The 142,265-nt window shown below is 41.8% G+C and overlaps 6 protein-coding genes and 1 long non-coding RNA gene across 12 annotated transcripts; 4 read left to right on the forward strand and 3 right to left on the reverse strand.

Annotated features, from left to right (window-relative positions):
- Positions 1-7,510: 7,510 nt before the first annotated feature.
- Positions 7,511-43,029, reverse strand: CIB2 (calcium and integrin binding family member 2). 2 transcript variants are annotated; one of them, XM_072345075.1, is made up of 6 exons: positions 42,647-43,029; positions 36,169-36,203; positions 25,175-25,286; positions 13,527-13,674; positions 13,227-13,422; positions 7,511-8,624 (listed from the first exon to the last, which is right to left on the reverse strand). In XM_072345075.1, exons 1-6 carry the CDS (start codon positions 42,695-42,697, stop codon positions 8,603-8,605), a joined length of 564 nt encoding a protein of 187 aa, XP_072201176.1. In that variant the 5' UTR covers positions 42,698-43,029; the 3' UTR covers positions 7,511-8,602. The 2 variants fall into 2 exon arrangements, with proteins under 2 accessions (XP_072201176.1, XP_072201177.1); XM_072345076.1 differs by lacking the exons at positions 25,175-25,286; positions 36,169-36,203; positions 42,647-43,029 and adding an exon at positions 20,982-21,309 and having other exon boundaries at positions 8,494-8,624.
- A 633-nt stretch (positions 43,030-43,662) lies between these two features.
- Positions 43,663-54,647, forward strand: IDH3A (isocitrate dehydrogenase (NAD(+)) 3 catalytic subunit alpha). Its single transcript, XM_072345071.1, has 11 exons — positions 43,663-43,824; positions 44,943-45,005; positions 46,556-46,639; positions 47,938-48,052; positions 48,578-48,765; positions 49,041-49,174; positions 49,755-49,857; positions 49,943-50,007; positions 50,418-50,502; positions 50,954-51,106; positions 52,999-54,647. The coding sequence occupies exons 1-11, from the start codon at positions 43,798-43,800 to the stop codon at positions 53,080-53,082; spliced, it is 1,101 nt and encodes a 366-aa protein (XP_072201172.1). The 5' UTR covers positions 43,663-43,797; the 3' UTR covers positions 53,083-54,647.
- Positions 54,648-54,746: 99 nt separating this feature from the next.
- ACSBG1 (acyl-CoA synthetase bubblegum family member 1) lies at positions 54,747-89,115 on the reverse strand. Of its 4 annotated transcripts, none has more exons than XM_072345069.1 (15): positions 89,067-89,115; positions 87,922-88,001; positions 77,951-78,033; positions 69,769-69,986; positions 69,057-69,145; positions 68,154-68,274; positions 67,596-67,676; positions 64,730-64,879; positions 62,752-62,928; positions 62,038-62,219; positions 60,776-61,009; positions 60,091-60,308; positions 57,384-57,523; positions 56,571-56,817; positions 54,747-55,574 (listed from the first exon to the last, which is right to left on the reverse strand). In XM_072345069.1, the coding sequence occupies exons 4-15, from the start codon at positions 69,898-69,900 to the stop codon at positions 55,498-55,500; spliced, it is 1,848 nt and encodes a 615-aa protein (XP_072201170.1). In that variant the 5' UTR covers positions 69,901-69,986; positions 77,951-78,033; positions 87,922-88,001; positions 89,067-89,115; the 3' UTR covers positions 54,747-55,497. The 4 variants fall into 4 exon arrangements, with proteins under 4 accessions (XP_072201170.1, XP_072201169.1, XP_072201167.1 ...); XM_072345068.1 differs by lacking the exon at positions 89,067-89,115 and adding an exon at positions 88,918-89,047; XM_072345066.1 differs by lacking the exons at positions 87,922-88,001; positions 89,067-89,115 and adding an exon at positions 84,058-84,297.
- Positions 89,018-94,369, forward strand: DNAJA4 (DnaJ heat shock protein family (Hsp40) member A4). The gene is made up of 7 exons (XM_072345070.1): positions 89,018-89,408; positions 90,847-91,027; positions 91,930-92,034; positions 92,773-93,000; positions 93,087-93,317; positions 93,754-93,854; positions 93,929-94,369. The coding sequence occupies exons 1-7, from the start codon at positions 89,277-89,279 to the stop codon at positions 94,145-94,147; spliced, it is 1,197 nt and encodes a 398-aa protein (XP_072201171.1). The 5' UTR covers positions 89,018-89,276; the 3' UTR covers positions 94,148-94,369.
- Positions 94,370-95,349: 980 nt separating this feature from the next.
- Positions 95,350-102,716, reverse strand: SKIC8 (SKI8 subunit of superkiller complex). Of its 2 annotated transcripts, none has more exons than XM_072345072.1 (11): positions 102,562-102,685; positions 102,336-102,379; positions 102,218-102,245; positions 100,885-100,990; positions 99,858-100,030; positions 98,712-98,860; positions 98,427-98,520; positions 97,697-97,790; positions 96,952-97,044; positions 96,329-96,407; positions 95,350-95,610 (listed from the first exon to the last, which is right to left on the reverse strand). In XM_072345072.1, exons 2-11 carry the CDS (start codon positions 102,345-102,347, stop codon positions 95,521-95,523), a joined length of 918 nt encoding a protein of 305 aa, XP_072201173.1. In that variant the 5' UTR covers positions 102,348-102,379; positions 102,562-102,685; the 3' UTR covers positions 95,350-95,520. The 2 variants fall into 2 exon arrangements, with proteins under 2 accessions (XP_072201173.1, XP_072201174.1); XM_072345073.1 differs by having other exon boundaries at positions 95,351-95,610; positions 102,650-102,716.
- Positions 102,717-104,966: 2,250 nt separating this feature from the next.
- On the forward strand, positions 104,967-112,833 carry LOC140256591 (uncharacterized). The gene is made up of 3 exons (XR_011904811.1): positions 104,967-105,029; positions 112,310-112,411; positions 112,630-112,833. It is a non-coding gene; the product is annotated as an uncharacterized lncRNA (long non-coding RNA).
- A 7,502-nt stretch (positions 112,834-120,335) lies between these two features.
- Positions 120,336-131,657, forward strand: CRABP1 (cellular retinoic acid binding protein 1). Its single transcript, XM_072345724.1, has 4 exons — positions 120,336-120,473; positions 120,795-120,973; positions 123,698-123,811; positions 131,318-131,657. The coding sequence occupies exons 1-4, from the start codon at positions 120,404-120,406 to the stop codon at positions 131,366-131,368; spliced, it is 414 nt and encodes a 137-aa protein (XP_072201825.1). The 5' UTR covers positions 120,336-120,403; the 3' UTR covers positions 131,369-131,657.
- The last annotated feature ends 10,608 nt before the right edge of the window (positions 131,658-142,265 follow it).

Here is a 142,265-nt window from a genome sequence, read left to right on the forward strand (position 1 = left end):
GTTGCTTTTCTTCTTTGTACAGGCAGCTTAAGTCACATTGGGGTGAAGAGTTTAAAGATGAGCCCAGACATACACTGGAAGGACGTCCAGAACCACTTTTGACCATCAGTCCAATTTTCTTAGAACAGGAAAGGAAATGTTTTAGAGTCATCCTGCAAAACAGGAGCAGAGAGAGAAAACGGAAGACAAAACGTACAATCCACAGTGGAATACTTCATAATTCATACCCCTTCCCTGGGGTCAGAAGCCTACCTGTGCACTGTCAGAGTGGAGGGAGGAGAATGCTCTGGAACTCTCATGTTCAGTTTAATCCACACATGGATTATATGGCACAGCTGAGAAGTCTCTTTGCTCCAGCTTCCTTCTTGCAGTACTGGCAGAACAGCAGGTGTTGATGTTGAGCAAATCCTGCAGTGCTTAAACGTTAGCTGTAAGAATTCCATCCCAGATGCTTCAGAAAAGACCTTTTCTTCTGATGTGGACCATGTGAGGCTTGGTATGCTTACAGATATTAGTTAGAAGTTACAACAGATGGTCACGTGAGCTATCTGCTAATCAGTGTTGTTCACTTTTACCTTACCATGGAATCACTCCTTTTCAAGAAAGAAATCAAGTGTTCTAGCGAAGGGAAAACACATTTATCATGGCTGAGCAGGATCAAAAGAAATTAAAGATGAGAAACTGAAAGACATTTACATGTGCTTTAAATAAGAACCTGCAATTGAAAAGCTTATCTAGAAGTACGCAGACTCAGGCAGACCCTTTGGTCTTGGACACAGGCTACACTGGCCATAAGAAAACTATTTTGCAGGAAACGTATTTTGCTGTTTGTTTCTGTTCAAGACAAACATCATCAGGGAAGCTTTTCCTGTAGGTTTCTGTTTTGGAACTTTGGGCTTTGGCTTTGGAAAGAGACAGGAAGCATGAGAAAAATCAAGGGAATACGGAATGAAGAGTAAGTCACATCGCTCACATCTGGACCCAAACAAAACTCAGCTCCTTTCCAAGACTACCAAAACACAATGTGATCGGAGGGGAAAATTATCCCATTGTATGCAGACAGCTGGTCTCCGTACCCAGTTCTGCTAGCAGCGTGAGCCAAACTTCGCTTTACATCAGAACATTGTCTGTATTTGGTTTACCTGGCCACGGCAAACAGTTTTTCTGGCCCTGCTACATTAGTATCAATAGAAATTCAGCCTACTTATAGAAAGAGAGATCTTTATCTTAGAAGATGTAAAATGTAGATGACTGAGATAGGGGAATGCTAGTCTTAAGGACTAAGCTATGGTTTTATGTTCAGAATTGCTCCAAGAACAATTTGCTTTATCAAAGACCAATGTTTTCCACTTTCTCCACCTCAAATCCTAACAACCCTTTGCAGCATCACCTTATATAATACCAGCAATACCAGATGTAAAACAAAGCTTACGCTTAACAGAACATACTGCATATTGATATGTCATCAGCCTGAGGGCAGCTGGCTTGCGGCTAGCAATAATGCATTCTTGGCATGCATTCCTATTACCCTTCATGATATATATGAACTCATCACAAAGTTGGTGGAATATGCAACTTGTTGAAGCAGCGAATGGCTTTAGCAATCAAACTTTTATCCAGAATCTTTTGATGGTTTACCCGAGTTAACTGCAAGCAGTTATCAGATAGATGCTCCATCACAATGCGGCTGCGTACTGGCATAAATGAATTATTTGCTTAATGTGAGGTGTAGACATATAAGCTGCTCTTCCAAATGCTATTTCACTAAGAATGGATTAATGAACAATTAATTTCTCCTGAGAAGTGAAAGAAAATGAAGCAGATGCGCTCTGATTTCACGGGGTTTCTTGTAGACTACCACCTTTCCTTTTTGTCAGACTTTCATTGGGAGCACTACAAAGTGTAAATTAAGGACTGCTTTATGTGGATCCACAGGCCAGCCAGGAACTCCTTCCACACATCACAGGTGGTTATAAGTCAAAGCTGGTGGCAACAAAAATCCAGTCTTCCATGGTGAGCCAAGAAAAATCATTAAGTTATAATTAAAAAGGAGACAACATCATTTAATTAACTCAAGAGGAAACTCGTAGCCAGCAACATCACCACGGTATCACAATTAGCAAGAATATTAAAAGGAGACAGAAAGCAAATCACAGACGAATCTTGATGCAAACATTACCACCAGAATCGTCTTTTCCTCCTGACCTTATAAAGGATTTCCAAGCTGAAAAATGAGTTTAGAAAACGGCTACCTCAGCAGTCACAGAGGTGATTGAAGGTCCTACCTCAAGGCGGGATAAATCTATCAGTAGATAAGTGGGGACGCGTCCTTGACTCTTTTTCCTCTGCCTACACTTCGTCATCCTCCCCTTGTTAGTGGGATGTAAAATAGAGATTAATAAGAACCAACACCACAAAGAAACACACTTATTTTGTAAATCATTAGGTTTGATAGGGGTAGATCAGCTACCAACTCAAAAAAGCCATCTGTGTTATCTAACTTAAGGTAAATAGGAGAGGGAAATTTTATAGGACATTGAGTCAGGATTTCTGAGTTTCACCACAGGATTCACAAGCCTCTCAGCTTTGCTTTACTAAGACAAGCCAAGAATTTTTCTAGAATTTTTTAGGACAAGAGGTTTATTTTTCCCTGCAAAAATTAGAAATCATAATACACCATCAGTAGGTCCATAACCATCTGATGCTCTTGCACAGTTATAATTTTCAAAGAAAGCACACTGAACACAGCGGACTTTATGACAAAGGCTGTGGATCGGGATAAACTCCAAATTCCTTGGCAGATCTGAAAGACCCAAAGCCAGACTTACTGCACAGGGTTGGTGCCAACTCTGGATGATATGGTGGATATGGTAGGACAGTCCAGCCAAGACTGGCATTGTTCTTCACGGTCTTCAAACTGGCATGGGGCCAGGTGTGGCTGTATTGCAAGAGAAAGGTTGTCTTCTCTGGCCTGACTCTGGAAGTTTGAGCCTTCAGCTTAGTCACTGTCATGATGCAGTGGTCAGAGTTGATGGTTTATCTGGGTTCCACGAAATCCCAAAGGATCCCCCCTTACCTATCCCAAAAGACAGTGCACATCACTTCACCTGCCAAGGGATTTGTCTTGAGCTTTTTCTTCGATGGGGAAATCACATCTCACCATAGGCTGCCATTTTACCTCTGGCTTGTAGTGGTGACATCACATCTCATCACTGGTGATGGTGCAATCCCAGAAACTGCCACCCTCAGCCTCATATCAGTTTAATAGGTCCTGACAAACTTGCACACAACGCTCTTTCTGTTCCTTTGTGAGTATTCAAGGTTGCTGTTATCAAACACTCTGCTTAAATCATCTCTCGTAAGAATCTAAACTATTTTCTCTCACTGTACACACTGCCTCATAAGAAAAGAGACGGTAATAATACCTGCAGTAGATGTATTTTCCACCTCTGATTGTGCCTGTTAATTCACACTTCTTCAGAAATAACCATTTGTTGAGCACAGTCTCTATCTCGGATGTGATCTGAAGCCTGCCTATACTGAAATCAGTAGGAGCCCTCCTGTTGTTGAGATCAGGCCTTCAAGTTCAGAATTACCACAGCACATAAAACAAACATCCAATTCCAGCTGGCCTTGCTGCACTAATAACCCAGTACATAGTTCTGTGGATTTCCCAGTAGAAGGAAAAGACCTTAAGATACACCAACTTTCTTAGGTGCCAATTCTTCTTTCTTTGTTTTCTGCTTGTTTGTTTTCCAGCTGGAAGTGGAAAAATACCCAAAGTGAGTCACATGTGACTGAGTCATCCCATCAGTTTGCTATCAAATTCTGCACAAAGCCGAAGTCTAAAGAACAACCAGAGGAGCAGCAAAGCCTGGAGCTGCTGACATTATGAGGATGCGTGAAATCGCAATGTGAAATGCTTAATTTCCTTATCGTGTCTGGTTTTATCACTGGAAGAAAGATGGTCACTGAGATCACCACAGAACAGAGGGGAACTTTAAAACGTGGAAAGCTTCACTGTACGTCCTGGAATTGAGTTTATTTCTGAGAACACAGAGATTACTGAACCCTCCTGCTGAGGCTGAGCAAGCACAGTCTCAGCCTCACATTTTTCCTGCAGGGGGAATTCCTTCTGAATCTACATTTTATTTAATTACCATCATTTCCTTCTCTTGTGTGGAATCCTACTGTACAAAAAAGCTTCAGGTCCATTTCCCAATAACCAAAATGAGCCCTCTGGTTAAAACCCGCACGTTCTTTTCTCTCAGGGTCTGCTGGGCCGCAGAGACAAAGCAGAGCAGGTTACAAAGCAGAAAATCCTTTTCTCTCAAGGGAAAGACATCTGCTGAAAATGAATTCATTTCTGAGCGTCACTGAAGTAACGCAGAATATTAATTACTAAAGCCAGGTTATTAATGATCGACATGGGCTTCTGCCAGCACTGTCTACAGAGTGGTGAGAGGAGCAGCTTGTAAGGACTGAGGACCAGAATTCTATGAGAAGCCAAACCTGGTCCAGCAGGATCTGGGCTTTGAGACTGAGCAGAGAACCATCTCCTGCCATGTAAACAGACACTTGGTACCTGCATCCTCACCGCGCTCTTCCTGAAGGACTTTGGTCTTTCTTAGATGCCTTCCATCAGCTGCCGTGCTGCCCAGCCCCTTCACACAGCAGCAGCCAGGATCTCTCGCTGCTGGCAGGCTGCTACCTCCACTGATTGCATCTGGGAGAAGTTACAGTAAGAGAGGAGGAGGCTGGACTGCTGCCCAGAATTCTCTAGCAGAATGAAAACATTCTGGCCTACATTTTTAGGCACATACAGCCTCAACCCGTAGGTGCACAGGACTGGAAAAGAGGGAATACATCAGAGTTTGCACAGCAGGGTTTGTGAGCACATGCTCAGCAGCGTGCTATGAGACTCACCATGTGTGTGCAAAGCAGATAAAGATGTGGATTTAAACGGGAATATATTTACATCTTAGGAAATCTGACAGAAAAGAACGGAGGAAATGAGTTATCTACTTTGCAGCCTAGCAAAATGCAGGAGTCTGGTGTCGCTGGCTTGTCCTTGTTCTCGCAAATTAGGCAGTATAAGTAAAAGGGCAGCAGGGAATTTTAGAGCTCAGACTGTAAAAGTCTTTTTACAGACAAGAATGGCAGAACTTCCAGTTAAACAAAGGCACTCTCATCGGCAACGCTGATATTCCTGCATTCCCACCACCACCAGTCCCTTCTTATTACCCAGCAAAGAGAGTCTGAGAGTTGCTTTGCATCCCCAGCACCTCTGCAAGACACCCAGAACTGCAAAACGAGGCAGAGTGAGAAGCAAAGCGTCTGTTTGCCACGTCCTTCACTTCTGTCTCAGGCACATCTTTCTAAGGACAACAGCCACCCAACTGCCATCAGTGCCGCCTACATCCAACTTCATTCCCAGTCTGTCCTGGCTAAGGTGCTCTGAGCAATAACACGACAAGTTCGTTCCTATCTGCAGTATTTCCCACTCTGCAGAAACGCTGGTACCAAAAACTCTACGCTTGGCATTTTTTACCTTATTGCATAAAATAATCCTTATCTATTCAAGTTTCTAAGGCACGTGCGTTTCTCATTTCTGCTAAGCGCGTACCTGCTTCATATTTGATGTCCATTGCAGTATTAAGGCACACTGCGCCCGCCGTCGGTGCGGGGAATACGGGACGGAGATGTGAAACCGGGCTGCGTCAAGAGGGCGCCGCCTGGCGGTGTCGCGGCACAAGTGCAGCCGCAGTGCGAGCAAACGCAGACGGACAGCGGGGAAACGGGGGGAGAAGCGATAGTTACCGTCGGCAAAGGCAGGTATGCGGTAACCAGCCACCATGTAAGGTTACATCAAAGGGCATGAGAGAGGGCAAGGAACTGCGGCAAAAGAGGTGTTGCTTCCCTCAACGCAGATCCACTTACAGACGTGCGAGTCGTTTCCCCTTAAGTCGATCAAGTTGTTGAAAATAAACATGGAAGCAACAGAGATCAGAGCCGGCCCTGCAGGCTGTCATTGTGCACCTTGTCTGGCAGCACTCCTTTAAAACAACATTAAAGGAAAGCGTGTTACTAAGAGACTCGCTTATCACTTGCTTTAAATGTTGATTTACTCACTTCCACCAGATCCCTTTTGCCCATAACATGCTTTGTGTGTGTATCAGCCAGAGCTAACACAGATGCTACCTCGTTTAATAGAGGCTCTGGATAATTGCTCTTTTTCTTTGTCCATTTTTGAAGGCACAATTGGAAATACCCAGTCACATCTAAGAGCTTTTTTGCAACATGAAAAGTGTTCTTTCACTTTTAAAGTCCGACTCAGACTTCATGAACCAAAGAGATAAATGGGGTTTAGGACTTCGTACCTGCCGTGTTCTGCACCATCTCTCTTTAAACATGGATAGATTCACAATATCCTTCACAATATCCTTGTTTGTTTTTCTCACGGTGCCTCTGTTCACATGGGTGCATGCCTGACTTAAGCATCGGAATGAAAGACCAAGCATTTCTTCAGCTGTTATTAAGAGACATTATTAAGGGTCAGGGAGGACCTAAGAAATACACCAAGTACATTCCAGAGCAATGGAGGTGTTCCTTTAAGTGAAGGCAAGGATCTAATTGTGGAATGATACACGGTGTCGGGAAGGGAAGAAAGAATGTTGGCTGATGTAAATTTTAAGATACAGAAGAAGAAAACTGCTGCCAAGGGAAACTGACCTCTGAAATCAATCAAGACCCTTTTAATAACCCCACCCAGAAACTTGCAACCTGTCGCTTTATGATACAGATTAGTAGTGACAGAAAAACACACCTTGCAAGGATTTAAAGATTGAACTTGTCTTGGAAGAAATAGGAAGAGATCAGGCTGATGTTCTGATGAATAGGCAGTAATTTTAACATAATTTCTCAACGCCCGTATCTTGCCAACCGCTTGAATCAACTAATTCATCTAACTTAATCTACTTGAAATAAAGAAGATTGAGGCTTCAAGCTCTTCTTACTCAATCAGAACTGAGCATCAGGATTGATTTATGCTATTCACCAAATGAACTTCAGGCTCCGAGTCCTTTATCTAAGCAGTTACGAGGAGGAGGAAGTAGTAAAACACTACAAATACCACTGACTGAAAATATGATCACTCTAACAAATGTCCAGAATAAATAATGTTACAGATATAGAAGCTTCATTTTCATCATGTTTAGGTTAAGTTGGTCTTTTATACCTTGGATACCCTACTGCTCCATAAATATTTCTTGATGCACGCTGTGCCATCCATACCTGCAAACCACGCTTCAAGCTTACATCCATTGCAGATTCCAACGTAGAGAGCATTGCCATGCCTACAGAAATAGGGAAATGATGAACTCCTATACTTTATCAGTTATTTCCGTGAGCGTAACGTATTTCAGCCTTGAAAGACTGAAGCTTACAGTGACTGGAATGATGAATGGAAGTTAATGAGCTTAGCCCACAAATTCTCAAAGCACAACAAAATGCGTCAAAAGTTTTAATAGTTATGACTTTGATACAGAAGCCATGTAAGTGACAGAGCCCTTCTATTGACTGTTAGAACAGTGATACACGTGTGATTGTCTTCAGGCACCAGTACCTGAACAGCACTGGAATTAAAAAGAAGAAGAAGAAGAAATCTAGCTGATTTCCAGCTGGAGAGGAAAGGGAAATACTGAGCTGCATTCATGCACTTTATGGGGAAGATTGCATAGCTGGTTTAGATAGAAAATGTCTTTTTATGTCCTCAGAAATAGTGCTGTGCTTCTTTAACTTCTTTGTGGGTTACAGATGATTGTATTCTTCTATTCAACATTACCAGACCGCAGTAAAACGCAAGGCTCCCTTTGAGAATAAGGACACAGTTTCAAAGTTTCTCTTGGGAAGAAATGAATCACATACGCAGCAATCAGATACAAAATGCAAATACTTCAAGTTTCATGAGGACGTGACCATCCATTAAACGTCAGCTGAAGGTAAGCACCAAACCCAGCAACTGCCATTTCAGTGACTGAAGGGCAAACCTGGGATGTGGTTGACTTCAACACTGGGAATTGGATCTTGACTGCTGTTCCTTCACGTGAGATCATTTCCAAGCAAGATCCCCAGCTGTACAACACAGTGATAGAGGCATCTCATTATTTAAGGCCCGTACTTGTTTTTTTTTTCTTGGAGAAGTCACCCAAGCTTTTTTTTTTTTTTTTTCCTTTTTTTTTTTTTTTTTTTGCTTGTGGGAGCAATATTAAATATCCATAAATATAAAAACTCTGTGGAAATTCCTTTAGTAACATTCTCATTCTGTCTGCTAAAAAAAAAAAGCAAAAAGAGTAACCACAACCCAGCCATCAGCCATCTTTGCCAGAGTGCTTGGCCAGCAGTGAAGGTAAAAATGCAACTGTTCCAAATATCCTGTATAGTTCAAATGATGCTTCTCTCTCTCTCTGCAGACCAGAATCCTTTCAGTATATTTTGAGTTCTAAGAAGCCACAAGGAGAGGACAGAAGCCCCCAAAGCGCCTGAGATTCGGATAGGCTGGACTGACAAATCATTCTGACAACACCGGCTCACACGCAGCTCTTCAGATTCTTATGTGGAAAGTACTGCAAAGGAAACAAAAACATGGAGAGAGATGTAGATATTTATCACTGTGTGTGACATTCTCCTTAGAACACACAAAGAAAGGCGTCCTGTGAAGATCTCTGCCCTCCTGTTCTCTCTCCTAGTAAGGACATTTGAGAAAGCAAACATTTCCATTGACACTGAAGTATTTCAAGACAAAATGCATTCCCTAGGCCTAGTAAATTTTACTCCTGAAAGTACCACCATCCTCTATGTCTAACCATTAGGAAGACCAAGTGGAAAAGAAAGGATTGGTATTTGGATTATAAGAAGATTATGAGTGACAGCATTTAAAGGATTTCTCATTTTGAAAGCAGATGTAGCAATCTCCAACTCTTGCTTTATTAGAAGGCTTGTGATCATTTGGGCAGGGAGATATATTTTAATTTTCAGTCGTAAGTTGTTGATACAGATATTAATGGACTGATGATAATACGACCCCATTGCTTTTGAAATGCAGCTGCACCATTTGATCTGCAAAAATCTGTTTTTTGGACAGTTCTTTACTTAACGTAAGAAATTACCTTTGGAAGCTACTCCAAGTGCAAGGAATGCTAATATTCATACAGAGGTTGAACTCTTGACAACAACCTAGAAGACTCTGGTGCAACATATTACAACATTAATAAAGGTCTCTTTCTATCTAACAGAGGAAACCAGAATCTGACAGAGCAAAGAGTTGACTTTAACATTCAGTAAGCAGAAGGCCAAACCAAGCAGCTGGTAAATTTTCAATAGTGATGAGGATACAGGATGGCGGCATCTCTTTAAAAACAAAACTAAGGGAGCTTTTTGGTCTTTCAGTCTCGTATCCACAATTCCACCACATGGAGGTGATTCAGCTCCTCACTTCACAACATTATTTTACAGACTGTGCTTATGTTTTATTGCAGTTGAGCTGCAAGCATCTCTCAAATGCACCGTCATTATGTGCAAAGAATTGTACTGTGAATTAGATACTGTAATTAAAAGGACTTGAATTCTGGCTGCAGACTGAGATGGCAAACTTAGTTAAGACAGAATGCTTCCTTGAATCATGAGAAGTTCAATTAGGCTGTCAGTAAGAAAAAATGCTGTTTAGAATAACCCTCCCTTTGCGTGTAAGAGAGCGATTATGGAAATTCAGAGGTACTGATAACATTTCTTTTATATAAAAGAGTTCATTGTACAACAAGATACGCATACAATGAGATACTGACAACATCCTCAGAAAAATTCAGACTTAGTGCAGGAAAGGTGTGGGCAAAAACTGGTGGTGCAGATCTCAAATCTGCAAATGTCCTCAGCTTTTAGAATGAGCTAAAGCCAGACAGTAGGACGGGAAACCTCATATCTTTCTGTAATAGAATAAAGCAAGAATGGCTGCTTATTTTCTGATTCACATGTCAACTGTAGAATACAGGTTTATCATTTACATTGTAAACTGTCTCCTTCTCCAGGACAGTTAAAATCCATGGCTGGACAACACATTTCTGTTAGCAAGTTACCAGCACAGCAAGCCTTCTCTCAAGAAGATTCACACATGTGAAGAGAAACCTCCATCTTCTGAAATGATTTGATTAGGGGGCCAAGCAGAGCGCTGGATTAAATCAAGTGTCAGTTGACTTATTTATTAGATATACAGCAAAGCAAAATGTCTCCCAATTGCACTTATGCTGTTGCACAGCATTTGGGTTCCTAAGCAAATCAAACTAGGCAGACAAATCTGATGTTTCTCTTGCTAAGTTCAAGACTATTTTTGTATTTCTGAGTATCATTCTGAACTTTGAAAATTAAACATTTTACTCATAAAGTAAGCACTGATCAAAGTGATTTCTTGCTACTATTTTCTCACTAATGATCTCTTGCCATTTTGTCACTAGCTCTGACTTTAGGAACCAGATCATCTGCAGTTTAGGATAGGACAAGAGTCAGCATATCAGCTGTCACAGGAGGAAAGGCCCACAGAGGTTTCAGAATAGCAAATTTACAGTGACATCTTTTTGTTTCCTGTGTTGTTTCTCTGCTTAGGTTTGGCAGCTCCCAGGTGTTACTAATGCCACATTCTTCTCAAGCTTCATTTCAGATCGTTATAGTATGTTTCACCCTCAGGCCTTCAAATAAGCTTAAACTTCCAGGATGATTTATAAGCCAATTTCCTGTGGAAAACGTAACCGGTCTTGTAGAACAGAACACTTAGATAATGCCAGCTCGGAGTCCAAATGCTGCCATTAAACTACAAAGCAGCTTCTAAATGATAACAGTTTTGAGTGAAATAAACCTACTGAAATCAAATGTTCTGAACCAGCAACTATCATATTATTTATAACGTATTCAAGCTTCCAGAATAACAGTCAAAAACTGCATACACCATCTTCCCTGGCCAACATTGAGCAGTGTTTTCTTCTAGTCTCCAAAAAAGTCACCAACATAGCAGCACCAATCAAAACTTGACTGGACTTTTATTTGCTTGACAGCAGCACAAAGCTTGTAAAGGTTGTCTGTAGGAGATTAAACCTCATAAATCAAGGTTTGAGAAGTAAGTGGTGACATGAGGAAAAAAATCAGTCAACCTAAAATGAGTGCACTTCAGCTTATATGAAGTACAGGCCTGGATCATGGTGTCAAAATTAATGCCTGCTGCATGTATAGAGTACATGTAATTATAATGCAGCTTTAAAAAAGAAGGGGGGTGTATTGAGCCCTATGAAATAAGTGCTTCAAAAAAGGAGTATGCGAAGGAAAACCTTTGTGAAGATTCCTATCAATAAGGTTAAGCAGATATTCTTCCTCAGCAACGAGATTTTATGTTTAAATAGATCATACTATAAAGATTTTTCAGGTTTGTCAAAAGTCAGGCAAGCACGGGACTCAGTTAACAAAGTAAAGAAGACAGAGTTGTGTGACATGGTTTTGCAGAGATCACATGCTGAAGCAGTGGCAAAGCCACAGGTAAAACCCAACTACATTGCATCCTAAGCTCCACACTATCACGATGTGAAGAAGTGGCTTTTGGTAAGGAAAAAGGTAAAGAATAGGGTAAGAATTTCTTTACTGTCAACAGAAATAATCTGAGATCTGGAAAATTACTTAACATTTTCCAAAGAACCACATACTAGGCAGCAATGTGGTGCTCTAGGATACAGTACTCAGAAATGCTGGTTGCCTACAGCTTCAAAACAGTCTCTGAATGCTGTAGTTATCCAACATCTCCCACTGCTCAAAAGCAATTGGTTCTTAAAAGTGACCATGGCTTTAATGCAATGTGTCTAATTTTCAGAGTTGCTGAGCAGCTGAAAGCATTTATCAATAAGTACTTCCATTTCCTTGAAATTAAAGTTTGGAATGTATTCAGCTGGGCACAAAAAAAAAAATGGAGATATGCAAAACCAGATGAAATTACAGCTGTCTATGGACATGGGTGGGTTGGTACTTCCCCCATTCATCTGCTAAAGACATTCAAGAGGGACAATTTTACCAAGATGAAAAAAGGTTTTCATATCTTTTCATATCACAGCTTGCAATCTGCTTCTACAACACAGCAGTAAAATCAGACACGGCCCAGGAAACCTCTGGAACTACAGCTTCTGCTGACTCTTCACATCTGCCTTCTGTTCTCCACATTTGATCTGTGCTACCTATCAGCTTTGTAGGTACAGCACAGCCTTTTCATTGAATAAATGAAATTCTACCTGATCCAAGCAGCTTCTACACAGAAAACAAGTCTTCAGAAAATGTTTGGGTTTTTCCTGCTGTGAATATGTGTGAACAAAATATCATGTGTACTCAGTCAAATCTCAACATAACGATGATACATATCTTGTTCCAAAAGAGTTCCTGCTGGTAAGTTTGATTAGTCAAGGAGTGCCTGATATATTTCTGATGTATAGAAGACACTCACTTTGACTTTGCAGCTTATCATCTTCAGATGCTGATGTTTCCTGGGGTCCATGGGGACATCAGGTTTTACAGCAGAATTGTTGTCTCAAAATGTTTTTCCTCCAAAATTTAATTAATCGTAGAAAAAAAAACCAAAGCCCTCTCCTGTATTCTTCAGGACACTTCAAAGTTCTTCATCTCCATTAGCATTAAGTTTATCAATCCAAATTTTTATCTACTTTAATTCAGTTCTAGCATTCAGCCTTATTTCCTATGGAAACACAGTTTGTTCCGCCTGTCTGACTGAGCTTTGCCAATCCCCTCCAGAAGCAGCCGTAACTCCTGGCATCTGTAATTTAGTTTTAGAATAAATACGTAAAAATCCTGGCATACTGGATGGGTTCCTATACAGACAACAGGGACACTTGGTTGAAAACTGTACGCATTTGGGCTTCTAGAAGATGAAAATGTTTTCCTGAATAATTCACACAAATACAGACAGAAAAAAAGGAGGGGATCGCTGAGTCATGGAGTTGTTAGTTTTAAGATAGGACAGAACTGGAATAGGCTCTGGAGAATTAAATTGAGAAGGTAAAAAGTCACCCTCCAGGTTCCTCAGCAAAACTCAGTTGTCTTATGCCTGAGATTTCTTACACTGTGCTACACAGTCAACAGCCAGAACGAACACCCAAAAATAGGGAAAGTGACAATTTTCATCTTCATACCTGAGAAAGTCTGGTGCTTTGGAAATCATGTTTTCAAAATCTGCAAATCCTAATTTGCCATCACCATCCATGTCAGCTTCTTCTATCACTTTCTCACAAACCAGAGTGATTTCTTCTGCTGTTAGCTCTTCTCGGGTCAGCTTATTGAGGGTTTTTTCCAGGTCTGCTTTACAAATGAAGTTATCTGTGTTAAAATCTGAATAGTAAAAGAAGCAAAGAAAAGATCATCGGCTACTCTCACACTCCTTTATTTTCAGCAAACACATAGAAAACACATGCAAAAGTATCTCAATACGTTACCATAGATCTTAAAGGCATAGATAGCTTTGAGCTCTCTGGGTGCCATTTCACTGAGCACAGAGAACATGTCCACAAAATCATTGAAGCTGAGGCTCCCCTCTCCATCTTCCGAGAAAGATTCCACAATCCTTTCCTTAAAGGGATTCTCCTGTAAATACAAACTTCTTATTACTTCAAACAAACAAATAAAGCAGTATCAGCAAAAAATGCATACTCCTTGCAAATAACTGGTAGCTGGTAGGTTGAAGATCACTTCTCAAAGATAACTTTTTCCTTCCAACAGTTTACATTTGCATGTTATGGCACTAAGTGTCAGTAAGGCACACTGCTGCGCAGAACTACTTGCCTAGATTTTCTCAGCTCCATTGCTGCTCGTTTTCCATATACTGGTGTTGACCTCATTTCTCTTGCAAGTAGCACCTGCTTTATGAATGTTAAAGATACTAAGCATGTGAATATCATTTGCATAAAATTGGTTCCCGACAGGCTGCCATAGTGATAAAGTCAAAAGAATTACTATTCCTGCATTATGAAGCTGGTAGGTGCAGACTGCATGACAGTAGAAAAAAACCAAGGGGAAAGTCAGTAAAACAAATGGAGACCTCACACCTCTGCTAGCACCTGACCCAAGGCTGGAGGAATTATTACTACTTATGAAAGCACTTTAAGAAGTAAACATAGCTACCTACCTGCTTAATGCAGAACCACCAGGGAACCATCAATCAAAGCAAGCCTGTTTATTAAGGATGCAGAATTGTATCCCCGGCAGCATCTTGTAGAAAGGGCTTTCATTATCACTGCTATAAAAAAAATCCAACCTCCGGCTGAAATGAATATGAATTCTAGAATTTTAAACTAAATCTCAGCTCTTCAGTGGTGATTCTAAGATCCTATTGCAGCACCTTACCAATGCAATTGGTAAAAGCCACTCTCAAAAGGCAGCACCCTAAAACCATAAACACAAGAGCTAGCAAGCACATAGCCCAATTCTTGTAAGGTACTTCATGCTAAATGTAAGACATCAGTCAATAGCACAAGCCTATTGTGTTTAAGGACACAGCCTGGTAGAATCAGAAAGTCTAGATTCTGTGATATGTATCCTAATGAAGAGTTCCAAGAATCTCCATTCCTTGAGAAACGCTGTAAATGTGCCTGCTCATACTAAGTGGTCACATCGCAGACTTCTTAGCTGCAGTAATGAAACTATGCCCCTCTGTGTCCTCCTTGTGTGTCAGTTACGTGTCACATGCAACACGCTGCTTTCAGTAAATTTCAGTTTCTAAGGATTCTTGTTAAAAGACCAGCATAACAAATGTGAGTTGTGGTTGTGCACACAGACAACATTTCAAAGCACATCTAGTTCCTGGAAAGCAGCATTCCTTTCTTTTTCAGGTGATTGGTCATGTGTGGACTCACTATTGGATGACTCCTTGCAATGTGTTCCAAGATGCAATTACAGAGAAATGGTGAGACATCTGGGTGCAAGGCCTGGTTTGAAAAAGCCTGTCTTACACCTAAGTACACTTAGCAAGTCAAACCACCTGGGAAATGTAAGAGCATATTCTGGCAGCCTTGCTGGCTATAACTTTGAGGTACTCACATACAAAAGCTAAAAGAGTTATTCACATTCTCAGATCATACCTGATTTATAAGGAATTGCTACTTAATGGCAGCACAGGTCTCAGCATACATTAACTACTTAATGAGATGCCCTTGAGCCTCACATTCTGCACTCCAAGACTCCCTTCCATGGTAAAAACTGGAGTCTGCCAAAAGGCAAACAGCCACCCAATGGCAAACAACACAGTTGTGTTTGTCAGCCTTTTGCGGGTGGGTGAGTTCTCAGAAATCAGATCTGGAAGTGTAATTTCTTTAAACAATCATGAACACCAGGGATTTTAGTACTCCTAAATATCAAGATAACTCCAACCTTTCCGGCTAAGATAATGGCAGATTAAGGTTGTTTCAGAAGATATCACAAGTAGGAACCACAGAGTCATGGTCCCAAATGACAGACCATTAAATTAGTCAATACTACATAATACTACATAAAAATTCTGACGTACAGAGCTAACTAACTCCACAATAAGAAACATTCCTAGAGATTTCCAAGGGTAAAGATTAAGGACCTCACTGTGCTCTGAGCTTCATACGTGAGGCTGCACTCACTGTTCAGAGGCAGAAAAAAGTAGGTCAAAGAAAAATGAAATGCATCAGTGGGTACTGCAAGGGGTATCTGGGAGAGAGAGCTTGGAAATACATGTCCTGTGAATATGGATATAGACAGTTGCTCCAGAAAAAAACTAATTGATTCTGTTGCTTCAATTGTTTTTCAGTGATCAGCTTATCACCAGGACAAAGCAGGATTCAGTTCAACCCACTTTCCTCCTCAAAGCACATAAATAAGAATGTACCTGTTAAATGTATAAATATTAGGGAACGCTCAGTACAACAACAAGTTAGAAACGCTATTGGTCTGATTTCTATAATGCTACATCACTTCCTTCAGAACCAACCCCATCAGAACTAAGTGTCATAGCTCATGTTATAAACTGACATCTTAGAGGCAGCATTGAGTAACAAACAAGGACTACACAGATGCAAATATCCCTATCAGCAGTGAATATCAAACCCAGGACTTTCTCATTCCAAGTGCTGGCCCTGATCTCACAAAGTATACTGCGGCTGTGTAAGATGAATTAGCTGCTTGACACATTAGAGGTCTTGAAAACACCTGTAACTCAGCAATGAATTAAAAGGACCTGGGTGTATTTCTTAAGTAACTCTTTGCTAAATGTATCTCTAAAACCTAAATGAAAAACAAAATCTTTCCTCATATTGATTCCCTTCCTTTAACTTTCTCATATTGTGTGTCTTCGGGCAGTATATCTGTAGTTTACACAATGGAAAGTATTAGTTTACCTTCACAGATACTTTTCACATCCTTTCTGTAATTTCATTACCTCTACTCTAAAGAGCACAGATTAAGGTTCCATCATATTTAAAGGAAAAGCCATGGGGGGAGGGAGCAGTGGGGAAAATGATACTGTTCCTTCATAGATTGCTTTCCTTCAAGTACTAATTGCTTAAGAAAGAATCCTTTTACATCAGGAAACCTACTTTTAAGATGGTAAAAAGCTTTTTCCATCCTCTTGCAATAAAAGCAAGAGACAGAAGCAAGGAAGAACTGTTACAGCTTAAACTCAGCTGTTTTGCAGATTGTTGATGTTGAAGCCACTTGAGATAATTCTTGTAAAAGAGCTATCTATCTTCTTAACTATTGCCTTTTCTACTCAGACAACCATGTTTCTACATAGTTTTAACACACCATCACATAATTCTGGCGTATGGACTTAGAACACAATATGATAACTCATGACAACTAGTTTTCTAAGAACAAAAAGCCAGGCTGGATGTGGCTCTGGGCAGCCTGGTCTGGTGGTTGGCGGCCCTGCACATAGCAGGGGGCTGAAATCAGATGATCACTGTGGTCCTTTTCAACCCAGGCCATTCTGTGATTCTATGAATACTATCGGCCTCATGCCAGGGGTTGCAGTCAAATCTTACCAAATTATTTTGTTAGTCACACCTTGCTCTCATTTCCAACAAATGTGAAAAAAAACAACCATGAAAACACTGTGTTGTCCTCTTGCCTCACCCATTTTGCAATCATCTCGCAGCTTGACCAATTTACTCAAAGCAGGACATCCTTTTAGCACAAGCTGCCCATGTTTTAGAAGTAAGATGTTGCAAGTAAATCTGAAACAATTCTCCTTAGGTTTAGGTAACTAAGCTCGAGAGGCTGAGCAGTCAAAACACTTCTCAGTTTTACCTCCACATAAACGCAGTGGCCTTTACTTTGGGATTTCCATGCAGGTGACACTAGCAGAGATGCCCAAACACACAAAGCATTCTGCAAAGCACTGCTTAAAATCACAGGCTATGGTTTTATTTTATTTTGAAGCACCACACATGCATTCACTCTCAGACCTATAAAAAATAAGGTGCAAGCTTTGATCCTGAAAAGTGACCAATTCACCGTTCCCTGCGTGTCCTTTCTTCCTCCTGACTGATTCCTGTGCCTGCTGCTCATTCTGTTTCAGTGGTGAGTGGATTTATGGACCACCTCGCTCACCACTGCAGTGAATGACAAGGCCTGTGAGGATCAATGAAGTGAGCGCGTGAGACAAAAATGGGAACCAACAGACTGTAAAGTGAATGAAGCAAAACTCGTTCCCTTCCAGAAAGCCATTTTATAACCTACTGTACTCCTGACACAAAGATTGCTGCATCGCCATATACCAGCTTGAAGGCAACTGAAATCAGTTTTGTTTTGAAAGTCTCCCCTTTCTACATGGTTTCACACTGAGCAGCTCATACTGTTACCACACATTTGCAGTATTAATTACCGTAATCTCAGATATGCTTACATATACTCTCATTAATTTATTTGACATTTTTGCCTGTGTCATCACAATGGTCAAAATTAGAGAACAGAGACTATAATGAAACAGTTGGAGTAAACTAGATCTGTTAACTTCAGTGTAATGGTAGACCTAATCAACTTAAAGTATCTGCCCCTTCTTTATTTATTTATCGCTTGCCCTGACTTTCAACTTAAGAACCATGAATTAGTGAAAAATTCATTACCAATTTAAGTAAGTTCTTCTTTGAAACACAGGTATCATATTTAAATTCACTCTGGCTCAAAACATTAATGCGTGAAGTAAAGATGTTTCTTTATGCTAGCAGAATCTAATTTAGAAAAGTGCATTATTGATTCTACCCATTTGTCAGAATCTGCAGTGGTATTGAGCTGAACATTGCCAGTAACTAGAAGTGTAATGTGCATATGAAAAAAGCCAGGTGCATTGAAATGATCACTAATCCTATTAAAATTCAATAGATATAGTTTGTTTGTTTCTATTTTGAGCTCCAAATATCAGTTTAGCCTTCGTCTTGATGAACACTTACTCAAGAACGAACACTAAGGATTTGTTTAGCAGTCTGAGAAAGCTGGAAAGGTTAAGGACTTCTTTTTTCTATGTTAGCTACAGTAAATACCCACACTGCTTGGAAAACCAACTCTGCATGAAAGACTACTATCCTTATACAGATAGGGATAAAGAAAAATTCTTCACAAACAATCTCTTGCGAGATTTGGGAGAGAATTATTAAATCTGGCACCAATCTTGTCCTCTTGCTGGCATAAAATCAAGTTCAGTTCCCCTCATGACATATTCTAAAGCTGGATCACAAAACTTCACAGACTTGAAAGGGTGCAAGAAGATTGATTCTGATCCACTTTAAATACACTTCTTTAACCTGTTCCCTTTACCACCTGTATTTGCTACGGCAGCAAGACATGCTCTTGTATCTGAAAATCTAATCATGGTTCAAAATGAAACTTACATTTTATATCTCAGTTTAAACACCTTGCTGTCCTGTAAAAATGGTAGTTCATGAACAGATTTGTAAGTGTCTGATCCTACATCATTAAAGCAAATAAAACTGCATGTGTGATTATCACTATTCACTGTCTTATCTGAAGGCTGAAATCAGCCTGTCTTAATTTCTCACAAAGTAAATACTGGCCATCTGGCAGTTAAGGGCTTCATAAGAGCTACACAACCGAGCCAGAGCATTTCATAGTGAGTTACCAATATCCTAGAGATTCAGGCTAAATAATAAAGTAAAATGTAAGAAACAGCAATCTTCCACACCAGAAGCACCAGTACAAACACCTACGACACTAAAGCAATGAATAATATGTGACATGCTAAAGAGATATAAAACTACTTCCAGCAGTGGAGGAGTGAATCAAAGCCCCTTCAGGATGATGGATTTTAATCACAAAGATAAAAATGCAGTATTCCCATATAAGCAAAAGTAGCAGCTGGCTTAATACAGTCAAGATACTCCCACAGTGATGTGAAGCACAGGCTATTTTATCCTGCCAGGTACTGAAAAATCCAATTACTTTACATTCATCTAGGTCAGACCATTAATGATCTGTGATATTGTATTCTAATTCACACTTGTATATACAACTGCCCATCCAACATGTCAGCATTTCAGTAAGTTAGGAAAACAATCCTATTTCAACATAAATAATCTTCATTTTGTACTAGCTGATCAGCATCATATAATTGGCTCTTGCTTATTGCTAAAGGTAAGTCCTTTTAATTACATAATCTCAGACAAATCTCACAGGGACATTAAAAATAAATTCATTTGGTCTGTGGATTACCTCTAAGGGGGAAAAAAAGGTAGAACACAGCAACTATCATAATTATCAGTTCATCCAGACCACCAGCCTAATTCAAACTGGGAACCATAGCAGATAGAAGAAGTGTTTTCAAAAAGATTAGTGCAATGGATATTTGGGGGACTTCCAGAGTTTGAGATCACATACAAATCATAAAGCTTAACAGCAATTGTGGAATTCTGCTCTATAAAAGCACTTAAATCATTCTTGACAACATTCATGATGTCTCCAGAATGTCCCGTGGTAATGAGTTCCTCAATACCTGCATGTGCTGTGTCAGCCATCTATGTGATAACTTCATGAAATATCTCCTTGTCCTTCCAAAAAGTAGTACATAACTGTTCTCTGTTCACCTGCGATTATTATCCAGCTGAACCCACAAGGAAAAAGAAGGCTTAGAGAAAGCCTTGTAATTCCCAGACTTGAGCTCCATTACCTATTTAACAATATGCATCATCATAGAGCCTAGGGGCCCAATTCAGTCTGCTTGTGTTAGAAGTTGTTGTATTAGGCATCAGCGAGATCTCGTGCTGTAACGCGATAGGTCTTCCCATGCTCAGTAATGCATATGTATTAGATGAAATAGGAGCCCTATATAAGGGACTCACGAGGTTAATTAAATGCCATTTTACCACCCACCACATTGGTGTAAGCAGTGCGTAACTTGGCCACGGGGCCGTCGGAAGCACATTACAAAGGACGTGATTCTTTAAGGTTATTTGATTAAGGTAACATTTGGTGCCCTCTCTGAGGCACGTCCTGGGGGTAGTGTGCGACGGCTAACTGCGTGGCGGACGCAAGTCCTACGGTTAGATCCCGTAGAAGCGCCTCGGTGGGCGGAAATTGAAGCAGCTGATGACCTGCGGTTCGGTCGTAAGAAAACGAGGACCGTGGAAGACTGCGGGACTACAGGTCTCGAGTATATACAAAGGGTGCAAGGACGTACGGTGTCGCGCACCAGAAAAAACAATGGATTCCGTCATTAAGGTAGTATCACGAGTTTGTAAAACTCACTGCGTTAGAAATGTTCCTTCTAAGAAGGATATAGCTGCCGTCATCTCCTGTTTGGAGGTGGCGCAGATTTTACCCTCCCCTAGTAATCTGCTCGATTCGGAGCGGTGGGATTCTTTCACCGCTGCCATGCTCCATAGAGCAATGCACGAGTATAAAGCGGAGGAGTTAAAAACCTGGGGTTTGGTCCTGGGTGCTCTTAAAGCCGCTAAGGAGGAGAAACAAGTCCAGGCCATCGCGACTGGGGTTTTTGGTCTGGATACTGGGACGTCCGGGGTCCCGGGGGGTGCGGAGGAATCGCTTTCTGGCGGCGACTCTGCACCCAAAATGGCGCCGGCCACGCCGGCCGTTTTCACAATGGCCATGGCCGCGCCCGAAACAACTCCGGAAGAGAAGGCGGAAGTTGTGTCATCTGGGGAGGCGCCACCATATTATCCCCGCCTATACCCCTCTTTGCAAAGCTTTTACTCGCCTGAGGGGGATGGAATTTGTCCGAGGGAGGGAGAGTCGTGTGGGGAGGCGCGCCGTGGAGGCGTTGAGCCACCCCCAGACCCACCTCCGGAGGAGGGATCTCGTCCCGAGAAGGGTGAGAAAAAAGCGGAGGAAAGAAAATTGCCTATCCCCACCCCGTTTGTCTTATCTCCCGAGGAGGGGGAGGAGAGAGGGGTGGAGAGAAAGGAATTGCCTGCCCCCACCCTGCCGGTCCCGTTTCCCCAGAAGGGGGAGGAGAGAGGGACGGAAAGAAAGGAAATGCCTACCCCTGCCCTGTCGGTCCCGCCTCCCCAGAAGGGGGAGGAAAAAGAGGAGGAACGAAAGGTTCCGCCTACCCCCACCCAATTGGTCGCGTCTCCCCGGAGGAGGGAGGAGCGAGAGGATTCTCGCAAGCCCACCGATTGGTCGGATATCCGTGAATCAATGAGAGGGTTGGGGCTTAAGGAACGGGACTGGGCGGTGTTTCCGATAGTCGTCCAGAAGAAAGGACCAGTTTGGGTGCCTTTGGAAGCGAAAGCAGTGACTCGGTTTATAGAGGCAATTGAGAAAAAGGGCTTGAGGTCCCCGATGACTATGAGTACCTTTGAGGCTCTTATGGCCCCGGGTCCCCTACTGCCATATGATATTGAAAGCCTTATGAGAGTTGTCCTTGAACCAGTACAGTTTACTGTGTGGAAGGAGGAGTGGACGGTTCAACTTAAGGCTGTTGTAGCACAGACTGCTTGTGATCCGAACCACCCAGCGAATGGGAAGGAGGGAGATCCGAAAACTAGTTTAATGAGGCTTTTAGGAACGGATGCAGATCTGGCTGGATCTGCAGAGAAGCAGCTTAGGCTCCTCCGTCCGGGAGAATTACTTGCCTCCACGGGGGCGGCTTCTACTGCTTTTAGAAACTTTGTAAGAAAAGCAGAACCTGTTTCCCCGTGGTCAGAGATAAAGCAGGGTCCCTCAGAAACATTCTCTGAATTTGCCAATCGATTGATACAGGCAGTAGAAGGATCAGAACTACCTAAGGAAGCATTATCTCCCGTTATAAAAGATTGTCTTAAGCAAAAGTCTCATCAGAATATTAGAGATATCATTCGGGCGGCTCCTGATGATCTGGAGACTCCGGGTGAAATTATTAAGTATGTGCTGGACAAACAACAAGCAACACCATTGCCCAGTGATGGCCTGACAAAGGCATGGCTTTCGGTTATGACCGCACAAAATAATCAATCTAAGAACCCCTGCTTTAAATGTGGCCAGATAGGTCATTACAAGAACCAGTGTACAGCTCCAGAGAGACGGTATAAGGTTAGAGAAAAATGCCAAGCCTGCGGGAAGCTGGGTCATGAAGCCCGATTCTGCCGAAGATTTACTCTCATGCCGCAGGGAAACGAAATTGGGAAGGCACCTTGGGCCCAGGGTCCTTCCCACGATCAAGAAGTTGGGCCAGTCACCCCGTCGAACTCAGGCAGGGGGAGAGACTTTCCTTTCAGGCATGGTTGATGGGAACCCGCCAGCCGCAACCGCGAAGTGATTCTTCAGGAAAGAAGAAAGGAACAGATAAAGAACCACTGCTTGTACCTACGAGAAGGACATTTGTTGTATCACTTGTTGTGTGTTTTTATGTATTTGTGTTTGTTACAGGGGGAGAGGGTGCTCATCTCATGTCATGCAGTGAGCACAGTTTTCTTTATGAAGGCGTTTGAGTCTAACTTCACTCATTGGGCCAGAATGTCTGCATGCCTTATTAGATCTTTGAATACCTCCCTACCATGGGATCCACCAGAGTTGCAGCTGCTTGGATCCCAATCAGTCGAACAGAGCTGCGATAGACTTTCTGCTACTGGCCCAAGGGCACGGATGCAAGGACTTTGAAGGGATGTGCTGCTTCAATCTGAGCGACCACAGTGATTCAATTCATAAGAAGTTGGAGTGGATGCAAGAGCATACCAAGAAAATTGCAATTGATGATGCATTCGGCAGCTGGCTGGATGGACTATTTGGTAATATTGGCCCATGGCTTAAACAGTTTCTTAAAGTATTAATTATAGGGATTTTAGTTTTCTTAGCTTTAATGATTTGCCTACCTTGTGTGTTTCAATGTATCCAGGGTTGTTTACAGCGTATGATAGAAAGAATATTTAATGACAAAATGGAGTGCCAACGGATATATGATAAGCTTTAAGAAGAAGAAGGAACTGTATAAACCCAAGATGCCTTGGATATAATAATTAGAAAACCACTAATATTATTAGACATTGCACTACCTACCTCTGCATGAATTGTAGCTTGTCTACCTCACCTTTTAGATAACTTATATATTTTAGATTTATATGGAGACTAACATTTTTATATATTAGGTTTAGGACTAGCGTTCGCGTTGTAACGGGACATGACTTTATTGAGCATGGGGAGGGGGAAATGTTGTATTAGGCATCAGCGAGATCTCGTGCTGTAACGCGATAGGTCTTCCCATGCTCAGTAATGCATATGTATTAGATGAAATAGGAGCCCTATATAAGGGACTCACGAGGTTAATTAAATGCCATTTTACCACCCACCACATTGGTGTAAGCAGTGCGTAACTTGGCCACGGGGCCGTCGGAAGCACATTACAAAGGACGTGATTCTTTAAGGTTATTTGATTAAGGTAACAGAAGTTACCTCAGGCTACTGATTTAGATGCCTCATTATGTCTTAAACGATCTACTTCTAGATAATCAACTTAGAAACTGGTGTTGCTATCTCCAGTTGGGACTCAGTTTAAGGTAAGTAAAATACAGGGCACTTTTGCAAAATACTGTGAATTTTTCCAGATTTGCCTGTTTTCTTTATTTGTACAATAAGAAAAAAAAGCAAGCAAACATTTGTGTCATATAAAACTTACATGAAATATTTATATGATGCCCGAACAGTTAATGCTCAGTAAGATATTTTATCCACTGATGAACTGAAAAGAACATTTCAGCAAGATTTTTATTCCATCTATTTTCAAAGTCCATAATTACTTTTCCGGATGCACTTTTTTCTTTGTTAATTACACAGGCACATAGCTTAGGTCCTTTAGTAGATACTCCAGCACATTAGCACACACAATGTTGAAAACGAATGGTTTACAGAATGCTGTTGCTGCTATTAACATCTCATTAATAAACAAACCTTTGAATTAAGCTACTTTCGTATCCTGTTTCTACTTCACACAGAGCAGCATAATGGACAAAGTATAGTTTTTGTTTAAACTCTCGAGCCCACGTGGTTTATTAAACATCATTCATTTCACTAGAGATGGTCAGTTTTGTAAGCCACAGAGGACAGAATTGCACTGAAGCCCCCAGCAGTCAAGGACACAGAGTGTGTCAATGCAGACTGGTAAGAAACTAACCCAGAGCTGAACTGCTTAGCTTTAGGAGCTACACAGCTTTGGGTGTTCAAAAGCTGCACAGCTCTCAACCAGCTGATGAAAGATAAATTCTAGGGAAAGCCTGTATCACATCGTAGGTTTCATTTCTATAACTATTTAAACAACAGAGATATCCACACTTACTATATTCCTAAACGAAGCAATGCTGCTCAGGGAGTCATTAGCAAAACATCCCTATCAAAACCCACGAGCTTCTAAGGGACACAATATATGAAGCGGAAAGAGTATAAAATTTAGTTTTATTTCCTTCTTGTTTCCTTTAAATTCTATTCCAGCTATCTATGCAAGAGAAACATCTACCTAAATATTTTCCAGTTCTGTGCCTGGCTACACCCTAGATCAATAACAGCAAAGGAAAGACCTTGGATGCCATGACGCTTCAAGGCACCAAACTTACCTTGCAAAACCTCTGGCAGACAATTTACAGAGATAACGAGGTGCAGTTTTGTATGCAGTGAGAAGCCTTACCTTAAGCTCAGGCATGTTTATTATAAGCTGCATAGGTAGTTTAACATCCGGGTCCTTTGTATAGTCCATGGGTACAACATTTGGTGCCATTTCATGATACCGGCCATGCAACCTGTAAGCAAGTATTAAAAACAGCCAACTTAAATAACCAATTCCATTCATATGGGATAGAATCATAGAATCATAGAGTAATCATAGAATCATAGAGATGGAAGGGACCCACAAGGATCAGTAACTCCTGGCTTCACACAGAACCACACTAAATCCAACCAACTTTCTGAGAGCATCATCCAAACACTCCTTGAACACCAGCAGGCTTGATGCTGTGTCTGCTTCCCTAAGGAGCATGCTCCAGTGCCCAGCAACTCTATTCGTGAAGAACCATTTCCTACCATTGTCTCAGCAATCAGACACAAATCCAGCTAATTGCTATTTTTAAGTGTATGAGGCTAAAGCTGCCAAATCTCCATCTTTTTGAAAAGCTTTGATAGAGTATCCAGCCTAACTCCATGTAGATAACTGATAAAAAAACAATAGGAGTTCCTCAGCCTCTTCTGGAGTTCTGAGAAAGACATAAACCATGCAGTAAAATATAGTGTTTATCTAGAGCAGTGATACTCTAGCCTTCATGCAACCCATTGGTGATACTGCTCTCACACTTGGACGGAGCAGGTACCATGAGCAACATGGGAACCAGCCCCAGTAGCCATCTCCCAGGAGCTGCACTGATAGGCAGTGTGTGCATTACTGTTCTGACACATCTCACAGTAACATGAATTACTTACTAGAAATGGTTTGTCAGTAAACCCCTGTGCCAAAAGCTCTAACATTTCCTCTGTTCTTATGGAAGCAAGAAGCACTTCAGATGATGACCTGGATGTATAAATAGTTGTGACTGGCTGGGAAAGGCTTTGTGTCCTTTCACTCAGCATGACCCTGAACAGGAAGCATGTCTGATAAAAACAGAGTGGCTTTGGCTCTCTGCCCTAGTCACAGAAACAGTTATGTCTTATCAGAAGAGCAATGTAAGGTTTTGCAATGCTATTTTAATGCATAAAGCTTTGGAAAGGCTGCCATTTACCATACACAGACCATTATATATATTCGTAAGCCCAGAGTCTGCAACCAGCCTCACTTCCCTTGCAGTGACTACAAATCCTGCAGTATCTGCTTCTAGGAATTCTTGTGGATGCCTGCATCATTACCTTCCCATTCCTGGGTGTGCTTCCATTGTTGTCAAGATAGGTAACTCTACATTGAGGATGCAGAGGAAAACCTGGTAGTATTTACTAGTGTTTTCCTTCCCACAGGTAAGAAGAAATGTAGTAACAAATGTTTTAACAAGCAGATGAGTTCCTTCAGATACTGGTGTATGTTTAAGCTTGATGTACTATACCCTGGGGTTAAAGCCATGATTCCCTTACAAACTCCTAACAAATTAATTCAGTCCAAACTCAAACTACGAATCTGCGCTTGCAGGCATTTCAGGTCTTCCCACTGATCCATCTCCCTAGTATAAGCACTAACACTTAGGAAACTAAATTTCAAGGAATAGATTGAAAATACAGAAGTTTCACAGCTCCTTGAAGGAGCTCACAGAGTTGCAATACTAATATTACTTGAGCTTTTACATCAAATTAATTTGCTACTGATCTTGGAGAGAAAGTCTAATTGTCCCCAAGGTCACCACTGGGTGTGTTAAGGTACAGAGAAGCTACTTGTGTAATAAGAACCCTGCACTGAAGTAATGCTGAAAACAAAAGATAAAAGCTCATAATGGCTCACTGATTAGAAGCAAATAAGCAGAGGCTTCAAAGTGGCCTTCAGAACCTCATGCGTTTAATCTAACACCTCAGTGAGTGTAGAGCTGCCTCCACAGTACTGGTCACTTGATCTATTTTACAAGGAAGAAAGAATTTTATTCAGCAGTATGTCTATCTTTTTAGTGCTAAACAGCATGAATGTATTCAGTGTACACTAAACTTTAACAATACCACCCTAAAGACTAACTTCTAGATTGCTTTTGCATGTTCAGAGAAAATAAATAGCAGTGCAGCTTTATTGGCACAATGAAACAGAGCCAAGAGTGCCAGCAAAGCTATTGCCTCTCATTCAGATAGAAGGGTTACGGTACAGAAGAGTTGTAGAACAGCTCCTGGTCGTATTCAGGGAACTCAGTGCTTCAGAGCCCAGAGCAGCACTGATGAGCCTGTCCAAAACCCTGGAGACAACAGCAGCTACGAGTGAAAGCAACTGCATTTAAGACAGCACTGCACAGACTGCAGGGAAGAACGCATCATGCTGATGCAAAGATAGAGATGGGAACTTACAATTGATGCTATAGTGACCTGGTGATGCAAACTGTTAGGATGCATGCACTCTCTTATCCTACAGTTCTGTTACTGCAGACAATCCAATGCGAGACCTGAGAGCTGAGGTACAGATAGCTCTATACCCTTTCAGTCTGTAACACAGAGAGAAAAAGTTACTACATTCAAAGAGGAGTTTTTTTATTTAAGAAAGGAAAAAAACTACTGCACAGAAGCAGCCAGGAGAGACGAGTGAGAAAATGTGAAGCAGCCCTGCAGACACCAAGGCCGGTGCAGAAGGAAGGCAGGAGGTACTCCAGGCTTGGAGCAGAAGCTCTCTGCCTATGTTGGAGCACAAGGTCTGGGGGAGCTGCTGCCTGTGGGGATCCATGCTGGAACAGACTTCCTGAAGAATGCAATCCATGGTACAGACTCATATTAGAGCAGGACTTGAAGAGCTGTGCCCTGTGGGAAGCCCACGCAGGATCTGCTGGGTAAGGATAGCATCCCATGGGAAGGACCTATGGAGCAGAGGAAGAGAATGAGGAGGAAGGAGCAGCAGAGAAGTGTTATGAACTGGCTGCTGCTCCTGTTCCTCTTCACTGCTCAGTGGGAGGAAGGGGAGGATGGAAGTGGGTGAAAGTGTTCTCAGTTTGCTTTTATTATCTCACGGCCACAGTCTGTAAGTAGTTGGCAATAAATTACATGAATCTCTATTATGCTCACCCTGTTTTGCCCATGATGATAACTGGTGAGCCATGTCCCTGTCCTTATCTCAACTCTTGAGACCTTTCCCATTGTATTTTCTTCCCTATTCCTTTGAGGAAAGGGCGTGAGTGAGCCACGTGGGCACAGTTCAGCTACCCATCAAGGTGAAACAACCACCAACACACATTCACTGGCTGCTTTTCCGACAGTTGAACATTGCATGCAGTAACTAACACACAAATCTCCATGGTGCAACGATTCCTCAGAGAATTACTGCCTCCAAAGATTGCAAAGGGTTAAAGCGCTCTCTCAGAGAAAGGGGCTATATACAACTGAGATAAAACAATAGGAAACACAGTGCTGCATCCGAAGGCAGCAGATAGGAACATCAGAAAGGAGCTCAGGCCCCAGCCCAACAGATGGCTGTCTGACAAATGGCTACAGAACAAAGAACAGTGAGAAACGTGTAGGAATAGCTGAAAGGGGAAACTGAAACACTTTTTACCTCCTTTGCTTTCCAGTCAAAGTTATTTTCATTATTTGTACAGAATAAAAAACCACACACAGAAATCAGATCTATAAAAAAGCAGTATAAGAGACAAGTTGGATAGATGAGCCTTCTGCCAACTTTTAGTGAACACATCAAGTACTCTTTCATCTCTGCAATGCAAAATAAAGCAGTACAGATTAACTCAAGCCAATACTAAATAAATATTCTCCAGAAACACCTGCAGTAAAATAAAACATTCTGCATGAGAAATGTCTTTGTTGCACAGCTTATACTCATAAATGTATTCTTATAGATGTAGTCATTAGGAAGACTTTGTCTTTCAATACACATAAACATAAAAGCATTCACATAACTACGTAAAGCTCAGTGCTTCTTGTCCTGTCCCCAAGTATCACAGGGAAAAGCCTGGTTCTACTTTCTTTCCATCCCCTCTTCAAGCATTAGTACATATGGACAAGATCTCCCAAAGCATCCTCTTGGCCAGCTGCAACAATCCCTGCTCTGACTTCCCTCGTAAGAGGCACTCTCCAGTCCCACCATTATGCTGGAGGCACTTTGGCCAGCTGTCCCCAGTTTGTTCCACTCCTTCCCTGTACTGGAGAGCCCAGAACTGGACACAGTGCTCCAGGTTCCATACATGTCAGTACTGAAAATGAGCTGTTCTCACCTGTGCCTAGCAAACCAGGTGCAATGTGACTGAAGTATTATAGAGGAAAACCTTTAAGACACAGAAGGCATAGACCATAAAGAATGGCCTAGATGTCTTTCATTCGGGGGGGGCTAAATAAGCTTAACAACAGGAATAGAAACATAATTAACAAGATTAACAGCAGCTTCAGGATGTGTGTTCTTCCTGTATGTAGATTCTTAGACAAAATTCCCAAGGGAAAGGAAGATTCCCAGGGGTGTAAAGCTCCCCCGCACTTCATCCTCTTGGATGGATTTGCCCTTCTTTATGTAGAACCCAAACTTTTTGAAAGACGGGATGTGTTAGGATTGCATTGTGTTCCAGCCTCCCCCTACACCTGCATAGCAGCCTGCCTCAAAGGGGAGATGCATCTCAAGCACTTTTCTGTACTTGCTCCCTTAATAGGGGGCTTTGCAGACACTTAGAGGAAACCTCTGCTTATCTTCCCAACCCAACCTCCCAACTCAGGCAGGTTTCAGATTTAAAATCCAGCATATCTGGATGGGCCAGAATGGCTCCTTTGAACCTTATCATTTTCTCTTCAAAAAGACACCAAGGAACAGGCAGAGAGAGGAACACAACAGAATTACTAATGTTCTTCTGTAAAAGCTGGCCAGCTGGTGCCCAGCTTGGTGATTTAGTGCCACATTCCTCCAGCAGCTGTCTAGCTAGGAAAAGTCAGACTCAAATTATAAAACAACTCGAGTTGACAGAATTTGTGCTTTTGGACTAGAACAGACATCCAAGAGATCAGGGTTTTGAATGCTTTGGTATTTGCCCAATTGTACTAGTCTGGAGAGAGAAAGAGAACCAGATGGGCTGGCTAGCAGGCAAGCAGTAATACTGGAGTTGTTAAAGTTTGGCTGCTAGAAAATCTGGTTCACAAAACTGAGAAGAAGCACTGCCTTGTGGGAGATAACTTAACCACTTGTTCCCATCTGCAACCACAAGACAAGCATGTTAAACACACAGATTAATTGCTGCTGTGAATATAGTGTGGTGGCCTTTTGGTTGGTTGGTTGGTTTGGGGGACAGTAATGCCAACTACTGAGGTCCCAACAATGCTGGCTGGAATTTCTCCCCTCTCCTTATTTATTTTAAATGCTATGGGGGTGGGGGGAAAGGGTATTAATTTTTAAATTTTACTGATACCAACTAATGCCATTGTTACATACCTTGTACAGCTGGCAGTTACACTGCATTCCACATTTGCAACACTTCTCCTATCTACTGATATTTAAGCAGTGAAATGCTGAGGGCTGTCAGTTCAGCTTGTTGCTGATTTTGCATATATAGATGGTTTTGTAAGGGTTGATCTTCAGTGTCCGTGATCCACTTCTGCTTAAAGATACATTCACAGGTACCTTAGCCAAGGAGTTAGCGTGCTTACATAACAGAGGCAGGAAAGGACTAACACATGCAGGAATATACAATCAGCCTTCACCACAATAAGGATATGTTGCATTTGTTTGTTCTCTCTTATCCACAAGAGCAGCCACTCATGAAGGAGAACTGCTTTCAGCAAATTCACAGTGGCTGCTTCTGAGCCCGTATTACGTTCTAGGCATCTAGGAGCTGACCCGGTGTTCTGGAATCTGTATGCTGAAGTTGTGCCCTGAAGTTCTGGACTAATTTCCATGCTCTGAGCAACAGAGGAGCATGTTTTCAAAGCCCCAGCACGTACCTATCGAAAAAATGAGTAAGGTTCTGAACATTTCTCAGCTGTCCTCTAAGTATTTTAGATAATACGTTCTCAGTAGTAACATAAATATCTCTACACTACCCAACAGTCTTTTGCATGCTTTCGACCTGGGCTCACAAGTGCTATCCAATGGGTTGTGTGAAGCACTTCCCAGGGAGTGTATTTAGATTTCATAGTGATAAATAGTCATCTGAAACACCAATAACAGTGCATGGCTTTTCCACCAGCCATGTTTGCCTCTTCTGCAGACCAGGGTTTTCTTCACCTCCTAGATTGATTGTCATTCTGTTGTGCTTTTTTCTTCCTCACCACATATTCATGAGCTGTTCTATTAGCTGATAGTTAATAAACATACTACTTTGCTTTTCACACCTAGATTATCAATCAGGAGAACAAGCCCTGAACCTCCCTGACAGCGCCCTGCATTTATATGGTCAGAAGTTGATCAGAGTACCAAAGTCCTGTGCCCTACTAAGTCAATCTAATATCTCGCTTGCACTGAAATGCAGAGTCCAGCTCTCCTTTCCTTATTTTCAGCTGCATTTTCTTGCTCTAGCACTCATCCTTCAGAGAGCAGTTTCAGCTCATTAAACCAGCCCCCCAAAAAATAAATAAACAAAAGAGATTTATTGTTGTTTGGGTTTTCTCAGAGGCTATTTCTCCCCAGGGAGGGAAAGCATAAAACCACTTAGCCTATTTCACCTAAGTGCAATGTCATGCTGTTTTACATGAGGTTAAATTCATCTAAATTGGAGCTGCAGTACTTATTCCTTCACCCCCATCTAAAGAATTGTGTCCCTTCTTTTGGGTCATCACTAACACTCACAGAAATAGGTGGTGAGCAGCCAGCCAGGGAGGTCCATTTCCGCCAAAAAAACCTCTTTTCTTTGGCAAGGTCACTCCTTGCTGGATCAACCCACTGAACTCAGCAGCTGCAAGAAATTCAGTTCAGACTAAACAATCTCGGACCTGCATTTCCTTCATGCTGCATCTGAAAGCATTCTGCACTGCGTAATGAAAGGCACAGCAGCACTTAAGTGCTTTCTGAAGTGCAGGATATGACAAATCAGTAAGTGCTAATTACTGAGGGTTTATAAGCCATTTTATTCCCACCCAGAGCATTTAGCCTGTGCTGAAACACCTCATGGTTCTACTCCATCCGTTAGACAGCAAGCTGCACTCAGCAGCTCATACTTAGCACAATAATACAGTCAGTTACAGTTATATCTGCCATATGATAAACAGATCACATACAGAACATCTCAGTAAGTAAATACAGAGCACTGTGAGAATAAGGCAGAAGAGGAAACACAATGATTCCAAGTGACTGTCCCTCCTCCTACAACTTCATGCTTTTATAGAATTACTCCTGTGACTTAATTCTTCTAAGCACTCTATGCCAAACATTAATACCCAGTTTTGTATACGGTACTTTGGAAACAGACTATCTATTTTCCACCATCCATTAACCTCATCTCTTACCACAAGGATATCTGTTTTTCACAAACCATATTCTGAGGTTGCACAGTTTCTCTTGAGCAGATTTGTCTTTCACTTTTTTTGCACAATATTGCACAATCATGCAATCAAAGGCTCCCTTATGTCCCACCCACAGTCCATAAGAAGGAGAGTTTCTTTTAGCCTAACAAAAATCGCATAATTGAGTCTAAGTGCATGTTTTGTTCCTTTCCCAGCAAATAGATGTTTCCCTTACAACTTCTCTTATACAATTTATTAGGCTTTCATGGTACTCAAGCTGAAGAGCATTGTACGTTCTTAGTGGAAGAAGCTGCATTTGTCTTTCACAACAAATGATGAGAAGGAATTATCATTTATATCACTCACACAGTTTGGACATCAGTGAGTAGAGAAAAAAGTGCAACACAAGGCTGTTCACTTACATCTCTTTTCTTTTTAGAAAACCAGTGCTCATTAACGCCCCTCAGGGTTATTTTAACTCAAACACCACTTGCCACAGTCAATGCTTTACTGTATTTTAGCTGGTCTATTTGAATGATCACGTCTACCAGGTGACAGTGGCATCTCTCAGAGACGGTGAGCCTCAGGAAGTATGCAGACCAGTGCTTTCAAGGCAACAGGATACAAAACCTACAACAAAGATCAATTCTAGCATTCTGTGAGAAGAAATAGCTTCAGTTATCCTTACCAGGCAGAGCTTGCAACCTAAACAAGGGGAGTATTCTGCTCATGCTTAAAAGGCACCAAAACATGAAGTCTGGGTATAACAAACAAATTAAAGGGGCATTTTGTCCAGGTGCTTGGTTGCACACATAGACTAGTAACAGAGTAAAAGAGTGAACAAAGAACTTTCAATACCTTAGTCCCTATCTCACCCAGACAAGCTTTTTCAGATAGAAATAATCTTGTTCCTACATAGCAGGAGAATCTTCTCCACAGTTCTGTGTTGCTTCCCTCATTCACAAGTCCTATGAATCAGCATCCTCCTCTACTCTTGCAAGGCAAGGATTTAAAAAACCAAAATCACAAACTATCTATCTGTGAATGCTGTTTCAAATCACGCAGTTGTGAAGGAGATACAGACCAGAACTCTGTGACATCAACATTTGCAAATCCAGTTCATTTATACCTGCTGTTTTTACAATGTCCTGAAACACTGAGTGACTTGAGATCAAAGATCAACATGCATGTAAAAACTTATGTTGTTTCCATGGGCAAACCTCTCTTCATTTCTGCCAGCTTTTACCTGTTTGTTAGAGCTGTGCAATGGTAACAAATTATTTTTAATCCACTGCAAAAGAGAGGGGAAAAAAAAAGCAGAGCCAAACAAAGTAATATTTCTGACTTCTCAGTTGAAAGCCAGCTTTGGCCAATGCCATAAACTCCTGTTAGCCCATCATACAGCGACTTGTTCTGTTTTCCTGCCTTCTGAACAACTCCCCCCGCAATCCACAGCGTCTCTCAAAGTGCACTTCATGTATTTTCTCAGCTGCTCACGATGGTTCAAATTTACAGTTTGGAAATGCAGTTTTCCAGATGTGACAAAGTCTGCCTGTTCAAATTCAGCAGTTTCCTAATTACATCTGCTGGGGAGATGCTCGAATCCTTGCTTCCTCTCGATCATTATCATTTTACAGTTCTGCATCCATTCTCACCCTGTCAACGCTGCATTCTTGGTAGAAAGTTAGTTGTATTTTAAGTCATATTCTTTAAATCAGGCTCGTGCTACACATGGTCTAGATCTCTATTTGTGCAGATTTCTCTTCTCCGGATGTATGTTAGCTGTACAAATACCAAAAACTGATCTACCTCCTTGCAGCAGAAATCAATCATTCTTTCAGGGTATCAGTTTCAATATTTCTCTCCCAAATGAGAAAGAGAACAGCCCCAAAGTGAAAGATGGCACAGTGTCACACTTTGCTAATTGCTTCCCTTGGAAGGGTCCAAATGCCCTTACAGACCAAACAAATGTAACAAATCCAAGCTAAACTGCTAATATAAAATCCCTAATTTGTAATTACTTCCCCCATTGGAACAGGGTACGAATACAAGTATTAGTAACTGCTTATTACATTGTGTTGGTTGTTGGGTTTTTTCCAGTTTAGACTTCACAGGGAATTATAGAAATGCAAAGCAATTTTTTTTCCATTTACTCAGTCCCAGTTAACTTCTCTCACAACCTGTATAACGGGATGCTCACATGAAGCACAAGAAGAGTATTTTCTGGTTTCTTTCAGGGCTTAGAAAGTGGCCAAAGGTCTGCTTTGCACAGAAAGCAAGACTAAACCTTTTCTGCTTGGTTGGGTTTTTTTCCTGGCTCTATAACGTGTGTATCTGAGATTTGGTGGCTACGCGTGGACATCATTTATTCAGTATCCAACTACTGCATCTAATGACACTACAGGAATATCACTGACAACTGCTGTCAGACAACTACGATGACAAATTCTGCTGTTGTCAAAGTCGGTGTTCCTTAACGTTACAGCCCTGACAGAACATACAATGGCCACTCTGGTTATTTGAGCTGCAGGCCTTTTGTAGGGTACAAAAACACAGCATGACACCTCTTTATAGCTAACAATCGTCTGTCATTCCTGCCACCTCCATGGTACAGTTACCCACACTTAAGAAGCCTTGACTTGCTTAAAGACAGCCTCTCCAGTGGGGCCAGCCTGCATCAAGCTCATGTTTAGGCCCACCACACAAGCTCTGGGTAGTTCAGTCACGTTATAATTTGATATGAAACAACACTGTGCTTAATTTTGAACCACAACAATTAGATAAAAGGGACCTTGACTAAACTCAGCCCTGGCATTGCTATGTCCCTACTGCACATTGGTCTCAGAGCCATTATCCACTGACCAGGAGAGGGTGCTTCTTTGTGAGCAACGAGAACAGAATGTGCAAGAAGTTACCACTGAAAAATAAATCACCCCATCTAATACCATACCATTACTTTTTGCCTTGACAGAATTACTGAGTCTTACTGAGGTTTATGCCAACAGAACTAAGGCAGAGAGCATTTCTCACAGAGACCACATCTATTTTTGACTTGAGAGAAGTTCCCAGTGTTTATGAAAACAAAAGCTGTTTCCCTGATACCTCTTACATCTCAAAACTGTTCAAATCTGAGAGTCCTGGAACACTGTGAGCTCCTAGGTCTAGGCACAAACCACAGATGTATCCTCCCTCCTTGTTAGGGCAAAAATCCTCAGGGAAAACAAAAACATGAGTGGACTGACAGGAAAAGACCTACGTGGTACTTGCACAGATCCTAATCTGAACGTTAGAAGATCAAGAATCTATGGCAGGCTCCAAGGCAAAGTCAGCACAGACAGACAGGAATGACTTTGGTTTGACTGAGTCCACCACATGTGAAACAAAGCAACGTGATGTACTTCAAGCAGTGAGACCCATTACTGCTTAACTGCGATCCCAGCCTTAATGACTTACTGAAGATAGTTCCTACAGAAACAAACCATAGGACACATCTCAGTGTTTATGTTATGTTCCACCAGTTTACCCTCATTAGTCAGAAAGAAAGATTCAGCTTTTTCCACAGGAATTATGGAGAAGAACTTAATATAACTCACTTACCGAAGGATTTCTTTCCGAGTGAAGAACGTGCAGTCCTGTAAAACACAACAGGTGTTACTGTGCAATACGAACACCGAAAGTAAATGCAAATAATTACGTTTTAATATTTTTGAAAGATCTGGCAGAAAAAAAAAAAAAAAAAAAAAAAAGAAACCCAAAACATTAAAGATACCATTTGTTTACCATTTAGTTTTGACTCAGAAAGCAAGAAATGCTATAAATTCATGAAAATATTCTAAGGACGAGGCTGTCAGGAAATACTATATTCTGAGAATGGAACCCCAAGGGAGAAAATATGTCATCAGTGGAAGAAATAGTCCCTAATTTCACTATATTTTCTACTAGATGTTTGGGGCAAATTCTGCCCAACCTCCAAAACTAGGAACACTGGTGGCAATGAAATACTGGGTGACCAGTTCAGCTTCCTGCCCAGGCCATAGATTTGGACAATACGCAGCTCTGTCATGGAGCTACCCTTTTCATGGAGCTACCAATTGCTCCAGTGACAAAGGCACACAACCCTCGATGACCACCTGCTTCTCTCCCAGGCACAGGGGATGTGGCAGACACCTGCTCAAGAATTCAGCTTTTCTCCTTTAATGTAAACATTTAAAATATATCTTAAAAAGCAGTTTGTGACAAGCTAAGAACAGCGGGCCTGATCAAACCTACTGAAGGGTACATACAGCTACTATAACCTCACTCCTGTTCTGCACTTCAGGCAACAAGAGAAAATGCATTTCATTCCTAAGGTGAGAATTAATCAGGCTATAAACGCTTGCTGCTTCAAAGGAGGGGAAAAGCAAATGATCACAGCTAGCTGAAGCAATCAACCAGCTTGTCTCAGGTGTCCAGGTACGGTATCAGTCCTGCCTGCTATCAATTACTGAGTTTGCTTGTTCTCCTCTGTATAAAGCAGCAGGAGAAGAGCTTTCCCCTCCGTGTGTTGCACAGCAGAATAGTGTTACAAGGCAGCACAGGAAGGCACCTTGTGAGCTGCTAACAAAGATGTCACATTGTCTGGAACTGCACAAAGTGAAATAGGAGCCAGCTGGGAAAGTCTTCATTAATTCCAACGTGTTCATTGCTTACAATCAAACTGCCACTTAAGGATGCATCATTTACTAGCAAAAGGCAGGTTCAATCTCACAAATGATTGTGATGCCCTGTGCAGCAATCATCCCCTAATTATACAGCCTTGACAAAGCAGCAGGCACTGTTATTTAACTAGAAAGCTGACAGGAAATTGATATGCAAATAGAGATAAAGATGCAAAAGACAAGTTGCCCTTCACCTTCCAGAATCCTGTGAAAACATCACTGAGAAACTTAGCAAAATATCATGATCTTTTTTGCTAAATCTTCCCTTTCTGCACCCTCCAACACACTTTTACTTAGACTAGAACCAATGTAAGGGACAAAGTTAAAGCAAGGATCTATTGGTGGCAGGAAAGAGGCATAGGACTGCCCTTTCTGTTGTAAGCACAGCCCCAAGTTGGATTGGAGCCACCATGGAACACAGGTCTAAGCATAATCCCATTTTGTAGCTGCTGGAACAACAGCAATTTAATTCAGATTTAATTAAGGACCTTCGGCCAGAGAAGCACGGAGGTGATTCATCCAATTTTCTTCTCTCTACTTCATTCATACAGAAAAATACGCAATGATGGACAATAAGTAGTAAACTAACATGTCCAATTAACAAGTATCACAGACCCCATTTGTTATCACGTAGACTGTATTTTAGTTAATCACAGACCTAAACAGCAGCCTGCCTATTCTACCTGAACACAGGCTAACTATTTAAACAAATGGGAGCACAGTTTTCATAACTTGTACCAATTCTAGATCTCTGGCAAGAATTTACCCTGAAAATTTAGGCTTCTCCTAATTCTCTCCAATGTCCTGAAACACTACAAGCTGCTTCCAGGTTATTCAGCCTTTCCTTTAAAGGTTACCTCCTCCAGTGCCTGGGAGAAAAACCTGCTCCTCTTCTAAGATCTGCTACCCCACTTGGCCTGTCCTTGTGCCCTTAGCAGGTGAGCTAATTACAAGTCCTATGTAAAGGACTGGTAATGGTTGTTTGGAGATAAGATACGTCAACAAATCTGCAATTATCCACTTAATGTCCTTATGGCTAATAAAGACAGTGAATATCATAAAGCAAACAGAAGATTTGCTATTGATTTTAATGAGATCATTAGCTTGTATAATGGGACTCTACTCTCATATTTGGCATTTAGGTGGCTTAACGGGTTCTTAAAATATTTTGCAGAGAAGAGACTCAGACAGTTGTATAGAATCACTGAGTCATAGCATGGCCTCACTTGGCCATCCAGTTCCAATCCCCTGCCGTGAGCTGGTTGGTACCCAGCAGGCCAGGCAGCCCAGGGCCCCATCCAGCCTGACCTCAGGCACCTCCAGGGATGGGGCTGGGACTGTGACCTTCTGTCAGACATCCTGCATTGCTTGTGAAGCAGAATTAACCATCTCTGCTCTTAAAATTTCCTTTAGAAACCAGCACAGCAACAGAGGGGCTTTGCAAGACCAGAACTGGTAAGTGTTCTTCTCTTCAACCTGCTGTGTCAGGTGAATGCAAGGTTAGGACAAATGGCAATGCAAACAGTGGTCCACTACCTTCCTACCAGCCTTCAGGACTCAATCACAAACTCCTAGACTGGTAGTAGATAGAATGATGCTGAGAACTCTGATTAACTAACCAACTTCAGTCTCATGTAATGTACTTAATGTAAGGTAAGGCATGCTGCCAGGATCAGAACACATTACGATTTGTTCTGTTGGATCTACTGCCAATCAAATACAACTCATTTCTTACAGAGAAGGGTGACATCAGCAAGGAAGAGAAGAAAAACTGAAAGACAGAATTGAACGAAAATACAGCAATACTCAAGTGTGCAGAGATGTTTCTTGCACCTATGAAATCATATTTCTCCTTTACAACAATACATGTATAATAAGTCAATTACACACATAATTACAAGAGGGCAGGCTTATCCTGATCTGGCAACAGCGGTATCAGAAAGCTTCATAAGCAAATAAGTGCAGCTAAACAGTCCTAGCAATACAAAAGTCAGTCCCATTTTGACAGGCTCAAACAAACACCAACAAGCCACAGATAAAACAAGCCAGTAACAAACAGGGACCTGGAAAACAGCCTCAGGCCAAGGCAGATGAATCCCTTCCAGCCATCCTTCGGAGCAGCTTTTAAGAAATGAGAGGTGCTGAATGCTGTGATTCAAATATGAACACTACACAGAGATATTTCAGAGGTTTCATTTGGAAAATCCCAAATGATCCTTAGCACATTGGCAAAAGGACTCTGTATCTGAGAGCACTTCAGCTGAAACACCAGGAAAACACCATCGTATTCAAAAATCCAAAGTGAAATGGTGCCATATAAAACGAAACGAGTTTTCGTGTAGTAGATGGACTACTACATGAATGTATGTAAGGAAAAAGTCAGCATCGGTGTCTGCATTTGTCACATTGTAGGAACCTCTGTCTTAAGAAAATACTGGTTACAGCTGACAGTAAGAACAACAGTGGAGATTCTAACACTCTTACTTTCCTATCATATCTATCTTTTGCCTACATGCAGTAAACCCCTGCAGCCCTCACTGAGTTTCAGCAGGCCAAACCTGCAGCTGTGAGCAGCAGGGCACTGGAGTGAAAGCAGCCAGACATAAGAAAGTACTGACAAAGAAACAGACTGTCAGCAAATGCAATTTTGCTCAATCCATAGATGCGGCAAACAGTAACCTGAAACCAGAATGGGGCTGCAGGATGATTTCCAAAAGCCTTCCTTCATTACTGTGCTGCTGGAAGTTTGCACATTAACGGCAATGCTTTATCGAAGGGAGAAGTGCTTTTAGCAGAGCATCCTGGAGGACCCGTGCTGGGTGTGCTTTTGGCATTCTTGCTCCCTAAAGAGCATGTTTTCATCACAGATCCTGACTGAGCCAAGCACGGCGCTCTGAAAAGCAGCAGATACCTTCGTGACTTCATTTCAACTTACATACGGCATTTCTGTACATCTAACGTACCCGATTCCATCTGGTTTTGCACATTCCTTGTGAATCATAGTCTGGTCCCACCCTGACGTGTGTTTTAACAGAAGGAAAAGGTTAGCTGTGCGATAGGCAAACTCTTGTGGGAAAGACAGCACAGCTTACTGCGCGTCTGCCTCGGGATAACTGGGATAAACACCACCCTGTGCTGGTGCTGCATGGAATGGCAGGCAGGAAACAATCTGGCAATTAACAAATGCAAAGATGATGGACTTTATAGAATAAAGAGTATTATCTGAAATAAAACATTTGTGTCCTATATTCTCTAAGTTATGCCTATTATGGGAACAATTAGAACTGAATTCATATCAGATTCAGAGCACTTATTGAAGCAACCCACAGTGAAAGCAGTGAGACTGCTCCAAGAACAATCAGGCCGAAACCCAAGCACAGCCTGTGGGCATTTCCTGTTCAATTTAATTGTGTTACTCATGCAGTGCGCTGAGGCCAATATATGGCCCTGCTATTGCTTTCTTCTAACGCCCTGATTTCCCACTGCTTCAAGTATCCCCACACAGAACCGCTCACACTTAAATTCTCGGTTCACTACTTTTCTCGTTATGGAACTTGGCACCCAGAAGTTGTCCTGCGTACAGTTCTCACAAGCTTCATTTTGAAGTGTTATTTGATTGCAAGAAGCCTTCCTTGCTAACACGAACCTTTTCTCTACCCAGACCTCGGGAGGGGGGGGGTTGCATTTTATGTTGAAAACAAAACCACTGAAACAGTCAAGTGCTCCATGGGCACATGAAGCAGAAGCCATCACCTGGCATGGCTAACCTGTGATGAGGTGAATCTCTAAGAGAAAACCAATGCTTGCTAAAGCCCAGCTCCTTGTATCTCCCTGAAGTTTGACTAAGCTTATGCAAATGTAAAGTCTTTGTGACACTGCAAGTTTATAAATGGGCATTTCTGAAAATGTTAGATGGAACGAGGTTCTTTTATCTCATCAATAACACACTGCTGGCCTAAAATCAATGTATGCTTACTCCTCATGCATGCAATATTGCTGCATTAACCTTCTCTCCTGACATATAAAGCTGCTTACACGTGAACTTACTGTATGATGAGCAAAGGAACTTCTCACTTTTCCATCCTATTAACTATCAGAAGCAGCTCCAGTGAAAGAAGCTCTTAAAACATAACCTATAAGGAAAAAGGACCTCTCTACTAAAGTAACATTCAGGTGCTGTAAAGCCAGAGTAACTCACGTTCCAAAGACATTAATGGTGAAAGTTAGTTTATCTGTACATGCCTGGCTGTGCAGTGGGGGTACCAACATGCACACTGATTGTTGCAAAGCATGTTTTACTCCCTCCTGTAGCAGGGAAAGGCACCAGCCTAACCACTGTGAGGCTCTGAGATCAATTACCCGGCATTATGCGAGGCAGGGGCTGCACAAGCCATTAGAGGAAGGCAATTTCTGGATGAAGAGGACTGAATTAGGGATGACATTTCGGCTCTTGCATTTGCCAGTTCATGTCAAGATAACATTAATTACATTTAGATTTTGTTTTGTTTGGCTGCAGTTGGGCTCTGTTCTGTGTTCACTTTTGCAGATAGAAGGAAGACTGACAGTAGTGTTTCACAGGTCTGTGATTCCCCTTTTGCCTATCCAGCAAGGATGTAAAAAATAGCCTTTGGGGATCTTTGACAGCCAAGCCTAAGACCAGTGCCTTGAAGTAACATATTACAGCGATGGACTGCTGGTGGGGGTGAGCTATGTGACAGAGTGGAAATGAAAGCAGCTCTGTTTTCATGCTTCATACAATGATAGCAAGAACATCACACGTATGAATCCCTGTTACCAACACAGGGCTAGGAATTTAATAAGAACTTAATATGGAATTTAATGTATGCTTAGTGTCACCCCTGGATAACATTTGATAGCATGATCAGCACGTACCCCCAGACCGACCCCATGTGAATAAATCCCTACACCTGTGAAAAGCCCATGGTAGTGCAATAAACAAATTAGCATTTAAAATCACAGTTCCTAATTCAGGGGTAGAAGTCGAGGTTCACGAAGGTAAACATAAAGGGATTTACTTCTGCCTGCCCCGAATCCATCCCTTGATTATCAGGAGAAATTAAAGGCTGACTTCTTGAACTGTTAATTCTGCCTGTATTTATCACGTCATGGATCAGAATGCGATGCAAGCAGCCCTGCCTGCACCCTGTAGCAGACATTCACCTGCATCCTTCTCCAGCAGCCTTCTATTCCATCTGCTGCCTGCCTTGTGTCTGCAGAAACTCGTTCCATGTGTGCACTGTGCGGACAGCATCTCTCAGACCACAACAGTAAGACCCAGACCGTGCTAAAATGTGACTAAGACTGGGAATCTTATGAATGAACCACCCTTATAACACGAGGTACCCGCGGTATCTTACCTGGTAGGCATCCAGCTGCTCGTCGGTGAATATCGTCTGCTTGTTCCCCATCTCAGAAGGATTCCTCCTTCATGCAGACGCATCCCATAGGAAGCAGCCGTGCTGCTCCGTGCCGCGGGCATTTAGAGCGCGGATACTCTGCGAACGCGCCGCCGGAACGCCGAAGCCCGCATTGAAACGCTTTGGGCTGCGCCCGCCCGCCCAGGAAGCGAGTCGGACCGGAGGAGCTTTCCCTCGGCGCCCGTCAGCAGGCAGAGCGACGGAGTCACGGGCAGGCGGCGCCCGAAGGCAGCGCTGCCATCCTCCTGTCAGGTGCTTCTCCACACAGACGCGCGGCGCTCTATTACCAACGTCCCGCCCCGCCGCTCCGCACCACAGCGCGCCCCGCACCGCCGCCTCCCTGCAGCGCCCGGCACCGCAGCGCGCTGCGCACACGCGCAGAGGGAGCGGCCGAGCGGGAGCAGAAGGGGCGGCCGAGGGACGCGCGCGGGCAGCGCCACGCAGCTGAGGCGCGGAGCGACGCTGCAGGCTGGGCGCCGCTTCCCGGCTCGAGCTCCTTCACCTGCTCCGTTTGCATTTAGCGCCGATCGCTTTAATTCAACAGCTGAGCCTTAAGCAATGTTTACTCCGGCACAGATCGATACGTTTCTGTGTACACGGGCAGGCTCTAACCCGGCGTTATCGGTACCGGCCGCCATCGCTTCGCGCCCCGCTCCGTGTCGCGCAGCCCGCGGGCTGAGCTCGGCACGCGCCGCAGCGGCTAACGGGCTCGGCGCGGAACGCGCGCCCACAGCACGAGGCACGGCGCATGCGCGACTGAAGGCTCCGCTCACCCCCGCGGAGAAAACGGCGCATGCGCAGCTGTGCCGAGCGGTCGGACGCGGCCCCTTCCCGCCGCCCCGCGGCTCCACTCTGCGCTCGGCACGCGGACACCGGCGGCTCGTGCTGCTCGGCGCTGCCGCTGCCGGTACCGCCGCGCTGCCGCATCCCGCCGTCGCGGCACGTGGCTCCCACAGCGCGGACACGCGCACAGCGCGGGGCGGGGCCGCCTCCCGGGGCGTGGCGTGTCGGTAGCGCGCGGCCGCTCGGAGCCGGTTCCGGTCCGTGGGTGACCGCGGACGTTGCGGGTTCGGAGCAGCGCCGTGCGCGCCATGGCCGCGGCCGCGTGGATGCCCGCGGTAGGTGCCGCGTCGCGCCGTTCCCGCGCGGGCTGCGGGGGCCGCGGCGGGCGCGTGACCTTGGAGGCGCGGTGCCGCGTGCGGGGCTCGGGGCCTCGGTGCGGGGCGCGGTTCTCCCGGCGGGGCGGCGCGTCTCGCCGCGGGACTCGCCGTCGGTTTGCCGTTACGGAGCGTCCGCGGGGAAAACCCGACCCGACCGCCCGCGGCTCGTCGGTGCCGCCGGGCCTGCCGCGGGGCCTTCGCCGCGCGCCGATCCCGAGCGGCTCGGGAAGGCCGCGGTCACCCGCCGGGCCGCCGCGGCGGTTCCGGGCTGTCCGGTCACGCCCGCGGTCGCGGCCCGCTCTCCCGCTGCAGCGCTGCCCCGAGCGCGGGGCTCCCGGCGGCGCGTGTCCGCGCCCGTCTCCGTGACCTTGTGAGGCCGGGAGCCGCGCGGGGCTCTTGTACCGCGGCGAGCCGTCCTTCCGTCCTGCCCGGAGCCGTCGGTGCTGAGGGCGAACTGCCCTCCTGCCCGTGCCGGGGTTTGCCGGCACGGCGGGACGCCCCGAGCGCGGCGGGGCTCGTTCTGTGTGCTGCTGTGCAGGCCGGGCTCGTCATTGCCCTGCTGAGCTCTGCCTTTCGGACACCCTTGAGTTTTTAAACCTGCCGAGCGCACGGAGGGCTGCAGCCCCGAACGTACAGACATAAATAAAGGCAAGGACAAAGCGCACCCCGGTTCCAACGGGAGAACTTGCATTGGTGGGACTCAGCTTTGTAAACGTGTCCTGAAGGGTGTGGACGTGCCCGTGCAGCTGTTAGAGGAGCAATCGCCTCACTTTGCTTTGCCACCCTGGCTGTGCCGTCTCCTCAGCCAGAGCTGCTGCTGGGGCTGCTGTGCTGCCCGGCCAGGGACTGTCTGTCCTCAGCTCACCTTGTGCTAAGAATACCCCGGAGGTATCACACAGCAGCTCCCCAGCAGCTTGGCAAAGCCATAGTTACTCTGTTTCGTTTTAATTTGCTCCTGGTTTAAAGCAGGAAACTGAAAGGGATACCATTTTGGAAGCACGATTGCTGCGCCATTGAACTGTTTGAAGATCCATTGGTGTAACAAGACGGTATCTTCTTGTTTTATGTTCCTGCAGGTTTCCCGACTGCTAGGTGCTTTCAAAAACCACAAACAGGTGACCAGAAGCTTTAGTAGTGCTGTGAGTATGATAGCCATCTTTTTGTCTCTTAAGAAGTTTCTCAAGAAAAACATAAGGCCTGAATAAGTGAACGTTCCTGCCTTTAATGCCAAGCTGCATTTATTGTGGTTAATGACTTTGCTAATAAAAAGGCTTTAGAAGAAACCAGACGTGGCATGAAAACTTGTCACAAAACATGGATGTAAGCTTCTGAAACTAATGCCCATTCTGAAATGGGCAAGTGTGGGCAAATGAGATTGTTGAGAAGCTTCTCGTTCTCTCACAGACATTCTGCTAAGCAATAGATTTCCTTTAAATCCTGCTGCTTTTAGAGCACCTCACGGCTACGGTTCTGCCTTTCCATGGCCCTCTTCAGTGTATTTCAAGCGCTGCTGTAGGTGCTTTAGCACTGTGGTTGCCTGAGGTCCCTGCAGGCCTTTATTCAGTGAAGGTGGCCTTGAAAACTGCAGTGGTGGAAGCAGAGCTCAGCCCTGCTGCGTGTACCCTTAGGCAGCACTAAAGGAAGAGTTGTGGCTTTTAATTCTAGGTTCTTTAGAACTACTTGTGGAGAGATGCTGAAGGGAAGGTTGTGTCTCACACAGCACAAAAAGATGTAGGTGAGGCTCCTCCTGATCTGCTTGTACCACGTTTTACTGCATCAGGTGAATCCTCTGCTGCAGGTGTAGTTCTGTGCTGTGGAGCAGGAACCAATCCTGCATTCCATCAGTTACCTGCTTGCTTGGTAGCTGTGATCTCTTACCTGAAGCTCTGTTTCTTTAGCTTTGCACAGTAAAATTCTTTGGCTCTGATTAGTGGTAACAAAACACTTACGATACACTGAAATCCTGAGCATTCCCACGAGTGAAGGCTGGGCACACAACTCGTCGCTTGATTATAATTGGGGTTTGGCAAGTAATGCTGGATGCCTGTTTCTGTACAACAGGCAGCTTCCTTCCCCTGCTGCTCAGTGACCCCGGGCTCTGCAGTTCAGTTCATGTGAGGATGGTAAAAGAAGCAAGACTGAGAATGTTACGGGAAGAAAATCTGACGTTATGAAAAATTGGCCTGAGATTTTGTTGAGAACCTTTAGAGAAGTTAAGATAGAGTTGGTGCTTTTGTTCTTTGGGTTGGTTTTTTTTTAATCTTTTCATGAATAAAATCTTTTGCAGTGTGGGTCAGTATTACACAGCATGCAGATAGTATGGGAGATGTATGGAAACAGAGCCACGAGGAGGTAGTGTTGTCTCCTCTCCTTTTTTCGTGAAGAAAGCATTCTGAGATCACTTACTTCAAGGAGTGCTGAGCAGGAAGCTGCTTTTCAGGTTAAACAACATGCTTTGAAACAAAAACAGCAAGCAGATTTTTAGACAGTTCTCTCAAAGTGTTTGCACCTCCCTTTAAAAGCAAGCTAGTCACTCTTGCTTCTGCCCACTGCTGCTATTCTTCATAGTCATTTCTGGTAGCTCAAACTTTCTTTTTCTACTAGTAACTTAGTTTCTGCAACGCATGGGAATGTTTCCTACATGGAATGCAGCATTCATTCCTTTTACTACTGATGCTTCCTTACCTAGGTACAAACAGTGACTTTAATCCCAGGAGATGGCATAGGACCTGAGATTTCTGCTGCTGTCATGAAGATCTTTGATGCTGCCAAAGTAAGTCACATTTGTCCGGCTGTGAGCATTGTAGCTTTAACTACAACAACAAATGTTTACTAGTTATAAGTGTTTTCTCTCTAGCTTCCAAAAGATGGAGTCGCGTTTAAGCTGCTGATACTTTTTGGCAATACAGAGGGTCAGAAGACAGGACTGCAGTGTCACAGCAGTAAACTGTTAGCTGGAGGGGAGTAAGGAGTCCAGAGCAAATGTTGCATTTAACTGCTGGAAATGTCAACTCAGTGTATCATGTGAAGGCATGTTGTTGACACGGCTATCCTGAGTGACCAGCAGAAAAATGTTCTTTCATCCACTGTAACTTCTCAGTGCAGATCAAAGCACTTGTGCAGGGGACTGCCTTATTGTTAGAAGCCCAATGGCAATTATTCTGTTGTACCACATTCATCTCTGTGACATGAAAACTGCTTCTGTGCAAAGAGGGCTGTGTTGCTGGGTATCCGAGGAAGTTTGCAAGAATGTGTCCAGTTTGCTTGGGAGAAAATGTAGTTCTTCAGGAACAAATATTGTCAAATTGTTCCCCTTCAGTAACAGTATCAAAGCATGTGCACTTTATCTTACACTGCCCATCGTAGATTTGTAAAAGGTTTGGTTCCTATGGAATCAAAGAGAAGTTTTGTAACGGCTTTGGCTGTCCCCGGCGAGACAGGTTGGAGGTGCAATAATGTAAAACCTCTGCATACAAGTTTACGTTTGCAGTTCTTGCTCTGATTTGTTTGTTTGTAGGGCGTTTTGCTCCTACATTATGCTTGGACTGGTTCCAGTTGCTTATGAACAACCTTAAATCTTCTCCACTGCGGCCCTTCCTGACAGACAGGGGGTAGTGAATGCAAATCCAGGAAGCAGTGCAGAACGTGTGTAGATTACCATTTGGGTAACAGGTGGATCTGCTGTGCAGTCTTCCGTGCAGTTGGGAAGATCAGTTCTTAATGAGTTCAGTTTCTAAAGGTCTTGTGTCTCTTGTCAGGAGGAATGTGACAGCTGTAGCAGGTGGAAGAAAGTAGTGTGTAAACACAGTCCTAATGCTGCCTGTATGCCATGGCAGGGAGGTGTCTTGTGGTGCTTGACTTTGTGCTGATATAACATTGCTCATACCATTTCATTTTTAATCATTTACACTTTAAAAGTCACCTTTATGTTTAAGCATCTTGTACTTACTGTCGCTCACCAGAAGAAAGATGTTTAGGAAGGCTCAAACCTAATCACTTTTTATGAAAGGGTAGTTAAAACTGGGAGCAAAAATCATAAGACTGAAGTTAACGCAGAGCAAATGTGTTTAGGTTCCTATTCAGTGGGAAGAAAGGAACGTTACAGCTATCCAAGGACCAGGAGGAAAGTGGATGATACCTCCAGATGCCAAAGAATCCATGGATAAAAACAAAATGGGATTAAAAGGTACTTTGGGGGTTAATACATTGTCGTTAAATATTGTTTTTTACCGTGACTTTGGTTTGAATCCGAAGTCTTTCCTCAGTATCACAAAAGGTGGCTCATTATGGAGGACAGCCTATTAAGCGATCTTCTATAATCTCTGCAATCTCTGTTATTTGTGTCAAAGATGCAACTGTCACTGACGTTAGGAAATATGTTACTAAATATCAGCGTTGGATTTGATACAGTGTGTTTTTCCAAGGCAGTTGATACACAACAATGTGTTAAGTTCCCAATGAACAGTATCTTCATTTGTTGTTTGCACTGAAAACCTTTTGTTAAAAGCTCCTGTTCCAGGTAAAATGAAGGCCACAATTTGGCCCTAGAACAGCTGATGAATATCACTGTGTGGAATTCCCTTGGCATTTACCATTGGGGTTATGTAAGAATTTGCAGTTCCTCTCTCACAGCGCCACCTGGTGCTGCAACTGTCATATTTATCAAGTGGTTTTTATCATCTCTATTATATATATATTTTTTTTCCTTCAGGGCCTTTAAAAACCCCAATTGCTGCAGGGCACCCATCGATGAACCTGCTGCTGCGTAAAACCTTTGACCTCTATGCAAACGTCCGTCCCTGCGTCTCAATTGAAGGGTACAAAACCCCTTACACAGACGTAAATATTGTCACAATACGAGAGAACACAGAAGGTGAATACAGTGGAATTGAGCACGTGGTAAGTTGCTGGGAGTGTTTCTGGCAGAGTTTCTGTGTTTTATTAACTAGAATGTTGCTCATCCCGGTTGCTTGGCACTGAGAGGCCGAGCAGTGGGGTTTTTTTGTTGGTTTTTAAGTTCATTCCCCATAATAAAGGTGCTGTATTGTAGCATGTGTTGTGGAGACGGCCTCACTCAGAATCCTGCGGGTTCGTTGGTCAGAACATTGTTCAAAACTATTGATTTGCACAAATAAGCTTCCACTTCTACCAATAATGCTGCTGTTGTCTTTCAGATTGTTGAAGGCGTTGTGCAAAGCATCAAGCTAATCACAGAGGAAGCTAGCAAGCGCATTGCAGAATTTGCTTTTGAGTATGCTAGAAATAATCAGAGAAGCCATGTTACTGCTGTGCACAAGGCAAACATTATGTATGTTGACATTTCTTTTAAAGAACAAGTAATAATATACTTTTAATGATAAACTGCTTTTCGATTTTCTTCAGGTGTCTAATGTGTGAATGCTAATGGGAGTAACATGGACAACACCGACCTTGTCTTGGCAGGGCTGCAGTCACTGCGTGCTAATGCTCCTGTAACTAACTCTGTGGCAAAGCTGTGACCATCTCCCAAAAACTCTTACTTTAAAAATAATCTTAACCTTGGAAAAATAGCTGATGTCTTTACAGCTGCCAAAGCACTTCACTGGAAACTAATCCATGCTGTGTGTGATAGTTTGCACCATCACCTGCATCAGCTCAGTGCATTTACTTCTTCAGTAAACAAACGAGTCAGTTGGGAGCAGTAGTTTAACCATCGTGCATTAATTCCTGCAACATCTTAGAGGCAGATTAAAAAGGCGTAACTTCTGTCTGCAATAGATTAAAAGGATTAATAGTTGTAACTAGGTTTCTGCAGTCTGTATTTTTGCTATTTAATCCTGTTGCACGTGGTTCTGTTTATCTGAACGTTGCTCCCTTTATAACTGCAGTATTCTTTCACTTAATTGCAGGAGAATGTCTGATGGGCTTTTCTTGAGAAAATGCAGGGAAGCAGCAGAAAACTGTAAAGATATTAAATTTAATGAAATGTATCTGGATACTGTGTGTCTGAATGTGAGTATCTGTTGGTTTTCGTTGCGGTTATATTTTATTGTTCAGTTTACAGTTTTAACTTTAATGCATATATACTTCTTTCTAGATGGTTCAGGATCCTTCACAATTTGATGTGCTCGTTATGCCTAACTTGTATGGTGACATCCTCAGGTATGAAGACCTCAATTTTAACCAGCCCAGCACGTATAACACTGTTAGTTTCCAGACAGTTATATAAGACTTAGATATGTACAGGGTACTCAGTGTCTGAATTTTGTCTGGTTCTTGAGTCTTCTAGAGGTATTCTGTGCTTTCAGTACCTTCTCTTGTGCCCGTGTCTTAATTACAGTATTCTGTGTGGAATTTCCTTTTCATTTCTCTGTATTGAAATGTCTCCTGTTAGTAGTTCTGCAGATTCTCAGACGTCCCAGCAGTGTAAGTGGCTAACAGCATCTGTTCTTCCTCAGTGTTATTTCTGTAGTTAGAGTAGGCTACTGTTGCAGTAAAATGAGAAACAAAGATGACTTAACACAGTGCTGAGAGAAAACTACATGGAAAAACATAAGGATTTTTTTTTCCAGTGACTTGTGTGCTGGACTGATTGGCGGCCTTGGAGTCACACCAAGTGGAAACATTGGTGCTAATGGAGTTGCAATTTTTGAATCGGTGAGTCTTCTTAATCAAGATCGGGGAGTAATAACTACTTTGTCTCCACTTGAGAATCCGAAACCTTGTCCAAGATGCACAACGTAGCTATTGAAGAGTAGCTTCTCCATAAAGCAATGTTTTACTACAAAGGCTTTGAAATTTTACTCAAAGAACAAAGCACATGTTACATGTAAGTTTTTGCACGGGCTTTTATTAGCACCCTCTTTCTTAAACAGTTCATGAAATGGAATTTAAGAGGCACAACTGAGAGGTGCTAGCTGAACTAGTTCCCCTTTTTCTAATGCCTTTGGACTGAATTGTTCCACTCTTTCCTATCTCTTTTCCATTAAACGTATCACCACGAAGTAAGTTCCATTTCAGCATGCTTGCACATGAGGGTTATGTTTCAAATGTCCTCTGTTAATCAACATATTAACTTGGTAACAGACAGGTTCACTTTTCTTTCTAGGTTCATGGAACAGCACCTGATATTGCAGGAAAAGACTTGGCAAATCCTACTGCCCTTCTCCTGAGTGCTGTCATGATGCTGCGTCATATGGGACTACACAAGCATGCCGCAAAAATCGAGACAGCTTGCTTTAATACAATTAAAGATGGAAAGGTAATATAAGAGCATGCGAATACATAGAATTGATTCAAATCATACCCTATTGTAACAAAAATTAACTTAGAACATTAATGCTAGAAGAAAAGATGCCCTGCTTTGCTGGCCTGAATCACGTGAGAAGTACTGCTGCTGTTTCTGTTGTTATGTTACCTCTGGTGGTAATAAGTTTGCCCTCTTCAGCAACAGGAACACCCTGTAGCTCTCCTCCTGTCTCAGTTTCCACAGCTCCAAAAGCTAGAACTGCATCTCTGTTTTCCATGAAAGGGATTAGAGATCTGAGTAAATAGTGCTAGTTCCCTTGTGAAGTTTATAGTGCATTTACAATAAAATCGAGACCTTAGAGTGAAGGACAACCATTTGCCTTATGCAGACTTACTCACTCACCTCAATTCTGACTCTTAATACTTCTGCTCCTGCTTTTCAGGTCACTTCTTTTATTCTTTCCTCATATTTATCTTGGCTCCTTTTTTATCACAAGTAACAGTTATGGGCAAAATGATATCCAGTGTTTACTTTTTCCCTTAGCATCGTGTGCAGTTTCCCTTAGGGAGTACCTGCCTGCAGATTCAAGACTCGGCTAGTACTGGTGGGGGGGAAGGAGTTGTGCTCTGAAACCTGACCTGAATTTCTGCTTGTAATGCTATTGGTGGAAGTTAAAGTAGTTGAGTTTTCCAAAACATAATTGGAAAGATTCTGATGATTGCCCTTAAGGAAGATTAGCATTTAGCTGCTGCAATTATCTGAGGCAAAGCTGCTTTGTAATTGAAAGGAACAAGCATGCTTAAACAAAAAGCTGTCATTATTCACAAGTGGTCTGCTTACAGCTATCTTGCTGTGTGTAGGAGCCAGTTTAAAAAACAAACAAACCACTAAACTTACAAGTGAATAGAGAGATGCTTCTGTACAGTTCCCATTTACAGCTCTGGAAATGAAACCTTCCATCTGCAGGTTAGTAATTCTACAGAAGATAACAGAACAAGTTGTGTGACATGGCTAATTGTTTACTAGTTGCTTACCGTGTTATGATTACATGCTCTCAAGGGAGAGAATCTTTTTAAATTGAAAAAAGCATAATGCACTTAAAAATGACAAGTTCCTAAAACTGTAACCTTTGTTGCCTTCCATGCTTGCCCTTTCTTTCCTTTTTCCCTGCCCCGAGCCGTTTAATTAAGATCCGCACGGACGTGATATAAGGGGAAAAACTAATGATTTTTAAATTACCTCTTGAAACTGCTTTTATCTCTCTAGCTTGGGCAAACAACATTGACTACTTCCATTTCTTCTCATTTTACTGTCCTCACGCTGCCAGAGAGGAGTTGTACTTAATGAAGAAAGTTTAACTACCTGTTTCTCAATCCCTTAACTCAACTAAGCAAACTTGGAAACTGTTAATATGCAACATCTCAAGAGCTGTGTGTGTGCTTTTCCTGTGTGGGTTTCCTTTGAAAAACACATACCCCAAAGCATTACTGAATGACACTCTTAATTAGTTGGCATTGTACTGAGCCATCCTGTATGAGTTTTACTTTCTGTACTAGACTTCTTAGGGAAAACCTAATTCCATAACTCTTAAGTACGTTATGATATGGCCAAGAGCCTTTGGATAGCTTTGTCCAAACTCACTTCTTTGGGTAGTTAAATGAGATAAAATCTCACTGAGATCTGAACGCTCAGGTAACAAAGCTCGATGTTCCTACTCATTTTTCCCTACCTGCCTCATTTGCATAGTTGTTGATGAAGGCGATGTAGAATGCAGAGAAACTCAGACTTGATGTATTCCTGCTCACCTATATCCAACACCTATACAAAACATACACATAGGACTGCACAGTGGTATAACTGGTTCCATTAACCATTTCAGTGATTGCATTTTTTCCTTCCTTCAGGCCTTGACAAAAGACTTGGGTGGTAATGCCAAGTGTTCAGAGTTCACAGAAGAGATCTGCAGCAGAGTACGGGACGCAGACTAAACTTCTCTTTTGATTCGTATTAACTCTGAAAAGATGCATCCCAAACACACAGTATGTAACCTGGTATCCATATGCGTATATTTTGCTCATCTCTTAAGAGAGCAAAATTTATAGGGAAGGCCTCTTCATTAATAAATTTAGTCCCTATGGCTACAGATGATGCTTGTGCCTGCTTTCAGTGGACTTTAAGTGCTCTGTCTTATTTATTTGTTTCTACCTGGTAAGCATTTTTATGTAAGAGAAGTATTTTTTTGCCACTGTAACTGTCTGCCATTTGCTGTTTCAACTAGATGGTTTTTATTTTTCACAAAGAAAAATTATGTGAATATAACGTAACCAGAACTAGTGAATTGCTACAGCACCTTAATGCTTAGAGCCTACGTTATTGGTCTTACTGAAATGTAAAGGACAGGCTTTTGGCCTAACAAGAGCACAAGATAAACATTATAAAAAGAAACGGGTATAAACTGATATAAAATAGCAATTTTGTGTTAAAAGCAATGAAAGAATACTTCTAGGTGCTCTGCTGACTGATGAAATACAGCTTTGAAGGACAAGGAAAAAAAAATACGAAATCTTTAGAGATTTAATTTATTTATGTATATGGGAAAAAAAGACATCAAACCAGCTAGATGTGAGGACTGATATTAACAAAAATATTTTTCAAATCTCTATCAGAATAGTTATTACAGGTTTTCCTCTCTGAAAAACAGCTTAATTTACAGGCGAGTTGTAATGAGAGTAGATTAAAAAATACTCATTCCTGCTCTGTATTACAAAGGGAAGTGATTAACTTCAGCAGTTTATACAAAATATTTCATGGCTTCTGCTGGATTGCTTTTTGTGTTATACTTTGTTTTTATGAAGCCTGCTCAGTGTGTCTCACTGCCCTGATTAGTGATTTTATGCTATAAAGTCTGAATGTAAAGGACTAGTCCTAATGGAATGAAGACAGATTGAAGGTCTGGCTCTGGTGCCTATGTTCCAGAAGTACATTTCATCCCTATTCAAGGGATCAGAGACTTGTTTCTTCTCCTGCTTCCTAAGCCCGATAAGCACCAAAGCACCTCTTTTTCTCTCCCTTCTTCATCACGTGCAGGTAATCATGAGCTGTTCTGACCTGGATTTCTTAAGGGTATGCTCCTGTTAGTATATCCTTCAAGAAAATGCACATTTGTAAAACTCATGGCTAACACAGCTTTTTACCTACTGCCAGAGCCAGATTTCTTAAGGATTAGTTGTATTTATAGGTATTATGCCTCTTCATTGCTTTATACAGAGGCTGTTCAGGCTGGTTATTTGAGAATCAAAACTATTTTGAATGATGTCTTCTAGCAGAACTCTATGAAGTAAGCAACCCAGCTTTTTTGTACAGCCTAACAACGTGTCGGAGGAGGGACAGTAAACTTTATTTCTTGTGCTCTCTGCTTTTAGTGAATAGGGTACCATTTCCTTGTGTGTTTCACAAGCTGCTGCTTCCTTGTTTCCTCTAGATTAATCTTAAGATCTTCTGCAGTACCATTACGCACAAAATGGGGAAAAAAAATAAACTTTTTGAAGTCCTACTGTTTGTTGTCTTGATAATCCTGGGCTCCTACTTTGTCTGATGCATTCAGCTGATTGAATCAGTATTGAAACGTGCATGTAGAGTTGCAATACTTATGCTTAAAATGTGCTGTAAAAACACTTAAGAAGTTTCTGTTCTAAACTGTGCTTTAAGGTGAGAGCTCCCATATTACCTACTTATCTTTCCATTTTTTCCATCTTATCTCTCCATTTTTAGGACCTGTTTTCCCAACTTTGAGTGTTTGGTTTAAGGAGAAATAGTAATGTTTACTGCAACATGGATTTAAGAAATGATGACCTGCTGCTTTCAGAAAAGCGTCTGTAGTCTAGCTGGTATAGAAGTAGAAGAGGGCTTCAAAATGCTGGGAACAGAAATACAATTTTCCCTAGGAGGGAGTAAAACAGGCCTTGGGCTTTTTATTATTGTTATTTTTAAAACTAAACAGCTTTATATCCAGAGAGGTATAACCATTTTACTAAACAAGTACTGCTAACTACTCATTTACCAAAATACCACATGAGCTCCAGGCAACCTCCTCCAGAACAAACACAGCCACATCACAGTTTGTTTTCTGCTTAGGTCTAGAGAACTTATATTCACTTCACACAACCTATGAGGATATCATTAATCTTGTTCATTTAGGGCATAATGTAAAATTTGTGTTAGAAAATGGACATGCTGTACAGAACAGGACAAACTATCAGGTGAGTATTGGGATTAACTAAATTGGCAGCAGTTTTCAGTGCATGATTCAACAGACTACAAAATAATAAGTCCTCCTTATTGATTTTGATTAGGAAATACTTCCTATAGCTTACAAATCTCTTACTGCTCTGATGAAAGGCCTCTTACTCTTCATAGAAGGAGTCCACTTCATTTTTATATTTCTTAAGCACAGCGAGCCGTTTTAACTTCATGGTGGGACCTTAAGAGAAGAAGTTAATCACAAAAACAGAAATAGAAACAAGAATTCCTACCCTGTTTAAGCTTTGGCTTCGGATTTTGGAAGAACACCTACTTGGTTAGTTTAGATCTCTGCTAAGAGCTAGAAGCAGTTGTGGCAGGTGGTTGCCTTTGTGTAATCATTAGCACTTCAAAAGCAGCTGTAAATAAGCAGGTGATTATTAACTACTACTGTTTTTATTTTTTCCTATTAAAAGGCTAGTGTTTTTCAAGGCTTTGAAACAGTTCCCCGTTTACTCAGTGAGGCAGGTAACATGGCTGTGGGCTCTTCCATCAGTCTTTCATTTAGTCCTTTTTTTTAATTGCTGTTAATGATCACTTTTCAGTACTATTACTAGAAGTTATTAACACTTTAATGCATAAAAAAATTAATTAGACTTGCGTAATTACCCAAAGCAATCTCAAACTTAGCTACAGTGTTGTACTCACTTAAATGACCACATACTTCTACGTATGTGTAGATAGAAGAAACTTCAGGTTTTGTATTCTGTAAATGCTGCTTAACTTTCCTTCCTTCAATCCAGTGATCGTACACAGAGTTTGACAAATAGAACTGTATTTGGATACTTACAAATCAGCAGCCCCTCTACCATGTGTAAACCTTCAGTATAAATCATAGAATTACTTGAGTTGGAAGCGACACTTAAAGGCCATCTAATCCAACTTCCCTGCAATTAACAGAGACACTCACAGCTCCATCAGGTGCTCAGAGCCCCACAGCCTGATGCTGGGTATCTCCAAGGACAGAGTATCCACCACCCCCGTGGGCAACCTGTGCCTCACCACAATTACTGTAAAAAACTTGCCTTATGTCCAATCTAGATCTCCCCCCTTTAGTTTGTGACTGTTTCCTATTGTCTGTCTCAGCAGCCCCTGCTAAAGAGTCTGTCCCCCTTCCTTCTTTTAGCCCCCCTTTAGATACTGAAAGACTGCTTTTTGAAAAAGCAGCAAATCTTACCTAGTTCTCCCCCAGAAATAGAAAAGTCTCTTGGCAGCACTATCCATTTTTGAATGCAATGCACCCTATTAGTGGCATTCGTGTTGACTTTGTTGATTCCCTCCTGGATGGCCTGGTAGATCGCCTGATCCTTTGTAGCTACAATCTCTGATACTGTAGTGGCTTTACTACCCATCTTCTGGCAGAAATCCCTAGCTTGTTCAGTGAGGATGTCAGTAGGATCCGATGTATCTGGGTCCAGGACACACTAAAATATCAGATGAAGATAATCATCAAATGCTTACTCCTACAAGGCATTATTAAATGATTATTTGATAAGGTTCTCCCTGGCTGGTAAGAATGAAAGCAGCCCAGCATCAACACCCAAACATTCTATAAGCCTGAAAAAGCAGAAATCTCTATAGATGACAGTACTTAGTTTTCTTTCTGCATAGCTATCAAATACAAATGTTTCTGACTTATACACAGATAATGTGAACAGACCAACGACACATCAGTTAAAGTCCGTTCAGCAACCTTAAATTCCTACCAGCTTTCCCAGATTAGTCCATTGTTGTAGGGGGGCATTGAATTACTGTGATACAACGTAAATAGCTTGAGTCAGAAGCACTGTTTTAAGTTAGAACTTAAATTTAAAACATTTAGCCAATCACCTAACCATAACAAGATCAGACCATCACGATTTGGCCTGTAGTTGCCATAGAATGCCTTCCCATTTAATTCTTGGTTTTCCTTCTAACAGTTCAGAACCCTTCTCGTTTTGTTAGGTACCGGTGTGTAGTTTCACTGAAATCAGTATTAAAACTGGTATACCTTTAGGGTCAGCAACATGGACAAAAATTTCTTTTTGTCTCCAATCACCATGGCGTTACTAACAATTGGGAGTTCTTTTTTAACAGCGTCTTCAATTGGAATCGGAGGCACATTTTCACCTCCAGCTGTAATAATCAAATCTAGACCAAAAGAAAAAGAAAGGCTATTACTTGAAATCTAATTTCAAAGAGCAGGCTAATTCCTGGATGGCTCTACCTTTCTTACTTTTATATGCAGAAAACTACATTTTTCAAAGGGAAGCAAGCCTATTTTAGGTTATCAGTCTGCCTTCAAAACAACAGTTGTAGATATTGATGCTTTTCAAGGATGTGCTTAAAATGTTTGTTTTTCCCTCTATATAACACATTTCCCCCCATGTACACACACACAGCGTGAGTTTTAAATAGCATGTTTTCCATGTAATCCAGTAACAGGTTAACGACGTTGCTTATATACATTGGATATATGGATAATGTGGACTGTTTCTTTGAACAGTTATCTCTTCCAGATTAACATAGGATTCACTCCAATTCACCATTAACTCACTGAAAAGCAACTCATGGTTATCATCATGATCAAAGCTAATTCTCAGAGCCACCAAGAGGGGTCAGACAAAAACAAGTTAATAGTTTAGGAAAGCTTCACAGAAGCAACACAGGAAGAAGAGGAGCATGATGAGGGATAGGTGAGATTTTAGAGACAGATTTTAGGGTGGAAGGAGTCATTCCTGCCCTACTTTTGACATGACGGACATTTAATGACATACTGACAACTTAGTATTTTTAAGATTTGTAAACAACAATAGTGACACTAACGTTACTGATAAGGGAATATTCAAACTCTTTTCAAGTGCATTAATTCTGAATACATATAATTATTGAAATCATTGTGAAATTGAGAATTATCTAAGCAAATTCCAACTCTGGTTTCACTACACTGTTGGCTTCTCACTGCCCTCAATAATGGTCTTGGCAGCAGTTCAGTATGCTTCAAAAAATAATGCAGACCAATGGCAGACCAGTCCTGTGTGTAATAATCCAACTTACTGTACATATTAAGGAATGGGTTGATTCCTCTTAATCCTCTTGGTTCCCTTGTCAGTGTAAAAGAATGTAGATGTAATCAAGGAAATATGGCACCCTTTCAGCACTCACATTTAGTCCTTAACATCTCTGCTGCTCCGTAAAGAGCAACTATGAGGAATAACTTCCAACTACACTCACCATTCTGGTATGGAGTAGGCACTCATTTCACAATTATGAATGTTATTTCTCTCCCTGGTTAACGCAGTGCATGCATCTGAGGAAGCATGCGTAGTGTTTCTAGGGTAAGAGACTTCTGTCAAACCAGAGAAATACAACAAAGTTGTTGCATACTTGGGTATGTTTGGACTTCTAGGAGGTCGTCTTACTTTATTTTCCTCTTCTTTTGTCTTACCCAGATTTTTGTCTTAAATCTTTCACAAGCTCCATGACACTTCATTTTTCAGTCTGAAATGTCAGCTTTGTCACTGTAAAAACTTTTTGCTTACAGATACTGCCTATCTGGGCTTCTCTGGTAGTGTCTTTCTGCTTCGCAGCTTCTCTCTATCTCAGATACCAAAAAGCAATTTCTATGGTTTCATGCTTAATACAACAAATCATAAAGAACTAAAGGAAGAAGTCCTGCTTCAGTTACTAGAAGAGAAGCTCCTTTACTACCTTCTGTTGCATTTACCTTATTTAGACATTAAAACTAAAAGTAAACTGGACAGATGGTTCTTTTATCTCAGTCGGTCTTCCTAACCTGGAAGTAGAGTAACAGCTGTTAGTTCAGCAGTCAAGGAAGATGTGAGTGCAACACAAACATTAGGGCAGAAGGAGACTAGGAGATACTAACAGCTAAACTAAGCAAAACTGAATCAGATAACAAAGCAAATTAAAATCCAAGTAACTGTGTTTGGTGCAGCCTATTAATAGTACTTACTTAAGTCCTGGTGCCTAATAGGACACCGTATTACTCTATGACAAATTAATTCACCCATGTCATCCCCTTAGTGATTCATCATACATTCTGTGATGGCAGTTACTCAGTTTTTAGATCTCGAGTTTACACATCTATGACAAATCTCACTCTATGAGCACGTATTTTGAGAAAGAACTTCAAGTAATCAATGACCAGTTTTAGTCATGTGAGACTTAAAGCTATGCACTGTAATAGCACCTAAGTTTATTGTCCCGTGCTCTCAAATTTTAATAGTACTCTCTGTAAACATATCACAAAAAGCAGAGGAAACTAGCTCTGACTTACAGCAATAGCTGTGACATAATAGAGTTGTCTGCTGTTATCATTTAAACATTCTAGTGTGTAATTAAGAGCAAGATTCAGAGGGAGACTGGACAGTATCATTAGAAGTCAAAAGAAAACACAATAAACCTACATGAAATTATTTAATATTACTTGTTATTATTGATCACAAATAAATGTCTGGGAGATGGACAGCCTCACTGTAGGAACTGAGGTATCTTCACCTATTAATAACCAGAAGGAAACCTTCCCTAAAAGGGGAACACCATAGTTTCCTCATCAGAAAGCTTATTTTACTTTCTGTTAGGTTAATGTAGCTGTGATTAGAAGACAGTCACTAACTGAGACGTGCCACATCTGATATATGACTGAACAGTGCTGGATAGTTATTATAAATGCGATGCAGGATTTTGCTCATTACCTTTAATTCTTCCAGTGACATAGAGAAAGCCATCCTTGTCTAGTTTTCCTAAATCTCCAGAATGCAGCCACCCATCCTCATCAAAGGCTTCTTTTGTTTTGTCTTCCATATTTAAATAACCCATGAAAACAGTCCTTCCCCAGAAACAGATTTCTCCATTGCCCTCTGTATCTTCATTCACTAATTTCACTCTGCAGCCAGGTACTGGTTTACCACAGCTATTGGGGAAGAGCAGGAAAACACATAAGGAGAACTGAAATACTTGATGTTGATAGGATATCTACATTACCAACTCCCTGAACCTATCAAGACATAAGCAGTAGTAAGTAAGATCCTGCTTTAACTGTTTGAAAGGAATGAAATAACAGCTTACTGGAGCTAACACAATAGCATATGCAGACACTTTTTAGCTGTGTATATTTCTCATGCTTCCTGCTTTTTCCCCTCTCTGTATCCTTGAGGTTTTGTTTTGAAAGTTATCCTACCACAGGTCAGAGCTATTTTACACATCCCATTTAGTAACTGACCTGCAGAAAATGCTGTAGATCATTTTCATCGCACTTGACTTGGCATGCTATGGAGGCAACACATTCAGTTTTTGACTTCAAAGCAGTAACATCTTTGCTGAACTCAGCAGTATGCTTCTCAAAGATATAACAACGTATAAGGATAACTGTAAAGTTACCTGTGCTGCCTGTAGTTATATGGCCCTGAGAGGCAATGCGGTCCTGTGGTCTCACTCATGCCATAGGCTTCATACAAGGTGATGTTCAGACCCAAGAAAAAATACAGTGTTTCTGTATTGAGAGGAGCAGCGCCACAGAAGTGCTTCTGACAGCTAGAAAATCCCAGAGCACTGCGTATTTTAGCAAGCACCAAGTAGTCTGCTAGCCTTGTCCAGAACTGTTTCAAGTCACTGCTGAGTAGAATACAAGAAACGGGAAGAGACAGTAATTCGGATGAAGTCATACAGCTAGCAAGACATAATCAGAAGCAGGACTTTTTTAGCTATGTATTTGTCAATAGTGTTTGGAAGTTGACAGACCCACATCAGTCATAACAGGTAACATTTCTTTTCATTTATTCAGCGTCTTTCATTGCAAGTGAACACCAACTCTTATAGCTTCTGAATACTGCTAAGTCAGAAAGCATCTACAAAACCACATTGCATGAGACAAAGCTTTTGTACTCCTGATTACTCATCAGTTAAAAGAATCTCTGAGAACCAATACCACTAAAGTCAGAAATTTGCAAGGCTCTTCCAACAAGCTGAAAGATCAGACAAGTAAATTACCATCAATGAATCACATTTTTGGGAGCCTCGTGTTCTGTAAGCCATTTCATGCTTCACTGCGTCCCACCTTAAGAACTTTGGAACAGGAAAGAGTTGTGAATTCAGTTCATTTTTGAATTCACAAAATACAGTACCTGTGCACTCTTGAAGGAAAACATCTGTGTTATTCCAAATAACGTATTTATATAGTAACATAGAGCTCAGAGAATTCAGGGGGTTGAGGTATTCCAGGAGTGTTTGTCTGCATTAAGTGTTACTGCTCCCATGGTGCATACTTGAAGTTGCTTTGAAGCAGTTTATATCTCTGCTGCCCCCAAAATTAAAGTTTTCCCCTTTTCCACACAGTTCACTCAAATTCATGCCCTTTACTTAAACCAGTAACAAGCAGGGACCTCTCCCAGCTGAAAACCAACCACTTCAACTCCCAGAAGGCCAACGATCAAGCAATACATTCTCAGGGAAGATGTAGGTTGGTTTTACAATTAGACTCCTGTAATTGATAACTACACCTTCCCTCTTGCATTGTATTTGCTCTGTTGCTAAGTCAAATATTACTCATTTACATGTAGAGAGTATCATTGATGCTTGAGAGCTTATTACAAGCAGACAGCTTCATTCAGGATGCTGGAGACCTTTCTCATTATAATACATACCTGCTCGAGCAGTTCAGGTTTCTCTCTAAGCTCACTGACATAGCCCATGACAGCATTTTCTTCTTCACAAATCCTGACTGAGCAGAAGCATCCTTTAATTTCTCCATGATTTTCTCCCACACTCGGGGAACTCCCATGTGAGATGTTGGTTGCACTTCTTTTAGTGTGTTGATCAAACTGCCCTGTTAAAATCATTAAATCCATTTCAAAACACTGCAGAAGGTCCACATCACTGAAGAAGAGGTTTGGTGATATAGTCTGCAATCTGCCTCCATTTCCCCTTAAAATTGCTTACACTTCTTCCACATTTATCTGCCTAAAATAGAAGCTTATTGATCTAGACTACAAATTTGGCACATACATTCAGAATATTGTGAGCATAAATTGTTAAGTTAGTTGCTTAATCATGGAAAATACCAGAACTGACTTCTTCCCAAGCTCTGTTGTATCGGTTAGGAGTTTTATGTGGGGACAAGCGAGAGACCAGCTCCTAACTTCAGAAAGAGACTCTTCCTATGCAGTTTCACCACAGAAGTAAATGGAGTTTAGAGCACTGGATCGTGAGTCTAATGGATTTTATTTTTCTGTAATTCCTAAAATAACAAACTCTCGATCTTCATCTTCTGTGCCTCTTCTAAGATCACATTTCCTCCTTCAGATGTTTTCCTAGATTGAAAAGTGCAGTCTTAATCAGGCGCAATGCAAGGCAGTTACCTTCAGAGCATCTGGCTCAGCAAAGTAAACTTGCTCTCCCCATTTGATTCCAGTCCACAGGTCATATATTTGTGCAGCTATGTGGCTGAGTGGAAGATAGCTGACTATGGACTCCTGCTGGACCTCTGCAGGTTGCATATCTCCTGCTCTGCTGCAATGTGCTGACGTCCAAGTTATCTATTTAAATTAAAAAAATATATAACACATTTTTTTGTCCTTTAACACAAACAGGATCTGCATGGTACACTAATACATCTGTGAAGAATCTGCTTACAGAACTTGTTGAAGACATTGCAATCTTTGACAACATACCAGGCTGTCATTCCTCTGGTGCCACTCAGTCATAAGCAAGGTTAATTCATCTAATAGCAACAAATGTTTGCAGATAACAGAAATAAATGTGCTTGACTGGCTTATGAACACTACGAACTCCCCTCAGCCCAGTGTCTCAGCTAGAAAGGCAGCCATGGACTAGATAGACAAGGAGAAAAAGTGATCAGCCACCTTCTGCAGTTTTCCTCCTATGCACACTTCCTATCACGCTGGCACTTTTCACTAGCACGATCTAAATGCCTACCTGAAAAATAACAATATTTACTCAGTAATAAATGAACTCACAGGATAGTTAAGTAACTGCAACAAGCTAATTGCCTTGCACTTGTCATAACATGGCCAAGCACAAACAGGGATGATAGCAGCACTATCCTGCTCCTTCAGAAGATTCGCTGCAATGGTTCAGAGGGCCTCCCCCACATATACAAGCAGAAGTGTATGTGTGAATAATGCTGAAGATTTCCTGCTTGACTTCTATAGTGAAAATGTATGGTGTTTCCTCCTTTCTGATTCTTCTTCATTTATCTAAGAAGATGCAGTTGAAGGATGCAACATATACACATATTTGTTATTAGAATGTACTGCATTCAAGACCCACTCATATGTGTGGATGTGAGGAAAAGAACATGACAGAAAGAAGGAAATAGCTTTCCTAGAGGAGTCCAATTAATCTCAAGTAGCTAGGTGAGGATGCTCAAAGGAAATTATTTCAACTTGGTAGGGAAAACATATAGATCACATATAATACTTGCTATCACAGTATATCCTTTTCTTCAAAACAAACATGAAGGCTAACTTGAAAGTATGTTTTACCCTAGAAAATAGAGATTCTCTAGGAAAAGCTTTTAGTGAGCAGCATACTGTGAGAACAGGCCACTCCAAATTTAGGTGGCAGCATTGGTCAAGCAGCTATCAGAGACTTAAACACCATAGGCAGAGTGGGATGTCCTTGAAACGTGTCTGTACAGATTGCTCATCCTCTTTATCCTCCAAAGCCTTACAGCATGCAGGCACGCTCATAGCAAATCTGTGTGAGTGCCTGTGACCAACTCAGCTCTGGTTTTTACAGATGGACAGTGGCACACTTCTTCTGACTAAAGAAGGCAGCAACAGTTACAGGCAAGGCATGTTTTCCACTGTTGGTCAACATAAAAATAGCCTCTCTGTGATCATCAGCCAGGAATAGTTTGGCAGCTAACGTGGAAGTGATACCAGACTCTTTTGAGACAGAAGAACATAGAATTTGCAATGCCAGGTCACTCTTTTTGTCTGTCAAGACTACTGTGTCCTCCTTCAAGGTACTTCTGTGCTGACTGCATACATGTGAGTGATTGTTCACTACCTGTAATTGCTTCCACATTCTTTTAAGAGAAGTGACGATGAATAACAAAGTGTGTATTCGTAATAAACTACACTCAAACTTGTGAAGTGCTACTTAGAATGGAATTTCATTTTTCACCATGTTTATGCTTTATCAAAACCAGCCGACTGCATTTTCAATGTTGCTTCATAATACACCATCTGTGTTGCAAAACTAGAGCCTTGAAAAGTCTCCAGGTAATGTAGCAGTCTTTTCAAAACACAAGAACACGTATCCTCATACTTTGCTATTTTTTGTGCTCAAGGAAAAGTTGGAAATACGTACATTGTCATGACTCAGCATAGCTCCTTTTGGCTTCCCCGTTGTTCCTGATGTGTATATTAGTACGCAGCACTGATTAGGCTTTTGGGAGTTAATAATGTCATCTAAAGTAGCATCACATATGTCATCTCCCAGCTTCAGAAACTCTTCCATCTAGAACATGCAACAGCGAATACAGGATATCATCCTTGCAAGTCAAAAACATGAAATTACTAAATCTGTCTTAAAAAAAATGGCAGAAAAGTTCAATGTCTTTCTCTGGACACAATTCCAAGGCAAGTTTCCCCAGAAGCTGCCTGTGTTAAGAACTCAATAAGAATACTGTATAACTTTATGTGGAAGCTGCACACAGACAATCTGAAATTATGCTGCTGTGAGTCTTTTCATCATCTCCAAAACAAATAGTATTGCTGTTTCCTTATCCAAGATGCATATGTGCAAGTCATAGAGAATACAATTACATTACTACTTCACACTTAGATTGATAATGACTTACTTAAAGGAATCTGAATCTACATTTTTAGAATTACACTTACCATATTCCATTTTTAATTCCCTGTCCACTATATAAATATTTTCAGTAAAAGAATGAAAACTTCTGGGCAAAAGCATCATCTAGATATATGAATGCTTACCCAAATTCCCTGCTGCTTAACAGCAAACAGAACAGATGATGCTGATCACAGCTTCCATTCAAATTTGCTTCAATCTGGAATGAACTAAACCTTTCATGATGTTGGACTTTTGTGCAGCACAAAGTGGTCCGAGAAGCATGACGAGCTTTATCCTCTACACTTCATTGCTTGTTCTAGGACACATCTACCGTGTGTACCTAGTATCCTGCTAGTTATACTGCTGATCTCAGTGCTAACTGAAAACTAGCATAAAATAGAAATTAAGGAAGTTGGTAACTAAAGGTCAGTTTCCCATCAAGACTGGGTGATTCAAACAGTGGTACAGAACCATGTTATCCAAGAGCAAGATAGAGCAGCATATCCATTCTTCACAATTTCTTACAGGCCGTAATCCAAGGTCACACAGTTGTACAGGGGATGATGTGAAGGATAGCAGAAGTTAAAATCTCCCCCTCTGCTTGAAGGGGAGCTCATTCTTTCCTTCAAACCTCTCCTTGCCATTGGCAGTGTGCTACTAATGTTGCAAAACCTTATCTCTGTGGCACCTAGACAACAAGTTCTTGGGTAGCAATGCTGTCCACTGCTAACCACCACTTCCAAGCTTTACACTTTCTTCTACCAAATCAGCTATCTGGGAAGAGAGTAAGAACAAAACACAGCTCTACAGCAAGTAAAGGACTCATCGCTAATTATCTCTACCCACAGAATACAGCTCTATCTATTTAACTAGTTTCTGGAAAGTTTGGTGTTGTCAAGGCTGTAATTGTTCCTACGTGACTTAACAGTTGCTCCTGCTTTCCTGACCTTACTGTCTTCTCATACCAGAATGTGTTAATCGCTGTATATCTGTTGCCTAGGCTTTGTTTACGGAACAGTACCTGCAACAGTGAGTGCTCCTGTTCCGGACTACGAAAGGTGCAAACAGCCACAAACACTACTGACCGTGTTTGCATTCTGGAAACACATGCAAATAAGAGAAGTAGAACTCTGTCCTTACTGCAGCAATTGCTCATTACATCTCAGCTGTCAAACGGCAATCCCTTTTATCATATGACATGTGGTTTAGGTAACTTAGATCAAAGATAATAGATAATCATTTCTGCCTTTGGAAATTTGATCTCCATTTTCTCCTTTGTGCAATATGAACTATGGCAACTGTCAGACTTCCTCACAGATACCCCTCTCCGTGGAGAAAATATGTCCAACACACCTGAACAGGGCTGATTTCAAATGCATCTTTCAGTAATAGAATAAACCATGTGTTAATTCTCTCTTCCAAAAATCTCAAGCGTTGAGGATTCAGCAAGTGCTGTTTCAGAATTATCTGCTAGACCTTACTCATTTCACTATGAAATATAAGCAGCAATATCTTCGTGTTCCATTTTTCTTATACTATATGTAAAACTGCTCCATATCAATGCATACAGTATTGTAACACTGTGTATTATGAACAGCAAGCTGTGGGTGAAATAGCGTAAGTAGTTTGATGCCGTTAAGACATTTTTCAGACTAGATCCTGATAATCTGTAGTGCACTTAAAAATGGGATTTTTGTATTCCTATGTTTTCAATTCAAATGTTTTCAATTACATTTTTAAAATATACTAAAAAATACTCTGACAAAAGCATTTCCTGCTCAGGTTAAAGTCTAAACTTCAGCCACTCAATTTTCTTATCCTGAACTTGTCCCTTTCAATGCTTTATTCTTTCCATGTGATCTGAAGATTCTGCATATGCTAAGAAAACATGATCTTCCTTATGTAGCCTGCAGTTCATTCTCTTCACGTGTTGCCTGACACCAGAAGTATCTGGTGCAAATAAGATGTAGATATCATTTGTAAAAGTACAGGCATTTTCATCTTCTTGGATCCAGTGCAATGATCCACAATTCAATTTGATTAGAGCTGGCAGACAACTTTTTTTAAATGGTAAGAGCCCACTTTCTCACCTGAGAAGCCTACAGGTGTTCTGTCAATCAAAACTGAAAACCAAACAACAAACCAACCAACATTAACACAAAAGACAGCTAAGCAAGGTAGCTCTCACTGTAAATGTCAAACATCAAACATCATGTTACATGCAAGCTAAACAGAATGCACTGATAAAACTTCTGAATACATTTGCTGGAAGACAGCAATGCATTCAGAATGCCAGACGTTCCACAGATCAGAAAGAGTAGAAATTCATCAGCTAATTAATACCTTGAGAATAGTAACTGTTCCAGCATTCACGTACCGTATACAAATTTGGATGTCTCTCCAAAATTGAATCCCTGTATAGCACAACAGCTTTCAAGTGTGGCAAACGATTCCAGATCTATTCAATTTTAAAAAATAATTATTATAATTTGTTATTCATATCTTGTATTTTCCCCACCAAAGTTCTGCCAAAACGGTAATTGGGTTGACTGAAGAAACCTCCCACTTCCCTCCTCTGCTGCGTATTTCCCTCTAATTCACAACCATCTCATTTTAAAAAGATGTTAAGATACACAGTCTGCTCTAGAAAGACTGTTTTCAGCCAGAAAATTTAACTATTCATTATACCAAAAGTGGCTCTTCAGTGTGCTCCCTCTTACAGCATCAAGAGTACATATCAAGGCATGGGAAAGATCAAGCTGAAAGTTGACCACTGCTGCTGTGGTTACCCATGCCAGGCACCAGACTTACTTCCAAACTTATTCTGCCACTAAAGGTTTCATGATACAGGTAGCAAACATGGCATTTGGAAACAATGTAGCATTAAGAAGCATGGAAAATATGGCTTCTAAGTAACTGTTCAGCCACCTCATACCTGCATTATCTTGTCCAATAGTTTCTGATTTTCCACAACCATGATGTTGGTTTTGCTGTCATAGGCGATGTAGTGGCAGGCCTCTGGAGAATTGGTTGTATATATTCCTGTGACAATTCCTCTGGATCCAAAATTTGTATATTTTGCATAGATAGAATTATTTATATTTATATGCACACACGCATGTAGATTTAATATATAGCATACACATGTAGATTTAATATATAACATGTAGCATTTAATATGCAGAAAGTAAATAAGATATCAGGTGAAAGCTGAGAAGGGTATAAAGATGTGGAAGTACACATTATCACAGCCGTCATGCTTGTTTCAAGTTTTCAGACATACATGGGCAATATAAGCAAAATAAACTCAATTCAGTAGAAGATGCTGCAGTCTTGGATTCAGTATTTTTGCCTGATTAAGGCTACAGTGGAGTTAAATCAGAAAGTGATTAAAAAAACACTTGTCCTCTTTCTCTTCAAGCTGCATGTAATTATCAGTTTGAATGTCACTGTCACTGGAACAAACAGAGGTAAAAATCTAAGTTGTATTGGTGTATAACAGGACAGAAGGAATCAGGCTAGTGAGTATTTCATCTGTCACTTTGCTCACTTGAAGTTACCTTGAAATATTTGCATTGTAGACAAATATCACAAAAAGGGGAGTCTTATCTGTTTCCCACATTCTAGTGACAGAAGACTGTGCAACTGTCACAGGCTTCATTTATGAGTGTCTAGACTAATCCAGATAACACTGAGAGCTATGAGACTCCAGCAGATTGCTGAACATGCTCATCAACTGTAGCACAACTTCCACGATGTGGCACCAATTGCAAATTTCTAAACCTAACAGAACAGAAACCTGAACGTTCCTACACAAAAGCAAAGTAAATAACCCTACCCAGCAAACACAGCTCCAACAGCTGAGATGAACCACTCTGGAGAATTAAATCCAAGGATTGCTACGCTGTGGAATCTCTCAAGACCAAGCTTAAAGATAATAAGCATAACGTTATACAAATATAGGCATGTTGGACAGAAACATAGAGCACAAAAAATGAGAACACGTACAAATGATGGAAAGTTGCATTATTTCAACACTGACAAGATACATCCACCCCCATCTCTATGCCAGTATCCATGGCAAAACCAGAACCTGTCAGAAACAAACATCATCTAAACTTTCCACCCCCCCCTCCTGCCTGATTAAGTTCTGCTGCTGGGACAGGCCTGAAAAACAGACCTTTTCAATGTGGACAGAAGCATCATGAGAGCTTGCCTTAGACTCTGCTCAGAGTGGTTTTGAAATAGTCTTTATCTTGACAAACAGTGTTTCTTTCACCCACCTTTCTCTTAACCTTAAAGCCCTATGCTAAGCATTGTACCTATGCTTGAGTGAAACAACAGCTCTTCGCTTGCAGTGGCAGCAGTTATTATCTCTCAGACCAAAACCATTTCTATCTTTATTATTTCAATAAGAATGTGTCTGCCAGTCTTCAGTTAATAGAGGGAAAAAGAGGAAAAACAAAAAAAAAAGATGAAAGCAACCTCTGAAAATTGTTTTTTAAGGAGACAAGAGAGAAAAAGGAATTGGTTTTGCTCTCTGTACCTACCTTCAAGAAGCTCTTGGCTGCTTTCCTGGAAAGGCAATAGTACTCTGAAAAAGTTATCTTCTCCCACTTCCCATTCTTCCTGCTGGCCAAAGCATTAAGAGAGCCATATTTTTCGAGGCTCTCCTTGAACATCTGATGAACCGTTATGGGAATCTGTGGACATGAGTTATCTATTCTCAGTCTGACTCTGCCATCAGCAAAGGAAGTCCACAAAGACTCTGGAAAGGAAAACATTGTGAGGGTACATTACTGAAAAGTACTACAGCAACAGCAGATCACTCCTCCCTGCCGCAGACTTCTACAAGCACGGCATGCAGGCTCATTTTCATCACTAGTGAAAATGCACAGCTAATGGAAGTGACTGCGATGAAAAAGAGTGCTTTGTAGCTTAGAATTTGCTCCCACAAATAGTGTTATTGTGCTCCTTGTTTCTGTTGTAGCTTCCTATTTATTTCCATGGGAACGTTACTTTTGGCGCAAACTACATATAGACCTTCACCTCCACTTACTGTATCTTGCCCTATTTCATATTTTGCCTCCTCCTCTTGTCTCTCTCATTCTAATTATCTTCCCAGTCATTTGCTCTTTTTTAATCCTTCTCCTGCTTCCTTGGCAAGACAGGATGCAAGCAGGAAGCACCACCCAATGCCACTTGGCTTTCACGGAGGTGTCAAGGACTGCAGCAGTCCCTGGCATTCACAGCTAATGGCTGCCTCAAAGTCCTTGGCTTGCAATTTTGCTCTTGCAAACCCAGCAGGAATCAGACTTAATACAAGTACACTTCTAAGAGAATTTAGGAGCTAGTTAACAGGCAAAACTTGGGTGAATTCTTAAAAGGAAGACAAAAAGAAAATAATCAAAACCCACATAATTCTCTTGATAAAAGGCTAGTTCCCATCCTTCAGAAAGAAACAGTACAAGAACATTCTTCCTGTCACATTTTCCTTCCCACATAAGAAATATTTTTCAACATAAACATAATATATATATATATATATTCTACAAAGAAGTGGAATAAAAAAAGAAAATCACACAAAATATCTCAGCTTTGTAAGAAGTAAAAATAACAAAATACAACTTCCTGAAATTTCTTAGCTTCAGTTGGCATGGAATTACTTTCTTCAGAGTGTCTGGTATGATGCTACATTTTGGTTCTACGAGAAAAAACAATGTTGATAACACAGTGGTGTTGAGAGTTGCTGCTAATGGTGCTGCACAGAGCCATACCTATTCACAGGGAAGGGCACAAGGAGCTGCGAGGGAACAGAATTAGGACAGCTGACTCAAACAGGTCAAAGGAATGTTCCATACCATGTGACATCGTGCACAAGGAGTTTTGAAGGGGTGGGAATTCATCTCGCTTTCTTCCACTGCTTAGGGGCTAGCTGGGCTCAGGGGGTGGCGAGCAACTGCTTGTGCATCACTAGTTACACACACACATGCACACACACGTGTAGTATTTACATTATATACATCCATCGTACCTGGATAACACATGCAGCCTCCCTCAAGTTAGGCTTAACAATCCACACAAATAATCATATAGCATCTGAAGCTTCTGTAAGCTCATAAACATTCACTTAGAAAGCTTCTCTTTGCAGCAAAAGGTCTTCTAACTTGTGACTTGACTATAGAAAATCAGATTCTTAATCAACTGAACAAGCTATAGGAGGAAAATACCACAGCCAGCCTACTTTGCTGCCAGCATTTTGTGAAACTACTCCAAAGATTTCAGTGCCCTCATGCTATATCCCAGCATATGGACAGCATTTTGAAAAAAAATAGCTGATTTACCGTTCTAATCCCTTCCCAGACAAGAGGATACAAGCCCTGGTGCTTGAATTGAATGGAGCTATCAAAGCTGTGATGTGTATCAATCTGACACTACTGTTCCTGATTGATATTATGCTGCATTCAAGTTCCTGACACACAGCCTTGTGTTTGTTCTGTTTGTCAGGATGGACAAGAAATTAACAGCGACAGCAATAAACACAAATCCTAAGGCTTAATCTTAATTTGCCTTCATTTTCTCATGTATGAATTGCATATAACGATTTTAAAACACAGGTGCAGAGCCTTACCCAACATTTTTGTGTGTATTAAGGTCAGTGGATAACAGGCTCCATAAATCCAGGTATTTCAGAAAACAAACAGAAATAGAAGATGCTAAGTAATGGACAGAGAGACTTCCTCAGTGTAAACAGTGGCACCCATCAAACATTTAATAAGTGGAGAGGGCAAAGCAGGTATTTCTGTACTTAATCCCAGTTCTGGTGTGAAGGATGAAACAAACCTGTCAGGAAAGGAAGCTATTGCTAATGTAAATGCTTATTTTCCCACACTGTCACAAAGCCGGGATGAAAAACTCTGTATGATGTCTTGGCTTCTAAATCAACAAAGATGGGACAGACCAGAGGTGTGGGTGTACACGGGTGGGCAAGTGCTCTATCAAAAACAAAAATCACACCACAAAGCTAAATTACAACATTCTAGTCTGCAGATTATTTAAATAAAATAATAATAACAAAAAAAACAACACTCTTCAGTGTCTCTCCAAGTGAACTGAAAACATTAATATTACTCCTCAAATCACATTACAGAAGTTGTATAATGACAGTATTTTCACTGCAGGCATTTGGTAGACAATGTATTTGTATCCAGACTAAGAACAGAATGAGTGTCACAGAGACTCAGCAAGTTACCTTCATAACACACACTATATGCAGTGATGGAACACACATCTCTACATTCATTCAGCATCTGCACTTGCACGAATTCATGGGTAAAACTTAAATCTAAAGATAGTTGTTAAGTCTCGATAAAAAGAAAAAAAATAATCTTAAGAATTCTGTCCCACAGATTTTGAAAAACCAGCAGAAAATGAACAACATGCTCTGTTGTTGTCAGCGTGCAAAGGGACATGAAGTGGAGGGCTTGGTCTTTTCAGAAAGAGCCTGGGAAGGAATGCCTGGCTAAACACTGAATGAACTGATTATGTACTTTGGGAAAAGCAAAATAGGTGTCCTGTCACACTAGCAGCTGAAAGCTAAACTGCAACATCCAAGCTGGAAATGAACTTGCTATCTGAAACCTAAGAGTAAATCAGCATAAGGATCTTTTAAATAAACTATGAGCACTGATACATTATATACCTGTAGATTTAGAGAACATAAGGAAAAAAACCAAACACACAGAAGCAAGCAATCAGAGCAGACTATTCCTCTCCTATTCCTTCCAGTAACTCCTACCTGCACTACACTTTGTATCCTCGAATGATTCTTTGCTCACTAATATTCAACCTTGGCTTATGTCCTTCTCAGTATTTCACTTAGAGATAGTGAGAAAGTATCTGCTTCAAAAAAACTCAACACGTTTTATTACATACATTAAAATAATAATAACAAAAAAACAACACAGATTTTAATCAGGTACTCAACTTTGAATCCCTGAGCCCCTTCTCAGAAATACGGTCTGACTTTTGTGTGGTGCTGTGTGAAGCCAGGATCAGTGAACCTTACGGATCCCTTTCAGTTTGGGATATTCTATGATTCAAAGTCCCATACACTCCTGTCCCTGCAGCATAGAATCACAGAACTGCTTGGTTAGAAAAGACCTCAAAGATCATCAAGTCCAACCACAACCTAACCATACTACCCTAAGTAGTAGTTTGACCTCAGCTCAAGTTGATAGGCCATAGTTATACCCTGAAAAGCAGAAACTAAAACTATGATTTAATTTCTGCTTGAAACGCATTCAGTTTTAACTCACAAAATGTTGTTTTGATTACATGTCACTTCCTGCAAAATATCACTCTGCTCTAATGACCAGTGAAGGCATTCAGCTCTCTGCCGGAGGCATTTTTTTAACAGACAGTCATCATCCCAGATTCCACAGCCGTGATGCCATTGCATTCTGCTGACAATACAAACACATCATTCCTCCTCTTACCTTTCTTGTTTTTTTTAAATGATGTTTTCTTTTGCCCTTCAACATGTCTTCAGCCCTGAAAGCTAAACTTTGCAGTGAAAACTGGGGATGAGTGTTTACACACAGCTTGGAGTCAGAAAACTTGGCATCTGCACCAAACTTCTCTCATGTGAATGAACAAATTAAACTAAGAGGTACAGACCTTCCTGTGAGTCAGAATACATTTAGAGTGATTTTTTTTACCCAAAAACAAACCAACAGCTTTCCCTGCTGCTTGCCTATACTCACAGTTAGGGTAGGAAGATGAGATTCTGTTATATTATCAATCATGATAAAATTGAAGCTTTAAACTCTCTAATATATATATATAAGAGAGTTTAAAGCTTCAATTTATATATATATATAAATAAATAAATAAATATATTTGCATTGCATAAAATAGCTGTACTATTTTTAAATTAGAAAATCAAACAAACCATGTTGATGTTCTAGTTCACAGATGCTTTCACCTTTTCCAGTGGATGAAAAGGGAATATTTTTCAGCCACAATAAAATATATTGCACTGTAGATGTAGTGAACTGCTACAACAGTGGATCAGAGATATAAAATACCCTTAAAAAAAAAAAGCTTCTGCAAACTGACATGGAGGGAGTGGTGCAGCAGAACAAATAACTGGGTATAAAATAAGTTTTGTAATGACAGTAATGCTCTTAAAACTGATTATGATGCACCAAAATGGAAGTGTGTGGAGGGTGTAATCAGGAGAAGGATCACTACTGAGACATTGCCCAGGCATACAGAGATAGAAAGTTCAAAAACAGTTAAGTGAGGGATGAGAAAAGGGCTTCAACATGCACATCAGAAAACAAAGGAAGACCCAAGGATATAATGAGCAGCTTACTGACATAGGACTTGGAAAGGGATGATGTATTCAGTACCTTCTTTGCCTTTGTGTTTACTGAAAGGCTTCCTAAGTTTCTGTGCCTAGTGACAGGTGAGAAGTTCTACCTACAGTAGCAGAGGAAGACCAAAGTAGGAACCTCGTATGCAAACTGGATATATACAAAAATGCCTGTGGCCCAGATGCATTTCTTCACAATCAGAGATCAAGTCCCATGTCATCTCAAGCCTATTCTCCATCACCTTTGAAAAAATATGGCAATCTGGTTGAGATTCCTAGTGACAGAAAAAAGGCAAATGTCACAATTATCTGCAAAAACAGAGAGAAAGAGTATGTGAGTAATTGCAGGGCAATCTGTCTTACCTCAGGGAAAACTATAGAATAAACCCTCCTAGAAATCACTGTGGGGCATAAAATGGTGACTGAGACCAGCCAGAACAGATTTACCAAGGCCAATTTGAGTCTGTTCAACCTAACTGACTTCCACAATGGCTGTGTAGATGGGAGGAAGAGAGAAGTGGCATATCATTTGCTTTAACAAGGTCTTTAACCTGGCTTCCCGTAGCAGTCAGACTCAGAGGATTTGGATGAGATGGAGTTGGAGTATCAGGTGAATGAAAAAATTGGCAAGATGACTAGTCTCAGAGAACAGCAATCAACATTTCCAATTAGAGGTGACATTCTTCAGGGGTTAGTCCTGGAAACAATATTGTTTTAATGACTGCATTGATGTCTTGGACAATGGAATGCACCCTCACCAGCTTCAAAAATGACACCAAATATGGGAAATTGGTCAATATGCCAAAGGGTGAGGCTGCCTTTCTGATGGGCTCAAGCAAACTGGAGCAACGAGCTGATGCAAGCCTCAAAGCTCAACAGTGATAAATTGTAAGTCAGCAAACAGAATGAACACTGTATGGCTCACTCAGCAGAAAAAGCCCTGTGGTTCCTGGTGGCAATCAAGCTGTATGAGAGTCAGTATTACACTCTTGAAAGGCTAATTCCTGGGATGCATTAGCAAGATTACAGCCAGCAGATCTATGGAAGTGATTACCAAGGAAGTGATTATGTCCCCCTACTCAGTACTCATGAGGTAACACCTGGAGCAGCATATAACTTTGGAAGTCCCAGTGCAAGAAACTCTAGCAAACTGACAGAAGCCCAGTGGAAGGACTCTCGGGTGTTCAGAGTGCTTGAGTACAATACATAAGAGAAGCCTCTGAAGGAGTTGGGTGAATCTAACACAGATGGCAGGGGGATTATAGAGAAGATACTCTTCTCAGAGGCACACAGCAGAAGAACAAGGGACAACAGACATGAGATGCAACAAGGAAATCTCTTACTAGATAAAGAAGATTTCACAATAGAGGTGGCCAAGATCAAGATCAGGAAGTGAGAGGATGTGGAATCTCTGTCTTTAGACATATTTAAAACTCAGCTGGAACAAGGCAATGAGCCTACCTTTGAGTGAAAAGCTAGACTAGCTTCTCTCCAGATGTCTTTTCCAACAAATCATCTTGTAATTTCATCAGTATATAGCCAGCACACAAACTCTCATCTAATTTTACAGATTTAAGGCCAATATAATGCTTGCTGTCCAGAGTGACACTGCTCTGGATTCATATGCACATTATCAGGATAACCAAAACATGGTCTGATTCCATAGGAATGAGTTTCTATAACCTGATGAAGAAGAACAGAGGGGAAAAAATTCCAAAACAACCTGAGGTCTTCATTAGACAAATTTACATCTGAAGTTAGAGAACATAAAACAAGACAGTTCATAACCAGAAAGCATCACAGTCTCCCTTCCATTTACATACAGAGCAGACCCACCTACAGCATGGGCACTGCCACATATATCACTTTTTTGACATTTAGTCCTCTCCATACTGATCATCTGTTGTGAGGTGCTTCCAAGTAGAAAACTGCTGCTCATTTAAATGGATAGCAGGTAGTGCCACTGATTCTCAAAGTCAAATAAAAGACAAAGACTAACTTCAGTTGTAAGCTCCTGATGCATCAACTTAAAAACGTATCTAAGATCAAAAAAAGGAACTGCTTAATTAAAATGAATAGAGAGTGTCTTGTGATCACAAGAAAATTACGATGGAATAGCTGGAATGGCTTCTACCCTTAGCTGTTCATCTCACATCTCTTACAGAGTCCATAGTAACCTATGCAGGAGTGGTTGAACAGCACACACATTCCTTCCTGAGCACTGTGGTTTACAGACCAGCATATTACTGCAAACCCCAGCCAATAGTAACCTCTGGGACACAAGCAGGGTAGATGATGGTAGCAGTAACCAACGTCCCAGATAAATGCTATTAGAAATATAGGTCAGAATCTTCACGAGCATGCAAATAAGTACTCTGTAGAATTACAGCCTCAGTTATAATCTACACATTCAATATGTGCCAAATAACTCAATAAAACACTCTGAAACATCTGAAGATAAAAGATTTCTGCTTACAGAAAAACAAAGCGCAAATGCCTATTAGTTCAACTGTTTAAAAAAGAGAATAAAAACAGCAAAAAACCCAAACACTCCAACTAAAATGAAATTTTAAAAAATCCAACAAAAGAAAACAAATGTGAATCAAAGAACTGAATTTTTTGAAGACTACTCACACATATGAATACAAGTGTGTATTAATACACATGGAAATCTGCATGTGGTTTGCCACATACATATCATTTCTTCAGGACCCAGTTGCAGCCGCTACTCCACTTGTCTTATAGTACAAACACAACTTGTTTGAACAAGCAAATTCAGATAGCAGTAGCTGTCTCACCAAGGCAACAGGAGCTCCTTCAGGGCTGCAAACTTTCCAAAGAAGCGGGCTATGTTCTGCCTCTAAACTTCCCCTAAGCCACTTAGAAACAGAACTCTTTATTTAACACTGCACTTGGTTTAAAATTACAGTAGTATGTATATGCTACAACACAGTGCAGGACTGATCAGAGGACAGATATTCCTCTGCAGCCTCCAGTTATTATACTCTGTGCCAAATCTTTGATAGCTAAGAGCTGGTAAGCAGGCTGTCATACCAAAGCTAAGACCACAAAGAATGTGAACTTGATGTAGATCAGGCTACTTTCTACTTTTGTCTAATAACTGTAACAAATACAGACAAAAACTGTGAGAAGCTAACTGAATTCATGCAAGTTTATAGAAAGTTCCTTACATTTTTTCACTCGCCCCAATTCACCTGAATTTATTCTCTGGATGCATCCTTTTATCCCAGCCCTGAAAAACCGTCAGTCTGTTTGCTAGCATAGATATGAAGATTACAACTAAAAATTCTAAAAAAGAATTCAACTTCCAAAGATCCCCTTTCTTATCTTACCTGTTTGCTCTTGGTCTTCATCCTGGGTCTCTTCAAAATGAGCCAACAAATCTCTGCAGACAGGCTGTCCATCAGCAGTTCCTCTGAAAGAAGAGAGAACTGTTAAGAACGTAACTCCAGGAGTACTAAGAGGATCCACTGCAATCCACACACAAGGGGAAAAAAAAACACATCAGGAAAATAGTAAGAAACACAAACAGGAAAATGAGTATACAGCTCAGAGGAACAAAGAATGTTTTGTTTCTCTTTTGCACACTCTACAATCAGGTTAGACAGGGAAAAGCCTTCAGTCAGGATTCAGTAAGGATGGCTTTAGTATTTCACTGAGAGGATGCCAGATTCCACATTGTGGAACACACAGGATGGAAGCACTAAATGTGACTCTCAGAGGCCATCAGCTGAGTGATATAAAGAACACACAATCAGTCCTAACCTTGACCACGCTACCAGCATATTTATATCACACTTCTTATCAGTTTTCACTGTGAATATCTGTAAAGGCATGAGTTAGGGTTTGGTGGTCTTTTCTTGTTTTCTTTCTAAAACTAGGAAAAGAATGAGATTCAGTTCGTTATAACAACAACATATTTCTCAAAAACTGCATCAAAGAACTGATTTTCATTATATCATGGATTAAATTAATATTTCTTGGTTGAAATTTAAATAAGTAAAATTTTAAATAGATATCAAGTTTGTATAGTAACATACTACTAGGTATATAAGCAAAAAATCTAAATAACAAAGGAGCACATAGAAGTGAATAACTGCATAAAGTAATGCACTACAGAATATTAAGAATCATACTGCTACTGATGAATAATCTGATGCATTAAAATAACGTGACCCAGTGAAACATGTAAGTTTCTCAACATCTATATTTAATAGTTAATAGCCATATCTGATACCACTAGTCTGAATATATGGAAATATGACTTTTCCTTCAGTGTAAGGCTTCAGCCTGCAGACTTTGATTTAACTGACTTCATTTAATAGTACTGTGGGTGGGAATCAGCAGCCTTCAGGGGCTGAGAACAAGTTTGGATCATCACTTCCTCCCTCAGAACAATGCAAGAGTCCTTAGTGAAGCTCAAGTTCTTATCCCCTGTATTTTGGAAAGTTCACGCAGAAAAAGAAAATCCAAACAATGCCCTTCCCAGCTGTCAAAAAAGTAACAAGCAACTTCCAAAGTAGCTTTTAAACACAGCACAGTCAAATAGCAAGCAGTGGGACCAACCACTATGTCACACATTATTTTGTATCTTACATTAACAGTTCCATTTTATAGAATATATATATGTGGGACAATCCAAGAATTTATTACTATTTGTTATTCACAACAAAATTGTACTTTAAGAAAGCTTTATCCAAGACAGGCTCCTACAGAAGAACACAGATGTTTTTGCTTCACTCTTCACTCATCAGAAGTGGCAGTCCCTGCTCACTTCTTCCTCTGTCTCAGATTTCTGTCTGAGAAGAGCAGAGGCACAGGTTGCAAAAGCAGCTGATGGAAAAAGGCGTCATCACTAAGCTCGCCTGTGAGGATGTTTCCCCTCTTGTTAATAGCATAATGGGGCAAAACATGAAAGAGCTTGTCCAATAAACAGAGAATTAGGCTCGGAAAATAGTCACTGGCTGGGCGGAGGCGGATGTTGATGAGAAACAGAGTAATTCAAATACAGAGGGGGATTAGACTGTGTTTGAAAAGGTAAGTGTGTTTGACACGTGGGAGAACGATGACTTAATGAAGTGCACTGCACAGAGCAACAGGCCAGGAAGGTATATTTGATGATAAAAATAAACAAAAGCATTTTAAACCACGTAAAAGTATGTCTCTCAGCTTGAAACAACCCTCAAAAACGTTCCCATTTGAAAGAAAAAATGCATTTTGTGAGTAGAAACCTAGGGCAAACTTAACTATTTTTTTAATATTAAGGCCTCTCAATCCTTACTTTTTTTAGTAAAGTAAGACAAATGAAGTCTTTGTTAAAAGATAACTGAAGGTTATTTTTGCCTATAACGGCAAAAAAAGCCCTCAGATGAAAATGGATATGAATGGCAGCTTAACAGAATAATCTCGTGTGAGGCTACTCAGAACTTTAAATAATCACAAGTAACGATTTCTCCCAAAGGAAAATCCCTTATAGTCTCTTTTATTCCCACCCAGATAAGGTCTAAGATACTCGTTTGGTTTATAATTTGCTCCCTAAACATTAGCAGTGTAATACAAAAAAAATCAACCAGAGAGTTTGAACTCCTGGCCTCACTCTGGTAGCACTTTAACATGCAAATGTCATCCGAGGAGCTCTACTCATCTAACATCTTCACCAGCGTTCAAGTTAGTAACATTGTGTACAAAGCAGTTGTTATCTGCCTGGTCAACTAAGCAGCTTGAGAGACTTTTTGCTCTTAAAGGATAATATTCTTTTATCAACAATTTACTGTTCAGCCAGGCTGCACCCCTCCCAGTCACACAGCTGAATTGCTTTCACCTCCTTTCCCAGGTGCTCAATCAATGGTTCGGGCTGGGGCTCAACAGTTCCCATACTGTTACATAGTGTACAACTGATCAAAATATACTTCAGCACAACCCCATTAGCAAGAACGTTTTCTGAACAGTATTTCCTGACATAATATGGGATTTAATTTGGAGGTACCATTCTATCAAAGAAGATCCCATCTGCGGCCTCAAGTCAGTGCTTTTGTTGCATTAGTCTTTCCCAATTAAAAATAGATTTTAGTTGAAATGCACAAATGAGGCTGAATTGGAAAATATGCACCTTTTTTGCTGTGGCAGAACCTTTCTGCCTTTCCAAGTCAGTGAGAATTTACTCCCCCCCAGCTTTTGTTACCTGATTTCCTGGACAACGTATCTGCATGCAATCCACCAGCTTTAGCCTACGCCAGAGCTGCTTTTGGCAGTGTGTTTTGGGTCTGCATTTGCTTGTTCCAAAGCATTTCCTACTGGGATTCGGGCATTTTTAGTAGTTCTCTGTGCCATTTTAATTCAAGATTAAATCATTAAATAATCACCTGAGAATTGTTTACTCAGCAAAGAAGCAGGCAGTCACATTACCTACGGGTACCTCTGAAAACCCGAATGATCCTGGCACTTTGCTCATAAACTTCAGCCACTAACCATAACCCATCACTGTTTTATGAGTAATCCTTTCCCAGTTCCTCTCATACCTTGCAAGTGCTGAATCCAACATTTTATAACAGAACTCTGGGGAGAGGAGGTAGGAGGGAGTGCAAGAAAGTAAATTGAGACTCACACATCTGTCAGAGATCAAAGATGGTAAAATCAGTCCGATTTAAATCAACATTACACAGTGCCAAAGCTTCGACAGCTCATCAGATAAACAGAAACCTGCAAGCAACATAAATAACTAAACAGGAAATTCTATATCTCCTGATTGAGATGCTATTAATTATTACCCAAGGCATTTAAAAGAAATTTCCTTTTGTTCTTCTGTAGAAGGAAAAGAAGGACAGTAACAGCACTTAACATTACTTCCTCAAATCCTAATTTTGTATCACATGTAAAATTCTTCCTTTATTGAGCAGCAAAGAGGCCCTTTAGAGGGGCATTGCTGTCTATTATAACTGGCTTTATTTACCAATCAATCGTCTTTTTAACCAGGGCAATATTGTAATACTTTCCCTGTTGTTCCTTTTAAAATTTCCCTTTGTCCTTAAAGAACTGCTTAGATTTGGGTTCTAATTAGTTTCAGCATCCTTATGAGATTTAAGAAGGGGGCCACAAAATCAGTGCAAATCTGCACCTACTCTTGCAAAAACATTTAGCTGATTTGACAGTCAGTCGACTGCACCAGACAACAGCCTCTCAAGTTATTAATATAGCTTCTTTCCACACAAAGGTATATTTAAAAGCAACACAGAAGTTTAATGAAGAATAAAGCACTACAGAAAAAGATAACAGCTGACAGCCATTTTGCTGGGTGCCACAGTTGGCACACACTGTCTAGTAAAGCACATTCGTATTTGCAAAAAAAACCCCAAACCCAACAACTTGTATGTTTTGATCTTTTGTTTTACAGACAGCTGAGAAGCACGTGGGTGAAAGGGATTCCAGCAGTTAGGTCATGCTGAACTCATTACCTTCTCTTCTCCTCCTGTTTGAGGTCGCTCTGAATTTCAGCCTTACAAAGACCTTTCCAGCTCTGCCCATCTTGATAGAATCTGATATTCTTTGTCTGCTACTCCTCACCTGAAATCCTGCTTGCAGCACGTAGAAAGAAACTTCACCCAACTTGGCACCACACCAGGTGGACAACACTACTTAGAAAATAACAACTATGCACTGACTTCTTTAAGAAACGGTGTATTTAAGGCAAGGAATTTGCAAGCATGGGAAGCAGTCAGTGCTCTGACCTCTGATTTTCTTTCCTTACAATTTCCAGAACAAGCCATATACCAAACACATTTTTTATTGTATTTAAAGAATATTCAAGAAACGTCAACTTCCTATTTTGTAAACCTCTGTATGTTTTAACATTCTTTCTGTACTTTTTTTTTAATATAAGCATGAAAACCCGAACACCATCCTTGCAGTAAGCATGCCGCAAGTAGAACCATGCAAGGACTAAAACAGAGGCATCACTACTAATTTACTGACAATTCTAACTTTCAAGTGTCAGTGTGTTCTTATAACTAGATAGCATAAACTGGAGCATAGGAAGTTCTGCACAAATATGCATAAGAACTTCTTCAAGGGAAGGGTGATGGAGCACTGGAGCAGGCTGCCCAGGGAGGTTGTGGAGTCTCTCTGCAGATACTCAAGACCCACCTGGACACCTACCTGTGCAACCAGGCCTAGGGAGCCTGCTTTGGCAGGGGGGTTGGACTTGATCTCTAGAGGTCCCTTCCAGCCCTAGAAATTCTGTGACTCTGTGACTATACTGATCACAAATCAAACTGTCCTATAGTGTTGAAGTGGATTAAAAATTGTCAGTTCTAGTATTAAATACTTCAGCACTCAGAAACAAGAAATCCAATTACATCAAGCAAATCTTCCAAGTGATGTAACATGCCAGCTCTTATCTAAATCAAGGTAAAGTTCGATTTAACAACCGGGTGCATGCCTGATATGTTTGTGGGAATCAATGATTAGTACTCAGCAATACTGACAAAATAAGCACATAAAACATTTCCTGTATCATTTGTTCTATACTTAAAATAGGTATTTTCAAAAACTCAGCTGCTATAGACAGAAAGAAGAGAGCAGCTGAGATGGTTTATTTCATGTAAGAAAGTACAGTCAACTTCAAAATAAACTCTACTAAAACTAAGTTCCCCAGTCCCCGATCTAAGAGATGGGTTATCTGTTTAAGTTCTGTTGCCTTTGGTGGGAAGATGTTCAATAACAAAGGCAAATTACCACCTCAAGTTTTTCCCTTCCATTTTTGCAGGCAAGACTTACAGTCACAGCTGCAACAAGGATGTTTTATTCAGTCGATTCAGAGCACACAAAGTGAATGGTAGCATGTGCAGAGCAGACAATACTGAAATTCTAGTTTTCAATACTGCTCTGTCCTTTGGAGACCCGTGAAAGGATGGTTCAGCAGCACGACTGTTCTTTTCTTGACTTTCAGAACTTTGCTATCTTCTGTTATTTGAGAAGGTCCACAATCCCACATTAATAATTTAAATTAGCTGAAGCACTGTGCTCTCTCTAGTAGCTGGATAGTATTTTCAACTAGCTGAGCCACAGCAATTAAATACACTTTTTGTAAGAACTGCTATGCACAACCTTCTGCTGAGCCCAGTCTGGGGCTAAGAGTCTCTGTGCTAGAAAATAACACCATACAATTTCATAGATGCAAATAGGATATACACAACATGGTTCATAATGAATTAAGTTATTAGGACTAATGCCAAACTAGGAGTCAGTATGGAATAAAACCATTTAGAATTTCATTACCATTTCATCTCATTCTAGCCTCAAAGGATAATTCTAATTTTGCGTTAGATTGCATCCTGATGAGGCAGATAAGGTTTTTATGGACCCACTGGGTAATAAAAGACAAAGTGAAGTTCTGAAAAATCCCAAAACCAGTTTGTTAACACAAATAATTAAACTACTTTACCCATTTTCATCTTGTAGATTTTTCTTAAGAGTCTCTCCACTGTTAGGCATGTTGAGACAGCCTCTGAGGCCGGTCACAAATATGCTGAAGAACTGTGCGGGTCGGGCATAAATAAGCAACTTGGACAACAGAAGAAACCGACGGTAACTGGTTATTTGTTGGCAAAAACAACACGTAATACAAGAGGAGGAGACTGCAGCCACAAAAGCTGTTTCTTTCTGATTTTAACATGCTTGAAATGTCGCAGTGCTGTGAGCCGCTTACTGTTAAACTTTCCTTTTAATCCAGTTCTCTTTAATTATCCATGAGAAGAATTTTAATGAGTCTACAATGCTTTAAAATGCAAATCTTTTCTTTGGGCAAGATTTTTAACAAATTAGTTTACACAAGCTGAAGCCGTTCTTATTTTTATTACCGTGATTTCCAGAAAACAACACTCAATAAAGTTGTTTTCTTGAGGAAAACACAGATTAATTACATTAGGAAATTCCTTGAAGTCAGTTATACCTATGAAATACAGCACAGCAACAGCCAAGCACCTCCTCCAGCATTACGACTACTGGAACTTCATTGCCTACACCAAAGCAGACCTGTTGGACACTGTAGGTGTTTCTACACATAACTCCAGTTTCTTCCCAGGACGCAGTAAGCCCGGTTTGGCTACTTCAGCTACTTCTCTACCAGTGAATAAAAAAGACCCAGGGAATAGCTCAACCCTCCCACTGGGAGCTGCTTCCCTGGGACAGCTTCAGGCTGAGCCAACTGGTACTTCCCTACTTTACACCCACAGATATAGGGGATAACTTCAACCAGGGGCTGCTCCTGGAAGACTGTGTTAATGGCTACACCTCTGAAAAGAGGAGAGAGGGGTGCAAGCTGTGCCATGCCACTTGCCCTCAGAGCCACAGAACATGCTCTCGAATGTTGCTTAGTGGTACAAAGCCACAATGATTAGGAAAATGTAAGACTAGCAGACTTTGTAGAAGCTTTATAGAAAGAATCGTGTTTTAGTCCAGATCATCTTGCATCATACACAAATGCTTAATTGTGCACAACACAATTTGATATCAAAGTGTGCGACTATGTAACAGCAAACTCTCATGACTGTGTCAAACTATGTTTCCTGCAATTGTCAGCTACAATCAGTCATGTCATTTTAACTACAGAATCATCAATGTTGTGCTGCAAGAAAAAATTCTACCATTGTCTTTGCAGTCCTGGTACATTTCTCAGTTCTCTTCAAGCTTTGAATTGTAAATCCTAGTAAATGATGCTAACTTAGAAGAGTTCAGTAAGGAATGATCTCACCTTCCAATGATTTTTACGTGCTGCAATTAATGATGCTGTTGGCACAGCCACCTTTTTCTTTACTGCTGGCATGCAACTTGCACAAGATTGCATCAAATTCACAGCCTGAACTTCTGCAGTGGAATGGGCCGCTTTGTCCAGGCTACAGGTGAGACTTTCTGAATGCAGACAGGCTGTCGTGGTTTCCTAATTTTTGCTATTGGTATTCCTCATCATGGCATCATGTGGAGCACAGGGAAGAACTACACATCCCAGAGGACCTCACGGTCAGAGAAGAAAAAACGTCACAGAAGCAAAAATTACAAAACCATGACACAGGCTTACAAAGCTATGAAGGAAACTAGGAGGTGAATAAGGCTCACCTACCGCTTATGTCCTTTCCTCTACAATTACGAGTAGAATCTGCCAGGAATTAGCGACTGATACTTGCACTATCGCTGCAACCCTACACCGTCACAAGATGCCAAACAGAAATATTACAGATAGCAGAACAAAGCAGTGTTGTTACTACAGCCAGTAACTCAACCACAGTGCAGAGATCAGCCCCAGAGCAGGTGCAGGGTATGGCATCCCATTCATGTCTGGAACAGGACATTTCAGGGTTAATTCACAGTGCTGCAATGGCAACATGAACCTGTCCATAGCTGTGTGCTCTCATTTTAATCCCTTAAAAGCAAGAGTGTTTGTCTCACCGCAAACTTAAAATGAAAGGAGGAGTATACTAATTCTGGATGTTCTCTGTTGTTCATCCCAGTTAGCTTAAGCAGGTTGTTGACTTATGCAACGTAACAACCGTGTAATTCACGCTTTTTTGATATCACAAAACTGGTAACAAACATCTTGGCGTAGATGTTTTTTGTTAGAGGCATGATGTCAACCTGCCAGTCCTGTTGTTATTTCATGCTGCTGGTAGTGGGTCTAAAAACAACCAAACTCCCTCAATAACCAGCAGAATGTCTATCATGCTTTACAGTTCCTACTGCAAAAGCTTTGTGATATTTACAAAAATGACACCTCTTTCTTTCATTATTCCAAATCAGCTCTCCTAAAGCCCAATGGTTTTTCAGTTTGCTATTAATACCAACACTCAGTCGGCTTTATTACTGAATGACTGATAACTGCACTAACTGTGATTAGACATGGTCTTTAAACAAAATATTATCATACTAAAAATAAATAAATGTGTGTATATATATATCATTAAAAAAAAACAAAAACAAAAAACCTCAAAATTTTTAGCTAAAACACTTGGATCAGCTCAGCAGTTACCTTTAAATGTTAGCATGTCTCAGGGTTTAAAGCAGAATTCTAAACCCAAATGTCTTTCTAAACACAACTTCTCCTATTCTTTCATCAAGTCTTAAACAGAGCCCCAAAACATACCTGGAAGATATGCACACATTTTAGCTAGTTGGAAACATAACTAGCTGCCATGTACTCACATTTAAATAACTAGATTTTCCAATAGCCAAGCCTGTGAAAATATTTTCTCTAATTGGCCAAGCCACAGCAGCAAGAATTGCATTTTGCTTTTCTGAGCTACACACTCTGCATGCTAAGGAATTGTTTGACAGTTAGAAAAAGAAATAGATCGATTTGTGCAGAGCTTCTACCATCAGAGCATCTATAACAAAAGCATCTGAGATTTGTTTTCAGCCTCAGCTTGTAGAGACAAAGGAAAATAATTGTGAGAGAAAAAAAAAAGTAGGTGTCAATGCACACAAGGAAGAGAGAGCTGTTTCTGAGCACATCCTGTAAGGTCAAAACAAGTTTTGGTCTGAGGACAAGCATATCTAGAAACAATTACACTGCTTCCCTCTGAGGAAAAGTCCAGGTTGGACCACAGGTCACCTGCCATCTGATATTTCCTTACAAGTGTTCACTCATGCAGTTGTATCTGAGTCACATTTCCTACAGGCACAAAACACATAGCCTTTAACCAATCAAAGCGGTACTAAGTTAGCAGCCCTAACTCTGTTGTACTACAGTTACATAAAATTAATTACTACAGGTTATGGTACACTAAAGTAAAACCCAGCTCTGAAGAATGCTGCCACTCACTGTGTGCTATCCTAATGGCATAAAGCAAACACCATCACTTCAATCTTTTACTTTTCACCAAGAGATAAAAACATTTTTCTGCTTTCCGGCTTCTGCACAGAATATCCTTTTCAACAACTCTATCTGTGCAAACAATTCCAGCCCCACGTAAGGTCCACTACATTAGAGTTTTATTTTTTATGTAGTCTTTTTGAAGTATATTTTAACTGAGACTAATAATCATTGGTTAGAAGTGTTATTTAAAGGTTATCTTCCTAATGCATCCTGATACCTGCTTCAGCTTGGAAAAAAAACCCAGCTCAACAGGACAGAAAGTTCGTTATGATTCAGGTTCCACCTTTGTGAGAGAGCACAGCAGCAAACTTGAGTGCGCCTGGAAACAGAAGTTTCAGGCCTCAGGATCCTGATTTTGTACAGGTGTTTTTTGGAACTTGCTTACAAAAATCAGCGGTGCTCAAAGAAACTGCAGCTTCAGTTAACAGGCTGCATTCTTACCTGTGTCACCAGGAGACAGGACGCTCTTTTCAGTAAGAGTTTCACAGTTCAGAAGGCATGATTGACGACACACAGCATGGCTGGAAAACAAAGGGATTGTATGAGTATTTAAAACAGTGGAGATTGAAAAATAAAACGCATACTTGTTGAGGACCTATAATGATAACGAATGCTGCAAAGGCCAGATGGGAGGCAGTGTTGTGACTCGTTTTGTGCTAGCAGTGAGAATATCCATTTCAAAAAACAAAGAGTCCTCTGGTGGTTAAAGGAAACAGGCAGCAGGAGCCAATTGCTCCTCAGCTCCCAGTCCTGCCTTCTTGGAGAGATGGGAGCTTCTGTGCTTTTTGTTATTGTTGTTCACACCTGCATGTAAACTCATACTTTGTAAGTAAAAACTGATGATGCAGTAGGAAAGAAAGGCAGGAAAGGAGTAAGAGAGATCAGATATTCACCTGAAAAGCAGGGAAGCAACTGCTGGCTTGGAAGAACAGATTTGAGGAGGCAACCATACCAGGAGGTACACGCCAGGTTAGCCAACTACAGAAAGGAGCTGCTGCTCCAACTGCTGAGAAACATGACTGCACACTTGAATAGTGTACTACTTTTATTATTGATTCTAACTGCGTCCCATTGCACAGTGCTGGAAAAGAGGGTGTATTTACTTTGCTTCAGAGGCAAAGCATTGTCTCAATTATCAACAAAAGCATTCAGGGCCAGGCTGGATGTGGCTCTGGGCAGCCTGGTCTGGTGGTTGGTGACCCTGCACATAGCAGGGGTTGGAACCAGATGAGCACTGTGGTCCTTTTCAACCCAGGCCATTCAGCGATAAGCTGGTAGCTCACACCAATCCAGAGAGAGAACACAAAGCAAAGAGACCCATCCGTGCTACACTCCTAGGAGAGCTCTCACTAACTGCTACTTCTAGCAACAAACGAGCTGCTCAGGGCCCCGCTTCATCCGCCGGCACCCAGAACCGACGGATCGCCTCATACCAACCTCCATTAATCGGCTCGACTTTTCGGTCCCGCCCGCCCCTCCACACGTTCCCGCCCCTCCACACGTTCCCGCCCATCTCCTTCCCGCCCCCTGAGGCGCCGCCCGGCGCTCGGCTCCCCGCGGTGACGTCACGCGCACGGGTTCCAGACCGTTCCAGCGCCGTGACGTAGCGCGGCGTCATTCCAGAAGATTCGGCCGGCGCCGCTATAAAAGCCGCGGAAGAGGCGGAGCGCCGGCCATCATTCGGGTCGCTGAGCCGGCGGCGGCGTTTGGCTGCGCGTGGTGCTGAGCGGCCGCGGCCTTAGAAGCGCTGTAGGCGTTCCGAGCTTTGTAAACGCGGCGCGTCCCCGCACAGCACCATGGTGAAGGAGACGGAGTACTACGACATCCTGCAGGTGAAGCCCACCGCTTCCTCCGAGGAGATCAAGCGCGCCTACCGTAAGCTGGCGCTGAAGTATCACCCCGACAAGAACCCCAGCGAGGGCGAGCGGGTAGGCTGTGGGCCGGGCCGCGGGGGGTGGCGGCAGTCCCCGTAGTGGCGGGCCCGCCTGGGCCGCGCGTGGGCGGCTCCCGGGGCGGTGCGGGGCCGGCCTTTGTTAGCGCGCGGCCGGTGGGGGCTCGGGGCCTGCGGCAGGACAGAGGGCACCGCTGCGGCGGGGAGCCGGCATGCTGCGGGGGGGGGGATCGTTGGTAGCTCTTGTTGAGCGCGGGTCTTACTGCTCCGCTCTGCTTCCGCACGGCGGCCTGAGTTCCGTCCTAGGAGAGATGGTTTAGAAACGGGCAAAGCCAGAAGAGTCCCCTTCGTGGTGCCGTGCAGGATCCTGCTGCCAGCGCTGCTGGGTACAGTGCGGGGATTCTGGGCAGGAGGAGCTTGCCCTGAGATCTGCACATCCAGACGGATGGGGTCACTGGCCGGAGGGAGCTGCTGCCTTACACCGTGAGCTCACTGCTTACATACAGTAGAGCTGGCCCAGGCTTTGAGAGAGACCCTCTTAGTTTCTTGTATGAGAACGAGCATCGCAGCTGGAAGACCACGGAAAGCCAATCAAACTTGAACGATTGCTTTATCTGTCTGAATTGGTCTGATAATACCTCACTGCTGGAAAGGAAGCTTCAGATTCTGTGCATCTAGTACACTAACTAAGATACTAAAACAAGTGAAGTAGTAATGTGGGCTCAGCTAACGTCTGCTTTTATTTTTGGCCTGTTGGTTGACCTGTTCATAAGTAAATGATGTTCACACCAGAACTCATCATTTCAGTTATAGCAAATTGTGTTCAAAAGTACCTGGATTTAATTTCACTACTATTTTAGTGACAGGAACCTTGGAATAGTTACTAAAAAAAGTCCATTTTTTAATGTGTGATGTTTGGATTTGTATTTTAATTTATTTGTACATAATTTTTGTAAAAATTATTAGTATTACACACATCGTGTTATGTGTGTAATGAATAGAACATTGGTGCCTTGTCAACTAAAGTACCTGTTTAATTCCAGCCGGCTGTAGGTGTTGAGCATCTGTGGAGGATCTTCATTTAGTTCTAGAATGTCTAGCAGCCAGTGACCGTCTGGGAACCCCTTAAGACAGGGGATAATGTGATGCCCCCTTCTTAACAGATGTGTTAGGAGTATGTAATGTCAGCAACCAGTGATCACCAAAGGGGCAGTCAGCATATGCCTGTAAGATGGATGTGACTCGGAATTAAGTTTACTTGTAACCTTTTGGTGGGTGGGAGGGAGAAAGGAGCTGTTCTTCATAGACTAAAGTGCATTAGTAGGGTCTACGACTTATTTGCTTAGGGAGTTTCCTCTTGGAAAAGAATAAATGTTGTAAGTGTTACAGTGGCTCAGTCTGAAGATTCAGTTGCATATGAGAGGCTTATTTTTCCTCTTGGTCATAGTTGTTCAGAGCTTCTTTTTTCTTTTTAGTTTAAACTCATATCCCAGGCATATGAAGTTCTGTCGGACCCAAAGAAAAGGGACCTCTATGACCAGGGTGGGGAGCAGGCTATTAAAGAAGGAGGCCTGAGTGGCGGCAGCTTCTCTTCACCCATGGACATCTTTGACATGTTCTTTGGTGGTGGAGGCCGAATGAATAGAGAGAGAAGAGGTACACAGTTCTAAACAAGTTCTAGAAACTCTAACCATGCACTTGAGCATAAAACACCCCTGCTGTAGTACTGCTGTTCTGCTAAGTGCACATAGTATGGGTTTTACTAGTTAAAACAATAGATGAAGTAAACTATAATATTAGTTATTCTAGTTGCAAGTTTCTAATTAAGTAGATAACACGATGTAGCTATTAGCAATCTTTCTGATGAGTTGTGCTTATTTTTTTTTTGTTAAAATGGGTGTGGGTAGTCTCTAGGGGTGGGGGAGATGGTGGTTGAGATGGCTAGCAGATGGGTTTTAAGTTATCTTTCAAAATCTGCCTCACTTGCTCATGTGCTTTGGGCAACTTGCTTCAAAGGACACCATCAACTTAAGCTGAAGTTGTTCTAAATGTAAATGGAAAAGATTTGAGAGAAATTGTGATGCTGAGCATACAGTGCTGCCAAAAGCACAATTGCTTCTTTTCATTTCCAGTGTCCACTGGAAGAGCGAGTAGTAACTTGCTATAAAGATTTTGAAACTATGCAATGAAGTGGCATGGAAATACATAGGTAGGCCTAATAGCCATTTCTAAATTGACTAGATCTGAAGCTGGTAGTGTCCTTGCATCTTTTTCCTTTCAGTTAAGCTTATAAAATTGGGGCAAGACTAGGGATAGAGTGGTATTAACGATGCTTTGCTTAACTACAGCTAAACTCTATATTCTGACTTAAGTGGGTGCTGCTCAGTGGAAGCTGATAGCACCTGCTTTTAAGGGGCTGAGCTCTGTTCCAAGTCTGGAATTAACTTTGTTTCTTCAGTGAGACTGCATGTATGAACAAGTGTAGAAGCCTTTAAATAAGCATTAGTTCTCTGAGTTGCTGAACCAGAATTAATCTGTTTTTTTCCTCTTTCTCCAAGGCAAGAATGTTGTGCACCAGCTAGGTGTATCTCTCGAAGACTTATATAATGGTGTTACAAGGAAACTGGCACTGCAAAAAAATGTTATTTGTGGGAAATGTGAAGGTAAAATAAGTAGTGGTTTGAAACACCTTTAACTCCATGATTCTTTTAAAGAATGTAATGGAAGGCTAGGAACAAAGTGGATTTTCTGTTTTTCTTGAATATTTATTACTGTACTCGGTTTTTTGCACTGCTTCATGCCAGTGCTTAGCCAGAAGTAAGGCTGTCTTCCTAAACACATTGGTGTTAAGCTATTGATCCTACTGGTGGACTTGATTACAATTTTCAAGGACTTTACGGGCACCTTAATTAAATACCTTAGTTAGAAGCTTTAATAACTAGCTGGGGTTTTTTCCTTGAATCACTGTGGGTAGAAGGCTAGCTTGAATTATGCAACTCATTTTCCAACTCTTAAGTATCTTAATGTCTGGTCTTGAGGTTAAACTTAATGTGGTCTTGTTGTAATACTTAATTAAATATTTTGTAAGTTCTTTCCAGGGTGTTTATGGAATACGCAGCTCTGGAATGCTGTATGTTGATAATTAATTGAAAACCAAGATGTATTGAGTGACAGAGGGGAAAGACCAGTAAAATAAGTTACGCATAGATAAGTTGACTATGTAGAAATGTTTAATTTGTGAGGCACGTTTGTCATAGAAACTGTATTGTAGTTACGTTGGAAATATGTTATGGAAGGACTCCTAAGTTACTCTAAAGGTTCTCCTGAAGTCAATGAATTCTAGCTTGACCACTGTAGACTAGTTTTTAACTGAAATATCTGTAACTTTTTTTTGGCCATAGGTTATGGTGGAAAGAGAGGTGCAGTAGAAAAGTGCCCTGTATGTAAAGGAAGAGGAATGCAAGTTATTGTTCAGCAGATAGGACCTGGCATGGTACAACAAATCCAAACTGTGTGTCCAGAGTGCAAAGGCCAAGGTGAAAGAATAAATCCAAAGGACAGGTGTGACAACTGCAATGGATGTAAGGTTGTAAGAGAGAAAAAGATCATAGAGGTTCATGTTGATAAAGGTGAGAACTGTGAATTTGCTGTGTATTCCCTAATCCCAGTGTGATAGGTCTGCTGAAAATAAAGTGCTTTCTCTTTCTTTCTGTAGGTATGAAAGATGGTCAAAAGATAGTGTTTCATGGAGAAGGTGACCAGGAGCCTGATCTGGAGCCTGGTGATGTTATAATTGTGCTTGATCAAAAGGATCATGGTGTTTTTCAGAGACGAGGCCATGACTTAGTTACAAAAATGAGAATTCAACTCTCAGAGGCTTTATGTGGTTTCAAAAAGACTATTGAAACTCTTGATAACAGAGTCCTTGTCATATCATCTAGACCAGGTAGGTCTTCAGAATTCTGATGACATACAAAGTGCTTGTTTGATTATGCTTTGTCTGTTTTTAATCAGCTGCTGCAGCAAGCTATAATTATGCTTGCAGTCATTTAATTCAGGATTGAAAAAAAAAAAAAGTGACAACTAAATATTGCATGTGGAGTTACAGCTAAAGCTGTCAAGTGCTTCTTATGAAATATCTACCTAAATTATGGGATTTAAGTTTATAAACTGTATTAGATCATCTAATTCAGCCTGGTGGCTGTGCTGTGCTACCTTTACTGTAGATGTAATACTCTTAAGGAGCTTGTATCAGTGTTCCTTTTATTCAGTTTGATTTTTTTAGTACTCTTAAATCTGCAGTTTTCCATAGTCTTTAGAAATCTAAAAATCACTTTTGATAGGACTACTGTCACATTAAATAACTCCCAACTTTCATGTAGGTGAAGTGATAAAACATGGTGACCTGAAGTGTATCTACAATGAAGGGATGCCTATCTACAAATCTCCAATGGACAAAGGCAGCTTAATTATACAGTTTTTGGTAAGTGACTGCCTACTTACTGCAGCAGAAGAATTACTAGTATCAGAAATAACTTAACTTTAAATAAATTGTAGGTCCAGTTTCCGGAGCAGCACTGGCTTCCAAGGGAGAAACTCAATATGCTGGAGGCTCTACTTCCTCCAAGGGAAGATGTTATGATTACGGATGAGATGGATCAAGTAGACCTTGAAGACTTTGACCCAAGTGAGCAAACCTACCGTAACAGTGGAGGAGAAGCTTATGAAGAAGATGAGGAGGGTCCAAGAACAGGTGTACAGTGTCAGACATCTTAAATTGAGGTGGAGTTGATATTGCCTAAAATGTAAATTTTCACAATGAAAACTGCATGGCTGTAATAGCCACTGCTTGTGGTCTTTGTGTTCAGCAAATTGAGTTGCTGCGCTGTCAGTATCACTTTTTTTTTTGTAACTAATTTATATTGTGTTCTTGTCTTTATATATAAAGCAAATGTCACACAGCTGAGAACCAACTGAGTTGGTATGTTTCCTTGTGCTGTGAAGGTTCTCAATTTATTTCACCAATGCTATTTATATAAGACTCTCACAATACTGATAGAAGTTGAGTAGTGTCTTATGTAAATATTTTCATACTGAAAAATTAATTTCATAGAATAAAACATAGCAGAAACTACTTCTAATAAATAGAACTTCACCTTTTGTTTTTTCTTGAAATTCTTAAACCAATCTAGAATCTAAATTGAGTCCCTCTTCTCCTTTGTATATTCAGCTTGGCATATTGCAACCCTGTTAGCTGTATTCCTCTTGTATATCAGAAGTGTTGTCTTTCTCCCATCCCACCTCCATAATCTTTTCCCTCTTCTCTGCAATGGGCTAGCATTCTTTTAATGCTTAGCTTTATGTAACAACTTACAGATCCTATAACCTTAGTCTGTGTAGTGTCCTCTATGTGCTTCAGAATGACATACACCATAATAGTTACAAATAAAACTAGATCTTAGGTTTTTGAGAGGCCAGTACCTCAATCTTTTCTAGAAAAGTGTTGTTTCCTCTTGAGCAGAGGGTACTTCAGCTTTGATTAAGGTGAATATTATTACAAAACTACCTACCCTGGCTATGCTACTTCTATTTTAATACCATGAAATAGCATAGTAAAATGATGACTTTCCCTTTGAGCTGTTTTTCTTGCAGCAGAATCACTGAAGTACCTCTTCTCAACTCTGACTAGCCCTTACTGAGATTAAACCATGGTCAGGCACCTGTCACCATACAATTATTGGAACAGCTGTTCAACTTAGATGACCCTCTTTCAGGAGCAACATGTAGATGAGCAAAGCTTATCCTAATGTCTGTCACTTTCCCTTCTCCTAAAATAAGTTTGACCAGCTTGAACAACAATTTCAAGCTCTCATCTATTTCTGTGTGAAGGCAGGGAACAAATACCAGTGGTAGATTAACTGAGCAGCTATTTTATGTGACTATATCCACCTAGAAATGCTTCTCCAAAAATCACATATTAATTACAGCTGTAGCTTTTATTTTAAAAAAGTAAAGCTTTCTCTCATGCTAAACAGAATTGAAATTACAAATGATCTCTCATTTCTTCAGCATCACTAAAATGCTTTTTAATATTAAAAAAGTAATAATACAAGGACAGCAGAAAACCAAAAGCAATTAAGTCAAGACATTTAAACAGGACAGTCATAAATATGGATTTCTTGGTCATCTCCAACAGATACAATTTTGGACCCACTTCCATTATATTTCACACCCCAAACCTGCAAATAGGACATAAAAAAGATTATCAAGGAAGACAGTGAAGCAAAAACTTATCTTTGTAGCAAGTTATCTGTACTGACTAGAAGAAGCAAAAGAGGATCATTTAAGAAAACCCCATAGGAGCTGATTTGATTATACCTCTTGCTTTTAGCAGCAGTGTGCCCTCTAGTTGTCTGGAAAGATTTTACTTTCCTACTGACCATAGATCATGTATCCTTTATATGCTTGAAAACTACCAGTGTGTGCTTGAAAACGTTAGGCTTGATTTATGTACTCTGAGATGCTTTCTTGAGTATACGATAACACAGAACAGATATTTAAGAAGTATCAAGCATCAAGAATGCTTAACAGGCTTTCATAATAGTTCCCCCCCCCTTATGCATCTGTGTGCTGTCTGAAGTGATAAACAAGACCACAGGCAAGATAAAAACTAGAGGGTGATAAGAATCCCTTTGGCCATCCAGGACCGTCCTTGTTTGAACCTCTAAAAATGAGTCATATAAGACATTTACCTATGCCCTTGAAATACTAGTTTGACATTAGGTATCTAAAAATTACTAACAATTTGAGGATTTCATTATAGCAAGATGAAGACAAATCCCAAAGCTACAGTTCTAATTTTAAACACAAATGTGCTTAACTGCACACCTTAGGTTTCCTGTAAAGATTGAGACTTAATGGGACAGCAGACAGAACAATTTAAAGTTGCTAACATACCTGGTCTTGGTGGTCTAAGAAAGTATGAACGCAGGTTCTTGTTCCAGCATCCCAAACTTTTACACTTTTATCAGATGAACTGAAAAAGTAATATTGATCAACATCTAAATTAACAGATTAACTACAGTTTAATAACAAAGACGTGTCTTACAGCAGGTTCCAGTGACCTATGAAATACGTTCACTGGTCCTGTGTATGCAACATAAAAATGAGGGCTCCCATTTTAGCCAGAAAATTCTTCCAAGATCTTTGATAGAAAGATAAAGGAACGCACGTTATGTAAAACTGGGTTGCCTTATTGTCTGAGCTGTTTGAGGAGTTGTTAATCTATTAGATCAACATGTAATACTATGCTAGATTGCACTTGTTTGGTTTTTTTTAATAACAGCTTTTCAGATCTGTAGAATCAAACGGCCCCTCTAGAGATTAAGATGTTTTTCACATGGAGGGAAATACATTGCACTGGGATGACCTCCCCTGTTCATAATTCCTATTACATTGCAGATTGTTTCTTGAGCCTAAAAGGAATGGAATGTTTCAACACAGCTACTTTCTGATCAATTTCTTTATAATTTCTTTCTTTTTTTTTAAATAAGCGTAAAGGATTTTAAACTCGTGAGTACCTGGAAACAAAATGGGTATCATCAGGACAAAATGCTACATTTAGCACCCAGGATCCGTGACCGCTTAATGTGCCAGCCAAGTTGGCATGCTGTCTGTAGAAAGAACAAATTCAGGAAACACAGAATTACAACATAAACATTTGCCTTGTAAATCCCAGGGAAAGAGCAAACAGATCATACTGCAGTTATTGTACTCGTAAGAGTTCTACAGGAAGATTACAGAAGGTGGCTTCTGGACATTTTTACACCCAAAGAAATTCTTTTCCATTTCAAGAGTTAAAAAGGGGCCACTAAAAAGATGCATAGGTGGAAGAAATGCTTGGACCTGAAAAACTTCTATGAAGAAGGCACAGTAATGCAGGTGTGGTTCCTTTTCCCCCCAAGGTCTTCCAGGTTTTGGCACAGTGCAAAAGAAAAAGGTCATAAACAAAATCACTTCTTGGGTGCAGATGTTTAAGATATGTAAACACAAATACACAGGACAGATAGACAAAACAACCTGTTCCCTACAGGGTCAAATATGAGAAAAGTCATTTGTTTGCAAGCTAAGGCTGTCATCTGCCTATGTGCTTTTTAAAAACTAAAGGGTTTATGCTTTAGTTCTTAAGCTAAGGTTATTCGATAAAGCAATCTCCAAAAGCTGAACAGGATTCCAGAGATTGGAGGGTTTGCTGCATTTATTACAGCATTGCCCTTTTAAAGTAGTTATTTTACTGTTAGCATGTGTTGCAAAGTGACAACTCACACATCGTAGATTTTGATGTAGCCGTCATCTGAAGCAGTTACAAGTAACTGGGAATCTGGAGAAAATGTCAGTGAACGAATAGGCATCGCATGACCTGAAATTGAAGTAGTTCTGAGCTTTGAATGCTGAAGCACGTCCACTCCAACACAAAAGTACCTCCTGTTTTCACAGCTGTGGATCTTAATTAGAAGCAGTGTAGGAAAATGTACCATTTTCTGATCTCACACTGCTTTCTAATAGGGCCAGCATCATACTTTCTGATATGATTTTGTCATGTCTGAAGTTGTCAGGTTCTTTATTAAACACCAGACACAACTGCTTAAACATTAAAAGCACATCTATCTTAAAAATGTGCATCTTTTACAATGTGTTCAGTTGTTTTCTAAAATAGGTATAAATTGCTATAAATCTGACACCATCATGAGAAGAAAAACCACATGCACAGTAACACAGATGTACCTCATTTGTGCAATATACAATTCTGCAACACAAGAAGCAACTGCAGTCTAAAAACTGAGTTAAGCATTATTGATATTTACATTTTAAGATAGGCATTTATACTACAAGCCTAAGTTCACATTATGTGTCAGAGTATACTAAATAAATAAGGTCTAATGGAAAAGAAACATCATTTATGCCATGGCTGTTGTATGTGATTATGACTTGTTAAATTCCTCAGTTTTCTTGAGCAAAACAGTAAATTGGATAATGCAAATATGCAACTTGTTACCTTCTAGCGTGTGCAGAAGTTTTCCAGTTGCAATATCAAAGATATTGATAATGCCATCTATTGCTCCACTGGCTAAGTATTTTCCATCTGGACTCTGTAAGACAACAAGTATGCACTGAACAGCTGTAAGAATTCCTGCTCCATACCTCCCCAATGCTCTAGGCACCTTGTCACAAAGTACGGCTGACAGTGGTACATAGAAATTAGCAAAAGGAAGAAAAAAAATCTGATTTACAACATATTACAATTTATTTCACTTAAGAAATTATTAATTGTGCTTCTTACATATGCAATGCTAAGGATGAACTTTCCTCTGGTGTCCAGAGAATATTCTTTTTTTCCAGTTTCAACACCGAAAATATTTACTTTTCCCACATGACTTCCTGTTGCAAGGAACTGGGAATCAGGTGAAAAAGCCAGGGACCAAGCATCAACTGTATTAAAGAAAGCAACAGCAAAACGTTAGCTGAGTACTTCTGCTAGTCCTTATCCAATGATGTCAGTTCTGCATGCATATGTTTATACTATTCTTAATACTCCCAACTACTGAATGCTCTCTTCAGAGTGTACCAGCTTGTTAATGTTAACTTCGTTAATGTTAACTTCCTTCTATGTAATTAATGGCACATAACATTTATTTCAGTTTAGCGGAAAATGCTATTTTCTTCCAAGATCTTGGTTTTAGTAGCTCCTCCTGCAACAACAGGTTTAGAATTACGACTGCGTATGCAAAGCCTGAATTCTTTTCTCCTAATGACAAAAGATGCTCAGCCAGTAAAAGAAAGAAATGCAAACAGTTAAGAAAGCAACGAAGAGACAGTAGAAGCATTCAGATAAAAGAATGTAACATGGATCAACATGCCTTGTGAGTGAGTTAAAAAACCTTTTGAGGGTAAGGTAGCCTATTTACCTGGCACAATGTAACTCAGGCACTTCTACAGGCTTAATATTAATTACATAAAGCACGCAAAATTGTTATTAAATAAAGAATTTGCCTGTGGATCAGTGATGTATTTAGAATAAGACAATAATGAAATAATCTCTATTTCAACTTGGAGAATGCAACATCCATCAACGGACTTCAGTTTCACTGTAATTTGACCTGCTCCCCGAAGGCTTGGATGTACTGCATAAATAAGCACCACATAAACAGCTCAAATTCCCATCATACTCATCTGTACAGTTGCTACAGTATCTACCAAGAAATACATCCACATGTATCCAGAAAGCGTTAATAGTGTGTAAACGTAAAACTGTGCAATACTACTTTGTGATGAGTTGGTAGAAATCATTAAGAATTTAAGATTTTGCAAACAAAGAGTAGAAAAATATTCTGGTCACCTGAAGTATTCTAGTTACATACTGTCCAGTATTTACCTCCTAGTGTTAGTACACATGTTATACACAGACAGCTTAACGCTGGGATCTTACCAGGACCAGCATCTATTGACTTGATCTGTTTGCCAGTTTCTAAATCCCAAAGGCGAATATGGGCATCTAGGGAGCTGGATGCTGCAATGGAACCTGTGTGGCTGATATCCACAGACACCACTCCCAGCTGGTGACCCTCCAATGTCCACTGTAGATCCAATTTTTCATCGTTCCTTTTATGACGGGGAAAAAAAAGGTTATGAATAGCTGGGGGGTACTTTACCAACATGAGACTGAACAAGATAACCCACAGTTCTCCATTTCGGTCAGCCAGGGAGCAATATAAGTGAAAGGCAAAGATAGGGATGCATCGATTGTCTGTGGTACTCAGAGGAAAGAACAAACAATGATCTGCCATATTTATGCAAAGCACTTCATTTCACATTCCTAAATATTCCCACAGAAATCACCGTTCCGCAGCAATATACAAGTACTTACACAGCAGACTTCATCTGCCACCACAGCATGAAACAACAGCTAATGTTTCATAATATCACAACAGAGCAACTCAAGTAATTAAAGTGAAGCACACGCCTACCTTCCTCTTGACTAAAAGAGAAGAAATTCTTTGCCAAAGTACACGTCACTGTTACTTTATGAGGATTATGAGGATCTGTTCTTTTTGTAAGAAAGGAAAGTGACATTTCCTTTTTCACTGTACTCCCATTATTCATTTTGCAGCAGACACATTCCATCCCAACGCATTACCTCATAAAAAGCTGCATTTCTAATTCTTCAAAATGCAACAAATCCTACCACTGTCTGGTAAAAGGCATGGGAAATGTGATGTGCGTTTTCAAAAGGGCTTGTGCTCTTAAAAATTCAGTGCACCTCTGGAATGCTACCACTCCAAGACAAAAAAAGATAAGGTCTGCTCAAGGGAAGAGCTGGATGCTGCACTACCCCTTCCCTGATGTAATTTCTAACATCCTTGCAGACTGCAAATCTAAGACTGCTGTAGCTCCATATCAGCTGCTTCCCAGGGTTAAAACTGCTCACACCATCCAATACAAAGCACTTCACTTACCACTTCCAGACCTTCACAAGATCATCCAGAGAGCCAGAGATCACTGTTTCAGAACCGTCTTTTTTATTCTTCCCCCAGGCAACTGACCAGATGGCATCATCATGAGCTAAAAGAGAATGAAATCATAGAAACTAGAAGTTAAAAGCAATTTCTTTTGATGTACGACAACAACCAGTTTTTACCTCCTGATAACAGTAAGAGCAGATAGGCCAATGAATATCTAAATGTGACACCGTTACATGCCTGAGGCAAACACAAACCATGCCTAGAAAAGAGACAATTGCTAAGCAATATTTTACACACAGAAAGCTCACAATAAGCAAGCCTAATGCAAGAAGAGCACTATCTCAATGCAGAACCCTTCATTACTGTTCTCACATAGATATCTATATCTTAATCAATGAAATAATGAGCAATTGTAATAAATCTGCATTATCTAGTTTACAACTAAGCTGTCTCTCTGACTGGGAGCTCTGAGAGGTCCCATCCCACTTTTCTGTTCTGTTTTCTTATTATCTCTTTATACCCTAAATAACTTATGTACGTGCCAACCTGCCATTGTTATCCATATTGCTTACTCTCCTTGTCATCTTGTTCCCTGTCTCCCTCTCAGTTATGTGATACTGCTACTTCATGGGCTGTCTTCTAATTAGCATTAATTATCTTGTAAGTAGTCTAGTAGCCCTTAGGTGAGCTAAGATTATACTGTTCATCTGCTGTAAGAAGACACAAGAACCATCCAGCAAGACAAACTTTAAACACGTTCAGAGTTTGTTTTTACAGCAGTGAATCCCAGCAGACTGGAAGCTCTCTTGCATCTTGAAGTACTTTGTTAAAAACTAAATAGACCCTTCCCCCCAGCAAGGAGATTAAAACAGGAAATTGCTCTTTTTGTGTGTGTTGTTTTACCATTTTAAGATTGCTTGTCCAAGCGTCTGTATTCTAGTAGGTAATTTTATGTAAGGATGCTTTAAAGCATATACAGTTGGCTTAACAGGCAGAAATCATGATGGCTTTGATCCTAAGTCTACTGCACCTGCTGCTGCAAGAACACACCACCACAGTGCCTATAAATGCTAACCAGGACAGCTTCAGAACGCATGAGAGTCCCATCACCACAAGAAGTCGCCCCGCTGCTGGTCAGGAAGAGCTGCCCGCTGTGCAGCAGCACTAACACCTGGCTCTCACTGCTCTGAACATAGGAGCTATTTTGTTTGCTGCTGAAAAGCTGTCCTGAGGTACACATAACATGAACACCCCAGCGATCCCAGAGGCATATCTGTTCTACATCACCCGAGGAAGCCAGAATTCAGGAGTACAAGTGCCTTCTCACCTTGTTCTTGCTTGAAGAGAATACCATACTAGAAAGAGAAAATAATTGGTATTATGCACAAACAGCCTAAAAATCCATCCAACCAGCACGTAGTTTGAGTCACGCTGTTTTGCTTTACCTGTGTGGTCATGGCTGCGAGGAAGCGACCTCAGCAGGAAAGCTCTGGAAGGAGAACATCCATTAGGCCCAGCAACGGGACTCGGAAACAGCGCTGGGGACGGAGGGAGCGCGACACGAACTGATAAAGGCCCGAAGGACCCTCCCGTCACCTCCCGCCCACCTCACCCCGTGCGGCCCCCCCGGACCCCATCGCCATCTCCGCGGCCTTCTGCGGCCGCACTCACCCCCTTCACGGGGCGCCGGTACAGTACAGTACAGTACAGTACAGTACAGTACCGTACAGCGCCGTGCCGTGCCGACACACACACACACCTTCCTGTCGCCACAGCTGTCGCCGCCGTCGCACACTGATGAGGTCACGTACCACAGAGAGCGCCGCAAGAGCGCCCCGTCCCGCGGCCTTCCTCCACGCCTCGCTATAGAGCGCCGCCGGCCGGTGCTGCTGGGCGCCTCCTCGCGCCCTAACGGTCACCGCGCGCCCCCTCAGCCCGGCGGGCTCCCAGGCTGCGTTCCTTCACGGAGCCGAGATGCTGAAGGTGCGTTCAGCCGCCCGCACTGCGCTGTGTGCCTCGCAAGATCCTCGCCTGGTCGCACTGAGACAGCCAGCGTTAGGTGAGGAGCCAGCCGCTGCCGTTGTAGCTGTCCTAGAGCAGCCAGCATTCCCGGGCGGTGCGTACTAACCATAACAGCCTTCAGTGCCGCGTGCGGGTCGCACCAGGCTGCTTTTGTCAGCCCCAAACCCGCTCTGTCTCTTAAGGGACCCTTAAAGGCCAAAGTGCAACCCCAGCAATGCACAGGGACACTCACAGCACATCACAGACCCCCAGCCTGACCTCAGTGTCTGCAGGGATGGGGCATCACCGCCTCTCTGGGCAGCCTGTGCCACCGCCTCACTGCCCTTAGTGTACCAAACTCCCTTACACCCAATATAAATCTCCCCTCTTCGTGTCTGAATCCATTTCCCCTTGTCCTGCCCCAACAGACCCCGCTAAAGAGTCCGTCAGGAGGACAAATCCGATTCTCTGAGGCTCTGAATTACAGGCAGGGGATCAGTGGCTTTTCACGTCTGTTAATCAGTCTTTACGTGTGCCCAGAGATCACTGAGAGCAAAACAGCTCGTCTGAGTAAGCAAAGGAGCAACAGGCTGAAATTCTGAGCGTGTCTCAGAACATCTCAGACCCGCACAGAAAAAATACTGCTCTCCTGCAAGGGCAGAGTGAGATGGTGGGTCATTTCCTACATCCCTTATGCCACAAATGTGTGTTTGTTAGAGTGAAATCAGATTAGATGCTGCTTTGGTGCATCAAGAGGATAATGTGAAGCAACATTCCATGTGTCTGATTGTAGATAAACTGCCTGCTTGGAATGGGGGCTGAGAGCCCGTCTCTGTTTATTTGCCCCTGTTACAAAGCAACAATGTGTCTGTTTGGATATTTCAACCCTAATCAGGATAACACCTTATGAGCGTACATGTGTTTAAATGCTGGTTTCGTAAACAGTGTTACAAAGGAAAGCTGGATGTATTTAAGAGCAGCACGATCACCCTGAGAATGTGAACAATTAGAAGTGATCTGGGTTAAAACTGCTTTTCTTTGAGATGTCATACAGAAATTGCAAGAGGCGGTTGCCAACCTAAAGCGCAGTTGCAGAAGACAAACAGAACAGCTGGTTTCAAAACCAGTAGGCTGTGAGGGCTGCCATGGCTGGCTATTGCGACCGTAACTCAGATCAGGAGTCACCATTCAACACTTGTTCAGACTTTCTTTCTCAAAAGCCAAATTTTTGTCAAGATCTCGAGGTCACCCAAACCTTCGTACAGCATGAAGGTAATATAATTAATTAGCTGTGAGCTTCTGCTCTGTGTTTGGATGAGCACTACAAAGCTCAAATGTTGCCGGCCACATCAGCTCCTCTCCCTTGTCTGTAAATAACCCATTAAGTAGTGAGGATGAGAAAAGTGATAGGGATATTTGGAGTGGGAAAGTATAAGAGATGACTCAAGGATGGAACAACGTGCTCTTTTTGGAAAGGACTGTGTAACACAACTGCCACCACAGTGTTGGATTGGATGACGGGTCCATTTCAGGGCAGATCCGTCAATTTCAGGTTTGATTTTCCACAGCAGGGTTCTGTGTAGGATCAGCTGCACAAACCTGCAGGCACTGCGGAAACAAAGGGCTGCCTCCCTCAGAGCAGGGGCTCAGCATTCAGATTTACACCATCTGCCCGTTGTGGGGCGGCAGCATCAAAATAATCTCCGCTTCTTTGTGCTAACAAGGGGCTGGCACACACGGTGATATGTTAATCAGCCTGAATACTTCTGTGTTAGGGACTCCAATCAGTTGTGGCAGGATTCCTCTGCTTACACTGCCCAGTATGCCCCTAGAAAACTGCTGAGAGATTGTTTTCCTGAGAGTGAACTGGAATTATACTTGCAGTTTGCTCATTCATTTCAAGTACTTGTCCCCTTCATGGAGTTCCACCAAAACAATTACACTGTTGAATCTCGGCCTGAGCCACTGATTGAGCACCTGGGAAAGAACCCACCTGGGAGCACAGGTGAAGGGGTGGAGCCCGGCTGCACCTCTCTTAGACCCCATTTGAGAACTGACTGCTATTGGGGAAGGATCTCTTTCTGGAGGTCACTTCTTGGTGGAGCTTTCCCCTGTGAATGAGGAGTTTTCTGATATGGGTGAGCAACCTTCTTCCTTTATAGCACTTCTGTATTGTGCTGGTCTTTTCATCACCACCCCTTTGTTGTAAGGTCTTTCCCACTGCATTGATCTGTCTAATTGCTACAGGCCATGTATGAGCACGTGTAATCCACCCATCAGCACTGTAGTATGTTACTGTCAGGATAGTAGAGAGAGAAAAGCAAAAGCCGCAGAAAACAAGATCCTAATTACAGTCCATGGTTCCAGTTCTGAAACAAGTCCAGTTCTATACTTATGTGCTGGCACTGCTTTAGGTTTGCACTTACATACTGAATTGCTTCTTTAGCAAGAAAGAAAGTCTATATATTCATCCAAGGAGCAATGGGTTCTTTAGACAGACAACAGAGGAAAAGGATATCAAAGCTGCCAGAGACTGAGCCAAATGGGAATGAAAGTAATACTTGCACTTGTAAGTACAGATCTCTCTGATTGGCACTCTGCTGTTCTACCCCAAATCATCTTTGTAGGGTAATGGTGAGAGGATAACTTGTCCTGGAAAGCACTTTCCTTTAAAATGAATGAGGTGGGCAGTGAGACTGGAGTGACAAAACAGCTTCTTCTGGGAAGGAAAGATGAAAGTAAAACAGTTAATTAAGCTAATAAATCCTATGAACTAGACTTCCTCCTCAGGAGCAACCTTATCCCCACCACTGCCTGCAGAGAAGCCAGAATGTTTAGATGTAATTGCAGGCCTTTCAGTCTCTAGGTTATAGCATTTATAGGTCAAGGGGAGCCTTTCAGAGTACAGCTATTTTGAAAGGAATGATTTAGAGAAGAATGCTTTTCATTGTGTAAGACTTTCCAGGAGCTGATCTGTGCTTGGTGACAACTACCCCAGCCATTGTTCTCACTTTGTCTTCTCTCCCTACCTGTTGGAAAACTTCAGTCCTTCCTTCAAGTATTTGCTGCGTTTGATCAGAATTACTCTATTTTATTCTTGATTTTGTTCTTTCTTGTGGCTTCTCTGTTGGTTTTTTGTTGTTGCTGTTTTGATGGGGGGAGAGGTGGATCAGAGAGAGTTTCTTGGGCATCCACATGAGCCTGAAATGTTGAACGAGTATATAAAAATCAAGGATGATGAAAGAAACATCTGGCATTTGTTTGTCAGGATCGAGGTGTGGAGCAGGGAGGAAGAGTTGTCTTCACCTGCTGTGGAACATCCTCAGTTCCACAGTTTGTTCTCTGCCTGACCAAGTTTTTCATAGTTCATTACAGATGAAGACAGGATGGTTCCAGTCTTTGGGCATCTGCTTGTAAAAGTGTTACTGATTTTATATTCCTTATGGCTCTTTCCTTTATAAGATGACAGTCTAGTTAGATGCTTGAATTAGTTTGCAGCCTACTTTTTATTGTAGAGAGGAGCTGAAAACTAACCTGGCACTGCGGCATCTTTGTAGCTCTAATGATCTTTTTTATATGAAAAAAACAAACAAACACAAAACTCTGCAGCATCAAATGTGGAGAGTGCAGCTCTGGCTGTTGAGAATAATTAGTAAGAGAACTCCAATCAGTGCCCATTTATTGGCTTTCCTGGTGGAAAGCAGGTTTGAAATAATCAGCTTAGATACTTTCACAATGTTTTCAGACATTAGACTTAGTGTTCATTCCTATGTATTATTTTTGTGTCACTGTCTAGAATGTATTGACATAAATGGACACTTGGATCTCCAATGTCTGGTATCCATTGGCATGGCTTGCTGGCAGGCAGGCTACACGGACCCTCGCTTGGCTCAACCAGCCAATTACTTTGCCACTTATCTTCATGTCACTGCCTCGCTTTGTTATTGCAGTCTTCAATGCCACTTCTGTCTTCATCAACACTGTTCCATTCATGCTGTTTGCTTTGATGACTTTGCTGGGCAACCTCTTTCATGTCTTAGTCTCCTTGAGAGAAAGCCTTATTCTTTCTCAGTTTGTTTGTCTGGCTCCCAGACCCTCAAATTGATGGTATTAATCTTACATAGAGGAGCTATGCTGGAGGATAAATGCCAGTGCTCTACATGCCCTGGCTCCTGTGAAAGTCAGTGGGAGGAGAACTAAGCACAGCACACCATCAAACATTGCATTCAGTTACTGCTGGACAAGGTGCTTCAATCAGGTTATATACATTCATTAAATCCTTTTGTTGCTTGCATGCTGTTGGAGCCCATTTCACAGTGGTGCTTCAACATACTATTTATGTGCAATGAGAGCAGGTTTTCTTGGCTTACAGATTTTACCAGGTCCTGATCACAAGTTAAATGCTCCGTGGACTCCATTCCACAAATACCTGTGCTATGCTGTATGCTGTGCACAGCATTTCTGCAACAACACCTCAGCCAGGAAAATGTTTGCCAGCTGACCCCAACTTCTGCAGTCAGGAACAAAGAAAGTGTTCTTTTAGGCCCTGGCGATACAGATTTAGCAAAGTGCTGTCATTAGTTTTCATTTACTCACCCTAGACCATGTTCTGGTTACTGGCAGTGATTAAAAGATTGTTATTTAAGTGCTACAGTCACCATAAATACGGCTGGTATAGTTAAAAAAAATCAAACATCAGGCACCTCTTGTTTCTACGTGCTGCTTTCTGGGCTGGGTTTCAGCTTCCAGGGAAGGGAGTGAAGTGCATAGAAGGGGGATAGTGCATGAAAGCTAAGAAGTCTTTTATTGTGAACTGCAGTCTGGCTTTGAACCTTTTAGTCTTGGGAAGCTAGAAGGTAGTCATGTCCAGCCTGACCATGGACGTGGCAGTGTCAAGCTTGGGCAGTTACATTATGTGTGCATACACATCTCCTGTGCAAATCACAGCAAGAGCAGCTGCTTTTCTGGAGATGGGATGTTCCTGTGCTTATTGCATGTGTTGATAGAAATGTTACTGCAATTGCTGATAAGATGTTAATTTAAAGTGAAGCAGATTGTAAATATGGGTTTCAATGGAAAATATTGCCCAAGAAAGACTGAGGTGGAAGGTTTTCCAATTGCAATATGTTGAATTTGAGAGTTAGATTTCCTCCAAAAGCAGGAGAGAATCCGTTTATTGTGCAGTGAGTCTGTCTGTAAGGATTTTGCAGTTGAGCTCCTTCAAGATCTCATCTTGCTGAGTAAAGACAATCTGCTTTGCCATCTCTGCACTGGTGTCTGCACAAATTCTTTTTATTGTTGCTTTCTTTTTTTCTTTTTTTTTTAAACCTGAATTGGGTCACTTTCCAGTCTTCCCACATTAGGGCACGGTGACAAAATCTAATGTGACAGCTGCCCAAGTGTTGTGATGTTTCCAAGCGGGAGGTGTGAGGCACTGAAGAGAGGCTCTGCCCTTGGAGGAAGTAAATCTATTGGAAAACAGTCTCGGGTCCTTCCAAGTGTTCTGGTGTCTGTTTTTCCAGCAAACTGTTGTAAACCTCATTGAACTGCTTTGTCTAGTAGAGCAGATCTGAACTTTCTCGGACTGCTGCTGCTGTGTTCCTTTTGCCTGCTTCCCTGTGGTGAGGTGTAGCTGGTGCAGGTCTCATAAATTGCTTTGCTGAGATAATAGGAGGCAAGCTGGGCAGAATGTGCAAGCACTGAGCCCTAGGGGACCAACATTTGAGTGTGTTCAGCTGGAGAGGAGAGCTGGGGGGAAAGACAGAGGGAAAATGCACAGGAGCAGAGCTCTCTGCTACCTGTTACATGGCTGCACCTTGCTCTTGGTGCCACTGCAGTGATGGAGGGTAGCAATCATCATGCACCTGTCCCTAGAGCTTGAGGAGTCTAATTAAGCTACTACAATACTCTTTTCTCTGCCTTGGTGTTTTGGGTTTCTCCATCCACAATGTTGTTGCTTTATAACTATTCTGACTCATTTGCCCTGACTCTTTTGTTTCACATCTTTGTCATGTGGAGTATAAGTTAACTGTCTTCAATCCAAAGACCTTTATAGCTAAAGCACTCTAATAAGTTTATAGTCAAGAACTCTGGCCCTTTTGTCATCTGTGACTCAGTGTGACAGACTCTGCAATAATCACAGTAGCTACAGTCGAGTGCCAAAGTCTGCTTCTCTTTTTTCACATGCAGCACTGTGTTACTGCTGGAGTGTTCTAGTTGGTCTCAGTGGGCATATTTGAGAGTTAACCTATGACCCATTCTGAGAAAGGGTAGGAAAATCTATTCCAAATTATTACTGTATAATAAATAATCTCCAGATAAAAAGTTGGATTGATTTCAGAATCAGTTTCCTTTTGAAAGAGTAACAAGAACAGATGTATTGACGTGTTAACATGCCAATGCAAGTAAACAGATACCAGTGCACGAACACCCTGACTGCTGTAACATCCCTCAGCTACTCTCAAAATAACTGGGGTAAGAAACTATGGGTAATTTGCATAACCAAATAACTAATGGCCAGTGACAACTACAATTCTGCATCCCTAGCTAATTTAGAAAGCTTTCACATAGTTTTATTATGCCAAATTGCTTGATTTTCATAATGCTCCAGGTAAAACTCTGCATTTCATTAAAGCTTGCTTAAAAGTGGAATCAGTCTTGTAGATAAAGTATGATTATTCTGGCTGTGTAGGACTGCACAGCTGTGTTTATTGTGGGGTAAAGGATGAGGAGGCGCTGCGTACAGAAGTATATATATGAAATGAGTGTGCTTTTTGACAGGCAGAGTCCTTAGCTATCAGTAGAACAGCATCTGCTTTCACAGGAGAGAATTTCCTAGAACTGTTTGAAGTGGTTTTAAAAATAAAATAAAAATAATAATAATAATAATAATAAAAGTCTTTATTTCCTAAAGCAGCAGCAGAACAGAATACCAACATTTGCAGTGGAAAAATATCTTCTCCCGCATTGCCCCTGCAGTGTTTCATACTATTGGTGCGTTCCTCTGAAACTGTGCGAGTGCATCAGGCCCTTCTTTATTTTCTATTCCTGGCTGACCCAGAGACTTACTCTGTCAGTGTGCTCTCCTGCCAGGATGGGGATATCCCAAGGATTTGTACAGTTTAGTTTCTGGTGGTTGTTTGGTTTTTCTTTATGACAGCGTTCCAAGTCTGGCATCTTACTTGAACATATGAACTGTCTCTCATGCCATCACTGTAAATATTCCCCCTGGAGAGACAGACCTGGTAAAAGACCACACCAGTTAATGGAATCAGCTGAACGCAGAAATAGGTGCTGCCTGGATTCTCCCGGCAGGTCTGTGACTTTGCTACTACTTCTTACTTCCGAAAGTTCTCTTCTTTACATTGTAGCTCTGGTAAGGAAATGAGATAGAGTATTTAAGTTAAACATTGTGACACTGTTACTGCATGCGCATGGGCGATCACAGGGGCCACGCACAGTCCTTGTTAGGTTAAAACTACAAGTTTCCTCTTTATCCAAACTGCGGCCAACAGAGCAGAGCTGGTTCCAAAGAGAATTTGAAGAAAACATCAGAACATACTGTATACTACAACCCACGGGTTAAAGAAGTTGAAAAGTACGTTAGAGGAATGCCTTTACTCCAGTTCTTTACGCTTCTAGGAATTTGTCAGGAAATCACAGACAGATATGACTTATCTTTTTTCCTTTAAATTGTATTGGTTTCATGTTATTCAGCTTGTTTCATTTTTAAAGCATTCGATTCCTATTGTTTCATACTTTCTACATTGCTAATTAGGGGAAGTGATTTTTCTTCATATTTTTCTGATAAAATTCCAAAGAACAGTTTTTATCCTGTGAGCAAACTACTTAGCCTGGGGGAAGAGCCAAGAACTTACAACTCCAATAGTTGGCTTGTGTGCCTGAGAGCTTGGAAATTAAAGTCTCCTACTATTGCTATCACCTTTCTGCACATGCACACCATGCTATCCTCGTAGTCTCATCTCTAACCACGCCATGTGGTGTGTACAGACAATGAAGAGTCAGTCAAGTAGAGCTGCTCCAAAACAAGCAGTGATATCATGAATGAACAACCTCTCTTTTATTGCTACTTGTGCACAAGGCCAGTGAACAGCTTTAATCTGTACTGTTAACCTGCTGCTGTTTGGCATTTGACAAGCAGCATTAAACAGCCTTCTAGATTCAACACACAGGATTGTCAATGTGCTTTATTAGAGCTTTATGATCTCTAGCTGCCTTACCTACTATTATTTACCTTTCACTTTTGATACGTCTTTACAGTGGTGAGACCATGATGCAGATCTTTTTTTTTCTTCCAAGTTACTAATGGGTGTTGTTGGTAAGAGCCAAGGTCTGTCCTGAGAATGAAGTTCCAGATTCTGCATGCACTTTGGGTTGCAGCTTTGGGAAGCATGCGTGCTTCAATGAGTTCCACATATATACTCTGTTATCTACTTGTATTTTCAGTGTGTCACTTATCCTTTTTGCTCCTGTCTCTCTTTTCCTTGATACTTCTCATCTGTGTCATACTTAGTGTGGTGCCTACCTACTCTTCTTGTCAGATATAACTAATGTCACAGGGTCCACGGGAAGGAGGGACATTTCTGAGCTGATTATGCGGCCTTGTTCCCTCATTGCAGGATGACTGGTTACATGCTTCACCTCTTTCTTTGCCTAGCATTTTCCAAGCTTGGGGACTCCATTTTAAATGTGTGCTAGCTGGAAGGGTTATTTGAATCATTTTCGATGTGTGAGATGATAGCCAGTAGCACACTATGTATATTCATGGGTTTTCTACCAACCACGAGCAATTAGAGCTGTGCTGTACTGTATAAAGTCAGTGTCATGCTACATGCTGTATGTGTGTATGGTACAACTAAGCCCTTAAGCAATGTCAGACAAAACAGCATTTGAAATCTTTAGCCAGCAGCAAACCAGTCTGTCACAGTTATTAGACTAAAAACACAGGAAGTGCACTAGAGATTACTGTGAAAGTATATTCTGCCTAATCACAGCTGCAGGCAGTGTCTTTCTTAAGCAATAAATAAATCAGCAAAATGAAGGTCTGTTTCAACAGCAGCAAGTCAGGAGCTCATACACAGTTTACCTTAAAAAGCATGGTTAATCTTGTTTTTAGCATCCATAATAGCTCAGTGTAAATGTTTCCTTGTTAAGCTGTGCTTAGTCTATTTCCCAAAGGCAAATATTGTTTCTGGAACTGGTATATCTTGAAATCATCAGCAAACCTCTCACACAAATAACAGTAATAGAAATATTTGTTGCTGCTATCACAATCTGGCCTTGAGCCCCTTGCCAGGAGAATGCCGTTCCCTGTGACTGAACCAAAATGCTGAATCCAATCCTGTTCTTGGTTCCTTCCACTGATTAATGCTCTTTCCTCTTGGTTTCTCATATGCAGATGCAGCTTACACATCTGGTGCCTGGAAGGAGTGTTATTTGTTATCTCACAGATGCCTTAGCACCTATGCCACACCTCTGTCACAGTCCAAAGAAGTCCTTGGTAAGTCAAGTCCTTTGATATATTTTCTCCAGAGTCTTTTCATGGGTTCCAGTCAAACCTTCAGCATCACTAATCTGGCCATTGAGTCACTGAAAAGGAACTTCTCAGCCATGCTTATTTTATTCTTAACAGACAGTGAGTTCAGATTTTTGAAGCACAGCGAGCTCCTGAATGTGGTATGCTGCCCTGATCTTTACCATCTATTCCCTCTATTTTAGATCACAGACAGCCCTCCTGGCTATCTTGCTTCTGAAGCATTTATTTCTTCTGGAAGAAAGCCTCTCAATATTTTTCTCAGTCCAAGCCTGTACTTTTATTGCCACTAATCTGGCAACAATGAATTTAGACCACATAATTTCAGGAACCAGAAAAAACACATTAGAGGGTGTCCATTCAAAATTGGTGGTATTATGAGCAGAACTTGTCTCATTAAAGAAAGTTACGTCCAGCTTAGTGACTTTCTGTCATAGCTCATTAAGGAAAATCAGAATTAATATACTTCTATTTATTCATTTCCAATTGAGTAAGTTATGTCCCTGGCATGTAGGCTGCATTTCTCTGTAGAAGTTCTGCTTAGGCTTGTAGCCCAGATATACACACTGATTTATTTGTGCCAAGAAAATATCATTCATAATTATTTATGAGTGAATAGAAGTAGACAATTAGATCTATAGCACCTGGCATAACAGGGACTTTAATCCTTGGAGGGCCGTTTGAATGTGGTGTTATAAAAACAGCACCTAGTTGAAAAAAGAAGAGTGTTTTCTGTTCTATGACATAGTCTGTCTGTTTACATTGAATTACTGACTTTTTGATGTAGACTTAGTTTATATGAACACTTCAAAAATAATACTAATGCCAGTTCTCATTTTATGAACTTCATATGCCTGGTCAGAAACAGTCTGTATGATAAAAAAAAGGTGTTGTTCTATATTTAAAAAGTATCATTTTGCATGAGTTGGGAAGCCATAGCCATCTGAGACTGATGGTAGATACTGAGTTCAGATGAGGAGAGTGCTCTTCAGTCACTGACACACAACAATTAATGGCAAAAGGGAAGAGTTCAACTTTTTGTTCCTAGATCTGTGGTTTGGGATTGCTGTTTAGATTTATGAACTGGAAAGATGTTGCGTCTCCTTGCAAAATAGACCAGAACTATATTAAAACAAAAACTGAAACATTTGAAAGAAACTAAATGACTTGAGAGCCTGAATTTGCATTCTTGCAACTTCTTTGTGTCTTCTTTTTCTGTCATCTCTGTCCAGAAAAATAGAGAGGTTATGTCAGCACAACTAAGTTCAAAGTTTAGCCACTCCCCTTTAATGCTGTGCCTCTTTAATATTGTTAATAATCTCTCTGTTGGTTGTGTGTCAGCTTTTATGAAAGCACCCCCTGAAATTTAGTTGCATTATCTCTGCAGCTAAAGTAACTACAGTTCCTACTTTGGGGGGTTCATACCTCGAGATTATGAATGAAGGACAAAATATCTGTCCTTCTGCCATGTTTTTTCCATTTAACATTATTGATGGAAGTTGCCCATAGGAAACTGCACAAGACTGAATGCATCTGTGATGCAGATGGAAGAGTTGCATGTTGCATGTAACATGCTCTGCACTAGGTGGTGCTCATGGAAACTCCAGTCTCCTTCATACTCCAGTAAATTTACACGCGTTATCTTAAAAATGAGAGGAGTATTCTGAGACATGCAGGATGGAGATTTATTAGATTGTGAATGGGCTCTTTTGAGGAAGGGATTCTCAAGAAACATGAGACAAAATCTGCTGAAAGCGATGTATTTGTGCTGAAAGGTTACACGAATATCAAAATACGCCTGCTGTTCCTAAAAGTGTGAAGCCCCGTGCAGTAAGGTCCTTCACCTCAGCTAGAATTTCTGCTTTTCCAGTAAAGAGATCTCTCAACCCATAGAGCCACATCAGACTTACTGTGCCTTACCTAAAGGAAATGGAAAGGGTTTTCAAAAGCAGGCATTTCATCACAAGCTCTATTGACAATCGTGGGTTCTAACATATAAATTTACAAGTCTGAGTACAGCACCTTCTTTTAAGAACTTTGTTCATCATGTCCAAATGTGATTGCATTCAGCTGGCCTTCTAAGTACAGAGTGAGACGTAAATAAAAACATTGCTGTTCAGGGATGTTCTGAGCGCTCTTCTCTTCCACTGCAATCAGTGCAAGCTTAAATGATTATTAACTGTGCAGGCAGATTCTTCAATTTAGGTACCTCATGCAGTTTCCTACAAATATCAGCATCCAGGTTTTAAAATTGTGGCTGTAACTATCTAGGTCCCCAGAGATGACCCCTCAAATCTTTAATGATGAGGAAGTGGCTCGAGTTATCTTGATGCTTCCCAGATAATGTGTAGACAAAGAATGTCTGCATTATTCCTTTTCAGTCTGAAATCCACAGATCCACTACTAGGGAGGAAGCCTGGGAAACAATGACTTCCTTGTCAGAGATGCTGGTTTCAGTTGGGAACAGTCACTTGGCCTGTTTAGTTAATAAGCCCCAGAAACCTCCTGAATTAGAAAGAGCAAATGATATTAGTTTAGAAGGTCAGAGGGTTAACAATGGAAGGAGCAGTGGTCCTCAAGGTCCTTTTCTAAGTTTAGCAATGCGAAACAAAGACGGGTACAAGATAGAACACCTATAGCTTACACCTTACTGTACCTTATCTTCTGACATAAACTGATGCATCTTCACTGAAACAGCTCCTTATACCAGTAAGGACTAACTCCAAACCATTATGCTTGCAACTGTTTTGAGATAGGCAGATAAAAAACCTTTGATAGCACATTTGGAATTCTAAAGTGAATTAACAGATGAGGTTCCTGTTTTCTGGTTCTAATTTATGTGGAATGCTAATTTCTTTTTTCTTTTTTTTTTCTTTTTTTCTTTTTTGTCTGCCAGATGTAGTAAAAAGCTTTTGAATTGAACATATACACAAAGGTCAGAGCACCAGAGTAAAACCTGGGATTGTGCAAATTAGGGCCCCTATAGCTTCAGGACATGGCTCTGTTGGGAGTTCAGTCCAGACCTAAATGGAAATATGCTCCTTTGAATTCACTCATTCTTCTTCTGGACGTTCAGATAAAGAATAACATGGTCCTATATCCCCGGAGACAAAGATCCTTTAAGAGTCTTCAATATCTAAGGTAATCCATGCATCAGCTTGGTCCATCTGCCTGACTAAATCTTAATAGACCTGGGTCATCTTTGGAGAGGAACTGACACAGTTTGATTGCTTTTATATTGACAGCTACAGCTTTACTAATATCTTTTGTTAAGCAAAAGAGAATTGCAGAGCTTCTGAAAGCCTCTGTAAGAATCACTGATTTCTAATGTAATTATAACACCTTTATGAGAAAACAACAACTTCTCAGCATTAGTGATGATGGGGAGTATTTGTAGTCTAATGACCAAACTTCAACAGTGTCACAAGCTGAAATACCACATCAAGGCTGTGTAACATGCAGAGCGCTGCTCTCGCTCTCCTATCCTTGCTCAGTTATTTCTTGTGGCCATATATAGAAAGTATCAGGCACAGCTCAACAGAAAGGCTTCAGAGTTCATCAGTATCTCTACCCATTTCCTGACTCAAGCACACATTCAGAGGCTTCTATTTGAAATATCATATGAGCTTTTATTTAAAAGGGGAACAGTAACCTTGTTCCTGACTGTGGTACACACCTACAGAACCTTACTTGACTTGAAGGCCTGATTTTCTTTCTTAGAGAGTAATGCAGACCAGTATGACCCCACCTGGAGAGCCCAGGAGGCAGGTTTGGGCTTCAGAGCACTCCTGTATATCAGCCTGTGCAAACAGCAGCCTCTGCTCCACTAGCCTAGTCTCTTCCTTAGGTGGCCTGTGAGCAGGTAATAGTGACTTACTGCTTAAAGAGATCTTCATAGTCTTTTTCTTTGTAATGAATGTATTTGTCTGGACAGAAGCATCCCCGGAATCATTTGAAACAGTCTGAAATCGAGGATTTCAGCTTGGAATTAGTGGGTATTCTTTCAACTGTTAATGAGAGTGCAGTAGAATATACAAGACACCACTGAATACATTTGTATTACATTTCACCTATTGTCATGCTGGAGGCCCATGGTAAATTAATTTGGCAGATAAATTTACGACAGCAATTTGCCTTCCAGTTGTATAATTTATTCATGTCAGAAATAATTTATTATACTCTTCTTTAAGCCATTCTTTTTTTTTTTTTTGGGGGTACCACCTTAGTAAACAAAATTTATTGTTTACCCTGAGCCTTGTGTGGCTTCACAGTGGTCAGTCAATAAACTCAAGGGGATAGTTTTGGTCACATTACTGGTCACTTATTTGGATGGATGATGAAGTGCCCTGGTCCCATCTGTACATATATTACTTTCTTTTGTCTTAGTGACACTGTTGGAAAGATTAATTAGGCCATCTGCAAAGGAAGATCAGCCTTGGGGGGTTCAGGTGAATAAAATAAATGCCAAGGGAAAAAAAACTGCTGACAGGGTTGATTTGGAAATCTAATTGTTTTCCATAGCATGAATGGGAAAATTGCATAAAAGGCCTTGAAAAGAAAAGTGTTACTACCATTAAGTTTGCTTATTTCTGCATGACCTGATGAATATCTGCTACTGCTGCTGTAGGATAAGAGTCTGTGCTAAGGGTTAAAGCCCATGGACAGTATTCTCAGCTGCATAGGTCAGCATAGCTTTCAGATCCTAGTGCAGCTGCCCTCACTTTATGATGGTACAGATTTGAGTCATTTCCGTCATAGTGTTATTATCTCGGTCCCTCATTTGTGTGATCCAAGGTGTGAAGTAAGCTCATCTGGATTCATACTCTGTCTCCTCTTTTTTTATTCTAACAGTGCTATGTTCATTGCAGCTCTTGGACCCCACCTCAATTTTTTCCTTTCTCTTGACTTCCTTTATGCTTCTTTTTCCTTGTCTTTTTCTTCTCCTTTAAAAATGATAGTAATAATAATCTAACAGCATTGATCTAACTGATGTAATCAGAGCTTATAAAATACAATCTCAGCCCTTGCTGACTTAAATATTCTTCTTATTATATGTGTAATTAATTGGTGTAACAGGTACATAAGCCACCTGAAATTTATTGCTATTTCTCTCCTTCTGTTGCTGTATCAGCCTAAGAGAAGACTTGTACACCACAATGCAATGGGATTACAATCCCAGTGTTTTCATACAATGGAAAAGAGAAATGGGGGGAAAAAATCCCATGTTTTACTCACTGTAAATTCACTGTTTGAAAGACCTGGAATGTAAGGGTTGTTCTGCGTCTCAACTTCTGTTGGAGTTAAGTTCTTTATGAGATTGCAGTTCAACTCCTGCTGACTTTTTAAATGAATTGGTAAAGCCAGAAGAATGAGAGGTTATATCTTTGAAATAGAATGGGAAAACAAGCTATATAAAAAGAAAGAGAAGATGCATGCAGACAGGATAGCATGGAAGAATGCAGGTGTTAAATTTGACTACTTCATATGTATGAAGAACTTTTAGAGACAAGGAAAGTATTTGCTCTGGAAATATGTGGTGCTGCATCCAGCCCTGTGCCAGCAGCAGTGACCCTGAGTCTCAGAGAGGCACAGTTCTGTGTGTGCTTGAATTTGGGGTCTAACGAGCTGCTGAGCCCAGTCTGTAGCACTAGAAGGAAAGCTGCTCTATGTGTAATAAAGTGAGAACATGCTCACACTGCCGGACAGCATCAGTCAGACATCCAAGAATGTACCCTATTGGTGGATTGGTAACTCACAGTCTTTAGGCAAGATAAAAAGGAAGTTTGATTTAGATGTATCTGAGCTGACCCGTTCAATGTGCTGACCTTGCAGAAAAGAGCCTTTGCCACCTGCAGGCTCTTATTCTTTCTAGTGTGCCACACTTTCTAGATGAGGGGTATTCTGAGGGTTCTCTCCTGGTCAGCACAAGGCAGGTCAGTGGCCACAGTCCAACAACTTGAAAACTGGTCCTACCTCTTAGAAATGCTCTCACAGCTGAAGTCCCCTGAGATCCTCCTTGGTCAGGTCAGTGGTGCAGCAAATGAAGAGCAGTAATGGAAATTAAATAGTCCTTTAAATACCAAAATGACCTCCTTTGTATCTTCTGGGCCAGTTTTCTTAGGTAGACATCAATGGTTCCTACCTAGTTTTGTTGCAGTTGCTTATTATCACAATACCTGTCCTGCAGATGCTGCAGTGCTGGGGTCCACAGGTACTTATTTGTGGGATTCTGGAAGCAAGCCTGGACTATGGCAGTTTGCTTTCAGTGGCGCAACTGGCAAACTGAAACTGAGGTGCTCTGCAGGGGGTTTCAGCACTGCTTCATAGCAATACACAGATTTGGTGCAGGCTCATTGGGTCTGCAGCTTTTTGTTCAGAAGATTTGAGCCCACCTGCCATGGAGGTGTCATCTCAGTCTGCTTTGTGACTTCCCCCCCCCCACCCCCCTTGTGTTTTTTTTATCTATTGGCAATGGTGAGTTTCATGTGGATTTTTGCCTTTTTTTGGGGGGGGGAGAGTTGCATTTAATTTTGTTTAAAGATTTCCAGTCACCTCAAAATTAAACAAATTATTTCAGATGGAGATTCTCTTATTTACTACAAAATGAGAAATGCCTAAATTCCCAGTTTGGGTTTCTTTCTTTGTTTTTCCAGAGGAAAGTGATATTGAAAACAGGTATTTCCCACTAAAATTTTCATTTCTTGGAAAAAAAAAATACATTTTTCATTAGAATATGTCAGGTACAGAGCTGTGCCAGGGCTCCAGGGTGTCCTAAAGAGACAGAGGAAAAAAATTCAATAGAAAAAGAGTGACTGCCAACAGGGGAATGCTTGGTTCTGCCCTACAGTTCTGCCTTCCTGGAGAAAAGCTCCTCCTGGGGTGAAAAATGAGAGCAAATTTCACTCTCTAGAAGCTGCAGAATCCTTCCTGGCAGATGGCTGCAGTGAGTCCCAGATCTGCACAGTTTTCAGAGGTGAACATATTTTAGACATACCTCAAGGAATCAGCTTGTTCTTTCACTGGGCGAGTGAAACAAGTGACGAATGGTGTGAATGTACCATGTGAAGCTGGCTCAGCAAAGCGTTTCCTATCATTAAAATACATCTGGCTCTGTTCGGAGTGGGAAATCACAGCCCTCTGAATCTTAGAGTATTTCCTTATGCACAGCAGCGTGTGTGACTATGGAAGTGTGCGGGCTTTGCATGTGCCACTGTCCTTCGCCCCGCACAAACGGGCGGGTGCGGACCGGGGCAGCCACGGCTCCTTCGCTGCAGCCTCCTGCCCTGCGCAGGGCTGTGCCCCCCCGACACCCCTTTGGTGGGGCCGTCCGCGTTAGCCGTGCTGGGGACCGCTCACCTCGGGCTCCAGAGCTGTCACAGGTGTGCGGGCTGTGCCCGGACGGCTCGAGCACAGCGTGTGATCATTGCACTCCCGCGCCTCGGCCTAGCAAGGCTGGGAGCGGTACACCGTGAGCCCTGAGGCTCCTCACTCACTTGCGCTGCTCTCCGTTTTCTCTGTCATCGAGTCCTCGGTGCCCAGCGCAGCGGCTGGACAAGTGGCAGTCGGGCGGCCCCAGGAGGACAGCGGATGGATGGATGGATGGATGGATGGATGGATGGATGGATGGATGGATGGATGGATGGATGGATGGATGGATGGATGGATGGTTGGATGGATGGATGGATGGATGGATGGATGGATGGATGGATGGATGGATGGATGGATGGATGGATTGGGGGGGGCTGCAAGGACGGACAGACTGAAGGCTGGGAGGGGGGACGGCAGCCTGGCGGCGTGCGCCGCTCCCAGGGGAAGGGCTGGGGGCCGGCTGGGGGCCGGTGGGTGTGACCCGCGCTCCCCTCCGCCGCCGCGGTCCGCCCCGCTCATACGGTGCCCGAGTCGCAGAGCGAGCAGCAGCAGCGCCGCGTCCCCGCCGCCCGCCCCGCCGCCCGCCCCGCCATGCCCAACTTCGCCGGCACCTGGAAGATGAGGAGCAGCGAGAATTTCGACGAGCTCCTGAAAGCGCTGGGTGAGCTCGGGGTGGTGGGGGGGTGGACTGGGGCAGCCGGGCCGGAGCAGCGCGGTGCCCGGTGCCGGCCGGGAGGGCTCGGGGCTGCGGCGCGGAGAAGGCTGCGAGTTCTGCCCGGGTATCGCGGGGCGGGCACGGAGCGCTCCGCTCCTCACCTGCAAGAGCTGGCAGCCCTGCCTGGGGCTCTGCCGCCCTGCTCTGCCCGGAGCCGCGGCTTCTCCGCGCGGGGCTGCAGCGCTGCCATTCGGCCCCCACCCCGAGCCGGACTGGTGTTGGGTGAGCTGGCGACCTCAAGCTTTGCTTCCTGCCCGTTTCGCCCAGGTGTCAACGCCATGCTCAGGAAGGTGGCGGTGGCGGCCGCCTCCAAACCCCACGTGGAGATCCGCCAGGACGGGGACCAGTTCTACATCAAAACTTCCACCACTGTCCGCACCACAGAGATCAACTTCAAAATCGGGGAGAGCTTCGAGGAGGAGACGGTGGATGGCCGAAAATGCAGGGTAAGAGGAGAGCTGTGTGCACGGTGTCTGTGTGTGAGCCCTGAGAGGCACAGACCTGCTGCCCTGGCCGTGAGAGCCACTGTGTCTGCCCAGTTTCCTTACCAAACTCGTAGATGGCATTAACACATCTGCTGTCCTCCCCTTTCTTCCTAGAAACACTGGGGGTGGGGGGTGTCTTGGTGATTGCAGCTCACCTCACCCAACATTTCTGCAGCGTGCAGGACAGAGCAGAGCTAAAATCTGAAGGTAACGGAGCATGACAAGTCTTGAGGGCACAGCTGAATATCTGCTTGCCAGCTCCCTGCCTGGCAGGGTTTTGTCCAGCTCTCTTTGCCTTCCCTCTCTCTTGGGCACTTCATCCATAGCAAAGGCTCTCCTTGGTCTCCTTCCTTAGTGTGGACACTGGAGCACTGGAGTAAGAGACACCTCAAGAGTCAAGACTTAGTGCATAAACTTGACATAACTGTTGTCCTAAAATCAGTCAGACAACTTCACAAGCAGTCCACATTGGTTATTTTGGGCTGAAATTATCTGTTGTTCCTTTTCAACTTCACATTTTCAGATTGCCATGTAGGACATACCTCCAGTTACACCAGCCACAGTTATACCGAACAGAAATGTATTAGAGGGAGTGTTTGGGGTTTGATCCGGTTTGATCCTCTGTGTGAACCCCTACTCCTCTAACTATTATAAGCCACTTCAGTGGCTGTGGAGGGGATATAATACTGTGAAGTCAGCAGGATCCTGGTTTCTTGCTAATGTAGGTACATGGGATCGAGGATACTGGGGAACTGGGCACTGGTTAGTGCAATCTTACAAAACAAGATAACAAAAGATGAGTATGCAATCCTTTATGCAAGTACTTGACTTGCTGACATTTATAAGATTGTCCGAGAAGGGTGTGTGAGTAAAGAGTATGGAAATGTTGTCCCAGACAAAGAATATGGTTTTTTATGGTAGCCTGTGGTGCAACAGCCTATTAGCTGAGCTATCTGATGGTTCTTGGGCCAGCTTCTGAGGCTGTTTGAACAACTAAAAAATCAGAGTAAACTTAGTATCTTCAGTGCAATTGTTGTGAATGTAAATTTTTGGCAAAGAGAAGCAGATATTGGAAGATGGTGAATGCTTAAAACAATTCCCTTCATCTCCAGGAGGAGTTCTCATATATTTAACAGTTTGTTCAGGAAATGTTGCTGGCTGTTAATATATCTTGCTCAGCAAAAGTAGTTTTTTCATGTATAATTCATACACAATAAATGTGACCTTCTTTCTAGAGGAGGATTTATTGCTGCAGGTGGGAAAACAATAATTATGGCTGTAAGCTTTGCAGGTTGGAAAAATCAGAAAGAAACGTGTTTTGTGAAGTAGTAAATTTTCTCCATGTGTTGTAAAATAATTTATAGTCCAGTCTCAGGAATTAGTTGTACTGTTGGATATGTATATAGATATATATATATATATATATATAGCCAAGATGTGGCCATGGAGCAGAAATTGACAAAGAATAAAATAGTGCTTCAGAATATAACCTGCAGTACCTGGCAGAATCGCTGACTGGTGGTGGGTTGTGATTTGCTTCATGGGGTGGAGGGTTTTGTTCTGCCAGCTAACTTGATCCATTGTTCATACAAACAAAGAGGAGTCCAACGCTGTTCACTGAAAGGCGCAGCTTCTATAACTGCCACTTGAGGAGGCTTGTCAGCTTAAAAACCTATTGTTTTGGAATAAACATATAAAGTGAATGCCTAATTTTAGATCAAAGGAAAGGCTTTTTTAATTTTTTTTCCCCCTCAGAACGTCTGGGAAGTGTTAACTTGATTTTATGCACACATATGTGCACACATGTTTGTGTATAATCACGGACTAATGAATGTCTCCCATGTGCCAGTTGTAAAGCAATTACTCACACATTCATTACAGGGCATCCTTCTGCACAGCTGTTCCATTGCCCCATAGAATAACAGTTCAGTGCTAGAATGGATAGCAACTGAAAGTCAGGGCTTGCTATTAGTGAAATCTAAACAAAATCCTATATTTTCTTAACTTGTTTCTCAGTGGTTTCATAGTCATTATTCAAATGCTTTGAAAAATGCCCGAGGGTATTTTCAGTCACCGGACCTGGAGCCTTAAAAAAGAAATATCACAAACCCTGGAATTCTAACAGAGTTCCTGTCGTGGAGCTGTAGCTGTGATTTACTCAGGGTTGTTAGTGCAGTATCTGCTTAACATACAGTTAACTTGGCTCAGAGCCACACAGCATGGAAGGTTATAAGTGGCCAATGCTGCATTATTTATCACCACAAAATGATACACAGCGCTCTTGATGCTTTAACTCTAAGGGGACTTCATGGCGACAAGCAATGTGTCCCATCAGATCACGTCTACTGAGGTATTTGGGAATGTGGGCACTGTGTTTCTAAACAATAGTTTTCAACATAAAGCGTTTCATGAAAACAGCTTTTGAGTTTGGAACCAGGTGTTGATTTACATTGAAAAGACACATCTACAATTACTTTGCTATTATATACCTATTAAAAAAAAACAACCCTTACCACTTAATTTTGATTTCATCCCCTTCCACTGATGTCTGTTTCCCTTTGCCTGTATCCGTGTTGTACCCCTTTACTGCAGCAGTTATTCTCACTGCTGCTCATTGTTGTCTCTCTGTTTCGTGCTGCTGGAGAATATAATTAATGCTATTCCTTATGGTTTTCTTGCCTGCAGAGTTTGGCCACTTGGGAGAATGAAAACAAGATCTATTGCAAACAAACTCTTATTGATGGAGATGGTCCTAAAACGTACTGGACTCGAGAATTAGCTAATGATGAGCTGATTTTGGTAAGAGCCTCTAACCCAACCAATGCGTGCACCGTGTTAACAGCTTTTTGTTGCTAGGTAGCATGGCTTACTACTTTTCTTAAGTCTATCTGGAAAAACTGCATAAAACTTCCATAATTCTCTGCAGTACATCAAATCTTCTCCTTTCTTTTTCTTTTTTTTTTTTTTTTCTTCAAGAAAAATGCAGATGTATGCAGGTTCTCACTTACATTTTACTGCTCTATCTTTCACCATAGTTTTACTGGTAGAATAATCACAAGTGGGCCATTTCTGCTCTCTACGTCCACAGCAACACCAAAGAATTTGTTTGATTTATTGCAGATTTTCTCTGGCGAGAGAGAGATCAAAGCATTTGACCTCATTTCTGGAGAACCTCCTTTTTATAAGCATGTGTTTAATGTGATGCTTCTAATACGCAGGCACGTGGTGTATAGGAGACATGTGGCATGTTGTTAGTGTGCTCTAATCTCATTCTGTTTATGAAGAACACACAATTCCTTCCCTATCTCTGCCACCACCCGCTATTCCTTGATCATCTCTCAATCCAGTTCAGAGCTGCCCTCGTGAGTTTGCACAAATATGCACATTTGCACATTCTCTGTCGGCCAACATCCCCCCACTCCTGTGTGACCTTCCATATGGCAGCAGGGTTACTTCAAGCATTTGCAGTAGCACCTCTGCAACTGCCTCTCCATTTATGCCATGAATCATGAGCAGTTTCTTTATTTATATTGTACTTCTGTTAGAGCTGAGTTCACTCTAGCGTATATTTCCCTGGTAATCCATCCACATACATTAATTAAATGAGATCCGGAACTGAATCTAGACACAATGTTTCTGAGTTACATGTAACACAGTTCAGCTCAAGTTCAGAACTTTTTATTTTGTGCATTCCTTCAAGTGGATTCTGGATAAATCAGCTGGATGAACTGTTGTGCCTCATTGGTTTGGGCATGGAAAAGATGCTGCTGGAGCAACAAGTAAGGAAACATCAAACAGAGAGTTTTTATTTCAGACTGTCAGACTAATTAAACTCCTGCAATTTAAAAAACAAACAACCTCCCAGACACTTCTCTAAAGCAGCTGGAGCTGTTTTTAATAGTGCATATGAAACAAAACCAGGACCCAAACCTAGCCAAGTATAAATAGAAAGCTTTTAAAGTATTATTGTTATCCCCAACTTCTTGGAACTGTTCATCCACCCCTTGTAAGAAAGAGTATGCTGGTATCGAAATTGAACTGTTTTTTGCTGAATGGATACTTTCTGATCTGTACATGTCTACATTCAACTTTCTGCCATTGTGTATTATATATATTGAAGAATCTGAATAATATTCCCAGCATTTATCTTTGCAAATCCTGATGAAGCCATCTCCTAGAAGTATCCTTTTGTTAGGCTAAATCACTCGAGCCCTTCAACATCAAACAAGTTATTTTTGAATCATTATTTCAGTGATAAGCCCCATAAGCCCTCTTAATTTATCTATTTCCTTTCTAACCTATGAATGCCAGCATCATGCATGCTATTCTGCCATCAATCTTACTAGCACCTGGGGCAGTAGCAGCTTCATCTCCCCATTCTTACCTGAAATGCTTCTGATATGTATGCAAAGGCTTCCTTAATTAGTTTTTGGAAACTCATGCTCTGCTGATCACAATCCCAGGTAATTTTCCTGGTTTCCTATTCCCCAGACTGACCCCTTTCTTGCCTGCAATCCGGGGAGATGTTTTGGTAGGATTTTACTGTGCCTATTGTGGAAACATAGTGTTTGCATCCAAGTGGCTGAGATCATTCTCCCCATTTCTCACTGTTTAATACGCAGTTTCATTCTTCTGCCTCTTTTCTGAAGCATAACGGCCTGTTTTGCTTCATTAAATATTAGGGCAATATTTAGTGCTCAAGACATAAAATTTCAAGTCCCTTACAACATTTGTTGGGATTTAATGTCCAAATCTTTTAAATATGTGAGTCAGGATGTTCAAAATCTTCTGACGCCCTGAAGCTCAGTAATGAGGTGTTCCTAAGAGTAATTGTGTGAGGTCTCTGCTTCATTTGGAGAAGTTAAGATTGCCAAAATGAATCCATGTGGGAGGCTTTGTGTTTGAAGGAAGTCAGAAGAGGGTAAGGGAAGCTCAATTTTTCTTTCCTGTAGTCCCTAATTTTGGAAGCCTGAAATATTCTATCCAGACCATTCTCTTTAAAGGCTAAAATACTCATAGGGTTTGCATGAGGTGCAGCTCTTGACTGTGACAGGGAGCAAAGTGGGAATAGGAGCTCTTAGTGGGAAATTCTGGGATCTTTTTTGAGCTTTTGCCTCTCAAATGTGTTTGCATTCGTCATCTCTCCGGGGTTTAACTTAGATTACTTTATCTCATGCTTAGAAATACTCCTTGTGTCTGGGTCTGTAGCTCCTCATGTGTGTCTCACTTCTTCCAAACTATGGTCACAGTGAGAAGAGATCTGTCATTGTCCTCCCCCCTCTTTCTCCCTTGATCATCCCAGCTATTTTAGGGATCCTTAGTACCCAAATTCACTCTCATGCAGTTTTGCTCCCTGTATCAATTCAAATATTCAGCAGTTCCCATCTTCACAGTTCTCAAACCTTCTTACTTACCTAAGAAATGTTTTCTCCTCCTCCACAGGGAGAGACCCTGTGATGTAGCAGTTTAAGAACACTGTAAAGCTGATACTTGTCACCCCCTCAGCTCCTGCTTCTCCAGCCAAAGAATTCTTTTCATCATTCTCCTTCCTAGCCATTTGCAGAAGAAATCAATAAAACTCATATACTGCACACATATACTGTGTGCAAAAAGTTGCAGTAAGGAATCTAGACTGTGTTAGACTTCTGAGGCATTAATGGAAAATAGGCTTGAGGCAATGGGTAAGGGGTGAGGAATGAGTTTTACTCCTCTAATAGTAGCTGCATAAATCTTGGTGCTTTGCTACATAATTTTTAATCTAATGTGCTACATGGCTTGGGGGGTCCATTAGATGATAATATTTTCCAAGTGGATGTGTTTTTCTTTCCAACACAGTGTGTTCAACAAAATGCTTTTATCATCACATATTAAGAGAAAACAAATCTGTGTTGAATTGTTATGACTGTCATAGATCTAAAATAGAAACCTCATTACTATATAATTACCAGTCTTTTCTGGATCTTGGAAGAAGATTTGTCATGTGTTCTTCAAAGATACTCCCCTGAAGCAGCATGATGGTCTCTCGTGGCACATCATGTCCTCTGGTACATAAATGTTGGGAACAAACTATTCAGTTAGCCAAAGTTTCCTTTAATTTCAGGTGCCAGTTATGTTTTACTTTTACTTCTGAACTGCTTGCAGCATGGGGAATGAGGTGACTCTTATTAGTAGCATAAATAACACTTGGCTGGTAGTATGGGAGATGTAGATCTGAAGTCCCACTACGGGAGTCCTTTTAGCAGAGTGAGGGATTCATGACCAAGCTCTGCTATATAAAATAGGTGCTGCAAATGCGCAAGGACATTGCAACTGCTTTCATCAGTGATGTTAATGGTAATCTCATCTGATACACTCACCAGGATGGCAGTGCTGCATTTAGAAGTTTTTAGTGCATTTTTAGAAGTAGCAAATAATCCAGGTTAAAAAAGGAACATGCAGGCAAAGGAGGATGATAAGGATAGATCCCCATCAAATTCCAGATCTGCTTGTTGTGACTGTATCTTTAGACTTTATTGGACGTCAAGTTGATAATGCATAGATATCCTTGTTTACAACTCAGCTCAGGAGCTACATGAATTAGCGCTTGGGGCAATCAAGATTGTAATCTAACACAAAAGTATGTATTTATTTAACTGTCTGAAAAGTACGATCTGGGATTTAGGCTATTCTAACATCTTTCTCCATCCCTTTTCTTTTATAGTCGTTAATGTTTTGCTCTTGCTGTGAGTTTTAATCAGGGACACTAATGAGCTATCAATCACTTGTGTAAGTCAGAACAAAAGGTCTGCTCTTACAAAGTTAAAGGATGCTGCTTCTGAATGTTAGCTATTCAAATGAGAAACATTTACATTTTGACTTTATCTGCCTCGGTGCTCTCATAGCTGCTCACGCCTCTGTAGAATTTGATTTAATCCATAACACAAACATTTTAAAGCGGATGGTTACTGAAGAGGATCTTTAAAAACAGCCTTAGACCACATTTGACACAGTTCATGTATCACACAGGGGTTCTCAGAATCAATTATAGCAAGGGTCAAAGATCAGCACATTAGGGGGAGTTCAAGCATGGTTTGTGTTCTGCTTTTCCTTCCCAGAAAAAGTCATGACATAGTTGGTTAAAACTGGTGAACTGCGGAGTCTGGATGAGTGAGTGAACATTTTTAAATGGTGTTGCTGGCTTCTAAAGTTAAATACAGCAGGTGAGAAATGCAGATTTGGAAATATATTTTTCAGCTGTATGCTGAGATTTGTGATGTGCCTAAATCTTGTATCAAACAGTGCTAAACTCCCTAAGTAGTTTAAGCTGTTTTTTAAAGTTCTGGAAGAATTATCTTAAACACAATCAGTTATCAAAAGGAGGGGACACCTCATGGAGGTCACGGGGGGTTTTGCTGCTGACCTTGCTAAAAGCAGCCTTGATAAAAGTTCTGAGACCTGTAATCACACACACATATGTGTTGCATTTACCTAGTGCTTTAATTTAGTATTTACCCCGAGGAGATTTAGAAGGGGAACTTGTAGACCTGTGGCCCTTGCTCAGTAGTACAGCTGGTAACACGTAAGCAGAGAAAGAAGCCAAAGCTGTTTATATGGTGGATGCATTTGATCCTGTGGATAGCCTCATATAATATCAGTTGCAGCTTAGATGGTTGCTGGGAACTGGCTTTAAAGTCTACGTTCTTATCTCTGCCATTCGTTTGCTGCATTACTCTGAGGCAAATGTACAATACAGCACTTCTCAAACACTGATACCGTGATAAGTGACCTGATTTTGCACAGTCTTGTACCACAGAAAGTGAAGCTGTATGTTGGGCAGCTTGTTAGTAGCATCCAAGTTTGAAAGTGAGGGCTGCACCTTCTGTGACTATATTCCTGAAACAATCAATCTCCTTGAAAGATTATGGGACTCGAGAGGAGAAAGGAAGTGTACAATATGGCTTTCTAGTGAAGATTTACATTTTTATGCTGCATAACGTTAGTTTATCATCATGGATGAAGTATCATCAGTCTAGAGGTTTACAGATACTTTCATCTTGTAGCACTTTGTAAGATAAGTGGATACTTTGCAATCTGATGGGAGCGGGGTGTTTGGAAATCCTGCATCTTCTCATTAGTTTTGAATTTAGCTTGGTAGTGTTGCAGTCCTTTGAGCTGATCTGGTGAAATTTCACCACCAATTAGCCATGATTACTGTCTCTGCTTATTATGAAGTTTTACTCCTTTCAGTCATGGAAGTTGTAAAGTCTGCTTGTTCAGACAAGAGCTAGTGCTTCATTCCACTCTGGAGTTGGACACACAAATACTGAGCTTACCCTGAATATGGGGATATAGGTGTGAAGGATGTAAGGTTAACAGCCTTTTGTTCTGGATCTCGCTGTGTGCTTGGGCCCAGCTGTTCATTAGACTTTTCTGTGATTAACCACAAGAAAAGGAATGCAGCAAGTTTGAATATGTTCCTCTTTGCACGGCTTTGTAACATGGAGTTCTATCAACAATGCTTGCAAGTTACATTAAGATAGGAAAACTCCTTTTGCATAAGTCCACACTTAAACGATGTACATAACCGTGGCAATCACAGCCATTTCTTTACATGCTCTAGCATGGGAATAAGAGCAGTGAGGACCCATCCTTTTGTGTTCATTTTCAGACATTTTCATGTAGAAGTTAAAAATGTATATAAAGATGAATGTGATCAGCTCTTTTTACGCATAAAAACAAAGCCTCTATCATTTCTCACCATCCAGAAAAAGGCTTTTTTTCCTCAGTAAAGTGAATAAAATATGTGCCAGAGGCAGTTTCAAAGCCAAATCCTCGTGAAGAAATACTGGCCAAAGCAAGCATAGGAAGCATTAAAACAAACAAAGTCCAGCTGAATTTTCATAACACTCTGGGGTAGGTCTTAATTATATTTTTCAGTGAGACACTGGCAGTTGTTACAGCCAAGCATCCCATCTCACAGCTTGTTAGCAGTGAGCTTGAAACTGGTGGTCAGCATAGCTGAGCATTTAATGTGCTTGTAGCTCTTCTGCAGGCAGTATTTCCTCATTCTTGGAGGCTTATTTCCTTTATGTTTAATTGCTTGCTTTGATCTTAGCTTAAAGACACGAAGTTCCATAAGATGATATTGTGTTTAGGTGGCTTTCTAAGGCAACTGCCACAATGTCTGTCATGCCCAAATGTCCTAATAATCCACACTGCAATATTACTGCTGTAGAATTGCCTTCTAAGTGTGGTACTACAGAATGATTAAAATATATATATAGCACAGGCTTTCAGATGCATATCTAATACTCTGTTTCTGTTCTTATTGCACCATATAGCACCAGCTCTAGTGAGTGGAAAATCCAAGTATGCTGAGGCACTGAATCGGGCATGAGAAATAGTGTGATCATAGAATTAGGGAATATCCCAAGTTGGAAGGGACCCATAAGGATCAATGAGTCAAACTCCTGGCTCCACACAGGACCACCCAAAAACCACTCCATATGTTTGGGAGCATTAAATAGATGCTTCCTCTGGCAAGCTGGGTGCTACAGCCACAGCCCTGGGCAGCCTGCTTAGTGCCTGACTGTCCTCTTGGTGAAGAACTTTTCCCAATCCCCCAACAGCAGCTTTATGCCATTCCCTTGGGTTCTGGTGCTGGTCACCAAAGAGAGTAAATTAGCTCCTGCTCCAATGCTAATGAAACATAGTCTGTATTAAGTCAACAGCTCTCAGATGTGTAGTGATCAAGCACTTGTGGGGAGGCTGTGATTGGTGCTACCCACATTACAGCTTGAGAGAGGAGGTTTCAGTTGCCAAGCCTGGTGTGTCAACATCTTGCAGCAGTGTTATGTTCACAGGTTATTCTTGTATACTCACCAACGTTGCTTCCCTGGCTTCATTTGAACTACTCTGATTTACACCTGCAAATACCAAAGAAGACCTTTTTAACGTGCCATTCAGTCCAACTGCACCCCCAGCATTTCCAGTTCAAAGTGTTGCAGTTCTTTCTAAATATAACAGCAGCACATTCCAAATTCCTTTTCTTTTTTCATGTTTATTTATAAATGTATGCCAAGAAACTATAGAAGGAGGGAATTTCTGGGTCATTTATCATTCTGACAAAATTCATGGTGCTTGGGAAAAGAGGTCGCCTGCAGTGCATTTCTTGTCCAAAATGATTCCTTTCTTTACTTTCATCTGTCAAGAGACATAGGAAATTGTATTTCTGCTGTAGATCTATCTACTATAGCAAAAGTGACTTTAAAAATGATGTGTTCACTGGTTCCATTTTCTTCTGATTGATTTCTTTTTCTTTTCCAGACCTTTGGTGCTGATGATGTTGTATGCACAAGGATTTATGTTAGAGAGTAAAGACATCCATTTGCTTGTCGCCTGGGATGAAGTGGAGAGCTGTGGAAAGCCCCAGTAGAATGAGTATTTGTGTGTGCTGTTACTAATGCGGTGTTGTATGTGACCGTGTGTGTTATATCTGAATCCTTATCCTGTTATGTGTATTTTCCTTTATGTTTCAACACAGATGTTACTCCTTTCTCATTTTATGCAGTCATATTTTATTTTATTTTTTTTGCGTCTGCTTTGTATTCTGTAGTTGTCATTTGCAATGGTTTCACCAGTTATTAAACTTATTGGGCATAACTCACAGCTGTTTGGGGGAGTTTTTAATAGAAGACCCGGCAGTGCTTTGATTAGGGTTGAAGCGCTTCTTCACCTCTTTGGAAGTCAGCGTGGAATTTCAGTGCTGTTGGCCAGCCTTTTGCGAGGCCTTTCACAGAGCTGCATGTTCCCTTCTCAAACCCAGATGTCTGCATCTTTCCTTCTTCCTGACCTGTCACTGTGCAAGGGGCACTGAGGAACAAGTCCTGTGATTGCTGGGGCTGTGATTCAGCAGAATGAGACAAGACAAGGAGAGCTCTGCTCTCTTTCTGGTTGCATTTCTGAAGGATATTTAAGGAGAGAAGCAGTTTTTCTTTCTGAGCAGGTGGAGGTTTGCTTTCCCTGTAGAAATTCTTTCTAACCAAGTACAAAGCACAGCTGTATTTACAGGACAAATTACACTGTGGTCATAATTATTACTTACTGTCATCACACCCAAACATATCAGACCTGATCAGAGAGCCAGGAGAATCTGGTAGACTTTACTCATCTTAGTCATAAAAAATATAAAGCTGGGGAAAGCTGCTTTTCTCCTGTCTTCTTGCCTGTGACAGGGAAGACATTACTCTGATGGACCAGGAACTCGCCTGTTCTCCAGTGTTTGAATATCTACAGCTAGACAGTAGGAGCACTACTTATTTCAGTGCAGTCTCCAAGCTTTTCCGACCAATTTTCAGCTTTGCAAAAATCTTTTATCTGCTTCACATCATTCAGTCATAGCAGACTGTGAAACAGTTCAGAGGAAGCACAGTGTGTGTGCCATTCACTGAACTGCTAGATCCAAATCTCAATTGCCTTGGGGCGTTTATGGCAAACAAATGACTTTGCTTCTTCATGACTCACAAAGCTACACAGAGGAATCCCCTCAACAAGATTCTTCAGTTGCTGTGGAGAAAACAGCTACCTGTTCTGTATATCACAGTGTGAGCTATAGCAGCACAACAGGAGAGAAACAGAGGATGTTTTCTGTCTCATATGCTCTCCGACAGGTCACACCTTCTTCATCAAGGATTAGCACGCAGTATATGATATTGCAGCTGAAAAGGAGGATCTCTTCCTTCCGCACTTCAACCTTCAGCCGAACCCTATTTCCAAGATCTCATCTCACTTGGTGCCAATTAAGAGCACTGCATGACAGCTTGCACTGAAGCACGAAATGAAATTAGTTCAGTTTGTTTTGGAATTAGGTGCTGCTACCCACTGATGAGAATGAAATCCTAAGGGGAATGACAGTGATATATCTTTAATTTCCATCTTTTAAGACTCACATAGTTATTTTCCCACCCCCCAAAAAAACCAATAATAATCTATTTCAGGAGTATATGGAAGTGTTTGGGCAATCAGCTGTGCCAAAGGGACTCCATACAAAGTGCCAGGGAGAACTAGATCAGACCTTCTCAGTGATGTGAACAAAACTGTTTATTGCCACATCAAGGCTCAGAAGAAAAGAGCTTTGTGTTGTAGAACATGCTGGCTCACGCCATACCCTTGCAGCAGCGGCAGGAGCCCACCAACACTGCTGGATGTCTTACTTGCAACTCCTGACTCTGGGGATAGTCAGAAGGTGGTTGGTGGGTGTGGGGACCGATTCAAGCAGAGGGGGCAAGTAGCAGAGTCAAGGCTGGTGGGCAGCACAACTGCTTTGCCATTCCTGGACATTGCTGCTCTTGACAGCTAGCTTTTCTGCCCTGGCATATGGTCTGTGAGGATTTAAGAAGGTATTGGTATCAACATCATTGGTTGTCTAGAGCAAGTGAGTGCACTTAATGGAAGCAGTGATGTTTATGTTTCATTTCTAGGAAGAATTGTGCAAAGCTGTCATGCTGCTCCAGCAAATATCCTTCAGAAAACTTTCCCATCAACTGGAAAATACCAAGATAGGTTTCCATCCAGTTGGCAACTGCTGCTCAAGTAGTAAAGCGTGAGCTGTGAAACTGGGTTGTAGAGGCTATGATTGAAAACAGACTCTTGAGATACGAGCTACTCAGCGTAACTGAGAATTTTTAGCTCCTTCCAGGATTTAAAGTGTTCCCCCAAGCTTTGTTTACAGTCTGGCATGAAAGAAGTTCCTTTCTTTAGTAGTTTCAGAGTGGAACCTTCATCACTTGATTACCTTACATTAGAGTTACTGGCACATGAGTAAATTCATGTGATGGGGACTAGAACTGGTCCAGGGTTTTAGTTTTATGGCTCATTCTTGAAATACTGCAAAGGCCAAATTGCATTCTGTGAGTCTTCCTGGATTTAAAAGCTCTTCAAATCTAGGCACAGAAGACTTGGAATGATTTTACTGGCCAGAGGCCTTGCAGTCATCTCCTGCCCTTCCTTTCTTTGCTGGCATTGAGCCTCTCAGAGAACATGGAAGTTGAGTGATGCCAGCAGAGACAGTTTTATTCGCTTTCTGCATTAAAAAACCAACAGCCATGAATGCACCTCTCCCCAGATGAGGTGATGGGAACAGAGCAGGGCTGCTGTAGCCAGCATCTACAGAAACTCAATGTCACAGTGTCTGAACGTTTAACAGTTACTTGGCAGAGTAGGATCCTCAAAGCTGCAGGTGGACATTCTGTGCTCTTGGGAGTGAGGGATTTTTATAGGCAGACACCGGGACAGTAAAGCACCTAAGGGTTACACAGAGGGTACGTTGACTGCTTAGTAGCATTTGGATGCCTGAGAAGGGCTCCAGTGCATTTATGGATCTTGTTTTCTAGATCCAATTCAAAGAGACTCTTTGAGAGTCCTGAGATAGAGAAAACAGTGGGGCCAAGGACAGAGTTGGGCTCACAGCTATGTGTATCAGCAAACTGTGCTTCTCCAGAGGAGCAGGAATTTCCTTTCCCTTGTTCTTCTGTGTTCTAGATAGCAATTTGCCACTCAGCCTGGAAGCGCTCAGTGCTTACAAGCATTTTGTGGTGACCGCTCACTGCATGACTGCTGTCTTGTAAGTCTCTCTGCCCAAGTATCTCGGCTTCTGAGGTCTGCTAGTGACCAACAGCAACGGCCAAATGACCGCTGGTCTTTGTTGCTATGAATTTTATGACCACACAAATGAATGCATTTGGAAACTCTTCCTTTGTGGTTAAATAGAGTTGTATTTCTCCACACGAAGCCAGCAGGGTGCAGATAACTGAGAAGGTGGGAAGACTTCCTCCCTAGAAGACATAAAGGCCTTGTCTTGCAGCTGCCTCAGCAGTTCCGCTAGTTTAAGGTTACAGCACAAGTGAGTATTCAGTTTCTGAAACATAGGTGTCTACAGTGATTTTAGATATCCTGAGCACTCATGACCTCTGCACATTAGTAGCATATAAAACAGGCTGTTCATGAGATCTGTGCCTTTCTGGAGAGGCAGCGGCAGACCAGGGACAAAACCTGAGGGCATTACAACATAGGTGGCTGTGATTAGGCAGCTGACTCCCAGCCAACATGTCTGCAGGCTTGGGGCCATGCTACGTGCTGCAGGACTGATGGTAACTGCCTGCTCCAGTGAGGCAAAGCAGGGGTTATACAGATACCTGCACCTACTTGGGGTATGCCATAACATTTCACAAAGACAAAGTTTCTCTACACGTGTGGAACACTAGGAATACAGCAGCCATATTTCCTGCCCTAGGCAAGAAGAGTTCATTTTAGGATTCTCCTTTGATTTTCCATACTTTGTTCCTATGCCACTCTCATAAAATTTGTACTGTTTTTCTTTTCTACGGGAAAAATAAATATCCCAACCAGTAAACCAGGCAGTGAAGCATGATTCAAAATAAAAAGTCTACTGTGGGAAACTCAATAGTAATAAAAAACTCTTAGCCAGAAATGTGGCATTGCTTTGAATTATTCAGTTCACACGTATCTGTACCACCAACTACTATTGTACAGAAAAAGAGCTGTCCCACTGCATGCTGCATGCCCTGGAGAGCTAGTGCTGCTGTAGTTCATTCTTAGTGCAAAGAGATCTATTTCTGCTGGCAGGAAGCTCCAAATGCCATGGGGCTACAGAATCCAGAGTCCTGTTAAAATATGGGCTGTCTGAATATCACCCTGTCAGAAGTGGAACAACGTATAGTTTTCTCTTTGATATTACAGATGACTGGCTGAGGAGTTTGGTGGGAAAAAAAGTGCTGTTTGTAATAATGAAGGAATAGGTGGAAACAGATGCCATCCCACTTATTGGTCATTCCTTCATTTCAGCAGTCCCCACATTACCTCCCAGAACATGAAGCCGGCTTGGATTAGAGGCAGAAAGTACCTACCAGGATTCTTGACATTTCAGTTCACTCTTACTTGACTTTTGCTGCACTCTGATAAATCAAAGTGTTGAGAGTTCTGAAGCTGGGAACTTGCCCTGTAACTCTCATATGTTTGCATTTGAGGGTCTGTAGTGACAGTCCACCAACGTGATCTATGGCAGGCACTCCACTGTCTTGCCATCTACTCAAAGCAAAAAGGAATCTGGCAGCTACTTGGGTTTACAGGCTTGAGTATAATTTCCTGTCAGACTCTGCTGTATGGTCACACACTGTGACAAAGGAAAGGAAGGTCGTGAGGCTTGAGATGGTTCTGTGGCAGGGAATACCACAGTCTTGTACCAGCTACTGCTGTCTCCTGCCCAAACCAGCTGCTCCTCACTGGGAAAGGCAGCTCGGTCGCTCAGGCAGGAGGGAGGTGAAATTCTAGGTGACTGACTGAGCAACAGAGTCTGAAAAGCTCTGTAGATATGTATCTCCATGTCATTCTTCACAAGATTTTGCCACAGTTCTGATGAGTTCACTCTGTTTTCACAGGGATAAAGCTTTCATGTCTAAGTAGCTGCCTCTGCTGGGAGATAAGGGGACAAATGGAAACTGAGTGATCACCAGGAAAGTGCAGGTAGGAATAGCTGTAGTGGATCAGAGAAAAGAGTCTCTCTCCCCTCGTGTCCAGTGCCTAAATCCCTTCTCTGAGACCCCAAGGAGCCTGCATATGCCTTCAGCAGGCTGGCAGACATACAGCTGGTCTGCCTCATGTCTTGGAAACACCTCCATGTGCTTGAATCCCAGTTCTCACCTTTGTGTGTCCCACTTACACAGGGAATGGCAGCACCCATCAAAAAGACAAAGGGAACTTACACTGAAATCACCTCTTGAAATGCATTGAGAATTTCTGGCATCCCAGGTTGGGCTGAGACAAACAGCATCACTAAAATCTACCGTAGTTTTAGTGGTCAAGGACTTGCAGATTCTACTTAATGTGAGTAAAATAAAACATTTTATATCCTTTTGTATTCAGCTTCTACTCTGCCTGGTGGCACAAGCCTGCAATGCACAGCTACAGCATGAGAGCTTAGCTTAGCACCTCTGGAGAAAGACCAGTGATTTAAAGCAATCTTGATGGAAAGCAACGTTATCAGTGTAAGAGAGACCTGAGCACTGATTTATCGTCCACATCAGTGCTGAGATTCTGGTGCTCTTAGGAGGCTGCTAGTGGCTGAAGCTATTTCTTTCCATTTCTCTTGCTGCAGCTGGGAGATTTTTAAAACGTTCCATATGTGGAAATTTATGTAAAATTGACACTGTGCAACTCCAGTGCATAGTGAGTCTGGAACAACGGAATAATGATATTAATTTGCAGATGATCCCACATAGGGTGTGCCAGGACATCAGCAATGACTGCAGTGAGAAGTCTGTGTGTCTGAAACAAGCACCTAATAACTCTCACAGCAGTTTTTAACAATGAGCTTATGCAGACTGTGGCAGGGCTAGAGACCAAGAACATATTGCAGTTATTACAGAGGCTGAAGTCCAAGTTCCTTTTCAGACACGTCACCAGTAATGTGTTTTAATCAAAAGTATTTTAGTGAAGTAAATTGGAATCATCTGGATCTGACTGGCATCGTATTCTCTCAAGTGTGATTTATTTCCTCATCTCCTTAATGAGCCGATAGGAATACTTTGTGATGGACGTGAAGAATATTAAAGGATCTGCAATGGGCTCTGTTAGTACGGCCTAAACAGGAATGTGGTGGCCACTGGCTTTGTAGCAGCAGGTAGTGAAGCCACAGGGAAGCTGTGGGAATGGTCAGTGCTGTAAAAAGGCCATTTGCAGGGGCTGGGGTCTCTTCTTTGCCACTGCTGAGATCACAGTAAGGTGAATAAATCCTAAAACTGATTTATTGCTGGTATTTTGTCCTGCTGGAAAAACATCTAGGAAGATACTTTGGGATTTGGGGATGAACACAACAATCCATTTTCAAGGAAGGTAAAAAGGAGGGTGCGGTGTGTACCTGTACGTGTGTGTGAAGCAGCCATCACAGCAGAGGACCTCATTCTCAAGATGAACACAGTGCCCTCTTGCCTTTCTTTCAGCTTGTTAGAAAGCGACCGCATTTGTTGAAGTCACTCGTTGCTGTCTGACTGAGAGCCAGACATGCCATGACTGCACAGACCTCACTGCGCCCCTGGGGAATAGGGCTGAGACAAAACACGGGCAGAGATGTGCACTGACACAGCTGCAGTGACCGATGGGAGCACTGCTATGAACACTGCTGTGCAATGGATTGTTCTGCTACCTTCCCAAAGCTTTTTGGTTTGACCATGTGGATGATACTGCAGCACACAATGATTCCCATGCAAAACTCAAACAGCTCTTTCCCCTCTCGCCACAGTATCTTGTGTGTTACCTTCATTAGTAGGTACAAGCAGAAAAAAATCAAAGGTGTAATAGGTGGAAGCATAGAAGGACCTCAAAATAAAGCCCTAAATCTGTTCCAAGGAAGGGAGTAGGAGAGAGGAAGTTTATTATTTTTTCCACCATATTTTTTCTTCTTGATTTTGGCTGAGAAACAGAACTTAAGGGGGAATCTGAATTCTCTGCCACAATGAAAAGTCTGGGAGGAGCTTCTTGGTGTGCTTTTTGCATTGCAGGTATTTGAACAAAATGCTGCAGGTCCCTGAACGGCTTGACATGTGCTCTTGTTTGCACAAACAGTGGTTTCCTCTACTGCTGGCCCTAATGTCTTGTGAAAGAGGGATGTTCTTCTCCACCAAGTTTAAATGGATGCCTATGCTCAATGCCTGTAGTCTGTGTAATGGCCTGTTGAATTAATCTTCAGCGTATTCAGAATTTGTCAATTTTATGAAGTTGTTGAATAAGTAATCGTCACTTTTCCTGAAGCCTATCATTTGGATGCTGCAATAGTTAGGGTGTCCATTTGCCAGATTCTATCATCTACTGACACAAAGCAAGTAGATAAAAAATAGCTGGGTGAGGAGAATGAGGCTTTATCTTGAAGAAGATACCAGGTTAAAAATGTCAGAGCTGTGTCTCCATATGCAGACAGGAGTTACATAAGGTTTTGGAGCTGGTTGAGCTGTGACACAGTTACGGAGCTCAAACAGCAGTGCTGCAGCTGGGGGTGGGAGGCAGGAGCAGGCAGTTTACTCTGGAGTTGCACCTTATGTCCTCAGTGGACCCCACTGAGTCTCTGCAGAAGATGGAAGGAACCAGATGGCTTTGGAGAGATATCCACAGTAATAACATGTGAGGTGACATACGTATCACACAAACGTGCAGCACAGGTTAGGAATGCTATGCATGCATGATCAGCAGACCAAAACCACTTCTTAGGGCAAGGAAGCAGCTCTTGTTTCTGCTCTGTCCCCTCTTGGCAAGCGTCAGGACGTGTCTTCACAAGTGAATGTAGGGATAAGGCACAACAGTGCAGGAAATGACATGAAAGTGGGTGGTCAGAGACTGTGGCCATGAGTTACTAAAATGCTTGCACGGGACATACTTTTATCCTTTGAAAATAGATGCAGAAATCTCCTTATATCTAGGGATGTCTTACATAGCCCATGACTTCCCTTAGTTAATGCCTCAGTCCTGCAATCAAGATGTCCAGGGCTGCTCACCTGAAAGCAATATAGCGACATGCTCAGAGGCTGCTCAGCATGTGTTGGCCATGCACACATTTCTGCACCGGGAGATGTTGGTGCAAGGCTGTCACAGGAAACCACCGGTGTGGGTGTGAGGAATTTCTTTTAAGATTCATCTGTAAAGTGCCAAATGCATTTCTCATTGTAGAAACAGCAACAGTGGTCCTTATATATGTGACTATAAGGGCAGCATTTGTCTTGCATCGATATAGTAAAGGCTGTCTTTATATTGTTTGTGTTGCAAGAATTGTCAGAAGCCATTCAGCCTGCATGGAGATCAGAGATGTTGTGTTCTCATAACACGTGCTCAAGTCCATTGTTGTTTCTGGAGATCTGTGTAGCCTGAACTCATCATTTAGCTGCATGATCATCTGCGTGCATGATTACCTGTGCCCTCTTGGATACTGTTTCATAGAACTGTAGATATGAAAATGAAATGACCTTTTGTTTGTGCAATAAAATAAGTGATGAGAAGACACATCCATTTCCCTGCTGGGAAGTTAGTGGGTGCTTTAGGCCGCAGAGCAGGCTGTGGGCTGAGACTGCACCTTTGCCATTGTTGGTCACAGGAGGACTAAGCCCTTCTGTTGCCTTGGACTGTGCAGTGCCAGGTGCTGTACAAAGGCAGTTTGAGGTCCCTTAAGCTTCAGTGTATGGTGTTCCCCCAGGGAAGCACCCCTAGGCACAGGAGGTCATGAGAAGAGACCCACAGGGCTCAGATGACCTTTGTGCAGGTTGTCACCTCTCATGTTTCAATGACAAGATGGAGACAAGGGAGAAGGATTAGAACAGAAAATGAATTGTTCACACCATCTTGCTTATGTGCCTCCTCTCTTGGCTCTCCTCACAGCAAAGTCCTTCTCCAGAGCCACACCATTCACTGGGTTTGGGGCTCAATCTGGGCCTGAAGGAAGAGGGAGGCATGGAAACACTGCCCCATCTGTGCAGTCCGCAGGATGGATCTCAGGGCGTCTGGTGTGAAATGAAGTTGTGCTCAGCATTCATCTGGTGTTACAGCTGAGCGCATCCAACTCGGTTTGGGCAGCCGTGAGAGCTGATTGAGCACATTGGGCTTCACTTGGTGAGGGGACATTACTGAAAGGATGAAAATGGGCCTTTTTAATTGCCAAGCCACTTGAATCAATAGGGAGCTCTGCATGCTACTTGGTGTGGTCTCCATGGACCCCACATGAAAGATGAAGGCAGCTGCGACCTCGTTTCACCACCCTTGCCTCAATCAATATCTACCAGCTTTTAAAGTCCCAAAAGGTGTGATTAAGCCTCTGCTGCGTGAAGTTAGCATTTCTTACCATGCAGCCCATTGTCCTGAATGAAAGGACCTAAAAGCCATTATACTGTGAGGGTTAATGACCAGATGTCCCTGGAAGGAAGCCCATCAGCTCTGGCCCCCCGTGCCAGGAATTGCTGCAGCTGATTTCATTCCTCTTTGCATCCGTGTCTTAGCTTCAATAGACACTCCACCTGGGTGAGCGAGTATACGTGTGCAGGTCTAAATCTAGGGATATCCTGGAAGAGAACTGAAAGGAGAGCAGTGTTATTCATTACTGTGGCATGGAGGATGCTCTCAGTCAGTGACAGGCAGGAAGCTTAAACCCTTCCATACCTGGGAGTAGGACAGTTCACATTTCTAGTCCATATACTCAGCACCTTCTCTGGACCAATCCCGCTTACGAAGTGAGAGCTTGCCTGAACGTGGCAGTGCCAGCGAGGCTTACATCATTTTATATCCCCTTGTAAGAGGGATAAGCTTTAATACTCCGTGAACAAGGCAATAGTGATGTCTGTGGGAAAACAGTAAGGACACGTTTGTGGTTTGCAACTGCAGATGCATCAGCACCTTTAACAGGAAGAGAAAGGGCAGCATCATCTGCAGAAATTAATGGACAAAGCAAAAATTGCTTCATATGTGATGTATGTAAACTGTATATTTAACAGCGCTAGTACTGATACATCACTCTCAAAGGGCCATTTCAGTGTTGCTGTTTTCATGTAGAAGTCTACCGATACATACATCAACTTAACAGGGTTCTTTGAGCAGCTGGCCTTCCTGCTGCATTTGTCTTTCCCTGCTCTCTCATTATTGATCCCGGAGCTCAAGAGGCAGCGAGGACATCTCACTCCAAAGCCAATACTGGTATCTTGCTGTCCACATGGCGTATTATTGACTGCATGTCACTCCGCTCAGGCAGCACAATTGGATAGGGAATTTGGTTAGCGCAATCCAACTGGGGTCTGTGGTGATTGCTGTGGTGTCATTATCAGTCTTCTGGCATGTTTTGCAGTTGTTAATTAAGGCTTTTGTTTTCCTGCATCTATTTTGCATGTTAAAATTCTGGAGGCCTCTGAAAAATGTGTATAAATCTGTGGTACCTTTTGCCAGCAGCAGCTTTGCTTTTCAGAGGAAGAAAAGTCCTGGAAGGCTTCTCTCTGTAGGCTGAGCCTTTGCAAGTGTGTCTGTGTATAAGAACAGGCCATTAAAGGATTTGCTGCTCCAGGACAGAGGTGAAAACAAACTTGCTCATGCAGAGTACAGCACACAGATGAATCTGTTCATAACTCAGTCTGAGTGCAAGATTAGTTTCCTCTGAAATGCCACCAGAAAGCACTTGCACACAATCCAGGTCAAAGCAAGGAAGGCTGCTGGAGGATTGACTGAAAACAATGGAGTG

Source organism: Excalfactoria chinensis, chromosome 10 (genome assembly GCF_039878825.1).
Source record: "Excalfactoria chinensis isolate bCotChi1 chromosome 10, bCotChi1.hap2, whole genome shotgun sequence".
Taxonomy (NCBI): domain Eukaryota; kingdom Metazoa; phylum Chordata; class Aves; order Galliformes; family Phasianidae; genus Excalfactoria; species Excalfactoria chinensis.

What these genes read in the sequence shown, in the direction of transcription:
- CIB2 (XM_072345075.1), bottom strand. Translation starts at nt 42,697, where the DNA reads ATGGGGAACAAGCAGACGATATTCACCGACGAGCAGCTGGATGCCTAC. An exon ending in ACTCGGAAAGAAATCCTTCG is followed by an intron (nt 25,287 to 36,168) that starts GTAAGTGAGTTA and finishes ACTTGCTTACAG; the next exon opens with GTTGCATGGCCGGTATCATG. An exon ending in TAAACATGCCTGAGCTTAAG is followed by an intron (nt 13,675 to 25,174) that starts GTAAGGCTTCTC and finishes TTGTATTTACAG; the next exon opens with GAGAATCCCTTTAAGGAAAG.
- IDH3A (XM_072345071.1), top strand. Translation starts at nt 43,798, where the DNA reads ATGGCCGCGGCCGCGTGGATGCCCGCG. An exon ending in TTGTATGGTGACATCCTCAG is followed by an intron (nt 50,008 to 50,417) that starts GTATGAAGACCT and finishes TTTTTTTTCCAG; the next exon opens with TGACTTGTGTGCTGGACTGA. An exon ending in GAGTTGCAATTTTTGAATCG is followed by an intron (nt 50,503 to 50,953) that starts GTGAGTCTTCTT and finishes TTTTCTTTCTAG; the next exon opens with GTTCATGGAACAGCACCTGA.
- ACSBG1 (XM_072345066.1), bottom strand. Translation starts at nt 84,107, where the DNA reads ATGCCTAACAGTGGAGAGACTCTTAAGAAAAATCTACAAGATGAAAAT. An exon ending in CAGCCAAGAGCTTCTTGAAG is followed by an intron (nt 69,146 to 69,768) that starts GTAGGTACAGAG and finishes ATTATCTTTAAG; the next exon opens with CTTGGTCTTGAGAGATTCCA. An exon ending in AACCTGAACTGCTCGAGCAG is followed by an intron (nt 61,010 to 62,037) that starts GTATGTATTATA and finishes TATTCTACTCAG; the next exon opens with CAGTGACTTGAAACAGTTCT.
- DNAJA4 (XM_072345070.1), top strand. Translation starts at nt 89,277, where the DNA reads ATGGTGAAGGAGACGGAGTACTACGACATCCTGCAGGTGAAGCCCACC. An exon ending in ACCCCAGCGAGGGCGAGCGG is followed by an intron (nt 89,409 to 90,846) that starts GTAGGCTGTGGG and finishes TTTTCTTTTTAG; the next exon opens with TTTAAACTCATATCCCAGGC. An exon ending in AATGAATAGAGAGAGAAGAG is followed by an intron (nt 91,028 to 91,929) that starts GTACACAGTTCT and finishes TCTTTCTCCAAG; the next exon opens with GCAAGAATGTTGTGCACCAG.
- SKIC8 (XM_072345072.1), bottom strand. An exon ending in ACTTCTGCACACGCTAGAAG is followed by an intron (nt 97,791 to 98,426) that starts GTAACAAGTTGC and finishes CTTCAATTTCAG; the next exon opens with GTCATGCGATGCCTATTCGT. An exon ending in TACATCAAAATCTACGATGT is followed by an intron (nt 97,045 to 97,696) that starts GTGAGTTGTCAC and finishes TTCTTTCTACAG; the next exon opens with ACAGCATGCCAACTTGGCTG.
- CRABP1 (XM_072345724.1), top strand. Translation starts at nt 120,404, where the DNA reads ATGCCCAACTTCGCCGGCACCTGGAAGATGAGGAGCAGCGAGAATTTC. An exon ending in TGGATGGCCGAAAATGCAGG is followed by an intron (nt 120,974 to 123,697) that starts GTAAGAGGAGAG and finishes TCTTGCCTGCAG; the next exon opens with AGTTTGGCCACTTGGGAGAA. An exon ending in CTAATGATGAGCTGATTTTG is followed by an intron (nt 123,812 to 131,317) that starts GTAAGAGCCTCT and finishes TTTCTTTTCCAG; the next exon opens with ACCTTTGGTGCTGATGATGT.